The 144,179-nt window shown below is 40.9% G+C and overlaps 1 protein-coding gene across 3 annotated transcripts; it reads right to left on the reverse strand.

The window, feature by feature from the left end:
- Positions 1–36,288: 36,288 nt before the first annotated feature.
- On the reverse strand, positions 36,289–87,818 carry Eva1a (eva-1 homolog A, regulator of programmed cell death). 3 transcript variants are annotated; one of them, XM_042699772.1, is made up of 5 exons: positions 87,683–87,818; positions 87,291–87,536; positions 60,453–60,574; positions 58,759–58,935; positions 36,289–37,550 (listed from the first exon to the last, which is right to left on the reverse strand). In XM_042699772.1, exons 4-5 carry the CDS (start codon positions 58,856–58,858, stop codon positions 37,180–37,182), a joined length of 471 nt encoding a protein of 156 aa, XP_042555706.1. In that variant the 5' UTR covers positions 58,859–58,935; positions 60,453–60,574; positions 87,291–87,536; positions 87,683–87,818; the 3' UTR covers positions 36,289–37,179. The 3 variants fall into 3 exon arrangements, with proteins under 3 accessions (XP_042555706.1, XP_042555705.1, XP_042555707.1); XM_042699771.1 differs by having other exon boundaries at positions 87,291–87,818; XM_042699773.1 differs by lacking the exons at positions 87,291–87,536; positions 87,683–87,818 and adding an exon at positions 63,685–63,777.
- Positions 87,819–144,179: the final 56,361 nt, after the last annotated feature.

The following is a 144,179-nucleotide window of genomic DNA, read 5'->3' on the forward strand; positions in this document are numbered from 1 at the left end:
TTGTAACATTTCAATTCAAGTGTTTGAATACATTGGGGTTAGAGCCCGAAGAATGGAGATTCTCTTTTTTTTTTTTTTTTTAATTTTATTTTATTTTATTTGAGAACATACTGTACAGAGGGGTTACAATTACATGGGCAGGATAATGCATACATTTCTTACAAGCATTGCAGCCTCCTCCTTTGTTTACCCTTCACCTCCCTTCCCAGCATCCCCCCTCCCTCCTGCCCAATCATACCCCCCTTCCCCCCCACCACACCGACATTGTAAAGCTGGTTTTGACATGACATTTTGTACTTCTCATTGTTGCAACAGGTCCACCTGAATCCTTAAACGACTTGTTTGTCCCCGTCTCCTCCACATGTTATACTGACATCAAATATAGTGAAAGCGGGGGTTACACTGTGGGGGAGGGACATACAAAGCAACAAAGAAATAATCTTATAAATGCGTTAGAAACACATGCATGAAAGAAACAAAAACATTAAAATACATATTTGAGGGTTTGTTTTCCTAACATCACATTATCTGACTTTTTCTGCTTGACTCATACATATACTAGATATTGGAAATAAGGGAAACCATGGGACCTATGTTTCTTTGGGCCTGGCTTACTTCACTTAATATAATTTTTTCCAAGCCTTTCCATTTCCTAACAAATGGGGAAATGTCATTCTTTCTGATGGAGGCATAGAATTCCATTGTGTATATATACCACATTTTCTTGATCCAGAATGGAGATTCTTGAGGTGAAACTAATTTATACTCGAGTACAGGAACTAGAATTAGATGATATATGAAAATCATTTGTGAGTGTGCATTACTACGTGAATGTTCTGACTGTTGCATGGTCATTAAAAAATGTAAGGTATAGAATAGGGATCTGGGCCTCATGACAGATCATTTACTGAATGTAATTTCATTCCTGGCAGGTAGATTAGAACCCTGAACACATAGAAGCAGGACTTGACAGGACCTATCAGAAGGAAGATGTTTAAGGTCTGACTTTTGGTCCTTCAACTCTCTATCATTAAATTTCCCATTGGAGCCTCTGGCTATAGATACTGGGCCTGCTCAGAAAAATCTCATTCATTCCCATATGACATAGAAAGCAGGGAATTTATGTTTTCTTTCTTGCTTTCAGTTATGCTCTGTTTTCTGATTTGAACTGTGTGCAGGCACTTTAGGGAATTTTCTCTTCTGTTGCTTTGCACTTAAATGTGATGGTTACTGTTTCAGTTGCTTTAGTTGACTTTCTTTTTGGAGAGGCACAATTTAGAATTGGCTGATGACCAGTTAGGTGAGGACAAGGATGCTCACCCAGTATTGCAAGTGGCCCTCCCTGAGGCTCAGGCACTCAGATCTGTTTATCTTAGACTTCACTCCCACGTTGCAGCGGTCAGCTGGCACAACCCAGGAAGCACCCGTGAGTGCTGAGTAGGAGGGGGCTTTTCTCTTAAGAAGGCAAGATGGCAGAATTTGTGCATGGTGTCTAGTCCCTACTTTTTCCCCATCTCATTGAAAGGACAAAAAAGGAAATCCGCTATATTAATATTGGAACCCAGAAATGGCTCAAATGCCGGGAAGAACTTTGTAGCTATACAATAGAAAAAGGAAAGGTACCGTTTGGACTTCAGAGTGAACACAGAAGACAGAGTCATGCTAAGGAAAGCCAAGGGCTGCAGTGTCTATCCCATGGTGCACAGCAGGGGTGTTTTACCTGCCTAATGATAACATTGAAAGTTTTCAACCCTTGTAGTAATGTAATGGACTTCCTCACAGATTAATCCAGCTACTGTAAGGAGAAGAGTCTGAAAACATACAGCAGTGCCAATTATGTGCCAATTAAGACACCTGGGCAAGGATAGTAGAAGAGAAAAATGCACTTATATAGATGGGTTTTCTATATATGTTGAAGGTATAGTGATAAGGAGCTACTGTTGGATAGCACCTGTCTGCAGGTGGTGTAACTAGAGGATGAGTTTAAGGGGCCCTCTTTCCTTTATAAGTTTTATACAATGAATATTAACATTATATTAATATTTTTTAAACCTGAAAACCAATAACCAAATCTTCTTAAGTATGCCAAATAAAAGGGGACAAGGGGGCTGGGAAGGTGGCTCAGTGGTACAACACTTGCCTTGCATGCCTGAGGCCCTGGTTTCGATTCCTCAGCACCACATAAGCAAAAAGAAAAAAGCCAGAAGTGGTGCTGTGGCTCAAGTGGTAGAGTGCTAGCCTTGAGCTGAAGAGCTGAGGGACAGTGCCCAGGCCCAGAGTTCAGGCCCCACGACCGGACCCCCCCCCCCCAAAAAAGGGGGGGACAAGATCCAGACCATATACATAAATATACCATGTAGATCCTGGAGAAATAGCTTCCTCATAAGAAGAAAAGTTCTTGAAAGAAAAGCAATAAGTAAAAAGGAGCAAGTGGGGCTGCCACTATGTGTGAAGAAGAAGCCAACATTTTTGTGTGTGTATGTGTTTGGGACAGTGGTTGTCAGATTTTTCTCCCCTCTCTCAACACTGGAAATCTTTCTTCAAACAGAATCTACACTGGAGCCCTGTGTGTAGTGGAGATCACTATGGGGGAGCAGGGTGGGTGAGGGGAGGAGGAGATTGCTCTGGTTGAAAGAATTGACAGCCTTCTCCACTGATACCTGAAGTTATTCCCCCCTCAAATCCCTTCCCCAAGAAGAAAGGCCAAAATACCTCAGAGAGCCACCTCAACAATGGACTTTCTTTTTCTTCTCTGTTTGCTTGGCTTTAGGGATTTTGGCAGAGGCAGCTCTGTTTGATGCATGTGATATGTGAGTGACAGATGGAGCTCAGAGGAAGCCTGGCTTCAATCCTTAGTTGGTCTCAGCCATTGCTGTACACTGGCTAGGAAAATGCTCTGCGACGCCAGGACTGCATTGATTAGCAAGATGCCCTAGATACACACACATAGAGAAACAAGATTAGGAGGGAAAACACTTTCAAGGTAAGAAAAGACAAATGAGAGATGAGAGCATGACTTGCAAGCAAAATCCTGACTTAGGTTGGGTTTGAACTCTGTCTGTACTTTTCAGTTTGAATCCTGGTCATTACTAAGGACCCTAAGTAGGCCATAGTACTGAGGGATTCCCATGTCCCATGAGCTCACTACCCCTTGTTTGTAGTCAGTCAGACAGTGGAGGATGTGATTGCTCCTTTGATAATCAGTTCCCAGCACAGATTTATTTAAGAGTTTATGCACTAAGGTGGACCTTTAAACCAGAGAAAAGTTAATTTGGAAAGCCGTTTGAGGAGCAGGAACCTGGTCATTCTCTTTCTATGTTGTACTCCTCCATCCTTACTGTTACCATGGCAACTGTCCTGTTCTCACTTGACTTTGCCCTCCTGGCCACAGGTGATGTGCAGGGTTAAGCACATTCCCAAGGGGCATCAATCCTAATACATCATCCCCATAATCCTAGCTGATTTCCCAAAGGAGGGAAACCTAATCTCTGTTGAGCCTCCAAGCAACTTGCCAAGGTTTTTGGATTTGAAACCATAAATATCAGCTAGCCATTTTCTGGTAACTAAGAAATAGGCTTTTAAATTTTATCTCCTCCTTCAAGAGATGAATAGAGAAACAAATCTTGGCCTATCTACATAGTGGAGTACCATCCAACTATACATTCATATATATATTTATATACTATACATTTATATATACGATGCCTATATATATACATATAATATTTATATATTATATATATAAGAAAGAAATCACTGGCACCAGAGACCAGTGCCTCATGCCAATAATCTTCATTACTTGGAAGGCTGAGGTTGGGAGGATCATAAATCAAAGCCAGCTCAGACACTAAAGTTCATGAGATTCCATTTCCACTGAAGAAGCTGGACATGGTGGTACACACTTGTCATCATAGCTATGACTGGAAGCCTAAAATAGGTGGATTGAGGTCCAGGTGCAAGTTTGGGCAAGAAGCAAGACCTTAGACATGATTCAGTGGTAAGCCACTTGCAAGTGTGAAGTTTTGAGTTCCAACACCAATACTGACAATTGTTTTTTAAAAAGAAGAAAACAACCCTGATATATACATGAACTTATCTTCATCTCAGAGGCACTCTGCTGACGTAGAAAGCCAACATCAGAATGTTGCTCTGTGTGATTTTGTCTCTAGAGAAAAGGGGGATGGGTACCGGTGATTCTGGTGGGGGCAGGGGGGCATAAAGGATAGCATTGCAGGGGTGAGGGGTGAGGGGAGGACCGTGAAACTTTCCTGGATCCTGATTGTAGTGCTTGTTACAAAATCCACACCTGTTTTAAAATTCAGGAAAATTCATTAACTTTTTTTTGTATGTGGAGTCTTTTTATTTTTTATTGTTATAATCAAGGTGATATAAAAAGGTGTTACATAAGTCAGACAATGAGTACATTTCTTTTTGGACAAGTCACACCTTCCCTCACTCCCACTTTCCCCCTCACATCCACCCCACATGTTGTATACTTTATCTTTCACATAGATCTGGTCAGTACCATTGCTGCATTTGCCCACTCTTTGTCCCTCCATTTCTGTGTCCCCCTCTTACCTGCTCAAAGAAGTTCCTTCCTTCCTTCCTTCCTTCCTTCCTTCCTTCCTTCCTTCCTTCCTTCCTTCCTTCCTTCCTTCCTTTCTTTCTTTCTTTCTTTCTTTCTTTCCTTTCTTTCCTTCCTTCCTTCCTTCCTTCCTTCCTTCCTTCCTTCCTTCCTTCCTTCCTTCTTTTTTGTCAGTCATGGAGCTTGAACTCAGCCTGGGTGCTGTCCCTGAGCTCTTCAGCTCAAGGCAAGCGTTCTACCACTTGAGCACCACTTCTGGTTTTCTGGTGGTTTATTGGAGATAAGAGTCTCATGGACTTTTCCTGACTGGGCTGGCTTTGAACCTTGATCCTCAGATCTCAGCCTCCTGAGTAGCTAGGATTACAGGCGTGAGCCACTGGTGCCCGGCTCCAAAGAAGTTTCTTAAGGCAAAAAAAATCTATTTTATTGTACTGTATGATATTAAGCAAAGAACAACTATTTGATAAAAAAAAAAAAAAAAAAAAAAAAAAGCCCTTCCAAACTTTCAATGAGAAAGCAAAGATGGCGACTTGTGAAAGACAATAGGGTAGTGAAGCTTTTAGTGGGGTGAGAAGGTATGAGGGTGAATCAGTCTTGCTGGGGTCCAGCTGTACTAGGGAGGTCCACAGGATTCTGTGAGATGCTTTTACTCTCTTCAAATAACTTCATCCTGTGTGTTTATGGGAAGTCAACCAGGCTGTTTCACTTGTCATCTTGAATCCTGACACAAGTAGTAAGAAGTGACTAGTTGCATTGTGTACTGGTTCATTTAGGGCTGAGAGCTCACGTTTCCATTGATCACATAATGAAGGGAAACTGTCTCTTGAGCATTTACAGGTTTTACCACATGGACACTGAAAACCACATTCCAAACTCCTGACCACAAAGCTCTAACCATTGCTAAGAGATCTACTGTTGCCACATAACACTGTGAGTGTACACTAAATCCAAGAAATGTCTAAGTGGCATTTATTGTCATACGCAGTCTTACTGCCCTTATGGGGTAGTTTCCACAGAATGTTCCAGGAATAGTCCCTTGTTACTAGGCTGCTGGTAAATTTTCCCTCTCAGGTAGGTCTGGGGGTAGAGAAAGACCTAGAATGAAGACTAGTCTTTCTTTCTTTTTTTCTTTTTCTTTCTTTCTTTCTTTCTTTCTTTCTTTCTTTCTTTCTTTCTTTCTTTCTTTCTTTCTTTCTTTCTTTCTTTCTTTCTTTCTTTCTTTCTGTCTGTTTCTGTCTTTCTTTTTCTTTTTTTCTTCCTTCCTTTCTTCCTTTCTTCCCTTCCTTCCTTCCTTCCTTTCTTTCTTCCTTTCTTTTTAAAAAAACTTATTGAATTGACAAATTATATTTGTATATATTATTTGTGGAGTGGCTAGGAATATGTACAAATGCAAATATGACCAAATGAAATCAATATGACCATCACCTTATTTACCTATTACTTTAAGTCACACATTTGAAATATATTCTTGGTTATTTAAAAATATGTAATAGGTTAATATTGACTATTGCCATCATATTTGTGCACACAGTAGATATCCAAGCCTACTCCCCCTATTGATCTGGAACTTTCTACCCTTCCATCTCCCAACTACTCCCCATTTCCTCCTCCTACCCAGTAGCCTTGTGAACCACTATTCTGCTTCTATGATGTCAGCTATTTTAAGTCTCACATTATAGTGAGATTAGGCAGAATTTGTTTTTCTGTGTCTACCTTATTTTACTTTGCATGATGTCCTGCTGATGTATCTTTGGAGATACATATGGAAGAATTACCTTTTCCATCCATCCACTAATGGACACAGTTGATTCTGTTTCTTGGCTGTTGTGAACAATGCTGCAGTGAACACGGGGTACAGCTATCCCTTCGATGTATTAATTTCAGTTCATTTGGATGGATACCTGCTCATAAATTGGATTACTCAATCACACGATCTATCTATTTTTCATCTCTTGAGGGAGCTTCATGCTGTTTTCAAAATGGCTATACTAATGCACATTCCTTTTCTCTACATCCTGTTAACACTTGTTACTGTTCATTTATTCATGAAATCCTTTCCATCGAGAGAAAGGTGATAGCTCATTGTGGTTTTAATGTGCCATTTTCTAGAGAATTGTGATACTGACCATCCCCCACCCCTTGATTATAGCAAATAGCTGGGGTGCCCAGTAGGCTTGGCTTATTTTTCATAGAGATTTACTCTATCAGAGTGAAGTATTGGCAACATCTCATTTGTTGAGGGCTGCACTTTTCCCCACTAGCATAAAGGATTAGATGAAACTGTGCCGGAGGCATTCATTCTTGTGTTTATTTACATGCCAAAACTTCTCATTTTGTTCAGTGCAGCTACATTTGCTAGGAAACAAAGATGAGTAAAGGAGTTCACAGCCACTTAAGGGAAATAGATTTTCCAATAAATATCCACTCACTAGGAGCAGAAATAACACTGAGTGAAGGATAGATGGTATGGGGCAACTATTTGGAGGAAATATGACACATAGGTGTTAAGGGAGAAGGAATTTGCCATGCTTCCAATCAGAGAAGACCCATCAAGACTGAGGGTGCACATGCAAGATGAGGGAGAATTAAACTGTGTAGTGGACTTGGGGGACTCAAAGGAGTTTCACGCAAGCAGGAGCAAGGGAAAGCTCAAATGCTGTTTGGAAGGGGTTGAGCAACTGTGTGGAGGTTTAAACAAATGCCACAAATTCACATATCACTGTAGTGACCATCGCTGATTACCAATGGGTGCAATCTAAAGACAAGGTAATAACTCAGAGGTCCTAAGCTGTAATCTACATAAGAGAATTAATAGTAATAAGGGAGAACTTGAGATAACAAATTTGGGAGAAAAAAATGTTTATATGTACCAATTAATTTGGTATGTGGTTGGAAGAAGGAAGAGGCCAGGATGCTACTCACATTTGTAACTTATCACAGGTGCGCAGTAGGTTAATGATGTCAGGGAACAAGACAGAAGACAGGAGAAAAATGAAGGGGGGCATGTTAGAGATACTAAATTCAAGAAGGAAGCTGTTTCTGTTTTTAATCACAAAGACAAAAGAAATTAGTAGGGAGACCAGTCATTGGAGCAAATTTTATTGTGTTAACATAGTGATTCTCACCATTATCATGCTTTTATCTCTTCTAGTTCATATAAAAGAAACAAAGGGGGCTGGGAATGTGGCTTAGTGGTACAGTGCTTGCCTAGCATACAGGAAACCCTGGGTTCAATTCCTCAGTACCACATAAACAGAAAAAGCTGGAAGTAGCGCTGTGGCTCAAGTGGTAGAGTGCTAGCCTTGAGCAAAAGATGCTCAGGGACAGTGCCCAGGCCCTGAGTTCAAGCCTCAGGACTGGTTTAAAAAAAAAGAAAAGAAAGAAAGAAAAAGAAAGGAAGAAAAGAAAAGAAACAAAGGAAGAAGTCAGTTGTGGTGGCACACACCTGTAATCCCAACACCAGGGAAGTAAGCCAGCCAGTGCTGCATAATACAACTCTATTTTAATAAATTAGCAACAAAACAGCACACTCCCACAAAAAAACCCACAAAATACAAAACAAACAAACAAACAAAACTGGGGGAAAAAAAGCTTGAGAGGCAAGATTAGAGAATGAGGAGCCAAAAGCACTTTTTAGCAGACTAGGAAACGGACTTTTTCTTTGAAGCACTCATGGCCAGGGTGATAACAGGTAGAGCTATTTTGATGATGAATAACCCAGGAGGTGAAAGAAAACTGCAGAAAAAGGCCCATGATACCAATCTGGAAGGATTTAGCAACTGAGCAATCTAATCACTGTACATGAGATTCCAAAATTTTAGAAATTTGAGAAAAGCAAATGTTCTTCTGATGTGGAGTGTTGCTCTGAGTCCCCAAGTCTTGTGATTCTGATGCTGAGAGTTTTTTTTAATTTTAAAGAGGGTTTATTTTATAGGCAAACATGTTTTATTTTAAAGATTAATTCTGCATAGCATTCTGCATAGGTTAGAACTTAAAATGCAAAATCACTACATTGATATTATAGACGTTCTTTCAAACAGTCTCAATCATCTGATCAGCTAATAGATCTCTCGTCTCTCCAAATTCCTTGCCCAGACTCACGCTGTTTGATTACTCTGCCCAATGTCCAGCCATTGGCACCCATTAGGTGACTTGTGTAGCTACCAAAATCATGTTTTTCATCAAACTCTACTGGTTATTTTATATGATCATAATTAAATACTCCATACTGATCAAATATAATTTCAAAGAGTTAAATGTTTTAGAAGACTTGATACAGCCAAATATTTTTAAAATGTTAAATTGAGACAATTAGACAGCTATAAAAAACTAGAAGGAAAGTAAATACCTAGAGGAAATTTATACCTAAGTTTTTGTTTGTTTGTTTGTTTTAACAAATATCATTTGATTCTCATTCTACATCATAAAAACAGAAAGTAGAAATCTTAGCTAAACTGTCTTAAATGTGATCTGAGCAATAAAGTCCAAACTCCAATTGTGGGACCACAGTTATATATTTTTAAATAATGATATATTTATATATCAGTTGTATCTGTGAATGGATGTATGCTTTAAGTTAATATAGCTTATTTTACCTGAAAATGTGCTCTTTTTTTCTTTAACCTCAACTAACATTTGGAAAACCTGCTTATCTTCTGGTCCTCATGAAAACAGATAGGAGCACCTGCTCAGGTACTTTACCCATCCACTCAGAGTGCTTCAGTTATTAAAATACCGTCTCTCTGAGATAGATAGTTCTCCTAAGATCAGCCTGATTATTGGGTATTTCCAACTGGATGTACAATAAAAACTTCTAAATTCAACACTCTAAACCACATGCATCACCCTAGGCCTTATTTTAAAGCTGCATCTTCTTTATCATTTCTTATCTCTACGGTCCACCCCGATTTCTAATCCACAAGGACGATAGTGCATGCCAAAAACGCTGTGAACTCTTATCTCCTAAGAGTCCTTCATATCTTCATAATCTCCCTAACAATGCTTCCTTCTGCCACTCTAACCTCTCAAGGAGTCTCTGGATTACCACAACAAGCTCCTAATTGATCCCTCTGCTTCAAGCTTATTCCAAGCATGCTTCTTACAGGAAATGGACTTTTCAAAAAGGTGCAATCCTGTAAGCCCTTGATGAGTTTCTTGATTAAAATTCTATGGTTTCCCTTTGTCTTATAACAACTTCCAAATTCCTTCATATGATTCACAAGGCTCTGTAGTGTCTACTCTGTAATTATGGCTATTACCACGTTACTTTTATGCTCTAAGCTCTAGCCTGAGCTAACATCTTTGCCTAACTTCTTTCTCTCTAAGCTTACTCCTACCTGCTGGTTTTTTAGTACACTCTTCTTACTTTATACACTCCCCTGCTCATCTCACTTTATGACTCCCGGATTACTCTCATTCATCCTATAATTCTCAACATAGGCATTGTTCCACAAAACACCTTCAGGGGCCACCTTGCCCCACTCCATCATATTAGCTAAATGTCTTAAGAATTTCCAAAACACTTTGTACCTTCCCATTCATAGCATATGGCACTCTGTGTTAGTATTCGTTCACAAGAGCTAAGACAAGATCTCATTTATTGTTCTTCCCAAGTCCTAATAAAGAGTACCTTCTTATTAAGAAGTGACTGATTATGGGTGACTGATGGAAAAGGTCCCTTTGCAAGCAGTTCTGGTTCAACAATGGAAGCTCTTTTCCTCTTCCTCCCCTTCTTCCTCCTCCTCCTCCTCTTCCTCCTTTTCTTCCTCCTCCTCCTCCTCTTCCTCTTCTCCTTCTTATTCCTCCTCCTCCTCCTCCTCCTTCTCCTCCTCCTCCTCCTCCTCCTTCTTCTTCTTCTTCCTCTCCTCCTCCTTCTTGTTTACAGATGATCTCTTCCCTTTCCCTGGAAAATTTATCTTCTTTCATACTTTTATGGTTTTTTTGTCAGTTGTGTGGCTTGAACTCAGGGCCTAGACACTCTCCCCAGGCCTCTACCACTTGAACCAGAGTGCCACTTCCTCTTTCATGCTTTTAGTACTAAGCTCTTTAGTGTTTAGTACCTTAATGCTAATACTCTATTCTGAAAGGCTTGCAAGGTAACATCCTGGATTTCTCCTCAGGATCTATTCCTTTCTCCCAAATGAAATAATAGGTTTCAATATACATTTGGCAAATAATCAAGTCAGCTATGAACTAACTTGCTTTAATTTCATTGGTCTATAATAAAGTCATCCGTCATCAATATTTCAGGCCAGAGGGTTTTCTGTATTCCAAAGGGCTGATTTTCTATGAGAAGTTGAAACATTCTTGCCTAAACTTGGTTTGTACTAAGCACTTTCTGTGTGTAGTCTTCAGTTCACAGCCAGACAAAAAAAAAAGAAGCTCATCATAAACACAAGGCTTACTTCTAATGGACAGGCAATAATAGCATGCTGAAAGGCTGAATATTTTTATTTTTGTCACAAATAGAGCCAATCAGTTAATGAATAAAATAACAGAGATGGCAAATTTTCATTGACTAAAGTTTAGTGGTTCCTATCACCTGTCTCAAGAACTTCCTAACTTATCTCAAAAAAGTAGCTAAACTGAGGTTTTTAGAAAATCAATTGTCAAAATTTTACAAGTATAGAATTGTATGTGTGAGAGAGAGAGAAAGAGAGGAGAGAGAGAGGGGGGAAGGAGGGAGAGAGAGAGAGAGAGAGGGAGAGGGAGGGAGGGAGAAAGAGAGAGTATGTGCATTTGCACATGACCAACATTGGCTAAGGACAATTGTGATTGCTCATTTTGCATGGGCCAAATTCTCTCTTGTCTCTACCCAGCTGTTTCAGTCTCTTATGTCTCACCTGTCCCTTGTCCATTTTTAATATTATGATGCTGTATATTGGAATAATATAGACTCAGCATAAAAGACCTATTCAACCTGTGCTCGGCTCACCTCTCCGGCATTATCTCTGCAACATGGTCTAAGTACTCTCAATTAAATAAACCTGGGCTTCTTCCTATTTCTTAACCCATGAACATGATCTTTCACTCTCTGGCCAACATTTACTTATTGAGGATATTTAAAAGTCCTGATGGGAAGGAAACAAGTTGTAGAAAGGCTACAGAACTGCCCACCTGTTAAGGCATTAACAACTTCTCTGGAATGCCAGATAAATTAGCACCTATTTGTGCTGAACCCATGCATAGCTTGAATCTGCCATTGCAATTGCTTTAGAATAAATGTTGCCATAGTTTTAGCCCTGTCTGTTGGCTCTTCACCAATTTTTCACATCTCTACAATGAAAAAGCTGGCAAGTTAGACAGGCTGGGACCATACCTATAATCTCAGGAGAACTGGGCTCAAGGACAGAGGTGGAAAAGGCAGTGGGACTCTGTCTCAAGAACAAAGCACAAAGCAAAATGATTAGGGGTGTAGCTTGAGTGGTACAGTAAGGAAATGCAAAATGCTGACTACAGCCTTGTGTCACGTTGGTTATTCCTATGACAGGTCACATGGTAACATTTGGCTGACCACTTTGGCAAAGATTGAAGGGAAAAAAAGAGGTCAATACTTCTGACAGTTAAGCCTAAAAAAAATGACTGTATTGTAAAGGTACTTTTGAACTAAAGACATGGATACTTATTTTCTTCAATGTTGAATGTTTGAACTATTATATTTACCCGAAGTGTGAGCAGCAGTTGTGTGTCTGCCCAGTAGAGGGAAGTCTCTTACCTTCTTTGAAAGAAACATGCTGTGCACAGTCATGGTTAGCTTTATAGAGAGGAAAATAAGATCTTGGAAAGTGCCTTGATATGAAATTCATGCTAAATATGGTTACTGGTGACTAGGAATCTACCCAAGATAACAGAAAAAGGCAAATAGCACCAAACAGTGAAGCTCCTGGAGTTCCATGCTAAGTTTGCTTCAGTCCAAATTGCCTGGGCTGGACACAGCCCAGTGTAAGGGTGGAATGTCTGATGAGGAGCTGGCTTCTCCTTCTCACACAGTGCAAGCTAGGGATTTATGAAAGATTTCTACCTTTAGGAATGACAGTAGCCAATAACCATATGTTGTGATAGAATATGTCTTATGAAAAAGCGTTTTGAAGGTAGGTGCTGATGACTCATTCCTTTAATCCTAGCCATTCAGGAGGCTGAGCTATGTGGATCATAATTCAAAGTCAGCCAGCCCAGGAAGGAAAGCTCATGAGACTCTTATCTCCAAATAACAGTGTCCCCCCATGCCCACCCCACTCTGCCAAAAAAAAAAAAAAAACTGGAAGTGGAGCTATGGCTCAAGTGATAGAGTGACAGCTCTGAGTGCAAAAGCTCAGGACCAGAACCTCACAAAAAAAGAGGAGCAGGAGGAGGAGGAAGAGGAGGAGGGGAAGAGAAAAGTAAAGAAAAGGCATTTTGAGTGATAATGTCTCAGTGAGAGCCTGAGGTTCTGAACCTGCACAGTCTATGGAATAGCACATCTAGCTTGAAGAAAGAGTCCAAGCACATGCAGACTCTTTTCAACAAAATACTTCCTGATCATGACCTTTTGATGACTAAAACTTACCTCAGGGTGTCCCAAACAAGTTTTAGAACAAGAACTTTCCTAGCCCTTTTCCCCACAGAGTTCAAACTCTAATTATAGTTTTGTAATTCTTGCTTTTGTGATAGTGAGAAGAGGTAAAAAGAAAAAAAAAGGATAACCCTAAAATAGCAGAGAAATCATTGTCTCTTAAGAGTGCAGCAGATATTGTCTAAGCCATTGGGAACAACAGCCACCAGGCTTGAGGCCTAATGGACTTTTCAAAAACTTATATAAAAAAAATTGAAGACCAGGGCTTGGAATGTGGCATAGTGGTAGAGTGCTTGCCTAGCATGCATGAAGCCTAGGTTTGATTCCTCAGTACCACATAAGCAGAACAAGCTGGAACTGGCACTGTGACTCAAGTGGTAGTGCTAGCCTTGAGCAAAAGATGCTCAGGGACAGTGCCCAGGCTCTGAGTTCAAGTCCAAGTACTGGCATAATACATACATACATACATACATACATACATACATACATACGTATATACATATATACCTAAGAAAAGAAAACCCTATGTAGTACTGCCATGTCCTAGGCTGTATTCTGAAAGCTTTTCTCACACTAACTCATTTGCTCATCTGTGTATCTTTACTGTAACAGTTCTAAAGAGATCTCCATGTTACAACAGAGGAAGCTAAGACGTACAGCAGTTAATTATTTTGCTGGTAAATGCTGATATATTCAGAATTTGAGCCCAAGTGGTCTGGTTTCTGGGCCCTTCAATTTGGATCTTCAAGTCAGGACCACTCTAAATAGTGCATTTATTTTTATTTCAATAGCAACATTTTGTTAAATAGAAAAATTCACTCCAACTCAACTCTTACAACTGCATAAAAATCAAATCAAATCAAATCAAGTTTGATATAGTGAAGCTGGAAGATCGAGGTCCTGCAAAGATTTGCAAAGTTTTGAGTGAAAAGTAAGTAAATGATCTTGGGACAATGAGTGATCTTCAAGGAAAAAATGATATTAGAACTCCTCATTCATTTCATTAATAAAAAATCATTCTAAGATGAGTACAGTATAAAGAACATTTTTTTTGTCAGTCATGGGACTTAAAGACTAGCACTCTACCACTTTGAGCCACAGCACCACTTCTGGATTTCTGGTGGTTAACTGGAGATAAGAGTCTCACAGACTTTCCTGCCTGGCCTGGCTTTGAACTGCAATAATCAGATCTCAACCTCCTGAATAACTAGGATTACTGACGTGAGCCCTAGCTCCTGGCTAAAACAAACTTTTTAATCTTTAGAAGAGAATACAGGATGCTAGCATTTTGTTTTCAGAATAAAGTAGGATTTCATCAACAAGACAAGAAAACATGAAGCCATAGGGGAATAGACAGATAAATCTGACTTCTCTAAAATAAAATCTTACATTTCGTAGGAGACACCATAAACAAAATTAAAAGGCCACAGACTGAGAGATTTAGAAAGCCTATAATCTACAAAAGATTGTAAACTGAACTCGTAAATAATTCCCACAAATAATTCAAACAGAACAACTCAGTGAGAGACAAGGGCAAAAAATATGAGCATGTCATTCTCTGAAGAGGTACCCTTAGCTGCTAAGAAACATGGGAAAAGATACTCATGACACTAATTATGAAAATGCAATTTCAAATAACAAGGTACCACTTCATATACCAGAGTGATGAGATTACAGTAGTGATAAAAACGTGTGTTGGCCAAGAAAGGGAGCTGGGGAAACTCTCTTTTGCAGATACTGAGAATATCAGCAAGTACAATCATTTTACTTATCTTCAAATGGCTGTGGAAGGGGGTTATATCTTATCATGTCTAATTATTTGTACAGTTCATCTTTAAAATGCTGATCCTGGTTCAATCATTTTAGAGAAAAACTAAGCAATATCTGGTCAAATCAAAGAGACTCAAATTTACAACCACAAATCAAATTCTCAGACTATTCCCTGGAGAAACTTTCATACAGGTTCCAAAAGAAGATACAAAGAATATTTTTTTTTTTTTGGTCCAGTTGTGGGGACTGAACTCTGGGCCTGGGAGCTGTCCCTCAGCTCTTCAGCTCAAGGCTAGCACTCTACCACTTGAGCCACAGTGCCACTTCTGGCTTTTTTTCTTTTTTGCTTATGTGGTGCTGAGGAATCAAACCCAGGGCCTCATGCATGCAAGGCAAGCGCTCTACCACTGAGCCACCTTCCCAGCCCCACAAAGAAGAATCTGTATTTCAGCATTATGTCTAACAACAAAAAGCTGGATAAACATTGTGTGAATAAATAGGTAACTAAGCTGTGATGTGTTAGAAAAGATTTGTAGTCAGGTATTTAAGGTACATGAACTAGAATACTAGTATGGATGAACTGATAGGGATACAGCTAAAAATACTGTTTGTGAGAAAAGGCAAATTGCACAATAATGTATATAGGTCAAACAAGGAGACAATGCCAGACATTTATAGATTTATGTACATGGTAAAGTGCAAAGGAATGATAAATTCAGAACTGGTAGTTCAAGATGGTGAATTGCTCATGAGAGAAGGAGGGATAGGAATGGGGAAGGAGTATCAATAATCCTACCTGGGTGGGAGGGAGGGGGGAGGCTGGGAAGGGAGGTGAAGGATAAACAAAGGAGGAGGATGCAATGCTTGGTAAGAAATGTATGCATTATCCTGCCCATGTAATTGTAACCCCTCTGTACAGTATGTTCTCAAATAAAATAAAATAAAATAAAAAAAAAATAATCCTACCTGTATCTTCTAGACATTTACTGGATATAGTCTTCTTTATAATGTAGTTTTACAAATTTTGCAGAAATACCTTATAATACAGAGGATTTAAAAGGAAAATAGAGTCATGCATAAGGTCATAAACCTTCAACCAAATGCCAGAATATCCAAAGGTTTTTATAGTGGATGGGGAAGACACAGTTTTCAGATTTGGTTACTAATTAATAGATGCAAGGAATAAGGAGCCACCAAGAGGTGCTGGTTGGTGCTGAGAAATAATGGGATTGCTGGATATTCTAGCTTGCCCACAGGCAATCCAAATTTATGCCTTTTGCCTGCTGCATTATTACTAGATGCCCTTTTCTACTGCAAAAGTGCCTCAGTTAGGAAGATCAATGGCATGCCCCCCTGGGAATACACCTTTACCATTTGTGCCTGATGAATAAGGTTACAGGTATCAAGGGAGTTACTTGGTAAGGCCAGAGGACTCATTAAATGAATAAAGAGCTAGACTTGGGAGAAGCTCAAAGGAACACAAAGAGCAGCCAGTCTTCAATAGATATTTTATACAAAAACTGAAGTCTCTCATAGTCTCACCTTTTCTTCACAATCCTTTTAGCTTATAACACAGGTCTGTAGTCTTTTAATATTCCCAGAGACACAGAGGATAGAGTATAAAGACAGCAAGGTTAAACACACAAAACCACCTCTGGACAAAAATTACCTTTGAAAAAGAGAGTCTTAGATTCCAACACCAGATTATTGATACGATATCTTGAAAATTGTGGCCACAAAATCCTTTTGTTTTTATTCTCCAAATAAGTCTGATGCCTAGATGCACACAGGAAATACCAGAGCTGTAATAGTTGTGCCATTTTAAACAGCACCTTATGACTGATGTGTGTGTGTGTGTGTGTGTATGTGTGTGTGTGGGGGTGGGTGGGTGGAGAGAGAGAGAGAGAGAGAGAAAGAGAGAATGTAAATCCTCAGATATCTCATGTAATCTATCTTTATCTCTTGTCTTTTGTTTTTCTATCCTCTTCTACTCTTATATAGCTTGCCGCCGGTTCTTTCTCATGGTTGGGTCACAGTAAGTGGGTATCTGCTATTAAGATTAAGAGGAGAGGACCCAAGAGGTGGAATACACTTGGCCAATGTCTTTATGTCTTTTCTAACAGCTTGATGAGATATGCATTAGCATACAAAGGGTAATGCCAAGTCAAGGAGTGCTGTATTCATAACCTGCTCCAAACTCTCATGTCAAACTATATCTCTGGTAATTGGCAAACCAATAGATATGTAGGACTCCCTTGAGAGTCCTTTCTCAATGGGAAATGGTCGAGAGAATTTAGAATCTTCTGGCTTCCCCTGTGGAATCCTCCATGTTTGAGAGCAGTTTCAGTATGCCACAAGTTCCTAAAATTAAACTCTTGCAGTTAAACAATTTGAACCAAGGCAAAGGATACATTTGTAAACACTTGTCCATTTTCCTTTTAATTTTTACTTTTTGCCAGTCCTGGGACTTGAACTCAGGGCCGGGGCACTGACCCTGAGCTTCTTTTGCTCAAGGTTAGTGCTGTACCACTGTGAACCACAGGCCACTTCTGACTTTTCCTGAGTGGCTTATTGAAATTAAGAATCTCTCTGGGCTGTCTTTGAACTGTGGTCCTCAGATCCCAGCCTCGCAAATAGCTAGGGTTATAAGTGTGAGCCAGCACCCCCCACCCCGCTCACTTTTCTATTTTTACTAAAACATGTCCATTCCACTTAATAGAGGCTATGCATTACTTGAATGTTGGGAAAGGACTGAACTGGAAGGGAAGCATGCCATAGGGAGGGAAGTTTCAAGCTGTGAGAACTTTCATGTGAATTTCCTTTGAGTAGGAATCCAGATGTCAAAAGCCTTTTCCCATATGTGGAGGAATTGGTAGAGCTGCCCCAGTATTCTGTAAATATGATCCAAGTAAGCCAACCTTGAAGGTCTGTTTGGAATTCCACCCTCTTGGAGAGAGTAGGAAGTTCATTCTGGAAATAGTGCTGAAGGTGATAAGCAATATTTCCTGAGTTAGTATCATATGCCAGACTCTGTTTTATTTTCCTGTGTGTTAACTCATTTGACCCATGAAACAGCCATACAGAATATGCCTCATTTTATAGCAGGAAGCTGAAGTACAGAGGAGAAAACAAATTGCCTAGAGCTGCAGTCAGGAAGTAGAGAAGGCCAAGGTTTGACTCCAACAGCTCTTGACTTCTCAGCTCTTCTGGCTCTTGTCAGACATCAGCGTCAGCAGCAGCAGAGTATAAAGTCATCCACTGGGAACAAAGTGAGGCAGGTTGGCCAAATTGCTAAATGCTTGATATATTGGCTGGGCCAGAGCGGGTGGGTGGGGGGGTGGCATGGAGGAGGTTGGCTGATAGGGAGCCAGTCAGTCATAGCCAGTAGTGGGGGAAAAGACTGTGGGTGGCATTCATAGCAATGGCTCATAGAAATACTAATCTGAATATGTGGATGTATTGGTGCCCCATGTATTAGAAGAAAGAAGTTGGGTTTCTCCAGATTGGCGTACAGCCTCAACAAAGATGGGGCTCTTGTAGAAGGATGGAAATGCTTCTGAATCAGCAGTGAGAGACTTGGAGAATGCCAGTCCCAACTCGTCCTGGGTTTTGTGTAACTTAGAGGAAGAGGCTGCCTCCAGCCCCAAGGGCTACAGAAAGAAGTGGCATGGGAATGAGAAGTGAGGATTCCCATTACAAAACGATGTGGAGAAAACCCCAGGAAAGGGATGGATAATTGTTTTGAACCTTTCTAACAGGATCCCTATGTCGCCAGCCTGCTAGAATGTGTTAGAGCAGACTCACATGCTGAGTGAAACTTCTTTGGTAAAGGCCTTCATCCATCAAGAAGCAAGCCTTTGTGCAAAACCACTTATAAAGATAGGGAAGCATTTTTTTTTCTGCCAAAGACGATTTGAATGTTATGTATATTAGGAGTCACCAGCCATACAAAATCTTCAGTTCAGGCAGATGGCTGTGGACAGCTGACCAAAAGCATATGTGTCATGTATGGTATGATATGATTTTGAGGGCCCTCTCTACTACCCGTGGACCACATTTTTCTCACCCCTGCTTCACCTCTTAAAACCATCACATTGGCAGTGCTTGTATTGTAGAAAGGCCATATTAAAAAAAATTATAGCACTTTGGAAGTAAGAGAAATAAGAGAAACATAGCAAGGGGTGTGTGGTGTGGGATTAAAAGAGCAGGAGAGGAGAGGTCATCAGAGGGCTTGCATTACAAAGAATAAAGGCATGGGGTAGAGAAGAATCACCCTTCTAATCCCTCTGGGACTCTGGGCCTCAGTTTTCCCTGAATACTATTGTCATGCCCAAAGTAACAGGACCAAGGAATGGTTCTGTAACTAGAGTCCTAGGCTCAGAAACCCAATTCCAAGCATTTCAAATCAGTTCTGGCCAATAGCCCCAATACCTCAAATAAAAAGACAAGTACTGGTGAATGGCAGAGAAAGGAGCCCAGGCTCTCCTCAGACAGACACAAAGGAAGCAAGCATTTCCATCTACTTCCTGGGTATTGACATGAGTTTTAGGTTTAAATGGAGAAAGAGTGGTATACATAACTCATCAGTTCCAGCCAACTTGTGGCCTGGTTTATAATTTCCTCAGGTCTGGTTCTTAAAAGGGCTCTGGAGAAGTTGTTATTATTGTACTCACTAGGGGAGGAAACAATCTGGAGCCCATGAGACAGCTCAGTCCTGTCCTTCTAAGAACCTAAGTGGACCAGAGAGATTCAACAAAGGAGGTAGATGTAAAAATTGAGTTAGGGATGCTCAGCTTTTATTCTGTCTTCAGTTAATTCATAGGCCCAAGTAAAGTTTCTAAGAACTTCTAAGTCCTCTCCCTGATTCCATCATGCTCTTGCTTTCTAATAATTTTGACAGGGTATTCAGGGGAAGACAAAAACGTTGTATGGGGAAATTGGTGTCTTTCTCTTCCGCACCCCATACCTCACTCAAGTCCTACTGGGAACATCAAGAAGACAAATTGGCTCTCTCTCCACCCTCATCTGATGAGGGTAGATGAGCAGGAGATTTGAAGTAGTACTTGATACAGGCTTCAATTCTTCCCATAGAGTATGGCACAGTCCTTTTGCCTGTCTGATAACCGGGTGCTTCTGTCAGCAGCAGTGGGCAGCATGGTAGCAGAAGTCTCCCAGGGGCTTAGGACAAGGGGAACCAGAGACTTTCACTCATGATAAAGGCAGCCTTACCTGCTTTTGTTGTATTTTTTTTAATGTTTTCACATCTCTGAGCTCTGTAGGTCACCTTCTTTTCTTTGACCTGAACATGAAACCTGAGCGTATTCATCAACATTCTCCCCCCCAGTCCCCAACCCCCACCAGGAACCCAGACAGGGAATGCTGGTGGCAGTTTCTTCCACTGTGGTCTGTAGACCACCCACAGTGGGAGAAACCCTGGCCCATGCCTTGCATTTCTCCATCTCCCTGAAACACTTTAAGGCACATTCCAGTTTGAGAACCACTACAGAAGTGTCTTGTCCTTTCTCATTGTTTCACAATTGATTTCCTCATGACCGTTAGTCATTCACTTACCAAATACCCATAGGAAAGTCAGATGGACAAGGACATGGGATTTGCCTTGTGGTTTACTGTTGTATTCCAAGGGCTTTAAATATTGTCATTCAATTGGTAGTTGCTTAATAAATCTTGGTTAAATTAATGAAATGTCTTTTGAATGTTTACTCTGTGCCAGGCACTAGAGCTAAGTACCAGGCATGCCACAGCACACTAGACAGACAAAGATAACTTCAGTATATGGTTTCTGGTGCCTGGGGAAAGAGAGGGCATCAGCAGATGGCCAGACTTCAGGAGCAATTAATTACAATAAAGCATAAAGAAGTTTACAAGAAAGTGTGGTGGCAATAATACCAGGGTTTGCAAATATGATTCAGGAGGCCACTGAAGAGAGAGACAAGTCAGGGGCAGGTAACATCTCCTTGATTCTACTATTGCCCTGTGGGAACCTTACAGTCTCTCAGAGGACAGGGAAAGCAAGAAGCAGGATGAGATTCACCATTGGGCTAAAAGAAGTGAGCCAGTATATAGGAAAGCTCTACTACCTACAGGATAGGAAGATAGGAAGTGAAGGCTGGAATGATTCATGCTTCAATGTCACAAAGACACAAAATGTTCTTGGTTTTGATTGTTGCATCCAGGCTAATATTTTGTAAAAGCCAGAAAGATTGCAGCAGCAAAAACGGGACCAGATGGGTAGAGCCTGGCAAAGTAGTTTCCAGAGGTTTACAAGCCACTGTGAAGCCGGTAGCTAGGCCAGTGGAAAGAAGAGAGACAGAAGATGAAACTTTTACAGCCAGAGATGAAGACGCTGGATGAGCTACCTTCAGAAAGAGAAAGAGCCAGGCATCCGCCTTTGCCTTCTTCATGTGTTCACTTCCCTTTTAGCCTGGTTCTTCATTTCCTCCCACAGGCAGATTCTGTTCTCTTTATTTTGATTGACCAAGAGCAGTTTAATTCTGCTTTCTTTACTTGATCAGCTAGATATCAAAATTTTCCTTTTTTTCCACTTGGCTACTAGAAAATTCAGAACTTAAAATAATAAGTTAAAATAATAAGATTTTCCTAGGCATTGAATCTGCTTGTTTCCTGCTCTTATTTTGTTGTTTTTTGTTGTTGTTTTCTTTTCTTTCCTTTTAAAGGTCATCTCTATTTTAACAGCTGCACTACAATTGTTTCTATTCTTAAGAACTGTTATAACTTTGGAGGAAGTTTTGATGCAGATATGTTATGGACATAAAACACATGTGCCAATTTTCTCTTACCTACTAACCCTTTTTTTAATTTTTTATTTTTTTATTGTGAAAATACTGTACAGAGGGGTTACAATTACATGGGCAAGATAATGAGTACATTTCTTATCAAGCATTGCAGCCTCCTCCTTTGTTTCCCCTTCCCATCCATCCTCCCCCTGCCCTCCCACTCAATCCTCCCCGCCCCCCCCACCAAAGTTGTAAAGTTCGTTTTCAACATAACGACTTGTACATCTCATTGTTGCAATGGGTCCACCTGTATCCCTATTTAAACGACTTGTTTTTCCCCTTCCCCTCCACAAATTATACCGACATCAAATACAGTGAAAGCAAGGGTTATAAAATAATCTTATAAATGTATTAGAAACAATCACATGAAAGAAAAAAAACATTTGAATACATATCTTAGAGTTCATTTCCCTAACATCACCTTATCTGTCCTTTTCTGCTTGACTCAGACATATACTAGATATTGCAAATAAGGGAAACCATGGGACCTATGTTTCTTTGGGCCTGGCTTACTTCACTTAATATAATTTTTTCCAAGTCTTTCCATTTCCTAACAAATGGGGCAATGCCATTCTTTCTGATGGAGGCATAGAATTCCATTGTGTATATATACCACATTTTCTTGATCCATTCATCTACTGAGGGGCATCTGGGTTGGTTCCATATCTTAGCTATAGTAAATAATGCTGCAATAAACATAGTCATGCTGGTAGCTTTAGTGTGGTCTTGTTTGTAAACATTTGGGTAAATGCCCAAAAGTGGGATTGCTGGGTCATAAGGGAGGTCTATGTGGAGTCTTTTGAGGAACCTCCATACTGCTTTCCAAAGTGGTTGAACAAGTTTACACTCCCACCAACAATTAAGTAAGGTTCCCTTCTGTCCACATCCCCTCCAGCATCTGTTGTTATTAGAGTTCTTGATTTTAGCCATTCTAACTGGGATGAGGTGGTATCTTAATGTTGCTTTGATTTGCATTTCTTTTATGGTTAGGGATGTTAAGCATTTCTTCATGTGTCTATTGGCCATCCTTCTTTCTTCAGAGAAGTTTCTCTTTAAGTCTTTAGCCCACTTATTTATCGGGCAGTTGTTTCTTTGAGGATTTGTTGTTGGGGGATTTAATTTTTTGAGTTCCAAGTATATTTTAAATATGAGACCCTTGTCCATTGTATGGCTTGTGAATATCTTCTCCCAATCCATGGGCTTTCTATTGATCTTGCTAACTCTGTCCTTTGCCATGCAGAAGCTCTGCAACTTCATGCAATCCCATTTGTCCAACCTTTCTTTGATTTGTTGTGGTTCTGGGTCTCTATTAAGAAAATTTCGTGGGCTGGGAAGGTGGCTCAGTGGTAGAGTGCTTGCATTGTAAGCCAGAGGCCCTGGGTTCGATTCCTCAGCACCACATAAGCAAAAAGCAAAAAGCCGGAAGTGGCGCTGTGGCTCAAGTGGTAGAGCGCTAGCCTTGAGCTGAAGAGCTGAAGGACAGCGCCCAGGCCCAGAGTTCAGGCCTCACGACCGGACCCAAAAAAAAAAAAAAATTTCGGGGGCTGGGAAGGTGGCTCAGTGGTAGAGTGCTTGCCTTGCATGCATGAGGCCCTGGGTTCGATTCCTGAGCACCACATAAGCAAAAAGACAAAAGCCGGAAGTGGCGTTGTGGCTCAAGTGGTAGAGCGCTAGCCTTGAGCTGAAGAGTTGAAGGACAGCGCCCAGGCCCAGAGTTCAGGCCTCAGAACCGGATCCAAAAAAAAAAAAAAAAATAATAATAAAAGAAAATTTCGGCCTGTGCCCTACTACTAACCCTTTAACTCTCTCAAAGAGCTTGCCATGTGATTGCCTCTTCCTATGGCCTTTTCCCCAGCTTTATAATAACCCTTTCTTCCTGTTACCTACCAATACCAACACACCTGTGGCTCCTAGCCCTGCTTGACCCCTAAAGCTCAGCATTCATTGTTTTCCCTAATTGTGATACCTCTGGTCCCCAGATTTGGGCCAACATAACACCCATGTTAAGTGAGTGCAATTAGTGTCACCTTTCTTTCCAGGGAAAGAAATCATCCACCCTCAGGAAGGGTGAGCTGTGGTGTGAGGGGAAACATAAAAGGAGCTTAGCTCAGAGATTTTTGCACCCTACCCCTAAATCCTGAGCACTGATATAAACCTGACCAAGACATCTTTTGTATACTCATGTCCTGCTGCTTGGTGAATGCATGCTCCCTCATTCCTAACTAAAGCTTCTAAGCCCAGCATCACTCACACTGCTGTTTGACAGTCCTGTCTCCCCAACCCTTTGAATCTTAAATTAGTGTCTCTACAATGTTATGATTCATCTCTATCTCTCTCGAGACTGTGTCTGTTTCTGTTAAACAGCTCTTCCATTAAGGTGGAGGAGCCAGCCCGGAACACACACATATGTCATAGGTCACCTCAAACCTCCTGCTCTGTGGGTGGTCCACATTTGTTCCTAGTACAGCCTCTGAGAAAGAGGAAGGAGAGCTAGGCTTGCTTGCCTGTTCCTCAGATTCGTTTTTGGTGTGTATTGATGTTTCCACATATGGATTATAAGGGTTCTGACTTACTTTTCTTTAATTAAAAGTATAGAGAATGAATGTTTTCTAAAGGAATGTAATATCTGTAGACTGTGATCTCTTTTGAGTTCACCACTCTCAAAGCTGAACTCCTGCTTATCCCAGTTCGGTTAATACAGAGCATGAAAAACATTAATTCATTCCAAAAAATGTTAAGTGAGGATGCTCAGTTTTAGAACTGGGAATACAGCAGTGAAGTCCTTGTAGAAATTTTGTCCCAGCAGAGAGAAGACATTCAAACTTGTAAACTTGATGTAATTCTAAATAATACTTTGTGTTGTGAAATAGGAAAAATAGGAAGATAACTTTGGATTAAGGATGAGGAAAGGCCCCTCTCATAACTATTATTTGAGCAGAGATTTAAATGAAATGAGAAATCCCCCCCCTCCCCTTTTCCATGCAGACATCAACAATCAACTGACACCACTAGTTTTTATTTGTAGAGCTCTGCAGTCCTTTTAGAACTCTGGACTGCCATTGGTATTTAGGCCTATTTTCCATCCTGTTTCAAAAATGCCTTCCTGATGGAGGCAAGGAATTCCATTGTGTGTATATATATATACCACATTTGTCTACTGAGGGGCATTGCAGCTGGTTCCATATCTTAGCTATGGTGAATAATGCTGCGATAAACATGGTTGTGCTGGTAGCTCTGGTATGACCTTGTTTGTGATCATTTGGGTAAATGCCCAAAAGTGGGATTGCTGGGACATAGGGGAGCTCTATGTGGAGTCTTTTGAGGAACCTCCATACTGCTTTCCAAAGTGGTTGAACAAGTTTACACTCCTACCAACAATGCAGTAGGTTGCCCTTTTGGCCACATCCCCTCCAGCATCTGTTGTTATTAGATTTCTTGATTATAGCCATTCTGACTGGGGTGAGGTAGAAACATTGCCCCATTTGTTAGGAAATGGAAAGACTTGGAAAAATTTATATTAAGTGAAGTAAGCCAGGCCCAAAGAAACATAGGTCCCATGGTTTCCCTTGTTTGCAATGCAGTGTCTAGTATATGACTACGACAATCAGAGAAGGTCAAAGGCTATGTAAATATGACCATATGAGATAATGTTAAGCAAAATGTACCCCAAGACAGGGACACAAAGGTTTTTTTCTTTCTTGCTATTGTTTTTAATGTACTTATAATACACTATGTGATTCTTGTGTTTCTTTTGCAGGTTCTTCCCCCATGGTATAACTCCTGTTTTCACTGGTGTTCTGCATCTTGAATACATATATATTTGTAATTTGGGGAGGGGAAGGGGTATAGCGGAATGCTTAAATGGGGATGCAGGTTGACCCATTGTGACGATGAGATATACAGAACACTATGTTGGAAATGAACTGTACAATGTCAGTGGGGGAAGGAGAAGTTGGGGAGGTGGGAAGGGAAGTGATGGTGGGGGAAAATCAAAGGAGGAAGTAACAATGCTCAATAGGAAATGTACTCTTACCCTACTCATGTAACTGTAACCCCTCTGTCCAGTATGTTTATCAAAAAAAAAAAAAGCCAAAAAATGCCTTCCTTTCCTAAATGAAAGCATAAAGCATAAAGTAGAAAATTATCTAGGGAACAACTTTTATCTATTACTAATTATGAGACCAGTGATGTAGGTTCTGTGTCTTATTCTTTCTCTTGTAATAAATATGAGGTGTTTCCCTCCACTTTTAGAAATTGCTTTGCATGTTTGTGTTTATAACTGAGCTCTTGAGCAGGCTAAAATCCATCCAGTCATAGTCTGAGAGATGTGGTAGTTACCTGAGTTAATCAGTCTCAAACTACCAGCTTTCAATTGTGGGTGTTGTTATACCATGGGAATAGTCTCAAACTTCCATATGAATACCCTATAACTAGGAGGTTATTCTTGATAAATTATATATTTATAACTTTAAATTTTACTTCTTTTTCCACCTTCTTCCTCTTCTCCTCCCCTTCCTTCTCTTTTTTCTTCTACCTCCTTCTTCTGGAAGTTGTAGAGTTTAAATTCTAGACCTTGAGACTGCTGGGTAGGAGCTCCCTAACCCTTCTAAATTATTATTATTTTTGCTTTAGTTATATTTTGTATAGGGTCTCATATTTTTGCTGAAAGCCTCAAGTTCAACCTCAGACCATGATTTTACATACCTTTGCCTTTTGTATAAATGAGATTACAGAAATATACCACCACATTTAGCTTGTTTGTTAAGATAGGAATTTCATTAAATTTTTTCCCTTGACTGGCCCCAAACTGAAATCTTTCTGATCTCCACCTTCTGAGTAGCTGAGATTGCAGGCATGAGCCATTGTGACTGTCCCTGAACTTTTTTCTACCTTTATTTATTGTCTACTGAGTGTCAGAGTGTTAAAAATGAGTAAGATCTACAGGGACTTGCATAAGTCTTATATAAATGCTAGGATAAACTAAAATTCTATAAATGGAGGGAAAGTCATACCTTATCCTCTTATAATTATTTTTAAAGTCATAGGACTCTACCAATCACAATCACCATGATCACCTATGACTTCCAGACTGCAATCCAATGTCCAATGTCAATCTTCATTCTGCTTAATTCCTACTTAACCCCCTCATACCTGCAAACCATTGCTTTCTTCTCTATTACTTAGATCAGGCATTACTTTACTCTTTGTTTTCTCTCATTTTTCTAGATATTCTTTATTATGGGGATCCATTGTCATTGCCAGAGATTCATTTTCATTTTCATGTGGTTGAGTCTTCTGAACACATCCCTGGTTACAAACTCTCTTCTGAGCAACAGGCCCCTGTCCTTATTTAAGATCACATTCTGGAATCTGTGATCCTATCTCATGTTCAAACATACAACCATTGCATTTATCAGTCTTTTTGCTTGCAATTACAGAAATACAGCTTCTTCTATTTTCCTGTGGAACCAAACCAAAAAGGGCTAACTTAGATGCAAGGATACAAATAGTATATTCACAAAATCAAACTTCTCCTCTCCTCTTTTCTTCTTCTTTCCCTCTTAACTCCTTTCACTCTTCTTCCTCTTCTTTTTTTCTCCTTCTTTTCCTCTTTCTCCTCCTTTTCCTCCTCCTCTCTCAACTCTTCTTGTCTCCCTGTCTCAGAAATTCTATGACAGAGTGTTCATCTTATGTTCCCATAAGCACAAGGCTTATCTTCAATGCCTCAGTAAACTTAGGGGAAAGCCAAAACTTGTCTTCTCCAGTAATCCCATCAAAATCCACAACTGAATTCCATTGGATACATTTGGAACACTAATCATCCTGTTACTTGGGACAAAGACTAGACTGTTAACCTATCACATGAATGAAAGGTGGAAAAACGCCTACTACTGATGTCTAAGTCTTTGGAAACAATGGATAAGACTCAATCACATTAACAGAGAGCCAAACAGGCTTAGGTTTTCATAGAAAAAAATTAAGTGAAAAAGAAAAGCATGCTGAATAGGCAAAAACAAAAGGTATCAACTCTAATCCTTCCACAAACTTTCTTGTTCCAGTTAGACAAGATAATATATCAAAAAACATTATGCACATTGAATTAAATCCCTCTGATGTTACTGACTTTATTACTCTACTTTATTCCTATCACAACTATAAATAACTCAGGCTTCAGCTTTCAGAGCTTTGGAGGCTGCAAGCTTCTCTTTCTCCATCCACATTCCAATGTCAAGCTTCATTTTTGCTTCAATTCCACTGAAGTCTGAGGACCATTTCTTTTTTCTCTCCAATTGCCTCTCTCTTCTTGTGGGTAGGCCTTCCTGAACCAGTCTTCAATCTAAATTCCCTCCTACCAGTTGTTTTCTAATCCATACAGACTTTTTAAGGCACCGATGCGAGTTGACCATCTTTTGGTTCACAGACTTTCCATGATCTTCAGGCCTAATGACAAATGACCACTTTTATTCATTGGTTCTGAAATGCTAACCCTCCAGGTACTAACTCCAATGTACCTTTCCAGATTTTTTTTCCTCCAATAAACTCTTAGAGACATCCCATGCCCCTAGCCAATGGGAACTATTCTTTGGTCCACTTCTCTCCACCTCTGTAGGTTTCTCTACAGCCAGGATGTATTTGCTCTCCTTTCTTTGGGCCCAATTCCAGGACCTCGTGTCTCTATTTCATAGATGGATTGCTTTGTAGTTGTTTAAAATCATATTGAATGAAGTGAAAGACTGCATCAGACAGGCATTTTCTGCTAATCTTAGTATGTTTCTTACTAGATTATCTCATAAATGAGCATATATTACTTATTCACAAAGGGCTTTGGTAAATAAGAAATAGCCTGGTGTTCTGGGAATGGAAATGTTCAGATAAGGCTATTCTTCCCAGAAAAGAAAGCAAACACCATGAACACATGCTGTCCTCAAACCAGCACTAGAGGAATTCTAATTTAAGGGAAAATATGGCTAATGGATGCATACTTAATTTAAATGTATTTATTTGGACTTTATTTGTGTCACAATGTCTTCATTTTTCCTGAAACTGAATACTTCAAGTAGAGGCAGCTCCCTAATTTTTTCCCCTAGCTACCAGTTCTCTCTTCCTCCTTAGAAGTCCTAGAAATATGTATCATTCAACCACATTATTATTGCATTAAACTTTGCAACATAGATGCATACTAAGGCATCAATCTTTGAGACATTCCAACAGAAGAAGTACTCAGTAAACACTTGTTAAAACGATGCCTGTAGAAATTCCTAAAATCTATGCCAAGGGATCTTGGTGGCAAAGAAATTTTTTAAACTGCTTTAGAAGTGTCTACCTTTTCACAGGTTTTTCTCTAATTAAACTATAGAATCTCTAACTAAACTACACATACAGTCAGATGTTATCTTGTTTCTTTTAACTAAAAGAAGGTATTTTCACTGTGAGCAACTTGAAATAGCCTTGCAGAAAATTACTACACATATTGCAATTAGCCTCACCTCCTTGTATAGCAACAACAGTAACTCCAAAATTGCCTGCACATTTCAAAATAGCTTTAGGATGTTAAAACCGAACATTTGGTCACTCTTTCAACACGTTTTCTGGGCAGGAACTGAAGCATGGTGCTGTGTGTTAAGTGCTGAGTAAGACGAATTTATTGACATCCAATTTATAATCAGTGGAAGAGATAGACAATTAAAGAAGTTTCCTATCCAAACAGCCTTTCAGCAGTGAAGTTCATCTACTTTTTCATGTGCAAAATGTCAAAGCTGATAATCAAGGCTATTTCTTATTCAATCAGAAAACACCAATAGTTGTGTAATTCTTCCCATTTTCAGAAACAGGCAAAGAGGAAGAATTGGCATGCTATTTGTACAAAAGTCCTTTAGAAACACCTGTTTACTTCCTGGTCCCTTAAAGAAGCCAGGTCTGTCACCCCACATGTAATAGGAGTTGGTGATGACACTGAGAAAAGGGCCATGGGACAGTGCATTCACTTCAAAGTTGATTCACAAAGTTAACAAAAACTACTCAAACATTTGGAAAGAACATCTGAAAGAAGTTTCTAGTTTTGGTGCTTTTAAATCATATCGCTTATAAATAATTTAAAGGCCATTATTCTATTATTGGTTCAGATTTCTAAGAAAACTTCAGGAATTCCATGCACTGGAATCTTTTTAAGGTCTAGAACACAGGTGGAAAGTAATTTCAAATTTCAATTTTAATATATCTTTTGTATTGAGTTTAAATAGGTAGGAGAGGCAATCCTCAAACTTTGTCCTACAGACTCTCACTTTTAAGGAGTGGTAACCAGTGATCTGTAGAACAGAATTTGAGAAAAGTTTTCTTAAGAGACTCAAGTCTGTATAATAAATTATTTCTGGGAATAAGAATATTATTTTAAATTTTGTATCAGTAGCAAATAACTGGTTGTCAGAGATACCACTGTGTACAAATTGCAGAAAATATAATGAGCAGATGTATTCTTGGTTGGGGGGAAAGAAAATTAATCTGAAGTTAAGAGGCAGGTGGGGATAAATATTCTGACTAGAAAGGAAGCCACATGGTTTATTTGACTGACTAAAAAATAGTCATAATACCATGAGACTTCTCCTTTCTGTCTTTCTGCCAATAGAAATGTTATTAGTTTCTAGTTAGATACCTGGGTAGATGCCACTGTAAACCTGAGATTAGCTAAAGTAACCATGTCTGATCTCCCAGATTTTTTTTTTTTTTTTTTTTTTGGTCCGGTCGTGGGGCCTGAACTCTGGGCCTGGGCGCTGTCCCTCAGCTCTTCAGCCCAGGGCTAGCGCTCTACCGCTTGAGCCACAGCGCCACTTCCGGCTTTTTTCTTTTTGCTTATGTGGTGCTGAGGAATCGAACCCAGGGCCTCAAGCATGCAAGGCAAGCGCTCTACCACTGAGCCACCTTCCCAGTCCCAAATGATCTCCCAGATTTTTAACCATCCACCTCTCCTTGACTTTAACCTACACTCCACTTTGCAGTTCTCTATACTACTGACTTTATAGTCTTCCTTGGGGGCCAAAGTTCTCTCTAAAACTACCATTCTCTGATTAGCTATCTGTTCTATCCTCTGAGATTCCTCTCAGTCTTACCTCTTCCTCTAACGCATAGAGCTGACTGTATTTGGAGAGAATCTGTGGTAATGTTTGTGATTTTTTTACAATCCTCGAAACACAGATGATAGGATTAGTTTCCTATTAATGCTATAACAAATGACCATAAGTTTAGCAGCTTAAAACTATTACTAGTGTTAAAATCTGGAGGATAAGATCTGGATTTCAGATCATGAGTTGTATAGTTTTTCCCCTGGCTTCATTGTATCTGGAGTTGATAGACAAGGATCTCTTTTCTTACCTTTTATAGCTTCTTGAGGCTGCCTACATTCCAGGCTCTTGTTTGTATCAGTCCAATCTCTGCTTCTGTTGTCATACTTTCTCTGACCATGACCCTCCTATGAATTTCTTTTAAGGACCTTGTGATTGCATTGAGCCAATCCCAAAAATCCAAGATCATGTCCACATCTCAAGATCCTTAAGTATATCTGCAAAGCACCTTTTAAAAATGTAAGTTAGTACACTCACAGGTTCTAAGAATTTGAATCAACATTTCTGGGGGAAGGGGCATTCTTCAGCATGCCTTAGTTGGGGGAGGAAATAGAGTTCTATATCCTTATTTTCGGTTGAAATCTCTGGACCTTTACTCAGCAGCAGGCAGCATGGGAGTGTTTCTGGATCCTAGATAGGACAAAGTCTGATCTTACAAAGTGAAAAAAAAACCCATCATGTATCTCCTTTCTACAAAAACGTTCCTGATTAAACAAATGCACAAAAAAAAATCATTTGTAAATATCCAGATACTTTCCTGAGTGTCCACACCTTTTCTTCCAAAACATGTGCCAGAGTTATGTGATATTAGAGTACAGGGCATCAGATACTCCCCATGAAAAGTGCAGATAGACACAAGGTCTTCAAACACAAACTTTTAGCATTATGAAGGGAAATTTATAGTTAATCTCCTTGGTCATTTTTAACTATAGAGGCTTGTTTTATAATTCTGAGTTTCAATAGACTCCCTAATATGAACTCAGCCTCAGGCCCATAGAAATCTTGCTTTTTAGAACCTCAGAGGTTCCTTGTGTTTTTCAAATGAGAGCTAGAAGCAAAGGTCGTGTTGATTTTCCTGTCATTACCATTACAGCCAAGTCTCTTCCTACTATAGAAGGCAATAAAACCAAAAGAGAGCAGATGGCTAGAAAAAGAAACTTTTATACCATACTTTCTTCTCTCAGGGACTGAATGATGGGTTTTCCCATGAAAAGGGGGAAAACCATGCCTGAAGTCAAATTTATCAAACCAGATGAATGAGACTGAGATTATCTTGAAGGCAGGAGTAACAAAGGTTACAGGAGTGACTGGTTTGGAGAAATATAGGGCCCATTCCCAGAGAATAAGTTTGAAGATTTTTCTTTTATTTGTTCAACCCATAAACGACTGGAAATTGGTCATCACTGAGGTCAAGAATAACCACTGTAGCTCAAGAAGAAACTCCTATTGCTTTTAACCTATAACATGTCTTAAAAACTCCATAGGATAAATTGAAATTAGAAATGAAATGAAAACCCTACCATCTGGTCACATCTTAACAGATAATAGAGAAACACTAGAGAGAACCTACAGACTAAAGAGACAAGGAAATGGTTAGTAGTAGAAGGAAGCATGAAGAGATGAATAAAAGAGATGTTCTTAGACATAAGAACTTATCCTTGAAGCTGGGAGGTGGTGGCTCAAGCCTGTAATCCTAGCTATTCAGGGGGTTGAAATCTGAGAATCCCAATTCAAAGCCAGCCTGGTCAGGAAAGACTCTGATCTTATTGGAGACTCTTATCACTGATTAAGTACCAAGACAGCTTGAAGATGAACTGTAGTTCAAGTGGTAGAGTGCTAACCTTAAGCAAAAAAGCTCATGGACAGCACCCAGGCCCTGATTTCAATCCCCGGCACTAACTAACTAACTAACTAAATAAATAAATGGAATGTCCTTGACACAAATAATCAGTGTTTGGGACTCTGGAATAGCTGAAAAGGCTCTTTTATACTCTCAGACTTTATTCATTGTTTTATTGGTACTGGGGTTTGAACTATGGGTCTTGCACTTGATAAGCACATACCCTATCACTTGATATACTTCTAGCTATCTATTATTAGCTTGATTCATTATCAATTATTAGCTTTATTAGTTCAAAAAGTATTGGGTGCAGCAGCATGTATTGTAGTTCTAGCCACTTGGGAGGCCAGGGAGACAGGTGTCTGTGGAAAAAAAAAACCACCAAGATGTCTCAAAAGATTTTAAAAGAAGATAAAAAGAAAATGAGAGAGGAAGAAACAGAAAAAGGGAGAGAGGGGATGGGAAAAAAAGAAGAGAAGACTCATGCCTATAATCCTATCTACTCAGGAGGCTGAGGACCATGGTTCAAAGACAGCTCAGGCAGTAATGTCTGTGAGACTCATCTCCAATTACCTACCAGAAAACTGGAAGTGGCACTGTGGCTCAAGGCAGTAGAGCCCAAACCTTGATCAAAAGAGCTCAGGGAGAGCCACATGTTCAAGCCCTACCACTGACACAGAGAGAGAGTGGGGGGGGGGGGAAGAAGGCAAGGAGAGAGAGGAAGGAGAAAAAAGGGAGGAAAGAATGGAGGGAAATAGGAGAGAGATAGAAAATAGGAAAGGAAGGAAGAAAACAAAACCCACAAATCTGTTACTATGAGGCACATCTGACATGCATACTGATAACATTGAGAACACAGAAGTGAGTAAAATACATTTCAGCTGCCAGTGGCTCAGACACTAGAGTCTAAAGAAAGGTACAAAAGAAATGGTGAGGATACAATAAAAGTGTTTCACTCTGTCTGGAAAATGAAACACAGTTATATCCCAGGCTAAAAAAAAGTGCAATTCCTATCTTTTAAACCTAAAAGAGCCATACATTTTCAAATTTACAGTGATAAGGTAGGATCATGCTACACATTTTCACAAAGACTTAGAAGGACCACCTATCACTGAAGGCTGATACTTTTGATACTGGTTTTAAAATGTTGATTAAACAAGTATTTTGAGGAAGAAAGAATCACACTCTAAACTATAAAGATTTACATGGGCTGACAATGAGAAGAGTCCACTTGTGCAATAACAATATAATTTGAGAAGATGAAGAAAAACATTAAAAAAAAAAGGCTAATTTTGCTCTGCCCAAGAGCAAGTTTCCCTGCTCAGAGCAGCCTCTTGAGAAGTGTGATGCTGAAGCTATGACAGGGAGGTGTGGAGTGAGGAGGTATTGCCACATTCACTTTATTCAACAAAAAAGAATTCAAGAGATGAATACTTCAAAATGGATATTAGAATAAAAGGGAGAAGTCTGGGAGTTTAACTGAAATGGTCCAGTGTTTGCTTCGTATGCAAAGGCCTCGGGCTCAATTCCTAGTAACACATACACAAAATATTAAACTCAAAAAGAAGCTAGGTAAAAAATAAGATTTTGGAGGTAACATTTAGAATGTAATATGAGATATGAATAAAGGACAATGGATAAAATGCTTTATGAATATAAGGTAGCTTTAAAGCAGAACAACTTAAAAGCAATCAAAGGAAATGGCTAGCAAAATAAAATTTTATTTTCTTCTCCACTCTTCTACTCATCCTAAATACTTGACATGTTTCTTCTCTTAGGAAGTCTTCTAAGACTTCTTGGGCTGGGCTAAATATTATCCCTTGTCCCTTAAGTTTATATATTATATATAGTAATATAATATGTAATATATATCATATATAGTACAATATTAATATAAATTATATAATATAATATATTATAATATATAATTATATAAATATATAATATAAATATAATTACATATTATTTGTATATTATTTAATATCACATAATTTATATAATATACTATATATAAGCATACATCATAATATATCATATTCTAGGGGTTACTCTGACTTAGAGAATCCCCTCTGAAGTTTTGGTATCAATTTTACATATGAACAATGAGTTAGGAATGTGCCTATTTAGATCTAGGGAGTTGCAAACAGAGATTAACTGCCCTCCCAAACCCAGATTCAGATTTCTATTTCATCAAATTCTCAAAATACAATGTGGATGTTCTTGGTCCTGAGTAGCTTTCTTTGGTGACTCAAAACCTAGGCTCTACTAGCTTGTAGATCCTCCAAATGAGAGAGACAGAGAGAGAGAAAGAGAGCAACAGAGAGACAGAGACAGAGATGGAGACAGAGATGGAGACAGAAACAGAGGAGAGGATCAGAAGTAGTCTTTATGAATCAGACAACACTGAACAGGTAAATGTCAATTACATAGACATTCTATAATCCACTGGGCAGAACTTGATCACATGGCAACATCTAACTACAAAAGTGGCTGGAAAATGGTGCCATCTATATGCCCAGGAAATGAAGGTAACAAGGTTTGATTAATACTTCAAAATCCAACACCAAAGTTTCTGAAAATATAATATTTGACAAACTGTACATCTTACGGGACTCAAGAAGAACAAGACAGACTCTGCTTCTGAAGAACAGGTAAATGGTTGGATTTACAGCAATATGGTAAGAGTAGTAAGCATAACAAACAAGGTCATGCTGGCTTAACAATGTTTTGTTTCAAGCAAACTGAATTGGTGCCTGGGCAACCAGAGGTTATGACTGTTTAGTTCTTAGGACAGTTCTTTAAGGCCCCATAATTGAAAGTGAATTATGGAGACTTCATAGGAGGCTGTCTCGTGCCTATTCTGTTAGGCATGATGACAAAGTCAATGTGCAGGATTTAACTGGAAGGTTTGGATCAGCCATATAGATGAACTAAGCAACTTTCTCTCTCACAAGAGAAGGGCGCCAATAGATTAGATTACACCATTACTTCTTTTCCATCTAGAGAATTTTACTTCTTTCTCTGTGACCCATTTCTATATGTGACAGCCTTGTCATGTCAATTTCCCTTCTTTCCCAATTCCTCTCTCCATGTGGTAGTCACCATCTTTCTTGTCAGGTTCTTAGATAAGTCTTCTACTCTATTTTGTGTGTGTGTGTGTGTGTGTGTGTGTGTGTGTGCACGCACATGCATGTACCAGTCATTAGGCTTGAACTCAGGGCCTGCATGATGTCCTAGGGCTGTTTTTCTTTTCTCCCAGTTCCCCCCCCCCCCCCCCCCCCCAGCAAGGCTACTACTTGAGCCACAGCTCCAGTTCCAGCTTTTCTTTGGTAATTAATTGGAGGTAAAAGTCTCACAGACCCAGGCTGGATTTCAGTGGTAATCTTCAGATCTCAACTTCTTGAATAGCGAAGATTACAAGCATGAGCCACCGACACCTGACTCTAGTCCTCTTTTTAATAATTTGATAATTCAATTACTTTGCAGCCATGCATATAATCTACAGAAAATGAGAAGCCCCATAATCACACAGGGTCCATTTTCTCATTCTAATCCTCAAGGTGCCCAGCAAAGGCCAGCTCCAGAGACAGATATGAAACAAACAAATAAAGAACATTTCATGAAACATTTTTTTTATTCATCTTAATTTTGGCTTTAATCTTTACCTCCCATTTCCATTCTTTTCTTGGAATTCAAGACTTTTTTTTTCAAAAAACAAAAATGGTTAAAACTCATGATTATCTGGAACCGTCATAAACCTTTCCTCTCTCCAAAGAGGGAGGGCACACACTTTTTTTATTTTTATGCAGCATTTTCAAATATGCATGTCCATATATATAAATTTTATAAACTATCTAAAATAAAAAACCCTTCATCCTTAGAGGTTATTGACATTGTCTGGTCCACTGACACATTGCCCTAAATATAGTAATTCTATTCATTTTCATGAATGTGATGGGAGCTATATTAAAAAAATAGGATTTTAATCCCTGAGGTTCCAGTTAAAATGGAGAGGTTGCTATTGCAATGTGAGATCTTTAGAAATTACTTTTAAATAATAAGCACAGGTCATGCTACCTGAATCAGAAACACCTCCCTAGCAGAGCCATTTAGACAATTACATTTCCTGGGTTAAGGTCACCCAGATAACTCCAGCTTTCATGCTGAGAATCGCTCCTTTTATAAAGGAGTACCATAGCCATCAAGTCTGCACAAACTTCTGAGAACCTCAGAAATGAAGAGAAACCATCCTCCTGGTTCTCAAATCTCCATCCCCATGGTTGGCAATGGAAGCACAGCATCATCCCAAGTCCTGCAAAAGTTGTTTGTTTTACTTCTCCATAGACAACACGTTGAAAGGGAGAACGTGGTCCTCCTGGCTAGAAAATGGCTGCTATGACTCTGCCACCACCATGTTAGTAGAGCTGGGTGCACCTCCTTGGGCCCACCCGTCCCTGCAGGACCTTTCCCTTCCAGGGGTACCAGGGGTTCCAGCTGCTCCCCTAATAGTATCGGTTCAGGCTCCGGGTGCCAGGTACCTCCGGCTGGCCATTCATCCAGATCTCCCTGATGATGCGCTCCCGCTCCTCCAGGCGCTGGGCACGCTCCAGCTCCTCCGCAGAGGTGAACACGTTCTTGTTCAAAGTTCTCTCAAAGCGCCGGTGTCTCCGCACCGAGAGGTCAGATGCTGTGTCCTCGCTGCCATCGTCACTGTCGCTGCTGTCGCTGCTCTCTCGGTCCTGCAGAAACCTCCTCCGAGGATGCCGTTGGCAGTCTGTGTGGCAAGAGATCCTCACCACCAGGGCAGCCAAGGTGAGGACCAGGCCGATGCACACGCCAGAGACAAAGTACAGAGCTGCCCTCTCAGGGTTTTCTGTAGGGAGAGGGGCGGGGGAGAAGAAAAGATTGCAGACATGGCAACTTCATTATGGGGGGGGCGGGGGCGGGGGGGGGGATGGGGCTGGGGTCCAATGCCTCTCACTAGGCCCCAATACTTGGATGGTTACCAATACTGTCCTCCCAGGTGGCAAACTTCATGTTTTCAGTCCCCCATTAGTGGTAAACTGTGATTCTGCAAAGGATGATAAGTACATAGGGGATTCTTTTACTTCTTTTTTTTTTTCAACTTTGGAATTATTTCCAAATAAGTTCAAAGAGAAGAAAAACACATTAATGAGCACCTATCATATGCAAACAATGGGGCTTAGATACATCTCATGTTTAAGACATATCTGCCTAAAGACTCTTTATCTGTATCAACATTTTTTTGGTGCATGGGGGGCTTGTGAATTTCTCATGCAACATCTGAATTATCTTTAATCACTGTGATAGTCAGTTTATGAAGTCCCCGCATCCTGGTATATGCCCCTAGGGGAAGTAATCCCTTTCTCTTAAGGGCTGTACCTAAAGACTTACTTTTGAGAAACAGAATATAGCAAACACACTGGGCGATTCTAAGATTCATTTGCATAAGGCTATATGATTTCATTTTGCTTGTTCTCTTCCCTTCTTTCCTCTTCCCTCCCTTTCTCCCTTCTTTCCTCCAGCTCTGCTTCTTACTTGCCCATTCTGAAGAAACTATCTGTCCTATGAGAGCTGTTCAACAGAGAGGCCCAAGTTTCAGGGAGCTATAAGGATGGCCTTTAGCCAACAACCTTCAAGGACCTGAGTGGTGCCAATAGCCACACGCATGAACTTGGAAGTGAGTCATCCCTTGGTGAAGCCTTGGGATGACCACAGGCCCAACTTTGCAGCAAGCAGCCTTGTGGGAGATCTGGACTGCAGCCTCATGAGAGTCCTTGAGCCAGAGAAGCTAGTTAAGCCACAGCCCAGGTTTCTGAACCACAGGAAGAGACGTAAGTGTGTTGTTTTAAGCCATTATGGTTTTAGAGTGGTTTGAACATGGCAAAAGAGAACTTAAAGCAGCAATCACACATCTAAAGCCCATACTGTATAGGCATTTAGGGATGATCTCATCAAGCTAACTGAAAGAAGAGTAAGTATGGGAGTTTTTCCTTGGTGAGTGAAGAATCTCATCAGTCTGATAATGAGCAATATGTTTAGTAGGCCCAGTGATGGCTCCTGTGAATGACAGACAGCCATTGGGTCAAGCTGAAGATCAATGAGGATTTGGCCAAATGAATTTCCCATATTCTACATTCACTTGTGAGTATGAATCACAATAATTCTGCTTTTGTGGTTTAGAATGATACAAGTGGATTCATAAATGCGATATATTTGCTTTCTGAATTTAAGAATATTACTTAGATTTTTGTATCTGTGTATTTAGGTCAACAACATTTTTAAAAATTATTATTACATAGAGTTTTGTAGTATAGGGTTACTGAAGTATTTCTTCTCATTATTCTCATGATGGTTCTATTTACAACTCCAAAGTAAAAAAGATAAGTATGCATCACCATGCATACCTTTTTAGAGGTATAGAGTCTTGGACACGGTTTTCCTGGGCTGACCTTGAACACTGATCTTTATGATCTTAGCTTCCCAAGTAGCTAGGATTACAGGTATCAGTCATCATGCCTGGCTAGCAATAATATACAAACTGTTTCTAATTTTTCACACTTTCAATCAGTACTGTAGACAATGTACTAATATCTACATGTATTCATAGAATCACTTATGTAGGTTTGTTATCAAGACCATAGGTGGTTTTAAGTTCGTATTTTTTAAACTGTATAAAATCAAAGGCTCTATCAGTCTAAGTATTCCTCCTTTCTCTGAAATCCTCATCAAAATAACAGCCATGCAAATTGAAAGAATAAAGAGTTCAGTGGAAAAGAAAGCAGAAGACAAGCATAGTAAGTGAAGCAGTCAACAAGTGCAGGCTGTGACTGGATTCTATCCAGATAGTACCAGTAAACACCCAGAGAACCAAGGGAACGCAGGCCTTAAGGCACCAACAGTGCAGTAGGGAATTGAGCCTCTTGCCTCCCTCTCCTCCCTCCCATTCCACTGCTAAGAAGTAAAAAGGGAGCTCTGGAAACACAATTGGATGGAGAAGCTAAGATCTATGGTGGTCAATCTTGATAGCCAACTTGAATGGACTGAGTGTGCCTTGGTAAATAAAGCACACATCTGCTTCACTGTGAAGGTATATCCAAAAAGCATTCAGTAAAGGGGAAAGTCAGCCTGAATGTTGTAGCAGCTGTTTATCAACATAAAGTCTTTCCTACTCATGTCTTGGCTTGTTTGCTTTGTCCTAGGGTCTCTAGGAGGAGTCTTTTCACTCTAAAACAGGCTTGACTTGTCCTCAGAAATCTATTCTTAATTGCTAACAGAGTTGATTTTCTGCAAACTGTGTGTGTGTGTGTGTGTGTGTGCGCGCGTGCGCATGCCAGTAACAGGGCTCAAATTCAGGATCTGGTGCTCTGTCTTAGCTTTTCTGCTCAAAGCTGATGCTCTACCACCTGAGACACAGCTACATTTTGGGGTTTTTTTTTTTGCTGGTTAATTGGACATAAGACTCTCTCAGATTTGTCTATCAGGGCTGTCTTTGAATTTCGACTCTCAGATTTCAGTCTCTTGAATAGCTAGGATTACAGGCATGATTCACTGGCACCTGGCTTGCAAACTGACTTTTCAAGTAGGACATCACTGTATTTGATATGACAGCTAGCCAGGGAGCCCAGGGTCCTCCTTAAGCCTTCCCAAGGCCCCATTAAGCTACTGACTTTCCCAGATCTCTAATGGTTTCAGAAAGGCCTGAGTATCACCTCACTTTGTGTACTTTTCTGTAGACAGGCCATGTTCACAGTGGGAATACCTTCCCACATAGGAATGTGGACACCAAGAACTAGGAGACGCTGGCATGAAGGGAACCAACGTAATGCCTTTCGGTGGGCAGATTCTTTGTTGTTTCCTACTGGATTTAAGTGAGAAGACGGATGTGCTCACCTGTTCCATACCTTGCAACTTCCCTTTTGTCGTAAGAAGCAGATTAACCTTGCACACTTGAACTTTGCCACCTGAACCATATTTTTCCCCAGAGTGCAAAAATAGCCAGCAAGCAAATTAACTCAGCATATGTTATCGAGGTCAGGAAGCCACAGCCTCTAAAGATTGGGTAATACATCCTCTTCTAAGTCTGTTTCCAGTTCTTGGTTGTCAACAGAACAGAAAAAGGCCTAATCAACTTGTCAGCTGATGGATAATTAAAAATAATTTTTGATGACAAATCACTTTTTTGGCATAGAACACAAATTTAATTCAAAGACTTGAATAATACTATTATAACAAGACTTTTGTTTTTTCTATATATTTATTAGAAGCAACTTTCTCAACAACTAAATGCATAAAAATGAAAACTAGGAATAACATTTTCATTGAATCACTGAGCCTCATCTTGTAAAATAAGTCATACACATTTATATACGCAAAGAAGAAGGAGAAGAAGGAAAAGAAGGAGGAGGAGGAGGAGGAGTCTTAGTATGTAGCCCAGGCTAGTATGGAACTCATATGATCCTCCTGCTTTTGCCTCTCAAATGCTGGGATTATGAATGTATGCTACCATACCCAAAGGCAATTAGTAATATTTACCCATCAAGATAGAAGCTAATGAGGGGACTCATTCATCCCTTTGTTTTTATTTTTTTTTAGTTTTTGGTCGGTCTTGGGGCTTGAACTCTGGGCCTGGGTGCTGATCCTGAGCTCTTCAGCTCAAGGCAAGCGCTGTACCGCTTGAGCCACAGTGCCACTTCCAGTTTTTGAGTGGTTTATTGGAGATAAGTCTCATGGACTTTCCTGCCTGGGCTGGCTTTGAACCGCAATCTTCAGATCTCAGACTCCTGAGTAGCTAGGATTACCGATGTGAGCCACTGGTGCCCAGCTTCATTCATCCCTTTATGATGTCTATTTCTTATAAACTTTAATTTTGTGTTTCAAAGTTCTTCTTTTACCTTGCAGCCTCATATAAAACATTATCTTACACTGATAATCTTTTACTTCAAGTCATCCTGTTTCTCCTTCTTTCCTTCTCCACTTCCCTATATCCCAGCTATGTGGGAAGCATAAACAGGAGGATCTCAGTCCACACTTGCCCACAGCTCTAAATATAAAAAACTATTCGAAACTAAAGAGCTAAAACAAAAAGGACGGGAAAAAAGTTGTAGAGCATCTGCCTTGTGAGCTCTGAGTTCAAACCCCTATACCACCACCAACAATAAGTAAAAAGTAAAAGATAGTAAAAATGAAGAAAAGAAAATGGAGAAAAACCAAAATGGGGGAAAAAAGCAAAACTGAATCCTCCTCTTATTAGTGTAGCGGCTGCTTAAAATGATATGCTTTGAACTTCACAAAATATTCTCCATTTTGATAGTATGAATATTCTAACAAGTTTTCTTATAATTCTGTTAAGATCACTTCAAGGCTGTCAAACTAACATAATTGAAAATAGCCCTATCACCCTATTGCCAAAGAGAAAGAAAGAAAAAGGAAGGAAGGAAGGAAGGAAGGAAGGAAGAAAGAAAGAAAGAAAGAAAGAAAGAAAGAAAGAAAGAAAGAAAGAAAGAAAGAAAGAAAGAAAGAAAGAAAGAAAGGAAGGAAGGGGCTGGGAAGGTAGCTCAGTGGTAGAGCGCTATCCTTGCATGCATGAGGCCCTGGGTTCGATTCCTCAGCACCACATAAGCAAAAAAGAAAAAAGACGGAAGTAGTGCTGTGGCTCAAGTGGTAGAGTGCTAGGCTTGAGCTGAAGAGCTGAGGGACAAAGCCCAGACCCAGAGTTCAGGCTCCACGACTGGACCCCCCCCCCCCACCAAAAGAAAAAAAAAAAAAGAATACTAGGTTAAACCGGGCACTGGTGGCTCACACCTGTAATCCTAGCTATTCAGGAGGCTGAGATCTGAGTATCACAATTCAAAGCCAACCCAGGCAGGAAAGTCTGAAAGATTCTTATCTCCAGTTAACCACCAGCAACCAGAAATGGTGCTGTGGCTTAAGTGGTAGAGCGCTTGCCTTGAGCTGAAGAGTTCAGGGACAGCACCCAGGCCCAGAGTTCAAGCCTCATGACCGACAAAAAAATAAATAAATAAAATAAAATACTAGGTTAGAATCATTTAATTTGAAGGGCACTTGTCTACATATTTAAGTTGCTGTTAGCAAGAATATTTCTTTAAGCAAGATTTTGGTCTAGAGTCTCTAAAAGAACATGCTGAATTTCAAGGAAGATGCAATATTACAGATATCTTAAACATTAATACCTAACACTTCAGTTCTAGTGATTTTTGAATAGACATAAATTAAGTGAACTAAGACACCTTTAGAACTGGAAGTTCTTTTTTTTTTGCTTTATTTCATTTTACTTTGCTTCTGAATTATTCATATAATTGTCTCTATTCTGCTTTGATTTTTATAAAGCTCTACCTAAATTTATTTATGTTAATCTCATAAGAATGATGCCAAATCTATTTTTCTGTTGGCAATGAAGATGTGTGGGGAGTTTATAAATATTTGAAAATGTAGAATTATTGGATTTTAGAGCAGTTATGGACTGAATTCATTCTAATGTGGAAAAATCTCAGTTTGGAACTTAAGTCACAAAGGTAGAATAGTCACTAAAACCTACATCTTTAATAGTCAATAAATAGAGCTGTTTTGAAAGTGAATATAACAAAATATTAAGACAGAGTAGCTATACAATTCCAGTAAATTTTTTTAAAGATATGGAGAAAAGATCGCTTCATTAACATTCTACAGAAGGCTATTATGAAAATTCTCCCTAATGAAAAGAATTTAGAATGGGCTGGTTTAGGAAGTATGACTTTGAGCATATAAATTAGAGATAAGTTTGTATTACTCAGTAGGGCTTGGCAATAAAAAGATTTTGATTCCTGGCATTGGGGAGATTTGCCTTCTTCATCAAGCTAAAGAGGTTGAGCCAATTATAATTAAGCCATGGCTTTTCTAAATGCACAAAAGAGAGGGACAGTCCTGTTTTGAATATAACACCCTTGAAGGAGCAGTCATCAACATGAAGCTGGAGCTGCTCCCATGGATGGGGGAAGGAGCACTGCTAGAGGAGTGAAAGTAAATCACTGTGAATGACATTTGGTGTCCATTTCCTTTGGATGAAACTGTGAGACCCAGTTCTTGTTTTCTAGCTTTTAGTTGGTGGTGGTGGTGGCTGTAGGGCTTGAATGCAGGACTTGGGTGCAGTCCCTGAGCTCTTTACTTAAGGCTAGCAATCTTCCACTTTGAGCCACAGCTCCACTTACAATTTTGAGTGGTGAATTGGAGATAAGAGTCTCATGTGTACTTTTCTGTTTAGGCTGGCTTTGAACCATGATCCTCAGATCTCAGCCTCCTGTGTAACTAGGATTATAGGGATTAGCCACTAGTACCTGGCTCTTCTCTAGCTTTTTTCCCATGGACCTGGGGAGAGACACTAATATAGCAGACACTAGGTGTTAGCAAGTACATGGTTCCAAGGAAACTGCCATTGACGGAAAAATGATGTTCAGGATGCAGAGAATTCCATACTTGGTACTTGGAATAGACTACATTATTGTTGTATACATTAATACTGTTAGCAAAAAACTAGTTCTTATTTCATACTGTTTATCTGAAAAGTGAATCTGCTTGATTCATTTTTCCCATAACCATTCTCCAACTTCCACTAAGGATACATTGCCTTAAATGAATGTAAAATTTTCAATTTGTTATTTAAATTAAGCACAACAATTTTTACTTTGCTTTGGGGGGGCACCATGTGCTTTTGGGAAAGCATATATTCACACAAGGGTAAGGAAATACTGGACAGATGGCATGATTTAAAAACAATTGAAGATAACATGAAATTGGCCAAGAGCTTCTCTATGCCAACTGAGCTGTGCAATGCATGCTGGGAATTTAAAATCTTGTTTTTTGCTTTTGTCGGTTTTTTTTAAGTTCTCAAGAGTTTAGGTATCCATTCAGGCAACAAACAATGTACCTCTCTAATGGAGCATAATCTTGGAATGCCATGATTCTGCCTGTTTTTCTTGCAGACTTAACCTATATATTTTATTAGAGTTTTCAGACTAGAAAGTTCCCATAATCACATTGGCCATATGCTAGTACTGGCCTGTAAATGCTGGTCAGACAGAGTGGAAAAGACTGGACAACTCCTTCACTTTCCACAAGTAGAATCTCTTTATGTCCCCTTTCATAACATTAGAACTTAAGAATGTTTAAAAATACATATAGTCAGAATGTGGGAGATAGAGGCAGGAAGAGTGAATGTTTTTGAAGCCTACCTGGAGATACCCGGTGAATTCAAGGCTGGCCTGAACTACAGATCAAGCCATATACACACATATATACATGTACAGATATACATATGGCATATGTGCCTACATAAAGAAAAGGAGATACACTAATAAGGAAGGAAGAGAGGGATGAGAAAAGGACGAAGGAAAGGAGGGTGAGAAAGACAGACAGATAGCCCTAATCATCTTACTGAATCTTTTATAGGTTCTCAAAAAATTCCTTTGTGCTGGTCGTCTACCTGTATCCACTACTACAACTTGGCAAAGTAGGTAAGTGTTGTTACTCTTGCTTAAAATAGGAGGCTCGTGTGAGTGAGGCAAGTCTATATACTTTTATCAGGAAAGGAAACTCTACTCAACAGTAAAGGAAGAAAATTAAATCATACTATCATGTCCTCCCTTACCCCACCTAACTTTTTCTGGGTTATTTGGCTTGGTTTTAGAAGACAAGGCCTCATTATGTGGCCCAGGTAGGCCGGGAACTCTCATTCCTCTTGTCTCAGCCTCCTGAGTGCTTAGAGAGGATGTGTCACCATTCCTGGCTCACAGGCCTAGGCCCGACATTGAAATCATTTTTGAACTCTAGTTTGGAAACTGCTCTTCTTATTCTAGTTTAACTTCTTGATCCTATTCTGGTCCTTTGAATGAGAATACATTCACTTATTCACATAGTATCCTAGACACAGACTCCTACAGATGTCCAACCACACAGGGCAAGAGGTTTTGTCTGGCTTGACTGGGCCCTTGACTGATGTCTTAGTACAGCTATCATCGCTAATGTAATTTGTATCATGCTTCTTCCTCATGTTTATGAAGATATAAAAACTGGAGCCCTGTGATGGTTGTTTTTGCTCTCCTCTAATCCTTTCTGCTCCAGGTCACTTCCTCTTCACCAGTGATCCACCCTAGTTTTGACCAAATCCAGACTGCTGTTAATTACCCAGGAAGCCAGTGGGGAGGGCTATTGTTGGTTGTTTTCCCTTAATAAATAAAAATAACTGTATTACTGTATCTTGTTTCCTGCAGGGTCATTGTTTTCAAGGGCAGGAAGAGGCCCTATGTGGAGGTCCCTGGGCTAATTTCATTTTCACCCTTGGAGGTCAGATGATGCCCAGCAGGTTCTGCAGGAAAGGACAGCAGTAACCACGCCATGCCAGGTCTCCATGAAAGGGTAACATTTTCCCTTTCTGGCTATCTTGCTGACCCTGAAGCTTTCAGTCCTTTAAGTGGAAGAGATTAAAACTTTGTTTTGTTGTTTTGTTTTAAATAACAGAGCTTCTGTGGAATGAGGGAGGACTGAGCTATGTCTCTGATGAACTCTTAGGGCATTATAAGGATGTCTCTTTATGGTATCTGCCCCAATCCATAGAAAAGAGAAACTCTCACTCACACTTTTGTCCTCTCTGACACTTTGGAGAAAACTTCCTTCCTCCTTCCATCCTGGACTTGTTACCCCTCAGGAAAAAGGGATACGAGAAAAATTATCTCCACCAGCACAGCTCTGAGGGTGCTCCTTTGATTTCATCCCCTTTCAAAATCTCCTTATTTCCTACGCAATAAACACCCCCACAAGAAAGCTCCCAGTTCCCTAGGCTTCTTCCCAATCCACTGGTGATGATGTCCAGTGGAAAGGATTGTCCAAGATCCTGGCAAAGGGCTGGGAAGGTGGGTCAGTGGTAGAGTGCTTGCCTTGCATGCATGAGGCCCTGGGTTCATTCCTCAGCACCACATAAGCAGAAAAAGCTGGAAGTGGTGCTGTGGCTCAAGTGGTAGAGCGCTAGCCTTGAGCTGAAGAGCTGAGGGACAGCGCCCAGGCGCAGAGTTCAGGCCCAGGACCGACCAAAAAAAAAAAAAAAGATCCTGGCAAAGACTCAGTCAAAGATACTTTATTTGTACTCTCTCTCCCTTGTCTCTCTTACTCCTCCTCCCTTCTTTCCTCCTTTCCCTTCTTTTCTTCCTTTTTTACTTCCTTATTTCTTCTCTAGCCTGCATCTGAATCTACTTGCACTGAGAAAAGACTTCATCCCCACAGCCTCCCTGGGATACAAGTGAAGAAGGCAGAGAGAAGACCTTGTCCTGCTCTCTAATCTGGCTTTCTCACTGCTAAAGTCCATGCAGTCTGATGTTTTCTGACTCCTCAGGGTTGGAAGGAAAGAAGAGCAGATAATTTGGTTCCTTCGATCTAGTTGGCACTTCATGTAATTTTGTTATAATTAGTGATATAACTGTTAACTTTTCCACATGTCACTGAGAAGCTTTTAGGGCAGAGCCCATGTGACTCACTGTGGATGTCCAGAACCTCCAGCACAGTGCATTGTCTGTGATGGGTTTCTCCCAAATAGTTATTATGTTAAATCAGGAGCATATAATTTCTAAACTTTCAGTTGAACATTTGTTCACTTAATATGTGCATTATAATTTATGTAATAAATTTGCAAATATTTACAAATACTTCTGCATATTTATTCCTTTCTAGTATGACATTAATTTCAGTTAATACAGTTCTGGTGAATTGGTTCACATCTGTGTATGTAAGTGCTTGTGTGGATGTATGTGTGTACATGCTTACATACATGGTCTATATGTACATATATACACATATATAACACTAAAAGAACAAGGAAGAGAAAATACATTAATTAGATTTCTTAATTATAGCCATTCTAACTGGGGTGAGGTGGAATCTCAATGTTGTTTTGATTTGCATTTCTTTTATGGTTAGAAAAGTTGTTTCTTTGAAGAACATTTGCTGTTGGGGGATTTAGTTTATTGAGTTCTAAGTATATTTTAGATATGAGACCCTTGTCCGTTGTATGGCTAGTAAAGATCTTCTCCCAATCTGTAGGCTTTCTATTGATCTTTCTAGCTATGTCCTTAGCCATGCAGAAACTCTGGAGTTTCATGCAATCCCATTTGTCCAACCTTTCTCTGATTTGTTGTGCTTCTGGGTCTTTATTAGGGAAATTCCGGCCTGTGCCAAGGAGCCCTAGAGTTTCTCCTATTCATTCCTGTAATGTTTTCAGGGTATCTACTTTACTTCAAGGTCTTTGATCCACTTGGAGTTGATTCTGGTGCAGGGTGATATATAAGGATCTAGCTTGAGTTTTCTACAGGTAATTAACCGATTTTGCCAGCGCCGTGTACTGTAGAGGCTGTCTTTCTTCCACTCTATTTTTTTTTCTCCCTTATCAAAGACTAGGTGACTATAGGTCTGTGGGTTCATTTCTGGGTCTTCAGTTCTATTCCATTGGTCCTCAGGTCTGTTCTTATGCCAGTAACTAGTAGAATGGCTATAATCAAGAAATCTAATAACAACAGATGCTAAAGGGGATGTGGCCAAGGGAAACCTACTGCATTGTTGGTGAGAGTGTAAACTTTTCAACCATTTTGGAAAGCAATGTGGAGGTTCCTCTAAAGACTACACATAGAGCTCCCCTGTGTCCCAGCAATCCCACTTTTGGTCATTTATTTACCCAAATGATCACAAACAGGCTATACTAAAGCTACCAGCACAACTATGTTTATCATAGCATTATTTACCATAGCTAAGATATGGAACCAACCCAGATGCCCCTCAGTAGATGAGTGGATCAAGAAAATGTGGTATATGTTAGGAAATGGAAAGACTTGGAAAAAAATATATTAAGTGAAGTAAGGCAGGCCCAAAGAAACATAGGCCAGATAGGTCAGATAAGTTGATATTAGGTGAAATGAACCCCAAGTATTCAAATGCTTTTTCTTTCATGCAATTATTTCTAACATATTTATAAGATGACTTCTTTGTTGCTTTGTATGTCTCTCCCCCACGATATAACCCTTGCTTTCACCATATTTGATGTTGGTATAATTTATGGAGGGGAAGGGAAAAAACAAATTGTTTAAATAGGGGTACAGGTGGACCCATTGCAACAACGAGATATACACGTCGTTATGTTGAAAAACTAACTTTACAATTTTGGCGGGGAGGGGGAAGGAGGAGGGAGTTGGGGAGCTGGGGGTGGGGAGATGGAAAGGGATAGGAAGAGGAAAAAAAGGAGGCAGCAATGCTTTATAAGAAATGTACTCATTATCTTGCCCATGTAATTGTAACTCCTCTGTATAGTATTTTCACAATAAAAAATGTTCAGGGAAAAAAAAGAAAAAGAAAATGTGGTATATATATATTATATATATATATATATATATATATATATATGGAGTTCTATGCCGCCATCAGAAAGAATGACACAGCCCCATTTGTTAGGAAATGGAAAGACTTGGAAAAAAATTATATTCAGTGAAGTAAGCCAAGCCCAAAGAAACATAGGTCCCACGGTTTCCCTTATTTGCAATAACTAATATAAGTCTAGGACAAGCAGAAAAGCTCAAAAGCTATGTACATATGGCCATATAAGATGATGTTAAGTGAAAGGAATCCCAAGTAAGAGACACAAATGGTTTTTTTTTTCTTTCTTGCTATTGTTTTTAACGTATTTAAAATGTACTATGTGATTTTTTTTTTGTTTCTCTCGTATGTTCTTCCCCCACAGTATAACCCCTGTTTTCATTGTATTTAATATCAGTGCCCTGCATCTTGTATATACATTTTTCTAATTTGGGGAGGGGAAGGGAAAAAACAAAATGCTGAAATAAGGATACAGGTTGACCCATTGTAACAATGAGATGTACAAGACACTATGTTGAAAACAAACTTTACAACTGGGGGGAAAACAAAAGAGGAGGTAACAATGTTCGATAGGAAATGTACTCATTACCCTACTCATGTAAGTGTAATCCCTCTGTACAGTATTGTTACAATAAAAAACATTTAAAAAAAGAAAAACACACTAAAAAGAAAATATATTAAATCAGTATAATCTCACAATTTGAATGCAGCTATAACATGTAGACCTTTCATTCTTTGTCTGTTATATAAATATGTATATATTTATTTGTATTTACTTGGCCACAGCCAGTCTCTATGTAATTATCAACTTCTTCTCTGGGCATAACTTTCCTACAACATGCACCACTCTTCTGCATTGTTCCATAGTCTTCCCCTAGTCACACCTTAACAGTGGTGATAGAGTATTCTATTCTGTGAATTACAGTTTATAAAAGTGATTTCCTGTCTGTGGATATTTAGGTTGTTGGAAAAAATTACAAAAAATGAGGAAAGAAATATTTTTGTGCTTAATACTATTTCCTTTTTAACTTGTGTGCTGCTCATTATCTTCAATGGATTATCAAAAAAGAAAAATATCAAACCAGCAGGGGGCCAGTGGCTCATTTCTGTAATCCTAGCTACTCAGGAGCCTGAGGATCGCAGTTCAAAGCCAACCCAGGCATGAAAGTCTGTGAGACTCTTATCTCCAATAAACCACTCAGAAAACAGGAAGTGGTGTTGTGGCTCAAGTAGTAGAGCACTCACCTTGAACTGAAGAGCTCAGGGACAGTGCCCAAGCCTAGAGTTAAAGCCCCATGACTGACAAAGAAGAAAAAGAAAAAAGAAAAAGAAAATATCAAACAGAATACGCATTATTGGAGCTCTAGATACACATTGACCAGTGGTCTTTTGTTATGTTAATATTGTCACTATGTCTCCCTTAGTGAAAGTATTATTTTCACCAAAATCTTTTCCAGAAAATTTCCTCTAGCAGGGGATATTCCCATTGTTAAAAGGCTTACAAATAATGAAGTTCAATTGTTTGTGGAATCATTTATTCCACAAATTTTACTCTGGATAGAACAGTGCCTTGGGCATTACTTAGGGCCTGAAGACATTCACAGGAATAAATAATAAATCCATCATTTCTCAATGGTCCAAATTCGTGACTAGCATCAGTTAAGTTGTGGAAGGTTAAGCTCTGTCACTCCTGGGAGACTTTCTCCCTCATACTAAGCTTGGAAGCAAAGTGATTCAAATTCTGGCTACTATGCAGTTAGCACACACTCAACGAATACTGGTTAACGATAAATTAGGAGAAATATTTGTAAAATGTAACACAAAGGACTAATACATCTAGAGCATCAAGAAAAAGGCCCACAATGAAAAAGGAAAACAGACATACGAACACATCACAAAAACAGCAATAAAATGGCTCTTCAACACATGAAGAAATACACAAAGTTTGTGGCTGGGCGATAGCGGCTCACGCCTGTAATCCTAGCTACTCAGGAAGCTGAGATATGAGGATTGTGGTTCAAAGGCAGCCCCAAGCAAGAAAGTCTGTGAGATTTTTATCTCCAATCAACCACCAAAATACCAGAAATGTCACTGTGACTCAAAGTGGTAGTACACCAGCCTTGAGCAAAAGGAACTCACAGCACCCAGGCCCTGAGTTCAAGGCCAATGACCAACCAACCAAATAAATAAATAAATAACTAGTATATGTCTGAGATAAGCAGAAAAGGTCAAATAAGATGATGTTAGGCGAAATGAACCCCAAGATAGGCACACAAGTGTTTTTTTTTCATTCTTGCTATCGTTTCTAACATATTTATAAGGTGATTGTTTTGTTGCTTTGTATGTCCCTTCCCCCCCACAGTATAACTCCTGTTTTCACTGTATTTGATGTTAGTATAATTGGGGAGGGGAAAAGAAAAAAACTAATTGTTTAATTAGGGATACAGGTGGACCATTGCAATAATGAGATGTACAAAATGCTATGTTGAAATATGAACTTTACAACCTTATCAGGGGGTGGGGGAGGGAGGTAGTCTTGGAGATGGGAGGACAGGGATGGTAGGGGAAAAACAAAGGAGGAGGCAACAATGTTTGATAAGAAGTGTACTCATTACCTTGCTCATGTAATTGCAACCCCTCTGTATGGTATTTTCACAATAAAAAAATTTATTATAAAAATGAAAAAAACAAGGCTTGGCATGCATGTTTCACAAGCTAAATCTGGTCATATACTCCTGTTCTCATAAATAAAGTTTTATTGGAGTACAGCTCTGTCCATTCAAAAACACAGTGTCTCTATCTGTTTTTGTTTTTGTTTTTTTTAGGCTGAGAAAGAGCTGTATCATTAGAACAGAGATGATTTACTCTCTGGCCCCTTGCAGGGGAGGTGGCAGACCCCTGACCTGAAGAAACAAATTAAATAACACTTTGGTGTCATTTTTTTAGTTCATCAGATTATGAAAACTCCAAAAACATTGAAAACACTGGTAAAGCTGTTTCTTAAACATATTTTAAGGAGTGAATTGATAAAACTCTTTAAATGTCAACGTGTCAATTTTTTCCCTAAAAATTCATATGCACTTTAATCCAGCAAGGTTGCTTTTAAGAATTCTGCAAATGCTGGGCTGGGAAGTTGGCTCAGTGGTAGAGCGCTTGCCTTACATGTCTGAGGCCCTGGGTTCGATTCCTCAGCACCACATAAGCAAAAAGAAAAAAGCCTGAAGTGGCACTGTGGCTCAAGTGGTAGAGCGCTAGCCTTGAGCTGAAGAGCTGAGGGACAGCGCCCAGGCCCAGAGTTCAGGCCCCACAACCGGACCCCCCCCCAAAAAAAAAAAAAGAATTCTGCAAATGCATTTGAACAGTTAGGTCACAGACGGTAATTACAGATCTATACATTCACAAAAAATATCTAAGTGTCATTTAATTTCTGTTTCTGTAGATCAAGGATCAGCAACCTTTATCTATAAAGGGCCAGTCTCTGCTCTAACAACTTAGCTCTGATGCAACGTAAAAGCAGGTGCTCACAATATATATATGCATATACATGACTGTCTTTCAAATAAAACTTTATTTTTCAGGACAGGGATCTGGCCGGATTTGGCTTGTGAACTACAGTGTAATAATTCCTGTTGGAAAAGATCTGGCCCATTTCCACTGGCCATTTGTAAACAGCTGGTTAAACTGTGGGTGATCCATCCATACAAGAGACAGTATACAGCTGTCTAAAAGAATGATAGCTGTCTCTGTAAGATGACCTAAAATAGCTCCAGGGTAGGTTGTTCAGTGAAAAAAGAAAAGCATAAAACAATATATTTGAAAAAAATAGGAAAAAATTCCAATATGGTTGATATACTGTGTGCACAAAATAGGAAAGTTGGAGATCGTGAGTTCATATTTCTTCACATCTGCATGAAGATCATGAGTATGTAGCATAGTGATAACTTAAGGTTGTGAAGTATTTACACAGCATTAGAAAGAATAATAAGATGTCATTTGCAGGGGAATAGATAGACCTAGAACATGTTAAGTAAGGTAAGCCAACCTCAGAGGCAAATGATGCATGTTTTCTCTCATGTGCAGAAGCTAGATCTAAAATGCACTGAGAATGTTCAATTATATAGGATTATATGCATTAAAACATAGTGAGACCAAAGGAAGATGCTCTTAGGAGAGAAACACAGAGGTGTAATGTCTCTGTGCCTCTAATCATATAAAATAATATTTATTGACATGAACTCCAGCAAATGGAAACAAGAGGGTTTTTTTCCTTTGTTGCTGTGTTTGTTTTCTTTTCTTTTTGTCCCATTTGTTTGTTTATCTGTCTTTGGGAGGGTAAGGGGAGAACGGAGAAATGGAGGGACAAAAGGTGAGCAAATACAGCAAGCAGTATGCACTAGACACTATGTTGAAAATTAACTACACAACTTGTGGTGGAGATGGGAGGGAAAAACTGGAAGAGAGCGAGGGAAGGGGTGACAGTGTCCAAAAAGAAATGTATCCATTGCCTGACTTATGTAAATGTAATTCTTCTGAACCTTTATAGTAACAATAAAAAACTTAAAAAGAGATTGTGAATGATATGGACAGGGACGCTGTAGTTTTAGTCTTCTTGCTACATGTTGTACGGTTATTGAGCCATGTACATTCACTTGCTGATTTACTAAGCCTCTGGTAGCTTCTATGAACTATCAGAAGATATGCTAAGGATGTACAGTAGCTAATAAAAGAAACAACAATCTCTCTGCTCCTGGGAGTTTGTTTTCTAGTAGGGCAGATAGGTAATAAACAAACTAAATATATTATGAACCAAGTATATTATATGGTGTTAAGGGGATGGGGAGAAAACAGGAGAAACAGAGATGAAGTTTTAGATATAAGCAGGTAGATGGATTGACAAGCATGAGACTCACCACAAAGGTGATTTATTTTTAAAGAAAAACTTAATCCAGGTGATCATATTTAATATTCAAATCATTCAATTACAATGAGTAGCAGCTCCATTTACTCTTTCTAATGACGCTATTCAAAGTTATTCATGAGGCTATAATTATTAATGAGAGTATTATCTACATTATAAAGCGCTATGTTCTGGTTCTAATAGCTTGCTTGCAAACGGTTAAAATAAGAAAAGTTAACTCTCTAAATCCAAGTGCTTAGAAAGAAGAAAATAAAACCCATGTTGGGGGAAATATGGATGGAAAGAAAACTAACTCCTAGTGCTTGCTTTAGGCTATTGGCCTGAAAGCTTCTACCATTCATAGCTGAAAAAAAAAATCCTGTTAAATAATACAAAAGTGTTTGGATTTTATCTCGGAGATACTGAGGGGCATTGAGGGATTCTGAAAAATCAGAATGGCATCATCACAGGTGCATCTTTGGAAAGAACAGTTTGCTACAAAATGTGGACTATGAAGTAAGAGTGGAGACAGGAAGACTAAGGAAAATGCCGTGATGGCAATTCAAGCAGGATGATGAGCATCAACTACATCAGTGCCAGAAGGAACAGAGAGGATGTCATTGATGGGCTGTTTCACAGCCCGACCGTAGCCAGTTGGAAAGAGGCAGTGAGCAGCCCTACACAGCTACACAACAGAAAGAGTACATTTAAAGAGGACAGTATTCTATTCTAGTTCACAACACATCTAGCACACTTAGAAATGTGTAACTCACAAATTAAGAAAAGATAAAGAGATGGTAACTGTTTAATGTACATGTTAGAAATAAAAATCAATATTCCAATAAATCACATTTATTACAAAGTCAAAGCAATGGTTTATAAACAAAGGAAAATACAAAATATAGATAACACACCTGTAGAATCTGAGAACTCAGATATAAATTGCAGCAAAACATGGTTACACTTATATATGAATGTACACAAATACTAAGATTGTATTCAATGTGCTCAGGAGGCTTTATTCACTTAATAAGACATCATTAATATTTCTATTTCAATTTACATTCCCTATTTTCTCATTTTCCACTATATAAACAGTTCTTTATAGGGATGTAGAATAGTTCTACATCCCTAATTATCTGCTTGGGACAAATTCTTAACAGTGGGATGGATTACTATATTACACACACACACACACACACACACACACACACACACACACACACACACACTTTACTACCAAATTACTGTCCTGAAAAGCTGTAGCATTTCTAATTCCATTGACATTATATATATAAGTCCTCATCTCTACACATATTCTCTATATTTCCATCTTGAATTTATTTGCTAGAATTTAAACTATTTTGTTCCCTTGATATTTTGTTTTCTTCCTTTTGCAAACTGTTACTTTTTATCCTTTGTTAATTTTTCTGTTAGGAATTTGGAAAAGTGGTTATTTTGTTAACTTTAACAATGCATAGTTAATGTGATATATATTTTCTTTTATTGTAAAAAAGGGTTACAGTTAGTGTCACCTCTTCCCTTGTTTTCTCCCAGTTTTCTTTTTCCCTCTGCACTTTTTTTTCTTAAAAGTAAAAAAAAAAAGAAAAAAAGTTTACATTGTTTTTCAGTACTGGGGATTGATCCCAAGCCGTTGTACTTGCTAAGTAAATATTGTTCATTACTGGAAAAGTCTGTGATTGAAATGGCTGTTGTGAAGAATGGAAACAAAATGTATCCAGAAGCAAACAGAAAGACTACAGAACTATTTGAAAGGCTCAACTGAAATTGGAGTCATGAGTTTCTACTGGTTTCAACCTGCAAATGCAACTAAATCTGGTAGCTTGGTGGCAGAAGGAAAGTAGTCACCTTTTTTAAGTGGCCACATGTCTAATTGTCTGTCTAGAGAGATATCCAGAGATATTAAGCAAAACAAAACAATCAAAAATTAAAAAGTCATGTTAGAAGCATAGAGTATTCAAAGCATAGAGTATTTCCATGTATCAGTAATGGCTCTTTTGATATGAACAGCAGCTGGCCTCCAGAAATAATCGTCAAGGAGAAAGGTAGCCATCTTAACAGAAAATCAACTTTGAATCAAGAAAGAGGCAAAGACCAGACATACCTCTAGCTCCCTCTCTCCCAGAATATTGTTGATAAATATCGCAGACAGCTCCCAAACACAGTACACACACACACACACACACACACACACACACACACACACACACACACACACACACGTCAAGATTTAATCTGGTTTAATGAAAAGCTGGACAAAGGAAGAAGGTAGTTTTGTGTATTAGCAAATTTGTTACTAACTCAATGGACCACTTCAACAGGACAAGAGTCAACTTGTATTACTCAAGATTCTCAGAGGAACAGAACCAATAAAGTTCACATATAATTATAAGAAGGAATTTATTAGATTTGTCTACACAAATCAGATCTGGACAGTTCTAGAATGGCCATCCACAGGCTAGAGAGCCAGTCCAAGAGGCTGGAAGCCTCAGAACTAGTAGAGCCAGGAGGCAGTGCCAGTCAGAAACTGAAGACCTGAAAAATCCCTGGTTCAAATCTACCTTCAAAGGCCAAAGATGTCCATAGGAAATGGCAGAAGCAAGAAGTGCACCTACGTAAGAAGTATTGAGCATGCCTGAGCACAAACTTTCAACAGAAAAACACGAGCTTTCTTCCACATTTTTGTTCTATCTAGGCCCCCAACTTATCAGATGGTCCCATCCATGTGCAGTATGAGTCTTTTTCTCACTTAGATCATAGAGGTTCATGCCACTCCTTTCTAGAAGCACTCCTAAAAACAGAACCAGAAGTTTGTTTCATCCATTTCAGTTGACAACCCAGTCTAGTGGACAACCAAGATGAACCGTCACACAATTAATGCATGGAGAGAAAACAGAAGGGGCGAGAGACTCTTCAACAGTTGGACTAGATGTAGCAAAATGAGATCATAAGAAAACTACATGACTGGGCTATTTCCCACAATTTCTAATGTCATACTTTGCAACATTAGCTACTCCATTTACTGTATTTTCCTTGGAAACTATTATTTTCACCTTCTTAGTTTAAACTTTATTATTTAGTTTATTTTAAAATCAGGGCTATTCCCTATTTCACCATTGATATTCAATCAGATCTAAAAAATGTTACTTTAGCCATTCTATTTCCCATTGCCTGGCACACTCTTTGCATCCCAGCCCACACTTACTTAAAAGAAGCATTATCTTCCAACATCCCTAGCAGCATTTTAATTCCAGAGTATGGCATGGAAAGACAGAAAGCAGGAGGGGACAGACAAACAGGGCCATGTACCCTTTCAGCCCTGACAAGTTCACAAGGCACTTGGTAAAACACCAGCCCATTCAACGAGTTCCACATTCAGTAGTCACATTCCAGGGTCATGCTGACTGAAATGGACGATTGCCAGGGACCTCCTGTGCTGAGCAGAGCTCCAAAGTCCAGTACTCTGTTTGCTCTCGCCAGAAATATTCTCTTGCAACTGCTGATGTACAGGTATATTTTGAGACCTTGCAAACCTCCAGACCCTCCCCTATCCTCCATTTTATTTGGAGGATGTCAGGAAACCATTATCCAACCACCTGAGAAGACAAGATGCCAGTTTCAAACATCCCTATTGCAGCTTCAGCTCCACTATCCCTAAAAGAGACTCAAGGAAATACCAGAAATGAAATTCCTCAGATGTATGGGTATGCAGGAAAGGAGCCACCTGGCACAGAAGGTTTTAAGGGAGCTAAAGAGCTGACCAATGGCCTGGACTTCACTGAGCTTTGAGACAGAACCCAGGATGGGTTGTGCATGTGAACTACATCCTTTCAATCAGGATAATCCCTGAGAACCAACAGGTTGTATATCATCCACGTTCCCCTCACCAAACAAAGTCATGAGCTTCCCTTATTCTCAACTTTGGCTCAACAGTCCATGATAAACAGAAATACCAGCTTTTATGTTTGAACATCAAAGGAAAAGAAATCATAGAAATCAGAAAGCAAAAAACATCCCTTCCCTATGGGAAATCAAATAAGAACTGCAGTCCCTTTCTTTCCACACTCTATCTAGAAACAGCAGGCAGAACAAAACAGAACAAAAGCAAACTATCAAAAATTTAAAACCCCCGCAAGCAGCACAAGAGCAAGTTGAGCATTCAACGCAGATAGTGGATTTCTATGTAAATTTTAGAGGCTTCTTTGATCTGAACAGCATTTTTTTCCTCAGAAATAATCTTGAGGAAAAAATCAACTATCTTAGTAGTCAACGTTGAATCAAGGAAGAAGGAAATACAAGACTGTCCCTGACTTACCCATACCTTCTGTGGCCATCTCTCCCAGAAAGAAATAGCCTCTGAACACAGTACGTACACACACACACACACACACACACACACAACCTGTGTGGGGTGGAAACCCACTCAGAAATCACCTAGCTATAGTCTGCAATCAGCTCTGACAGACATCACCAGTAGCCCCAGGCTACTTCAATCACCCACTTGTCCGAAAAGAAACCAAACATTTCCATCAAGATAAAACTCTCATAACCCTTCATCTGCCAAATTCCAGAGAATGCCAAGCTTGACTCCCAACCAGAAGACCCTTTTATCTCAAAATTCATCAGGGCAGAACTCTTACTGTGATTACATAGCATTCTCTCCTACTAGAAGACGGAGAAGCAGCCCGGGACCCTGCCCCAGCTCTCAGCCCTGGCCCAGCCAATGCCAGGAACTTACCTGAGACAAAGGAATAGGTAGCTAGGATATTGCTGAGCAAACTCATGTCTGTGTGCTGTGTGATCCCTGTCTCGGCGTGGGGCCTGATGGGCAGCCTCATGTGGCATCCAGAGGAGAGTTCTTGAAGATGTTTCAGCCAAGTCCACCTGGCCACTCTCCCTCTACCTCTCTTCTCTTCTGTTTGGAGACAAAGAGTGGTGATGATATGCATTCTGCTTCCCGGGGGGCTTTATTCCAGGTGTCCTAGACTTAAACCAAAAGCTAGTCTCCTAAATGCCACTTACCTTTCCCAGCAGGGAGCCACTAAGATCCCAGAAAAAAGAGCCTGTAGTCTTTGTTCAAGGAGCTTCCTCATTTTCAGGGAGGCAGTAGGGCTCCTGGCCTTTCTCTTTTTTCTTCCCAACTCCTGACTTCAACATGCCCTCCCCTATTACCTTTCTTAAAACTCACTCTACTGCATTCGCTCAGTTCCACCTTCCTGGTCCATCAGGTACAAACCATAATCATCACCACATCACTGCATTTTAACCCCACATCACAATGTGCTCCGCTTCCATTTTCCTTGGAGCTCGCACTGATGACGCTTATGTACTTTGCCTCGTTTGCTTTGCCTATCAGGTCAAAAACTGCCCTCTTGGCAATGGGTCAGAGGTGGCTATTCCAGAACGATAAAAGTGGCCATAGTTCTAAAATCCTCATAAGAATATGTAAGGTTGGCCTGTTCCCAACCCCCCAATTCCATGACCCAATGTGTGACAGGGTGGGACAGTTTATGGGTGCGTTCTCGTGCACATTCATGCGTGTACTCTCTCTCTCTCTCTCTCTCTCACACACACACACTCATGGCCCACAGACTCCCCCCTGGCAGCAGGCAACAACATCCTTCCATGGGGCAGGACATGGATGAGGATCTAACTCAGTCTGAAAGGACGGAATGTTTCTATGGATCTGCACAACACGTTCCTGGTCCATCATCTTCCTCTGACCCAACACTCAGAAGACTTTACAGAGAGGTCCTGAGGATGGAAGAAGTGGCCAAGACCTCAGTAACTCACATGTGATGCTGCTAGGAGCTGAGAGCAGGGAGCCAAGGCACAGGCTGACTGGAGGAGCAGAAGGCTCCAGTTCTCGGGAAAGAAACTTTGGCTGTCTAGTTACAAACATCAGTAATGTGTGCTAGCTTTGGGAGACTCAGAAAGCTGCAGTTCTAGAAGGTGGAAGGAATGGATTGTAACAGAAAAGACGATTCTCACTCGGTTAAAGTGCAGCAGGTGTCAGGGAGATCAAAAGAAGACGGGCAAACTCATAGCTATGACCCAGAAGTTCTTAAGGGCAGCCAGTGGTCATGCAGGGAAGGAACCACCTGTTGCCAGACTTTTTAAAGTGGGCAAAGAGTTGACTAATGACCTGGACTTCACTGAGCTTCGAAGGTAGAAACCAGGATGTGTGGCATGTGTGGAAACATTCTAAATGGCTAATTGGATATGTTATTGTCATTGGCTTTCATTTTGCTATTCCACTGACTATTCTTTGAAGCCTTGAGTCAACCATCTATAGTGAATGTGACCACTGAATGAAAGGTGTGAGGAGGAAAGTAGCAGTAGTGAACACCTTCTGATACATAAGAGCCAGGCCAGTAGGTATCTCATTACATAATGCACAGAGGGTAGAAATCTCCTCATTTTGTTAGCTACCTGGGAAGAGATGTTCTGTCAGGAACAGAGAAGTGTCTGATAAAGACAGGTCATCTCTGATGATATTCGTTTCAGCCAGCTAAAATTCTGAACTTGGTTGGTGCCAGTTGGTTTCTCAGGTTCTGAAAGAAAAAAGAGGTGACACAAAAATCATCACATACCTGAGAGATCATCTCATATTTTAGGTCTGATATCATCAGGAACATAGCAGACAGCAGGGGTGGTGTGGACCTGGATCCTTGGAAAGACAAGTCCCCTCAGAGACAAAGTCCATTGCTACAGGAACATGGACTAGACTGCCAGAAAAACCAACCTCCCAAGGTCATAGCAGAAAGGAAGCAAGAGGTAAGAGAACAAAGACATGCGCTTCCTCTTCCTACTCATCAGCCAAAACCCACAAACGCAGCTAGAATGGGATGTTGTTGGTCTGGCTCTTCATCAATGGAGTTTGTAGGCCAACCACTCTGGAACAGGAAGGGAGGGGATTCAGTTCCCAGATAGCAATGCTCAGATGGACTATGATATAATGTCTTACACACGGCTCTGTGTGGGCACTAAACCCTTGGAAATGCTGACATGTGCTTTCCCATAACCTGTTCCTTCTACAGATGACCTCTCCTGGGTAGCCAGGAGCTCTTTTCTACCCCCAATTTTACTGAGGAGCGTATAGGAAGAACAAGATGGATCATAGAGCTCCTAGAGCATGAAACACCACTGCTCTGTGTGCACACACTCATCCATTGTCACCGTACCACCTTGTCTATCCTACAGCAGTTAACTCCTGCCTGTCGATACCTTCCTTGATACTGAGCTGCTATTGCATTACAAAGGATTTGCAGCACGTTCCTATCTCCACTTTTCCTGTCAAGAAATTAAGGACAAAAAGGAAGAGAAACTTGAGGTACAAGATCAGTAGTTTTCAATAGACTCATGCACTCACAAGTGAAAGCACATCTCTGAACTGCCACACTACACTCATAAAAGCCATTGAGGACTGCCTTCAGGATGGTCACTCAGAGCCCAAAGAGCAAATGGCTCCCGCATAAGGGCTAAGCAGAGATGCTCACGGTTCTAGAGAAACAACTAAGCAAATAGAAAGCATTATTTTTACTAGAGGACTGATAACAACACAGATGACAGACTCATGTAACACCCTTGCCTGTGGACCAAATGGCTTCCATTCTTCCAACTCACTGCAGCTAATCATTTCCAGGGACACATTGTAGAGCCCGTTATTACCTAGAAAGTCTACTTCACCCAAGGGCTGGGCTGTGAACCTCTCACGGGCAAGGATTGTCTTAATTTTTCTCTTCATTCCAAGTGTCCGACCATGAGTGTCAGAGCTGATGGTCCAGCAACTTTTGGAGGAAGGACTCATGCTCAGAACTCCCACTCTCTAATCAGAAACTTCTGTCCAATTTCTCACACATCTAGAATCAAAGCAGATGTGCTCTCCAACTTCCCAATGACTTCTCAACCTCTAAACTCACTCAGAATTACCATTCTCATCTAGGCTCACTTCTCCCCTCCCCCCTTCCCCCCCTTCCCGACACACACAGCCTGGGTATAAATACTTCAACACTCCCTTTTTTCGCCAGAACACTTCTGCCCTCTCCAGCTTTAACTCCCAAACTATTCTACCCTCACCTGCCTGCTCTCCAGGCTAAGTGCTTCTAAAAAAAAATACCATTTGTACTTGCATCATTGCAGATGTTTGGTGTGTAAAGACAACCAGTTGTGGCACTTGATCCTATGCGTATCTCTGACATCTCATCTCTTTACTTCTTCATTTCCTAGAGAAAGTATACCACAGCTCTTTTTTCTGAAGCTTATTTCTCCACCCTCCTACTCTCTAACCTCCCAGCTTCCCTGAAAAAAAAAAAAGAGGCCATCTACATGAACTCTTCCATAGTATCTTGGCCTTCTTCCATCTTGTCTCTAAGGAGCTGTCACCTGTGCTGTTCATCACATCATTTCCTGCTTCTACAGAACATGGTTCCATCAATGATACATTCCTTTTTTCTTTTCTTTGTTTAAATTGATTTCCAGCTCCTATATAAAAAGTTAAGTGGAAGAATGGATACATGCACGTAGGTATGTTTTTCTTTCTTTCTTTCTTTCTTTGCTTTTGTCAGTTGTGGGGCTTGAACTCTCGGCCTAGGAGCTGTCCCTCAGCTCTTCAGCTCAAGGCTAGCACTCTACCACTTGAGCCACAGCACTGCTTCCGGTTTTCTGAGTGGTTTATTGGAGATAAGAGTCTCACAGACTTTCCTGCCAGGTCTGGCTTTGAACCACGATCCTCAGATCTCAGCCTCCTGAGTAGCTAGGAGCCACCAGTGCCCTGTTTGGTATGTTTTTCTTGATCAACTATTTTCTTATTCTTTCTTGAACTATATTTCATTCTGATCATTTTATCTATTACAAACATCCTTTAATTCCTCTGTAGTTTCTTGGTACTCACTCTCCTTTCCTTCACAATCAACCATACAAACGTATACTTCTTCTAGCCATTGCCTCCATCATTTAATTCTTGGCCTACAAAAATTGGCATTCTTGCGCTGGGAAGGTGGCTCAGTGGTAGAGCACTTGCCTTACATGCTTGAGGCCCTGGGTTCGATTCCTCAGCACCACGTAAGAAAAAAGCCGGAAGTGGCACTGTGGCTCAAGTGGTAGAGCACTAGCCTTGAGCTGAAGAGCTGAGGGACAGCACCCAGGCCCAGAGTTCAGGCCCCACGACCGAACAAAAAAAAAAAAAAAAAAAATGGCATTCTTGGCTTGATGCCTTGCGGCCTGGAAACAGATTGCTTTCCTATCCCAAGGCAGACCTACTTTTCCTAAGTCAATAAATACTCATTAAATCTCACTAGCTCTAATTTAGTTTATCAAACTACTGCTAGCAAAAGGCTGAGGATGACCTGAAGGAAGGTCCACATTTTACTCATTTATGTGCCCAGTGCCTGATTCATAGTAAGTGCTTCCTTTGAATAAGTGAACCTAGAAATGAATAATGTGGTCAGTGAGATTTGCAGTCCAGTTTCCTACAACGAAAACAGAATGAGGCAATGTAAATTAAGTGGTACAGGAGAAGTTGGGAAAGAGTAATTAACTCTAATAATGGAGTAGCAATGGGGAGAACTCATAAAGATTCCATAGACAGAGATAACACTCAACTTGAAAGTTGAACTACTGAGTACTAAATCCATTACTAATTATGTTAACAGTTCGCATTTACTGAAACTTTCTCCAACTACTCAGTTTGCTGAATGCTTTGTGAGGAATATTTAAATCTCCCACTAGGCTTGTTATAGCTCTTATTTTTCTAGATAAGAAATTGATAAAGACCTGATGTTATTAAGCTATAAAACACTGGAGATGTGATTTAAACATAAGAAGCACTATTCCAGTGTCTTGTCTTTTTTGTTGGTGGTGGTAGTTGTGGGGCTTGATATCTGGGCCTAGGAGTTGTCCCTCAGCTCTTCAACTCGAGGTGAGCGTTCTACCACTTGAGCCACAGTGCCACTTTGGGTTTTCTGGTGGTTAATTGGAGATAAGAGTATCACAAACTTTGCTGCCTGGCCTGGCTTTGAACAGCTATCCTCAGATCTCAGCCTCCTGAGTAGCTAGGATTACAGGCATGAGCCACCAGTGCCTAGCTGAGTATCTTGTCTTTTAACCTATCTCTACCCAGAGTAAAGAAAAGGGCTGGAGATAGAAAGAAGGGCATGAATACATAGCACCCGTGGAGCACTGAGGTATACAGAGTGGCTCAAAGGAAGCTGAAACAGGAAAGATGAAGTTGGAATTGGATATTGGAGGATCTATAGTACCTTAAAGAGTTTAAACTTCGGTGCTGGGAAGGTAGCTCAGTGGTAGAGTGCTTGCCTCACATGCATAAGGCCCTGGGTTCGATTCCCCAGCACCACATAAGTAGAAAAAGCCAGAGAGGCATTGTGGCTCAAGTAGTAGAGCACTAGACTTGAGCTTAAGAGCTGAGAGACAGCGTCCAGGCCCAGCGTTCAGGTCCCACGACCAAAAAAAAAAAAAAGAATTTGAGTTTTATTTTACAGACAATAAAGAACTTTGAACATTAAACATTAAACGGAGGTTAATACAATCTCATTTGCTTTCTATAAAGAAAATGCTAGCGTAAGTGTGAAAGATATGCTGAAGAAGTCACAGATGGTCTGAAATGTTCATTAAGGGGCTGACAAGTCCAGATTAAGAATGATGAGCACCAGAAACCAAAGGATCAGGTAGCTAAAGAAGTTAGCAACCCAGAAACTCAGACCAACAAGGGCATAGAAACATCCAATAAATGCCTGTGTTTCCTAGCCAAAAGATGAGAGAAAAGGGTAAGCCCATTAAGACAAAACCTTTCTAGACAACTATTCTACTACAGCCAAACATCAATAGGGAGAAAAAAAAGATGTGTCCATACCCATACCCACACCCACAGGAGCAAAGCCTAAGTTAAGAGCCTAGACTTCCACTCTTGGTATACTATAAACAAGAAAGACCTAGCATCCCTGCCAGACTGATGTAACAGAAGGTCAAGTATAGAAATGAAACTTGCATCTCAGGTAGCTGGTAATGAGCCCTCATCCATGCCATATCAGTGAAGGCCAGGAGGGAAACCTGGTTGTTTTCCCTGTCTTGGTCCCTTTTGAAGATTTGCATCGCTGTAACAGAATCATCATACATTGGGTAATTTATAATGAACAGAAATTTGCCTTCGATTTCTTGAGGCTAATAAAGATAAGATGAAGATACCAGCAACTTGGGGAAGGACTATGTGTTACATCATCCCATGGAATTAGGTGGTAGTTCAAGAAAGAGCAAGAGAACAAGAAGCTGAATTCATTTTTATACCCACTCTTGCAATAACATTGATCAGTCATGATGCAGAACCCTGAAGACCTAATCACCTCTTACTAGACCCCACCTTCTAATACTGGCATATTGGGGATCAAGTTTCTAACACATGAACTTTGGGGACATTCAACCCACAATGTAAGGCACCGCTACCCCTCTATTTTGGGGTAAGAAAGGAGGGAGACTTTGTAGAGAATGAGGTTACTCATAAGCACAGTGGTTACAAGCCTTACATCAGAGGAGACTACATGGGATCCAGAACTTTCATTCTCATCCAAAAGCAATGAGAAGCCAACCAACAGATGCCAACAGAGAAGGTAAAATTATCTGACAGGATATTTGAACATCCCTGGTAAAAAAATGTTTTGGTGAGCAATTGTGAAGATTTTTTTTTTTTATTGTGAAAATGCTGTACAGAGGGGTTACAATTACATGGGCAAGATAATGAGTACATTTCTTATCAAGCATTGTAGCCTCCTCCTTTGTTTCCCCTTCCCATCCCTTCCCATCCTCCCCCCCCCCACCCCACACCAAAGTTGTAAAGTTCGTTTTCAACATAACTACTTGTACATCTCATTGTTGCAATGGGTCCACCTGTATCCTTATTTAAACGACTTGTTTTTCCCCTTCCCTTCCCCAAATTATACCGACATCAAATACAGTGAAAGCAGGGGTTATACCGTGGGGGAGGGATGTTTGAAACAAATGAAAACTGCTGAAAGTCTCAGCAAAGAAACCATCTCAGAAAAACAAACTAGAGAATATAAAGAAAAAAGTGGAAGTATAGAATTTTAAAAATATGGCAATCAATAGAAAACACTTAATAAATAAACTAAGCAAAATGGGGTGGACATAGGAAACAATCAGTGACCTGAAAGGCAGAACAGAAATTATCAACAGAAAAACCAACAGAAAAAAAAAAACAACTTGAAGACTTTTACAATGATGACCCCCCCCCCCCACACACACACCAAAGGAAAAAAACTACATTAAACTAAACTTGTATTATCAGAGTCCAGAAGAAGAGAGACAAGCACAAGGAACTAAAAGAGTAACAAAGAAAAAGTAGCTTTAAAAATTCCAAATGTTGTAGAAGCAGTGACACTAATCAATCTACATCATCCTCAGAAACTGACATGCTAAAAATGTTGAATTGAAACCCCTTAAGCCTTTTTATATCTTATTAAAAAGTAATAAAAATAAATTACAAATTTTCCAAATTGGAAGAGAGACATAAACCCACAGGTACAGTAGGTGAGCAAACCTCAGTTAGGGTAAACCCAAAAAACTCAATGCCAAGACTTGAAACCAGAAGTCAATGAAAACATATTGAAAACAGTCAGAGAATAATGCCTTAGCTCTAGAAAAAAGCCAATCCAAACACAGAAAATTTCTTACTAGATACCAGGGAGACCAACACATGAGAGGTGCATTTCAGCTGATGAAGGAAAAGAGTTATCAACCAACAATACATATTCAGCAAAAACCACCCTTCAGGAATAAAGGTGAAATAAATATTATTCTCAGATGGAGGAAACCTAAGAAAACTTGTCACCAGTGAACCTGTTCTACAAGAATAATTAAAAGAAGTCTTCTAAACAGAAAGAAAAGGGAAAAAAGAAAAGGAATGAATTATAAGGAAGGAAGAATGAAAGTAAAAATATGGGTAGATAGAATAGACTTTCCTTTGCTTCATGAGTTTTCTAAACTGTATTTAACAATTGGAGCAAAAAAAAAAAAAAGGACATCTTCGATGTGCTTCTAATTGGATGAGAAGGAAGTATCTACAATAATTACATTATAATTGGAGAACAATAAAACACAAGAAGGAAAACTTCTTATAGTTTATTCAGACTGGTGATAAAACTCCAATAGGCTGTGCTACATTCGACTATATAGCGTGATACCTACAACAACCACTAAGAAAACTAGACAAAAGAAACACACTCAAGAATACTACAGACAAATCAAACTGAAATTGGGAAAATTGTTAAAATAATCCAAAAAAGGCCAGAAATAGAAAACAGGGAAAGACAAAAACAAACAGAAGCAGAAGCAGAGAGGTATACATAGGCCCAACCATCTCAACCATTCCACTAAATGTCAATAATCCAAATGAATCAATTGAAGATATTGTTGGCAGAGCAGATGAGAAAAATTTTCCCAACTCTATGCTGTCTACAAGAAACTAACTTCAAATCTAATAATATGGACAAGTTTCAATAAAAAGGATAAAATTTGTTATCATGCAAAAAGTTATGAAAATAAGGCAGAATGATAAAGTGAACTTCAAAGCAATGAAAACTATAAGAGATTCTTTGAAAAATACCTATAAAATTAATAAAACTGTAGTAAGACAAAAAAAGACACAAGACAAATTACCAATATTAAGAATAAAACTGAAAATACCTTTTAAAGATTTTCCAGTATATAAAGGATAATAAGGAAATTAGGAAAAAAAAACCCTTTATAAAATTTGATAGTTTAGGGCTGGGAAGGTGGCTCAGTGGTAGGGCACTTGCCTTGAGCTGAAGAGCTGAAGGACAGCACCCAGGCCCAGAGTTCAGGCCCTACCACTGGACCCAAAAAACAAAAAAAAAAATTGACAATTTAAGCAAATTTAATCAATTCCTTAAAAGACATAAAATACCACCACAACTCACCCAATATAACAGACATAACTCAATTAATACTATAACTACTAAGAAATTAAATTCCCAAACCTAATCCTTCATCTCTAGACCAATTTTTTTGTTAGAAAACTCTACTAAATACTTAAAGCATTAACAATCTCTTCCAGAAAATTAGAAAAAGGGACACCTTCTTAATTAATTTCAGGAATCTACCATGACCCTAATACCCATCCCAGACAATGACAATACAAAAACCAGAAAACTCAAAATCCTCAGGAACACAGACATAAAAATCCCTAACACAATATCAAAAAATAGGATTTGACAACACAGTGAAAAATACTTTTTATGACATGAATGTGGTAGAACTTATTCTAAGGATGCAAGGTTTATTCATTATTCAAGAAAGTCCCTCAATTTTATCAACCATATTAATAGATAAAAGAAGAAAAGTCATAGTAATTGATGCTTTCAGCTTTGAAGACTGAGTCCAAAGAGCCCAACTTTGTCAAGGGTGCCCTTGGCTGAAACACATCATGGAAGATGGCATGATAGCAATAAAAGCTCATACAAACCAGAGGGATCACATGGCAGACTGGACACCAAAGGGTAATTGGGGATTAATTGGGGGTCCCCGAGAACTACATTAATCCTTTCCATGGTTGTGTCCCAGATGACTTAACGACCTCCCACGAGGCCAATCTTTTAAAGATTCTATCACCTCCCACATCGCCACACTGGAGACTAAGCCTCCAACACATGAACCCTCGGGAGACAAACCACATCCAAACCATCGCAGTGCTCAATAAATGTAATTATAATTTTTACGTGCCAATGTTATATGATAGCATTCAGAAGCATATTTTCTCACCATTTTATATCTGAATAGACGGAAACACAAGCTGGGGCTCATGCCACGTGGACTTTGCCAAGAATGTTCATTTTATTTTATTTTTTCCAAATGAGCAGGGTATCCGAAAATGTGAATAGCAGCCCCGTCCTAACATTTCATTGTACAAAGCAAATGTTGAGTTTCCACAGCTGCTGGCTTCAGCTTACCCAGAGGAATAGTCGTAGTGAAATATTAATCTCTGAGAAAGCCACACTGGGATAAGATTGCACAGTAATTCAAGCAGCATGTGCAAAATTTATTTAGTGTTTGGCTGAGAATGGTTTTAATTATGTGAAGTTTTTAGAATGAGAAGAAAGTGATGGAAGATGTTTGACTAAAGCTGTGATGGAGGCCCTAGATGCTCCCAGACTTCTCTCCAGTTTCAGTTTATTTCCATAAACACAAAGGAAGCTCTCATGGAACTGGATGAGAATACTGCTAGAGCCAAGGTACAGTCATTAGCAAAAGTAGTCCGGACAGGAGACACAAGCACCTGCTATCCAAAGCCCTCAAGTATGGCACACAGGTCAGGGGTCCTGTCCCAAGTTCCTACCACCTAGGTAAGGACAGAAGGGTAACAATCCAAAGGAATGTTGAAAATTCAAGAGGTAGAATGTAAGATGCTTTCATCCAAGATCTCAATTGAATGTAAAGTGCCTGCTGTGTGTGCTTTGCTCCTGCTACTCCACTGGGCTTGAAGCTTCTTGAAAATAAGATCTAAGCTCAGATTCCCCTTCATGAAGGAGGCATAGGAGGACCCAAGAACATTGAGTTTGAATAATTGGTAAGAAATACAAAGAATTTAAGGGAATGACTTTGGGAAGATTATCTTGGAATCCTTATTGTGACTCCTAAGTGATAGTTAAAAGTGTTTGACAGTTATCAGCACAAATATGGAACTGAGAATGAATTTCAGGTATGAGGAGTAAGCCAGTGACCTTCAGAACCCCAGCCTGAAAATACCCATTGGAAACTAAAGGAGCCATCAGTTGTATGGAATGGAAGACAACCACACATTCAAATCACACCAGACATGAAAAGAATATAACCACATTTTCATGTGCCTGAAAAACTCTCACCAAACCCCATATGAATTTTCCTTCTAGAACTGCAGTAGTGTAGGACATGCTAGCAGACAATGTGGATCCTTGATTCAAGAGAATAAAGGCCATACATTTGCTGTACATTTTTCCTCACCAGACTTTCTTGAGAAATGGCACCATTTACTACCAAAGGCCTCTCAAGCCCCGTAACCCTGAGACATCTACAGCTGTGGAGAACTAAACAATACAAAGACACAATGGGAAAAGGAAGCATCAAATTCTTTTCAGTGTTGGCCTTCCAGTTCCAGAAGTGTCCTGTAGGGACACTACAATGATTAAAACTAGAACCTAAGCACAGAAAGCCTAAGGAATTCAAGTGGAAGGTGTCAAAACTCCTGTCTATAGACAGCCTGAATTCTAGGACAGCCTCCCAATAGATAGAAGAAACAGAAGCTCTAAACCAGGGATGTGAGGGACAAGGATGGTGTAGAGCCAGGCAGCTCCCATCTGAGACCTTCCAGATCATTCTTCACCAGAGGGAGCTAGTCCCACAGCCATGCAAAACTTGCTCTGTTTGATTCAATTCAATCCAATGCGGACAAATTGTTGAGCACACAGGAGGAATAAAGCTCTGAGTTGGGCAGACATTTATCTGATTTCAACAAAGAGGTCCTTCCAAGCCAGTCCTGCTAAATGTCCCAGCTGAGACTAGATTGTATTAAACCTTCTTCCCATACAAAGGAGGTCACCTACTTTGTTTCAATGGCTCTCCAAATATTTGATTCAAGTTAAAAATTGTTAATAGACACACTGGAGTATTGGATGCACAATGTAAATAATCACTGACCCCATGGATTTATAGATGACAGATTAAGAGACTTACATCCACTTCAGAATAAAGATTCTACTACTCAAACCATGAATATGTTAGAAAACAGGTAGCTCTATAATGAATTAGGAAATATGCAGTTCCATAAAGGTCTTTCAACAGCTTGGAGCCAGGCAAGTCTTTTCATGCTGTAAAACTCTGTAAGTAAGAATACCGTCACCACTTTGGCTGCCAAGTCTCATGTTCAATTAAAATGCCAGGTGAGGCTCAGTAGATCTCACTGAGTGCATGCCTTATAAAGATACAAACATCTTATATCACCATGTACAAAGATATATGCCCCCTACAATAATGGGTGATCAGCTGTAAGTATGACTACAGCTTTTGTTTTACTCTTACATTGTTCAGCAGACTTTCAATATTTGAACAAAACATACCCTAATGCAGGTCCACTCTAATGCAGCTCTCCTGTGACCCACAGTGTCTGATGTTTGGGCTCAATATGCCAAATTAATCAACATTTGCTGTATTAAAGACTTGAAGACGATTAAAGACTTGATAACTGAAGAGGAACAAGTATTGAAGTTTCTCATTGGGAAAAAAAAAAAAAGGATAGCTGGGCACTGGTGTCTCATGCCTGTAATCCTCACTACTCAAGTGGATGATATCTGAGGATCATGATTTGAAGTTAGCCAGGCAGGAAAGGCCCTGAGACTCATCCCTAATAAACTACTCAGAAAAAGCTAGAAGTGGTATTGTGGCTCAAGTGGTAGAATGCTAGCCTTGAGCAAAACAAGGTCAGGGACAGTTCCAAGGCCCTGAGCTCAAGGCCCTGGAATGGCACAAAAAGAAATAGAATAAGGGCTGAAGGCCTGGCTCAAGTGCTAGAGCATGTGACTAGCAAGCATATGGTCCTAAGTTCAAATTACTTTGTTAAAAATAATCACTATTAACCACTTATAATGACGTAAGTTGGAGAATTATATTCTGCCAAGAAACGTTATAACCTGGTTGGAGAACTTGTTCGTCCATTCCTTTTGGCTAAATCCCTTAAAATTAAGGAATGCAACTATGTTACATGATTTTGGTGTTAGTGAGTCAAAATTAAAACCAATTTTCCTATATTCTTTCAAGTTTTGGGACTGTTTGAATCAGAATAGCTTGAATCTACAGGGTACCCTGTTTAAAGCACTATCACTCTCAATGTTAAGTTGTCAGTTTTCACCAGGCGATAAAGCCAAGGCACAATACAGGGGTGCACTTGATAGCAAGAGTACAATAGGCTGTATTCCAACTTTCACATTCATCTCAACCCTCATTGTTCTCATTAACAAACTGTACCTAATCATCTAGAATTGTCAAAGCAAATAATATGCATAACATAATGCTGATTTCTTTCATTCAATGGACTGATATTACATATTTCGTTGAGTTCTAATGCTAAAGTATTTTTGAAAGGCACTATGCCACTGAATACATAGGAGAAGACCAATATATTGAGCAGGAAAGAAACATGTCTTTTTGGCTAAAAAGGCAGAAACTACAAGAGAGTAAGTATGCTTCTAGTATAGCCCTAAGTTTTTACACACTTGGAGCTCAACATCATGCTTGTCGAATTCATCAAGAAAGCAGAATTTGGGTGAAAAAGAAGCTCTGGAAATAGGAAAAAGAGAAGGTCATAATGGAAGTTCTGCTTTCCTAGAAAGTCTCTCTTCCTACAGCCCAGCTAGCAGTTCAGACCAATGAGTTGATGGCCAGTGAAAGCCATGTGTGGCCACTGACTATTAGAGACAACGCAGCTGAGTAAGCATGAGAGATGAGGTCTCTAGAGTTGGAGCAAAAAAAAAAGTAGTAACCAGATGTGTGATTCAGGGGAAGGAGGCCAAGGAGAAAACATAGCCTAGAGTGCATTAGCAGAGCCAGGAACACAAGACTTACTTGTCCACTCATTTACTGGAGACAAAGGGGGCACCTATAGTACACTAGGACTGGAATAACCATGAAAACAAGCCCAATCTGAGTCTCTAGGGAAGGAGAGGCTGTTACCAAAGAGAGCTAAGAGGAAGCCAGGGGAAAGGACCTGGAAAGAAGTGGTCATACAGATAGATGACTCTTAAATAATGTGTGGGAGAGCTGGGCGCTAGTGGCTCATGCCTGTAATCCTAGCTACTCAGTACGCTGAGATCTGAGGATCACGGTTCAAAGCCAGCCAGGTCAAGAAAATCCATGAGACTCTTATCTCCAATAAACCACTAGAAAACCAGAAGTGGAACTTCTTGACTCACTTTCTTTACACTATTCGTTTATGTGGCACCCTCAGAAAAACTCTCCAAGAGCAGAAACTGCCTTTTTCATCTTTTAACCTTTTCATTCTTGGAGCTTAAGGCAGTACTTGGAATGAAACAGGAAGTCAGTATGTTACATGGACTAACAAATAAATGGGGGAAAAAGCAAAGCAAGGAAAGGAGAGGCCACAAAGGCAGATGTAGCAAACAGATGTAGACCACACTAGCAAGGGCAAACACTGATTAATTAGGACAGGAAGCCATCTGACAGAGAACAATTAAATGATGCACAAATACACACAGAATCTCTACATCCCCAGCATCACAAATAGGAAATGGACAGAAAACCACCAGATGAAGTAGACATCTTAAAGTAGAAAAGTAGGCTGACAACCACTCAGGCACCTCAGTTTGAGGAACTTCTTACATTCTTCTTGGAAAAGGGCTCAGTTATGATAAGGTAAAATCTCCATCAAACACTACAATATTTGGAAGGACATCTTTGAAAATTTGAGTCAAGGCATAACTCAGTGCCAAAATGCCTTGTCCATATTATAACATATACACACAAAGACACACACACACACAAAGACACACACACACACACACACACACACACACACACACTCACACACATCATGAGCGGAACACTGTGTAGGTGTGAATTTTGCTACATCTTCTTCGAAACCTCTAAGTTTTGCAGATTAAACATAGGTCCAGTCTTGTCCCAGTAGAGGCTAATTTAGAACCTTAAGAGGTTGGATGGGTCTCAGAAACAACAATGAACGGGGCAACAGTGGCTCACAACTGTAATCCTCACTACGTAGGAGGCTGAGATCTCAGGATCACGATTCAAATCCAGCCTGGGCAGGAGCTAGACTCTTATCTCCAATTAAACACCAAAAAGCCAGAAGTAGAGCTGTGGCTTAAGTGGCACTAGCCTTGAGCTAAACAATTCAACGACAGCACCACACCCTGAGTTCAAGCCCCAGCACAAAAAGCAAGAGGAAGACAAAGAAGAAAAGAGAAAAGAGGGTACTGTACAGGCTCAGAGAGGATGATTCGTGTTGCCTACACCCTGGAGAAATGGCCCAGGCCCTGCCATCAGATTCCAGTTAAATATCCATTTACCAGCTACAAGATTTGAGGCAAATGAGATATTCCTAAACTTGAGTTTAATATCCTTATGGATTCTTAAGAATTATGTTTAATGATGATGAAAATAAACTCTGAAATGCACCAAGCACAGTCTCTGGTGACCAGCAAGTTACCTTCTGGAAAGTGTATGTTATTCTGAGTTCAGGCCCAAAATGTCCAGAATTGTTTGTTCTTTCACTAGAAAGATCCAGCCACAAATCATTAAAGAAACTAGACATAATTCCATCATCCTGGTCATGGAGTCTCATCATTCTTACCTTGACAGCATCACAAACCATTTCTCCCATTGTCTGTGCCTAACTTTCCATGAACTAAAGTGTGTGTGTGTGTGTGTGTGTGTGTGTGTGTGTGTGTGTGTGTGTGTGTGTGTGTGTGTGTGTGTGTGTGTGTGTGTGTGAGCACATGCCAGTGGGGCCTGGGCACTGTCCAGAATTTTGTACTCTAGGTTAGTGCTTCTACTCTTTGAGTGAGCCACAGCTTGTTTGTGGTTATTTAGAGATAAGAGTCTCAGCCTCCTAAGTAACTAGAATTACATGTGTGAGCCACCAGCACCCAGCTTAGTTCCCCCAAATGAAAACACTAGCTCTTCACTGGCCTCTCTGTATCTACCCTCTCTCCATCCTCTAATCTAGCCTTGCCTGAACCACAAGAATTATCATTCTGGAGCAGGGAGTGGTCATCCATAGTTTACAAGCCACCCACCTACTGCTTGTTTTTGTATAAAGTTTTATTGGTAACACAGCCAGGCTCATTCATACCTGTAGCCACCCATGGCTGCTCTTACACTACAGTGACACAGCTGAGTAGCTGAGACAAAGCTTAGAAAACGTATTTTTAGCCCTTTACAGAAAAAGTTTTCTAACACAATGGTAACTTGTCACTCCTTCCAGAGGCTTGTTTCTAATCCCCAAACTATGAATCATGTTAATTGGCCCAGGTCATCTTTTTCCACTCCTACTCTACCCTTGCTGAGAAGAAGGTTCTCTCCACTATGTATACTGCTGCTCCTTTTGATACCAGGAAACTTTGCATTCAAGACTCTTCTTGAACGTCCCTTTCAGAAGGGGGAAATGATGAAAAAGGATGTCAACAAGATGTCTTGTATTCACAAGCTGATTTATACTCCTTTGTACAACCACTGAAAGGTGATGAAAATAGAATTTTTTTAAAAAGCCCATCAGCATCTTCCAGAACTGTCCTCTTGGTCTGCTCCAAGAGTCAGCACCTATCTTGGAGCTGCCTTACCACTTTGTATTTTCTATCTTTTGAATAAACAGTATGTTCCATGCACGGACCAGAGGTCTACATCTGTCTACTTCCCACAAAACACACGGCTATGTATCTAATTTGGGGAGGGGAAGAGGAAACACAGAAATGGTGGGACAAAGGGTGAACTAATTCAGCAAATACTCACTATGTTGGAAATGAACTATACAACTTGGTGGGGGGATCCGGAGCAGAAAAACTGGGAGAAAATGGAGGGAGTGACACTGTTCAAAAATAAATGTACCCACTACCTGACTTACATTACTGTAAACCCTCTGTACATCATCTTTATAATAATTTTTTAAGAAAAAATACATGATTTCTGGGTGCCAATGGCTAATGCCTAATCCTAGCTACTCAGGAGGCTAAGATCTGAGGATTGCAGTTCAAAGCTAGCCTGGGCAAGAAAGTCCATGGGACTCTCTTCTCTAATTAACTACCAGAAAACTGGAAGTGGCACTGTGGTTCAAGTAGTAGAGCACTCACCTTGAGCTAAAGAGCTCAGGGACAGCACCCAGGCCCAGATTTCAAGCCCCATGACCAACAATAAAAAAAAATGATCTGAACTGACTTCTCCCTCATTGCCTTAGAAACTATCCTGTTCATATCCATCACAACACTTTCTATAGTTTGTTCTTGTGTGCTTACCAGTATATTTATTTCCCTAATGTCTATCGCCCAACATCTTAGTTTGAAGAAGGCAAGCACTAAGACTAGTGAATCGCCACCACTTTCTCATCAATCCAGTCTGGAGCAAGCTACTAGAAATTGTTCAGATTTTGGAATAACTAAATGATTGGCCAATCTAACAAGCAGAAAACTAAACAAAATAAAACAAAGTTACTTTTATAAATGAATCAAATGAAAGGGAATCAATGCAAGGAATATCAAAGCTGTTACTTTCTGGGGCCCTCTGGAGCCTCATAGTTCAATGTTAGGTTGGCTTGGGAGAACAGCTCTTCCTGTTCATTGGCTTGAAACCAGTAATCACCTGACTGTCAATCACCTGAATGTGAGTCAGCAAAGGACCCCAGATTCTAAGGTCACTTCTGCATCCACTGTGGCCACACCTCCCTGCCTTTGCCTGTATAATCCCACTCACCTACAGTCCCCTGCCTCTTTTTCTCTTCTCTTCTCTGTCTGGACCCTCTCTTTTCTCTTCCTCTCTTCTTCTCTTCCTCTTTCCCTCTTTCTTCTCTTCTCTCTCTCATGCCCCCATCTCGTGCAGGCTGGCATTTTGCTCTTCCCCCTAATAAACTCCTTTCTGCCTGAGCCATGTGGCAGTCTCTTTTCACCAAACCTTACATTCAGAAGGTTGGATGGATAAGAGCATCACTGATTGCTTGGGTATGAATAAACAAGCCCATAAGCAGCCTTCTGTTCTCTGTTCTGTTATCCCATGGCAGAAAATTCAGCTCTGGAAGAACTGGAATCAAGCCAGATGTAGGATTATGAATCTTCACTGAGTTGAGCAATAGAGTATCCTAGGCACATCCTCCTCAAGAAGGGTGTCCTTCCCTGTCACCTGCTGAGAAAAGTAAGGACAAAGCACCAGCAGCTCCTTCTCTGTCCCTAGGTCTGTCATACTTACACACAGCCAAAAATACTCTGCATAAGATCACATCCAAGCGAAGGATCTGGGTAGGATGGGGTTAGAGAACGAGACCACAGGAACCTCCAAGCTTGAAATATGACTCTTGAAAGATGCCTTGTTCACTTTTCTTAATGTCCCAAACCTTCACATCAAGCAAATAATTCAGCTGAACTGCTGAAAAAACGTACACACACCCCGAGGCCATTTCCTGTGTGGCCTTTCTGATTGAGGACAGTGTCCTCACCGGGAGTGCTCCATCCATAAAGGCTCTCTGTGAAGGTATGTGCATTTCACTGAGATGTTTCCAAGATGAGGGGAAAATGCCATTTCAACCAAGGCATATTTATGAGGTTGGCAGCCAAACCCTAATTCTAGCCCTGAGCCTCAGCATGTCAGCACCAGGAATCAAGGCAAAGCTGAACTTCTTCTTTAAGTCATTTTAACCCTCTGTGGTATCTGCCTGTGATCTGAATAAAAGGATTCTAGACATGAATGCTTAATGATTGCCTTTGCCACTGGTAAAAATAAATTATCTCAGATCCTGTTCGACTTGCATGCCTGCTCATGGCATTTGTATGGAAATGCTAATCTTTTTCATTATCGGAAACTTAAACTGAGCTTTGCACCAGTGGCTCAATTCTGTGATCCTGGCTACTCAGAAAGCTGAGATTTGAGTATGAATTGTGGTTCAGAGCCAGCCCAGATAGGAAAGTCCATGAGACTCTCACTTTCAATTCATCAACAACAGTAACAAAATAAAAAGCTGGGAGTGAAGCTGTGGCTCAAGTGGTAGAGCATCAGCATCTACCACCCGGTAGGGACAGCATACAGGCCCTGAGTTTAAGCCCCAGTGCCAACAAAAACAAATTAAAAAAAAACCAAAAACTTAGATGACAGCAGCTATACCATCCATTCACAGGGGATGGCGACCCCAGCAGATCTGTTTACACTATATTTTCTATTTCCTACAAAATAACAAGCAACTCTGTTTCCTGCCAGAAGATTTGCTTTCATGCCCACTCCCTTTCCCACTGCTCAGCAGACCAGGTATCTCAAGTCTAGGTCAAAGCTGGTGGCCCCTCCCAACAAACTCCAGTACGTTCCTTCCTCTTCAAGACCTATACAACCCATCGTTCTCACCTCCCTCCCATCTACGTAGTAGATGCCAGTTCCCCGTGCCGGGCATGAAACCGTAGCACTTTATATTGTCTCAGAAACTCTTCTGAAGACAAATTCAGTGGGTGATACACTATACATGAACCTGATAGTGTCTGGCTTCAACAAATGATAATTCATCATTGGGCACTGTGAAAATTTCTCTGTTCCACCTATTAAAAGTTGGAGATTTGAAACACTGACCCAAGCACCTCTTTAAGGACGTACAGCTCTACACATGGCAGCCATCCAGAACATGGGGTGACATATTAAAGGCCTCTGTGGAAAGGAAAATGAACATTGTGGGATGGTGGCAGCTCTCCAGGGCGACTGTGTATAAATACAGGCCGATCTTCTCCAAACAGTGTCTCTATCTAATCCCGCTGTTGTCTCTCCCTTCTGACTGCCATTGTCAAGCTCTAGAAATAGCTGACTGTGTCTAGTATCTCTACTTCCTCAGCTTCCATGGGTTGATTAGCCACTTTTCTCTCAAACTCTCCTCCCTAAAGCTTCAAGAACTTCCTAATTTCCACATGGATATTTCAGAGCACGTGGAGTTGTACATGACCCAATGCTGTTGATCCATTCCACTGGAAACTCCTCCTCTACTTTCCAGTGTTCCACTCCCTCCTGCTCTCTGCAAGTCACCTCCTAATGTGGTCTTCACTAAGTCATCTTCCCCAGAACTAACTAAAAACTGTTATACCCAAGGAACCCACATTCAAAGTAAGCTGGCACATGCCCAGATCCTGAAGTTGGGCTAAAATCCAATCATTAGCTATCACTACTATCTGTAGACCTTAGGTAGATTATTTACCACTCATGTATCTCAGCTTACTCACTATGAAACAGGTATACCAACAGAAGTCACTCTGGTGATGGTTGTTGAGGATTCATACGCATGAGTGTTTAGAACACACAGGACACACTCAGTAAGTATTATCCACTATAATTCCTCTTCTGAAACTCTATAACTCTCCTGATCAACTCATCCCCACCATGACTTCATTACCTCTTGTTAAAATTGGCCTCATCTTTAGACCTCTGTGCTGAATGTCAAACCTATGAAAACATCTGCCCACAGACACCTCTCCCTGACTAGCTTTGAGTCTTCAAACACAGCATGTCTCAAGCTGAGCTCATCACCCTCTCTGGACCTCCTCCTCTCCTTCTCCGGTGCCATCACTTCTTCTAATGAATTGGCCTACTATATCTTTACCTTAGTTGTCCAGGCCAAAATGCTGTAGTCATCATCGTAGTCTCCTGCCCCTCCCTTACTCCCCCATCCAATCAGTCGTAAAATCATGTTGAGTTTATCGCCAAAGTATTTCTTGAATTTGTGCCCAATTCTCCAGCCCTATCACTAGTGTCTTAGTCAGAACCTCATTGTTTCTCACTTGGATGATAGCAACCCTAGTAAAACATACTGGCCACTATTAACACAATCCAATTATGGATAAAGCATTACACTAGACATTTCATCTACTTCATCATTCATAACCCTGACTATTAGCCATACCATATCATCCAGGAGGGAGGAATTACAGTACTTGTTTTCAGAGAAGATAGGGTCTCAGAGAGACCTAAGTTGCACACCGATGTTACAAAGCAGGGAAGTAATCTGAGGCACATTGAACTCCAAACCCCAAGCCTTCTCTACTCTCCCTACAATAGCAACCTGAATGTTCTTCTGCCATCAGTCTTCTTCTGTCTTGTCAGAGAGCACTGCCATTATTTGGATACTTGGACCCTATGTCTCCTCTGTATGGAACCCTGCAATGGCTTCCATGTCCCTCCAAAGTTAGGATTCTTCAGCAAGGCCCTCCCTGGTGTGGTTATTTTGCTTCTCTGCAAACTCACATCTCCAGCCACCTACCTAGCTTCCTTTCTTGCAAGGCAGTACTGATCTACCCAAATGGCCACCCTGGCTTCCCAAACAGCCCTTCTGCCTGTCTTCCCCTTTCTCTCTGGTCCAAAAGTCCATGTCTCACTCTCCTCATTACAAGTCCTCCTAGACCTGCCAGTTAGCTGAGTTGAAGTGTTCCTCCTCTGGGCACTCACAACCATCTGTGATTGCCTCGAGCACTGCATTTGAGGAAGATACAACTACAATCATTTGGGTGTGTTCCTCAGAAGGCCAGAGATGGAAAGTTAATCCCCATAGTCACAGTGAATGGTATTTGCAGGTGGGGCCTTTGGAAGATAATTTGGATTAGATGAGGTCATGTGTGTAGGACTCATACACCTGAATTTGTGGCTTGAGAAGAAGAGGCAGAGACTCCAGCTAGCGTGCTTGCTCTGTCTGGACATATGATGCCCTTCACCATGTTACCATCTAACAGGAAAGCCCTAACTAGATGCCAAGCTGGGTTATTCAACTATGAACTGAATAAAATGATTTTCTTTATAAAATACCCAGTCTGTGGTATCCTTTTGTAGCAACAGAAAAGGAAGTAAGGCAACATTCATTGGCTGGACACCTGCTGCATACCGCAGCTCAAGGTAAGGCAGTGGTGTCCTAGGAAATCAACCAGACATATGCTCTGCTTCTAGAGAACTTAGAGAGAAGGATGGATAGCAGCACACAGTATTAGTGCCTCTGATTCCTTATCTGATGTGGATCACTGAGGTCTTCTGGCAACAACAAAATAAGCTTGTTCATCTCTAGATCCCCAGGGCTAAGGTACCAGCAAATAGTGACAGGTTAAGCTGAGGAAACAAACCAAGGCTACCAAGCAGTCTCGGTGAGCAAAGGGGTCCCCCACAGGGACATTCCTCAGTTTTACATGTGTCTTGTTGAGACCAAATATCTAAGTCATTAGTTTCCAAATTTTCATGAGGTTCTTAGGGTGAACAGCTAGAGGCTAACCATTCTTGCCCCATGGGACTCCCTGAGAAATGAAGGAACCCATTGCTCCTTCCACCCACCATCTGGTTCATTGTCCAACTGCAGAACAACAGAGTCACTGTTAGAGGTTGCTCAGAGAAGAGGCCCTCAGGGTAAGGGCCTCAGGAAAGAACACATGTGACATTGCCTACCTCTTCCCCTTGGGCTGCTATGGTCTGTCTTGTCCTGACAAGACAAGTGGGCAGGAGGAAAGTCAAGCAGTGCTTGAATAGGTGTCTTGAGGAAAATCAGCCTTTCCCAGCCCTCTGTAATCACAGGGCCCTACACAGGAACAAGATCCCTGAAGTCTGTCCCCTATAGAAAATGACCTTCTGAGTGACAGGCAGGAGGGCCCAGGGCAAAGGAGAGAGGCTTCACTTAGAGCAGGTGTTTTGTAAAAACCCTTGTTTTCCTCCCACGTTTATGATGCTGCATTTCCGCCTCCTCTGGCTTTGGAGGACAAAGTGCAGACTGTCTTGGTGATCAAAGAAGGGGCAAGAGGAGGGAGAGTCACTGAACTCCAGAGCAAAGAGTTTGCTACTACCCAGGTACAGCTGCCAACATTCAGCAGGGCAGAGGAAAAAAGGAAAACAGGAGGAAGCAGCCATTCCCTTTTTGAAAACAGACTTTTCTAACCTTAGAGGTTTGTGAGATTAATGTATCAAACGCGTCCAAAGCCCCTAACACAAAGCCTGGCATCCACCAAAGGAGACAACTATGGGAGCTGGTCATGAGACCATTTCTTTGGAGGAAGACAGATTGACCCCAAAATAGGGCAGTCTTTTCCCTTCCTCTACTCCCTCACCTCTTTCTCCTTACTTCTACTCTCTCACCTCACCTCTGACTGGACTGAGCCCCTCCTTCATGTCTGTCTGTGTCTTGTTGTCATGGCATTGGTCCACTGTGCTGGGTTGTCTGTCTTCTCGTCTATCTCTCCATTTAGGCTATGAACATCTTGAAGGTGAGGAATTCATCCACATATGTCTCACAAAGTGCTTCCATGTGCCTTGGAGGTAACTAAGAGGTGAATAAAGTATCAATAAAGTATCTATCTGAAGGTCTGGGTTATATATGTCAGTGGTAGAGCACTTGTCTGGCACGTGCAAGGCCTTATGTCCAATCCGTAGCACAGGAGTACAGGAGTGATCAAATCTGGGGATGATCTGTAGAAGCCCAACTGTCCAATCAGAAAGCACGTGTACCTGCCGTCTATGGGAAACTCTGTGCAACAGACACCATAAAAGTCCCTCTCTGAGGAGGACAGTAAATGAGAACACAATTCTCAGAAAACATATTGGTCTTGATAGCAGCTGACCTGCTGGATCACAGGATGGTTTTTAAGTTAAAAAACAAACAAACAAACAAAATATACCTGGGTACCAAAGTTAGCCTCTCTTCCATCTTTCTGTCCATTGTTCGGTATCTCTCTCTCTCTCTTTCCTGTTCTCCCTCCTTACCTCACCCCCCTGCTCTAAAAGTAATTGTTCTACAACTCAGGCTCTGAGAGAGCCCTGAATATAGTTTATCAGCCAGGGCTTTGGAAAGAAAACAAAACAACCATACATGGCCATCAAGCTTAGCTTTGTTTGGGCTGAGGCTTCTTTGCTTACAGGAGACAATCGATGTCTCTGCCTCAACCCCACTCTTGTCCACTGCCCCCGGAGGAAACAAAGCCAGCGGAGACAGAAGGCACAGCCACCATTCAAAGATCTCAGCACACCTGAGCTATACAAGTCCTCAGCACTGTCTCCCAACAGTACTGGGACAGAAAGTGGGACTGCTGAAAAGCCTCCCCAGACTCATCTCCAAGCCTCTAGTCCTCCCCACACATCTGCCAGCCCCTTTCTTTTTTGCCTTTCTACTTCATTAAGCTCTTTCCGATCTATCATGCCCTTTGATCACCAGTCCTCACAAAGCCAGCAGGCTCTTTCCTATGTGTTAAGGCCTAGCTGAAATACCCTTTCTGATGCCTTATCCTGACTCACCTAAGTTGTGGTGGCTGGTTCCTTTGAGCAGATTTCTTATTCTAATGATCACCATCAAAGGGCCTGTTCACATGTCCATCTTATGATCTGGATGACACAGGCCATTCCTTCTTCATCTTTGTGTTCATGGTACCCAGCATATAGCTTTTCTTGTACTGGAGTTCCAAGCCAGAGGCAACTTCAAAATTATAGCATTACTCTAGTCTGAGACCTAAGTGCCTTTGACTGTACCTAACAGAATTCACCTGAAGAACATAGTTTAAGTTCCATGCACATGTATCTCCCTAAAGCCAGAAGCCAGCTGCATTAGAAATCTGCCCAGTTAAGAGGAGCTATCCACAGTGGTAGCCAACAAAGTGTGACAATAGAGGTCTGAAGACCAGGCACCAAGCCTGGTACCCCACCTTGCCACCTGAGCTGGTTTATCATATTGGCTAGGCTATAAAAGCATCAGTTTACATATAAGTGGTGCTCAAGGATCTTGAGTCTAGCTTTTTTTTTACCCCAGTAAAACAGCCTGTAGGGATTTTTCAGATCAGCCAGCTGGTGACCTAGGAGATGGGATAAAGCCAGTAGATGCCTAGGGCCTGAAGAGGAAGGCTGAGCCACATGAGATCCGCAGGGTCCCAGATGGGCCAATGAACAGGAAAGTTTTCACCCTGCTCTACCCTATAAAACAGTTCTCACTGGAAGATTTCTGCCACGCTAGCCCTTGCACATACCAGGTGACATCATCCCATTGAAGTTTTAGGAACAATCTGCCAAAAGAAACAAACTCAGGGGGATTACAGCTGTGTAGTACAGCTGTAGAGGAAGCCAGAGTACACAAATGCACAGGTTGCTGTGCAAGTTAGCCTGACCAACGGACCAAGTGGTCCAGAGACTAGCAAAGAAAGGGTTCAGCTTTCAAAGCCAGGGCTGCTCTAGGGGAAATTCCAAGATGGTGAAGTGATCAGCTGTAACCTTGTATCTGGTGTTATACATAACTCACATGGAGAGTCAGGAACTGGTTCCAAATCTGCCTCTCTAATAACACAGATGGCCATTACATTTTCTTAACAGGTTTTACCTTTAATAGGTAAATGTTCCTCCTAATTCTTGGAGAGTAGTTGCCCTCTACATCTCATCAAGTATAAGGTAAGAGAGACAGCCAATGTCATTTATTCATCTATCCTCAGTTCACTGATTTCGTCATTATTCATGTACATGATGCACAGGGCAAAGACCACATGCTCCAAAGACAAAACTGGGTTATAAAGTTCCAATCCCTACGTCTACAACTATCTCTTCAGGCAGGAGTGTTGACTTCATCCCTCCTCCATTTCCTATCTTCCACTTCCAACACCTCTAATAAGTTCTAGCCATGACTAGACACACTGATGCTTCATTTAGCATCAAGGTTAGTGGTGCTGACCCAGTACTGTGACTCAGGCCCAGCCCAACATCCTTCTGTGGCTGTAGGTTAGTCAAGGATTAAAGGAAACAAGAATTGTAAAGATAAAAGCACCATCTTACATCACAGGTATAGCACAGGTGAAAAACTCAGTGGATTTAGGTTTTCATTAATGTATTCCATAAACAATCAGTTCACCTTTGCTGGGCACTCAATATATGCCCAGCAGCAGACCAAGTCCTTTACTTGCATAGTTCTGGTATTCAGATGTCTATGTGAATGCTGGCCCTGTGAACCAATGAGCTGTGTGTCTTTGAGCAAACTGTTCAGCCTCTATGTGATTCTTACTATGGCAAGAAGGACAATACCACAGCTATCTTTAAAGAGACATTATAGATTAAGCCAAAGAAACCTCACAATTTGCTAAGGTGGAATCATATGATAACATAAGTCAAACAATTATTTTCCCATTAGTTTGTCACACTCATGGGTCTGTAGAGAAGGCAAACTATTGTCTTCATATTCTACCAATAGGACTTTGAGAGACTGAGTCTCCTTGCTCAAGGTCACAGAAGTAACAAGTGCCAAAGCTGGGATTTGAGAGCTTTAGCCAGTATTGTGAGCACAGCAATATGAAGACTTCTAGACATGCAGAGACCACTGTAGAGATGAACTAGGGGTCTCTACAAGATGCAGTAAATAATACAAGTGAGTTGGTGAAAAAAGAAATGTGCACAGGTTGGACAGGAAGAAACAACAGAGCTGTCTAGGAACTGAAAAATCTTTCATCCCAAAAGGGTCTACAGTCCTAAACTCTAAAGAATGATGGGGGTATTTGCCAACCAAAGAGGAGAAAGGGTATTCCTAGAAGTGAGGGCCGAGAATACCAAAAAAGCAGTGAGTTAGGATAGGACAAGAACCTAGAGAAAATGGCAGAAGGGAGGCTGGGCTGGTGAGTTGGGGCTGAGCCAATGCGGAACAGGTCACAGGTCAGTTTTGTTGTGTAAAGACTATTTCCCACACTTAAACATGCAGAAAAGAAGCTACTTTTTTTGGGGGGGGGGGGGCGCGGTGGGAATTGGTCACAGGACTTGAACTCTGGGCCTGGGCACTGTCCCTGAGCTCTTAAGCTCAAGGCCAGTGCTCTACCACTTGAGTCACAGCGCCACTTCCAGGGGTTACTTTTTAATGTTTATAAACCTGTGGATCCTTGTCCCTTCTTTTAGCAATGGGAAGACCAACAAGGGGTTGAGGCTTAGTATGATCCATTGTGGATTTAGCCACAGAATTCTGACTCTAGGGCAGGGGCTCACATGAGGCCAGAGGTTGGTACAAGTAGAGCAGAGCAAAGGATGAGAGAAATAATGATGACACTGATTACGAGGCACTAAATTAAGCCAAAGTTTCTAAGCACTATTACCAAAACTGCCTTGGGGCAAAGCTGGTCTTCCAATAGGGGATGTTTAACAGCATCCCTGGTGTCTCTTTCCATCAGAACAGCCTCCTGCCCCACTTCTTTGGTGACCAAAAAATGACTCCAGACATTACCAGCTGTCTGGACGTAGGAAGCAAAACCAAGCCCCATTGCTGATTTAAACTTTAAATCTAAACTCTACTTTTAATTTAAACTATACCATTCCTAACCATTAAACTTCCTTTCAGGCAGGAGAGCCCCAAGGCAGCCCTGTGTGTCAGAACTGGATCTGATGACTGACTAGAGGGGAAACGCACTTCAGCGTTGGCTACTTAACCACAAAGACAGTAGACACTAGTACATAGTTTGGATTTGAGTTTGGATTTGAGTAGAATCCATTTGCTATTTAAAAACAAAAAAAAAAAAACCTTCTCTGTGGTATAAGCAGGAGGTGCTGGCAAGTTCTTGCTCGAAGTGAATGTAAGAAACCCAGTGAAGGACTGGATTTGCACGGTGCGGTCAGCTGGGATCCAAATCCTGCCTGGACACTTTCCAAACTATGTGGCCCTGAGCACTTAGTAATCTCATCATGTTTTATTTTGTCCTGTTGTAAAATGGGGATAGGAGTCTCTACTCACAGACTTGATGTGGAAGCTTAGGTGCTTAGTAAGAAGCAAACTGACTGGCTAGTGCAATGTGGTAGGTCTTCCTCTCCGTGCTACCTCTTTCTCCTTAACTCCACGCCAGTGAAGTGATCGAGTTCGTGGTCTTCCCCACTCCCACCCCAGTCTTTGGGACCCTTCAGGTGAGCCGTGTGGGAGCTGACTGCGCCCCTCTCCGTGAACAAAGTGTCCCATCGCGGCTTTAGGGGGCGCCAACAGCTTTGCCATTCCCTAATCCACAGATTCCAGGGTGTTGGGGGTCGCCAAATGGGCACAGAATGCTTAGAGCCTCCAAAACGAGCCAGGTAAATAGTTGAACGAGGGCCAGGAGCGTTTGGGGCTGATGAGCTCCTGGCCCGAGGTCAAAGCCAGACACTGGTGCGGACCGGTCGGCTCAGCCTCGTGCCTGGAGGCGTCCAGCCTTGGGAAGGACCTACTCCAGACACCAGGCTGCGGAGGCCCCAGTCTAAGTTGTCTGATCCAATGAAGGCAGCTTATGGAGAGGAGGAAGCAGAAAAGAAAATAGGAGGAAATGGAAGTATTTAAAAAAAAAAAAAGAAGGAAAGAAAGAAAAGAAAAAGGAAACCCTGCGCGATTTCCCTGGGGAAATCCAGCCTACACCTGGGCAGAGGTTCAAGAACAAAGCGGCGGCCTCAGGTCAGAAGTGGCCTGGGTGACTCCAAAGGGACCGGGGCGGTGGGGAGTCGGGGAGACGACATGGAAAGCCGGGTGCTCTGCGCCCTGGGCGCGCGCTCTGGGGCGCTGCTTACCTTCGCCGGGACCGCCGAGCGCGCACTTCCGGGGGCTGCGCTCCGGGCGCACGCACGGGGCCGAGCCGGGGAACCCGGAGCCGATCCCCCACGGGACGACGTGACAAAGTGCTGATCGCGAGTTTCCAAGTTGGCACCGACGCCTCGGAGAGAAATCCCAGCGGCCTTGCCGGGGTCAGGACTGAACTGGGGACGCGGGGTCCCGGCCTTGGCGTTCACGGACGATCGCGCCGAATCCCCGAAACGCTAGTGGAATCCGAATGAGTGGGAAGAAAAGGTTGTCTCATTTCCTTTGGCCTTCCCCTCTCCTCCACCCTCTTCGGCTCCGGACCTGCCCTCCCTCTCTCCCGCCCCCTTCCCCAGCCCCTGTGGGCGCCTACAAGATGCGAAACCTGAACGGCTGCCTGCCGCGCGCTGCCCCTCCCTCTGCTCCAAGTTAGTTCACGCTCCCAACTCCAGCCCGCCTCCCCGCGCTTCCGACTGTCCCCGGGGCCTGGAGGGTCCCGCTCCGGTCGTCCCGCACTGGGTCCTGGACTTCCAGCCTTACCCCCTACCGCGAGGATCCCACATTGAAACTCAGACCTCCCAGCCCCAGCCAGCATCCATCCTCTCATTCCTGCCCTGTCCTCTGCTTTGAGCCTGCATTAAAACACTCGCCCAGACAGGAAATAACCACTTACTTTGTTAAAAGTTTGATCGACTTTTTTTTCCCCCTCCGGTGAAAAGTTTAAAGGCTGATGCATAATCTCGATGGAATGTACATTTTTTATCGGAGAGGAGCTGCAGTCTTTGTTTGGCCTTCCTCCCTTGGGTTTGAGGTTTTTGTTTGTTAAATTCAACAAGTGTTTATGGAGTGTCTGAGAGGCGCTGGGCTGGGTGCTGGACATGCTGAAATCAACTAGGGCATTCTGTTCCAAGACAGTCATCACCGGCAATTAGTGCAGGCCAAACGGGGTCCAGAGATGCAGGGATCTCTAAGACCAGCCAAAGAGTGGAAGAGCCATCTGTGGAATGAGCGCAGCCTGGCCAGAGGCAGGAAGAATGAGAAAACCCCATCAGGAGGCAGTCTAGTAGATGGCAGAGACAGGGTGAAGAGTGATGATGAGGAGCAAGGAAGGGTCCCATCACACTGACAGCCCAACAGGAAAGGGTAGGCGCTCCCTGCAGGGATAGGATGGAATCCTTCTACAAGAGGGGATTACCGCGGATGCCTGCCTAGGGTGGAGAAGAGGAGGAAGTACAGGGAAAAGATTTCCCCCAGTCTTCTGGCTAGAGTAACTTGTGATCCGAATCTCAGAGCACTTCTGGAGCTGCACCTGGCAGTGTGGTTCCAGGACTGGAAATACTCATACTACACAGGAGCTTATTAGAAATGGAGATTCTCTCCACCCTCCCTTGGCCTGCTGAATCCAAATCTGTACTCTAACAAAATGCAAATTCCTGTTTGGGACTGTGGCTCTCTACAACACTGACCATATGTTACACTAATTCTATTAGGCTATGAATCCCAGACTGTATGTTAAAAACACCTGGGAGTCTTTATAAACCAGTAGGAGGTCCTAACCTCATCCCTCCCCCACCAAATACTTCCTTAATTGAAAGAGTCACCACACCATCTAACCACTACCAAGGCTGAGAACCACTGTTTTGGACTTATCCAAGAGTTACTTCATTTAGCCATGAGCTAAAAGAATAACACTCACATATGAAAACAGACAAGTTATCACACTCTCATCCAGTGGCAGCTGGTCTGGTAGAAAGTGACTTTGTTTCCAAAAACACACCAAGGAACCAGGTCCTAGCCTCCAAGAGCTCATAGGTTACTATCTATTTGAACTTGGGCAAGTGTTCCTCACTCAGGCAGACAGCAATTTTCCTATCTGTACAAAGAACACACACTTGACTGACTCTGATTCCCACACCCCACCTGCAAGTGCTCTCAGCACTCCCTTGAACCGGCCAGCTGTATCAGCAGGCAGCTCTGAGGTTTCCTGATGTAATGTAGTGTGTGTGGCTGCCTGGAACACAGCATGCATGGATTCCACAGATCACAGGTTTGTATGTAGAGCACAGGGCCACACACATAGCTGGTGCTCAGTAAATGTTTGGAGAATGGAATACAACACAGTTGCCAATAGGTGAGCATAGATGTTCCCATGAGACCACTTCACCCACGATTGTTTCTTAGTGACTATTTGGCCCTAATCCAGAGCCTGTTCATTTGCATCTCAGTTTGGAGAAAGGATAGAAGATGCACTGTGACCCAGTCAAGCTTTGGATGTTAACCAATCATGACTACTAACAAATGGCAACATATGTTGAACAATTAGAAAATGTCAATCATTGAGTTACTTATCAGTATTACCTCATTTCCTTAAAACACAGCAGAGACTGTTAGATTCCTGCTCTTCAATGGCTTTTAGGAATCATGGATATGGAGGGAGTAAAGTTGCCATCTAGAGCAGCAGGATATAGGCACATGCATTGCTAAGTAAAGAACCCCACTGGGGTTCCTGTTGGTCAGCCTCCATCCTTGCATGGAGATGAAACTTGAGGGAAGTAAGTGGTCCAGATTCTGCAGAAATAATCATCAGAGGATATGTAGGTTATGTCTTTGTCTAGCATATACAGGCCCTGGGTTCTTTCCTAACTAGCACTGCAAGAAAACAAACAAAAGATAACAGCACAGCCTTGTAATCCCATCACTTAGGAAACTGAGGCAAAATGATGGTGAGTTTGCGAACAGCCTGAGTTATACAGCGAGACCTTGTGTCAATAAATAAATAAATAATAAGACTCCTGAGCGTGCTAGTCACTTCATGGTAGTATGGGTGTACACATGTGTGTGTGCATGAACTGCCTTTAATGAGAGCCTTAGCTGACAAGCCTGTGCCAGTCCTGCCCATGCCTTTTCCTTCAGTACTACTGATCTCTCATTTTGTAAGTCTGAAAATTGAAGCTACATGAGGGGAAGATCTATTTATACCTGAAGGCCAGATTTCTTCCTTTTTTCTTTTCTTTCTTCGATCATGGGGCTTGAACTCTGGGCCTGCCTGGGCTCTGTCCCTCAGCTCTTCAGCTCAAGGCTAGTGCTCTACCACTTGAGCCACAGCGCCACTTCCAGTTTTCTGAGTGGTTTATTGGAGCTTAGAGTCTCATGGACCTTCCTGCCTGGGCTGGCTTTTGAACGGCGATACTCAGATCTCAGCTAGGATTATAGGCGTGAGCCACCACGGGCACCCGGCTAAGGCCAGATTTCTTAGTGGTTCACTCTCCAGCTATGTTGCCTGCATCTACCACCAGCCCTGCCTATGTCCCTCCATGAAGAGAGAATCCTCATTTCACAGTTTATTCACTAGATATGATTCCAAGTCATCAGAACTCTTTAAGCCTAATTTTTTTTTCAAATAAATCATCCTTGATTGCACTTTTTAAGGTTTAGGTGGTGGTATGATACTCCATAGCCCAACAGGAGAGTAGGGTAGACAACCCATAAACTGTTAAGGGACATTGAAAACACTGGCCTGATTTACACAGAGATGAGAGTCCAGCTGGGCACTTGTGGTCACACCTAGCTACTCAGGAGGGTAAGATCTGAGGATTGTGGTTCAAAGCCAGCCTAGGAAGGAAAGGCCATGATACTCCTATCTCCAATTAATCACCAGAAAATTGAAAGAGGAGCTATGACTCAGAGTGGTAGACCACTAGTCATAAGCGAAAGAGCCCAGCACAATACCCAGGCCCTGAATTCAAGTCCCACAATCCACAATGGGGAGAAGGGAGGGATTCAGGCTGTGATCTGGGGCTGTCGGTGTGAGAAGCTTTTCTGATATGGACAGGTGACTCCAGCAGATGGGGCTTCCCTGTGGAGTGCAAAGATCATGGACAACCTTGTTGCACACTATACTGAGCCCAGGGAGTGTTCTCATCACAGAGTGAACTCCAGGCCAGAGAAACTGAGCCATTAAGCCACAATCTCCAAAGGAAGACTTTTAGAAAATAACCATAAAAACTCCTTTGCCAGTATATAATATGTGCAGTCAGTACGACAATCACTTTTATAAGAAATGCAGCTAAAACCCGAGGCCTTAAATTTAGTCCTTCTCCCAGTCTGAAGAGTAGTGATCTGCATTCTCTTGGGTCAATTCACAGATAGGAAGTTAAAAACAATAAGGAGCTCAATCTACAAATGAACATCAAAATCACAGCCCTCCCCGACCTCCAATCCCTGGGCTTGATTCTGCCTTGGGTGAGTAAATCATCCCCACATAGTGAAGGGTAGGAAGTCTGGTTCCAGCCTAGGAAAGTACAAATGATTGAAACCAGAATCAGTGCTTCTACTATGGCACTGCTATTTACAAGAAGCCTTCAAACTTCCAGCTCTTATTAATTCCAGAAGTAGTAAATGATCTCCAGGAGTGGTGGGAGCATGGAAGTCATGTAAGTGGAATAATGAAACACAGAGGAAATTGCTTCATAGCCCAAAGAAAGGCTAAGGGATGTACAGACAGAGACACCAATGTGTCACAAATAATGATGTCACTTTAGGAAAACTAGCTGGCTAAGTTTTTCTTTTCTTTTTCTTTCTTTTATCTTTTTTATTAAAAATGCTTTGCCCTGTGGTCATTTCATTTCAGTTTATCTTAGCAAAAGTGAGCCTGAAAAGAAAATGTACATTTGTGTTAAATGTTAGTTTGGAGAAAGGATAACCAACATCTCTCTCTCTCTCTCTCTCTCTCTTTCTCTTTCTCTATTACTCTCTCCCTCCCTCTCTCCCTCCCTCTCTCTCTTTCTCTCTCTTTTATTTTTTTAACCCACTGACTCATTTTTGCCATTGCATTTCATGGCAAAGTAATGAGATTTCTGTTAAATCTCATGGGCAGTCATTAGCCAGGTGGCATTTAAAAGCATTCGTTCCACATCAGCCTGTGAAAGTGAAGCTGGCAATCTGAGTGTTAGCTACTAACACCTCCTAGACAGCAAAAGCTGAAGAATACAACATCCTTTGCTTATAGTTCTTCCAGCAATTTTTATAAGGTCTGAAGGATTTCTTTAATCAACAAATAAATCAATGATGACAGTTATCTCTCTGTGAGGCTCTAATTTCCAGATGTAGATGACCAACTTCACACAAAAAAAGAAAAACAGTCCAAGTTCTCCACCCTTTGTCTTCCTTTCCCAGATATGAACATTTACCCAAACAGAAGAATATGAAGGGATCTATAGAGCACCATTTAGTTGTCAAAAAGAACCTTCCGGAGACTAAATAGCTACAAAGTGAAATCCGCACTCCATTTAAATCACATTTCTTCTCTTTTAAGAAGCAACGTTCTCCAGAAGGATGAAATAGTGAGGAAACAGCATCCATTAAGCATCCTCTTTATCTGTTCTGCTACAGAGTACAAGCTTATCTCATTGAATTATTTCCCAGTCAGAAGAGTAGAGATCTGAATTCTCTTGATCCAACCACTTTATCTTGCATGGGGTAGTAGAGTAGAAATAAAAAATATTTCTCTAGCCTGCTGCTGCCCAACATGACATTATTTCTGATTAATTATAGGTTTTAAATCAAAACATATTCACCAGTTAAACCATAAACAGATTTTAGTATAATTTTCTTCTTCTTCTTCTTCTTTTTTCCTTCTGTGTTTTCTATTAGGAAAGTCTCCTTCTCTGGCTGACACCTCCTCTACTTTCTTTCATCTTGGCTAACAAGGTTAACTAAGCAGAAGCAGAAGTTTAATAAATCATCTATATAAAACAGACTCTAATAACAGGAAGTTGCTATAAAAAATGAGAGGATTCAACAATAAATAATGATACAATGGAACTATGAAACATCTAGAGAAATTGCTAATACTTATTTTTAAAGAAAATACAAGTTAGATCCCCAGTCATAATGTGCATTGCCTCATAAAGTTGTCAATAAGATAAATATTTATGTCTCTTATATTGAAGATATCATTGATTCTCATTATAAAATTGGAAAATACACTGCATATTCATCCCAAGACCTAGTTTATTTTTTAATCACCCATCATGTGTAGAAAACAATGCATATCTAGAACAAAAGGAAATAATAGATCTTGGAATAAAGTATAAATCTGAACTGAAATAGCTCAGTGCAACAACATAACTTGTCCCTAATTCAGAGTTCCATTCATTACATGTCTACGTGCAGAGGTCTCAAATTCCTCAAGGATGGATTTCCTCTAACTGTGAAACGTACAAGCTGGAGAAAGGAATAGAGTGATTTGGTCTGAAAAAATAAATGGGCAACCAGAGTACAGAGAATAAAGTGTACCACACTCTTAATTTCCTTTAGGAATGTACATTAAGCAGAAGAGAGGATTTCATCATTTGTATCAGAAAGTTTTAGACCATGGTGTCCTGATGAATGGTGTGATAGATCTCATGAAACATCCTCTGTAGCAATGTATTTATGACCCCAATGTTCAAATCCAAATTCCTAAACTGGTATCTGCAACCAGCAACTGGTCAGGCTCCTGTGTGTGCAATCCAAACTGAGTTCCTGGTCTGAGTTCCACATTTACTTGTAGATGTGTTCAGGAATCTGAGATGTTTATCTAAGAGAAGATGAGATCATAAATAAATAGCTGGTTCATTTGGTTCACCAAAGGAAAAGCAACCTTAAAATGAGCAAGTTGGATTACTATATTTATAATGTATTACGCAATGAGACATTTGCTTTATTTTTAGTGGTTTACTCGAATTTCCAACTTGCAATGAAATGTACAGGGCAACAGAGCTTCCACACAAAGAGTAGCTTCAAACACCCTGAGCACATGGGAATTTGGTGTGGGAGTGGGGGTGGGGGTGGGGGGAATAAGGGGTCTGTCTTTGTGCTTCAAGCCCCTGCTTGCCAGACCTTTCCTTTTCAGCCTCATTTCCTCTTTCCTCATCTTTAATCATTCCACTGCCTCCTTGCCCCCAGCTTTGAACATGCCTGAACCTCCCTTGTTATTTATAACATGTTTCAGCTACTATGGAAAGCTGTACAGAAGTTCCTCAAAAGGCTAAAAATAGAACTCCCATATGATCCAGAAATCCTCCTGGATAAATTACCTCAAAAGTTTGAAATCAGTTTGCCATGTGTATGGCAGCAATGATCACAATCGCCAAGTCACAGAGTCAACCTAAGGATCTATCCATTGACAGATGGATAAAGAAAATAGAATCTCTCTCTCTCTCTCTCTCTCTCTCTATATATATATATATATGTATGTATATATATATATATATATATATATAAATGGATTAATATTTACCCTTAACAAATAAGTGTCATTAATTACAGTTTGGCTAGAATTCAAGAACATTATGCTAAGTGAAATAAGCCAGGCACAGGAGAATATGAAGGGCTATGGAGAGCACCATTCATATACCTCACATTCTTTTTTTTTTTTTTTTTTTTAAATTTTATTTTATTTTATTTGAGAACATACTGTACAGAGGGGTTACAATTACATGGGCAGGATAATGCATACATTTCTTACCAAGCATTGCAGCCTCCTCCTTTGTTTACCCTTCACCTCCCTTCCCAGCCTCCCCCCTCCCTCCCACCCAATCATACCCCCCCTCCCCCCCCACCGAATACCTCACATTCTTATGTATACCTGGCCTCTAAGATAACTTAGACTCTGAAAGTATAATGGTAGCTACAAGGTATGGAGGCTGGGAAAAAATGGAATATGATGGCCAAAGTGTGCATAATAGTAGGCAAGAGGATAAGGATTTCTAAGTACTATGACATGAGACCTGGTGAGTATGGTTTAAATATAGCTAATAATAATCAAAATTGCTAAGAGTACATTTCAAATATTCGCACCACAAAAAATTATAGATATCCAGATATTGGTGGCTCATGCCTGTAATCTTAGACACTTAGAAAGCTGAGAACTGAGGATGAAGGTTCAAAGCCAGCCCTGACTGGAAAGCCCAAGAGATTCTTACTTCCATTTAACTACTCTCACTCCTCCAAATTGGAAGTGGATCTATGGTTCAAGTGGCAGAGTACTAACTAGACTTGAGTGAAAAAACTCAGGGACAGTACTGAGGCTCTGCGGTCAAGCCCCAGGATTGTCATATACATATACACATACACACACAACCAAACAACAACAACAACGAAGATAAATATTTGAGGTGTTTGACATGTTCATCTTTTCTTGATTTATTTACTACATTTACCTCATGTGCTTTCATAAATCGTAATACCTAGAACACCATAATATATTCAATTCTATAGTGATATAAAAAACAAATAAAATGAAGATTAAACATGACCATAAATTATTAATAGACTTCCATGTTCTGGATTCATTTCTAGATATTTTTGTGTCTTTATTTTTTTTAATAACCAACCTTCTCAGACAAATGGATGTTTTCATTATCTTCATTTTCTTCACCCCCATTCAATCCTCAGCTCTGAATTTTGTCCCCAACTTCTACTGGAATGGACATAATTAATGTCACCAGTTGGGGTGTCTCTGCGCTGTGTTCTGACTGACTGTAGCATTGGCACCATTGGCCACCGTTTCTTCACACGCTCTCCTCATCTTTACTTCCTCAATTCTGAGATCCCCTCTTACTCTGGCGATCTTCTTGCATCAGCTTTGCTTCTTGACAAATGCTTCTGTTTGTATCACCAAAATACCTCTAGGATACGGACACTTCTTAGAACAAAACGCAAAGCCCTTCCGGGTTGGCCTCTACCTGCCTCTTCCACCCTGCCCGTAACAACCTGTCTTATGTTTCAGCCATGTCAACCTCTTCACAGGCTCCCAAACATGCCAAGCTATTTCACGCTCTGAACCTTTGTACAGAGTGTTCTTGACTCCACCCGCGTCCTCCTGAGGAATTCCAGCTCATCTTTCAAGACACGGAACAAAGGTGAGAAATTCTGAACAGCTTTCTCTGCCCTGGGATAGAGGCAGTAATCCCCATTGTGTTCCCAGTGTCTGACAGATCTTCATTTTGGAGCTGTGCACTTGTACTTCTCTCCTAGATCAAAGCCCGGTGACACTAGTAGGTGCTTATTCCTATCTGTGAATCCAGAGATTGGTACAACACCTATCACATGATTAACCTCAAGCTTTCTACTCTTTAGGGAAAATGTAATTTCAGTCATTATTGGGGAATACCCTCCAGAGTTGCATGGAAGCTGATGATGACTCTCAACTACAGGATATTTAAAGAAGTCCTTCCAGACGTGTGTGGGTTTCCGCAAACACATCCAGCTTAGTGTCCTGGCTCCTGCCTGGAGCCACAAAGCAAGTTCACCTGAGGCTTGAGCTTGGGGAATTATTTTACAGACATAATCAAGGCTACAGCACTTAACATTAGCAAGTGATCATATTTTCCGGACACTCCCAATGGTCTCATTCTTTTACTTTTAGGGATACCTCTAGCATCCCAGTCAGGCTGTACATCCTTAGCAATGCACAACACTCATCCCTTCCCAGATCCGAGCTGCCCGATTTCCCTCAATCACACAGCCCGCTGAAACAGACATAGGAAAGGAGAAATCTTTCCCATTGGAAAGTCAGGTTTCTACAGCCAAGAGAAGAATCAAATGAATGTCTCAGTAAGTTATTCTACTGTATAAACCATCCATGAGGCCATGTAATTGTCTCCATTAAATGCAGAAATATCCTTGAAAAGCATGGGTAGAATTCCTCATGCAAAGAAAGACATCTCCATCTGACATTTCTCCTCCTCCTAATGCTATTTTTTCTCATTCTGAACCTAAAGAGAAAGAGAGAGAGAGAGAGAGAGAGAGAGAGAGAGAGACAGACAGACAGACAGACAGACAGACAGAGAGAAAGACAGAGAGAAAGACAGACAGAGAGAAACAGAGACAGAGACAGAGACAGAGACAGAGGAGAGAGAGAGTTTGAAATGCCTGGGGTCCTCAGCCCGCAGCCCAGGGACACTGCTCACATGGCAAGTTTATCTGAGCTGCTGACTTGAGTGCTGACCCAAGCATTCACAGCAGCTGCACTAACCTACTTTCTCCCATGGATGATTTTAATCTCTTTAATTTTTGCCTAGCCTATGGGAACACTGAGAGCACGGTTAGGAGAAGGCTGGAGAGAAGCTACAGGTCAGGAGCTGGGTGGCAGCTAAATCTCCTGGGATGAAGCAAACACCAATATAATCCTTTCAGGAAAACAAGTATTACTGCAGAGGAGAAAGCTGCCAATGTAACTTTGTTCCAAGAATAAATAGCACATTTTCCCTCAGTGTTTGCTTTTCTCTCTTTGATCCCCAGAACCCTCTGGAAATGCCTGACCAGCAATTTTTCTCCCCTCAGAGGCTAAGGGAAAAGGAAACTGTTCGCTTGAGATTCTTCAAATGAAGGCAGAAGTACGGGCTTTTTGGGCAGTGTTGGAGCCACTCAGCCTGTGAGAGCCCAGAATTCCAGATGTTTTAGTGAAGTTTAATCACCACAAATATGCCACAGTGTTTCCAAACATGCTGTCATGATGCCCAGGAGCTATTTAAAAAGGAATTATAATGGATAGGGTCTATTTGACCAAAGCCACCCTGGAGTCATGGGAGCTGGAAAATGAGAAACAAAAGGCAAAGCTCGAGTGGGTTAATGTTTAGCTTTGGTCCCAGGCGAAGTAAATGCCGGCACACAACGAGGCCAACAAGAGCATGCCCTCACCAGGGGAGTTTACGGTTCAAGTGCTGTAGAAACCACAGACCCTAGTTATTCACATAGTTTTTCTTCTTTCCCAGAGAGCTTCATTTCAAGGGAGCTGTGGGTAAGGCGAAGGCAGGAAAAAAATATAAAGGCCTTGGCATGATCTGCCTTCTGTTTCTCCCTCTTCGTACTTATTCTAAGAACTCAGCTTTCCCATATGCCCCTGGGAATAAGAATACTGACTTTATAAGATGATGATAGATACATAAATGCTTAACATCATGCTTCACTCTAAATTTTTAGTAACTGCCAATTCCCTTTTACCACACCTCCTGAAGCACATCACACAAACCAGAAAATACGATGCAATGGTTTGTGGAAAAGCTAATGTCCAGGCTTACATAGAGTAAAAAAAAACAACCATAAAATCCACTCAATGGAATGTGACATTGAGAATGAAGACTCAAGCTTAGTACATCAAATAACATGTGATGTCATTAAACTTCATGTGAGACACTCATCAATGTCTTCATCATTTGTAAAGGTCTCCCAAAGGGTAGAAGATAAGCTTAGTGGAAAAGGCCAAGTTTGTTCTGGACAGAGAGACAAGAAAAAACTGGGTGTATTTTAGGGAAAGCTAATGGACTGACCTGGCTTAAACACGAACCCCTTAAGGGACTTTAGGTAGATATCTGGAAAGGGAATTAGAAAATTAGGAGGATTAAAAATGATGGCAGACTGAGAATGTGACTTAGTGGTAGAGCTCTTGCCCAGCATGCATGAAGCCCCAGGTTCGATTCCTCAGTACCTTATAAACAGAAAAGGATGGAAGTCGTACTGTGGCTCAAGTGGTAAAGCACTAGCCTTGAGCAAAAGAAGCTTAGGAGCAGTGTCCAGGCCCTGAGGTTAAGCAAGACTAGCAAAAACAAAAACAAAAACAAAAAAACAGAATGGCAAATTCATTGTCAATCTCCTCATTGAGAGAAGTAGGTATGGCTCTTCTTGAATCTGAGCTGGCTCAGTAATGGTATCACGAATAGAACACAACAGATGTCAGGCAGTGCTGATGTCTCAGTCCACGCTCAGTTCTTAGAACGGAATTGCACAGAGTAAGTTATACTGAATATTTGTGGTGTATCTCGTGGCATGGTGAAAAGCAAAAGGCATAAACAACCTGGGTTTTATAATAAAGCCACTCCCATCAGAACCCATTAATCCATTAATCTGCTAATCCATGAATAGATTAATCCATTCAAGGTAGAGCCCTCATGACTCAATCACTGCCAAGGGTTTTTTTTTTTTTCCTTCAAATATCATTAACCTAAGGCTTTGAGGATTAAGCTTCTAACACATGAATTTGGGGGGAACATTTTCAACCACAAGATTCCATCTCTATCTCTACCCCCAAATTTATGTCCTCCTCACATGTGAAAGAACAGTCTATCCCAATGGCTTCCAAGTCTTATTCCTGCATCAGCTTATAAGTCTTAAAGCTAGACTCACAGGAGGCTCTAGTTTGCTCACATGACAGGCAGGTTTGTACTGGTTGTAGGTAGGCCTCAGTTTTTATCATCTGGGCCTCTCTATATGGCTGATTACATGTGTTCATGGATTGACAATGGTGTTCCACAGGAACAAGCCTGGCTAAAGGCCAGGCCAAAAGTTATAATACCTTTATTTTTTAATTAGGTTATATTGATTATACAAATTGATATTTTTATACATGCATATATTCTGATCATATTCATCACCTCCATATAATGACTTCTGAAATTTAGCCATAGAAGTCTTGCACCAACTCTCTCCCTCAATTGGCTGCAGGAGGCCATCCCTGGGTTCGTGTGGGAAAGGAAAAATCATAGATCCAAATCATAGATACACAAAATCATAGACACCAGGGGGTAACAATCATGGGGCCATCTCAGAGACTCCTCAATATGATCCAAAGGCAATATGATTCAAAAACATGGCATTTGCAACAAAGGATAAAGAGGCCATTCATGATGAACCCAGCCTGCACCAGACATAAGGAGGTTCTGAACCACTTGCCTAGCAGCTGCTTCAAATATTGAACTTCAGGGAACTCTCCCTATATATGGAAGCTAGCAGCCCTGAAGTGATTCTTGAGAGTTCATTCTTTTCTATTGGCTTTCCTACTGTCTCCAAGTCCTTCTAGAATTATGTCTTCTGCCTGCTTCTCTTAGCAAAATGCCTTTCATAGATGAACACTACACTACAATCCCAGAGAGGAGGGGATGCTGAGGAATATCACTCCTGGTCATTCTTCGGTGGTATAGAGAGTCCATGGAATTAGATGGTGGTATGTTGCACTGAGCCTGGATAATCCACCTTTCAGACTTGAGAGGGTTTTTAGTGAAACTTACGCAAATGAAACATTAGACATTTTGGCTTACAATGATCCTCTCTGCTCCAAAGAAAACAATGAACTGTAGGAAGAAATAAGTTAAGATGAGATATGTTCCTGCACCCCCTAAAAAGAAATAGTTCAGTGAGTGGGGAATTGAAACTCTGAAGCTATAGATTTATAAATGAAAGCAGGAATCAGAATTCTGCTCCATTAGGAATGTCAAATCCAGAAAGATGATGAAACTCAAAAGCATCCTTCATCTGAAAAGATGCCAGAGCTGAGTTCAATCTTTGAAAGCTTCCTCAAAATTTACAATACTGGTTAAAACTGTAGCTTGTTAAGGTTCCTATGTGTTCCTATGCCCTAATGTAAGCCTGAACAAGATAAAGGTTTCCCATGTATGATATTCTTATTAAATCCACTACTTCCTAACACAAGTTTGATCTTTTTAACTGCACTCTCAGTTTATTTTATTAGATTTACCAACATGTTTTACTGATGTTTTTGCTCATTGCTTCTCCTGCACAGGTCTTCCTTGTGAATTTACATTTTTTTCTTGCTAAAATGTATCTTTTAGTAAATCTTCACGTCTATAAAAGGTAAATCTTCATACTTTTAATATTTATGCAAACATCTTATTTTATCCCCTTGCAAAATAATTAAGGTATAAAATGATAGGCTGACAGAGGTATTGTTTTATATTTTGGAAGATATTTTATCATTGGCATTTATTGTTTCTAATAAAATGGTTTTTGTCAGTTAATTGCTTGTTTCTCTCTCTCTATCAAGCTTTAAAAACATCTTTATACTTCACACTCAACAGGTCTCATTAATATGTTTGGTTCTGAGTTTATTTCAGAACGCTGTATTTGTATAAGATGTAAAATTCATCTTTCTTTTTCTAATATTCTGTTATAATAACTTATATTATCGAGTTTTCCTGGATGCTGTTTCCATTGTTTTATGCTCTGTTTTATTCTCTGTTTGATTTGTGTTGAAATGCTTTTGCTTACCTCTCCTGTCATCTCAGTCATATATTTAAAAAAAATAAACCTCTAGCTCTTCTAGTAATCGGGTTCAAAGAAAAAGAAAAATCAGCAAATACAGACAAAGGAGACATTATGTATTAGGAAAATTGATTTTCTAGATTAATGAGACTGAGAAATACCACACTAGGCTATCTGTATGCTGGAGACCTTGGATTCCGGCAGCATTATTCAGTTTAAGTCCACAAATCTCAGAATTACAGGTCACTGGTTCAAGTAAAGGAGGTCCAATGATGAATAATCAGGAGTTCTACGGTCCAGAGGCAGACAGAGACAGGGAGTAGAATAAATAGGAGGAGAAGAAGAAGAGGAAGAGGAAGAAGGAGGAGGAGGAGAAGAAGAAGAGGAAGGAGAAGAAGAAGAGGAAGAGGAGGAAGAAGAGGAGGAGGAGAAGAAGAAGGAGGAGGAGGAGGAGGAGGAGGAGGGGAAGGGGAAGGGGAAGGAAAGGGGAAGGGGAAGGAGAAGAGGAGGAGGAGGAGGAGAGGGAGGAGGAGGAGGAGGAGAGGGAAAGAGAGAGAGAAAAGGAGAGGGAAAGGGAGAGAGGGAACACATTCACTCACTCACTTGTCCAAGCTCAAGGAACCAACTTGGAGACATGGAGAACAATGAAAATAAGATTTTACTAGTAAATGGCAACCTTGCAGCATCAAGTGTCTGGTGGGAGGAGACTGCCAAAGTAGTTACAGCAAGTATTTCATCCTGCTAGTGTGCAGTCCCTTTCCTCCATTCCTCTTTTTGTACAATTTTCCTGGGTGTCACCTAAGTTTCATTATTTTCTATTGAGCAGTTTTGACATATGCACCTCTTGGGATTGGTTGAATTTTAAAAGTAGGCATTCCTGCTTTGTTCTGTAATGGTGGGAAGGCATTTCTGAGTATGTGCCTTTGGATATGCATCCAATGTTTACTTACTTTCTCATTTTATCATGGTCCATGCTTCTCCTGTTAACTGGCTCCCCTTTAATGTACTGTTTGCTTAGGGATTTTCCAGGTGTACCCGCTGTATGTTTGCCAATATGAACTCAGGGATAGGTCAGATACTTAGCTCTGAAAATGGACCATCAGCTTTTATATAAACATGTATAATAACTAGCTATTATTATATATGTTATATATTATATATAATTATATAACTATACACACACACACACACACACACACACACACACACACACAGAAAGAGAGAGAGAGAAAGAGAGAGATGAACCAGTTACAACATAAGTCCTTCAAAGGCAGGGACCTACCCATTTCCATTTAGCTTTGCATCAATGGTTTAATGTATTGAGGAAGTTAACATCCTTATTAGCCAATTTCCTCTAGTAGCTCCACCAGCTAGGGACCAATCCATGAGCCTTTAGGGACATTTTACATACAAACTATAACGTAGGTATATTTATTCCTCATAAAATTGAGTAGTAGTATTCTTCTAGCCCCCCATATTAGAGATCAAGAAGTAGAGATGCATAAAGATAATGGAGGAAAAGCCACTCTTCTAGAGAAATCATGATAGAGAAGGGTAAATAGACCTGAAGGAGGAAATATATTTGTCACAATATTTTAATTAAATTACCTATAAATTCTACGTGTTCCTAATTAAAGTCTCAAGAGAAGTTTTCATTGAAATTGCTTAGGGAAGAATAAAATATAGAGCCAGGATAATTTTGGAAAAGAAGAACAGAAATGAAGAATTTGACCTAAAAGTGATATGATCTTAATATAATATATTTATGGTCCGGTTGTGGGGCTTGAACTCTGGGCCTGGGCGCTGTCCCTCAGCTCTTCAGCTCAAGGCTAGCGCTCTACCACTTGAGCCACAGCACCACTTCCGGCTTTTTTTTTTCTTTTTGCTTATGTGGTGCTGGGGAATCGAACCCAGGGCCTCATGCATGCAAGGCAAGTGCTCTACCACTGAGCCACCTTCCCAGCCCCCTTAATATAATATAAAATAGTAAAGACAGGAAGCAAGTAAGAGAGCAACGACCTGGAGATGGACAAATTGCTCAGTGGAATAGAATAAATAGCCCATAAATGATCCTTGCTAAAGGAAGTCTAGGTGTAAAGCAGATAAGGCAGTACATGTTCTTAGGGGAACTTGATTGCCATATGAAAATTCTCATTGCTGAAAAATACCACTGAATCATCATCTTAACTTATTTCTTAAAAAAAAAAAATCTATTGGCCCTGGAAAGGGAAGGAACTTTTAAACAAGATACAAAACAGCAGAAATTATAAAGACTAAAATAGTTTGACAATATAAAGCTGAAAACAAAACCCTAAGATTTCAATACAATAAGGCTTGTATAAAAATGATTTTAGAAAAAGACAAGTGGTTTGGGAGGAGGATGAGAATGTTGAAAGGGGTGACATTGACCAAGACACATTGGATTTATAAACTGCTTTGTTGAGTGGCAAAAAAAAAGGAAAAAAAGCAAGCAACAAAATTGGAAGACATTTTACATTTTTGGTATAATTAATATAAAATTAGTATCCAGAAAAGACTTCTTCTATAAAATAAGATGATGCAACAATAAAGAGGGACAAGTGTTTCTACTTTATGTTCATAGAAGATAAATAGGTAATTTGCATATGAAAATACTAGTCACAGGAAAATGAAATGTAAAATAGCACTGAGTTCCACTTAGCATTTCTCAATAGGACAAAATCTAAAAGTCAAATGTATTCCTTTCAGCCATGATGAAGGGAAACAAGAGTTGTCAAACACTGCAAATGGAAGTATGATTTTGTTCCACTACTTTAGAGATCTGTTTCATAGTATCTGGAACCCAGAAGCTGGCAACCTGTCAATTTCAAGCCTAGGTTAATTACTCAAAAGTCCTACATCTACCCTCTAGAAGACTCAGTAATGTTCATTTTGGCTCTGTTTATAATCATAGAACAGTGGCCAACCTATCTGTCTATCAAAAGAAAAACAGGAAAGTATTTGCATATATTTATATATATATGTATAGATGTATATAGTCACAGTTAAAATGACTGAACTATGTTTTATATATCAACAAAAATAAACTTCGACAACATAATACTGAGTGGAAAAATTATCTAATATAAAGTGTGTGTATATGTCACAAAACAGCATTTACATACATTTTACAAAAAAAAACAATTTAGTATCATATGACAAATACATGGTAGCCCTCGCCACTAGGGACAAGAGGTAAATAGATATGCAGAGGTAAGCATAGGATAATTCAATTTTATTGTGGTGCTTTATTTCCTTAAAGGGAAATTAGTGTGAAAATAAAATGATGTTTTTGGATCTGTTGTTACAGATTGAAATTTTATGTTTTATGTTTTATTTTATGTTTCCTCCAAATCACATATTAAAAGTTAAGGTCCAGAGGTGGGGGTACTTGGAGGTGGGACTTTTGGAAGGCAACTGGGTCATGAGAACAGAACTCCCACATATTGGATTTGTGTCTGCCATGACATGGATATGAAGTGTCCCACAAGGCCCATGTGTTCAATGGCTTGGCCCCCAGTGTGTAATCCTCACAATTGAAAGGTGGAATCTTTGGAAAGTAGGGACTAGTGGAAAGCTGTTAGGTCTTTGGAAGCATGTCCTTGAAGGAGATATTGGGATGCTTCCTCATGTACTCTTTACTTTCTGGCCACTATGAGGCAAACAGGCCTTCTCTAATAAATAGGTCTACCATGTTACACAATGTGGTCCCATGCACAAAGAAACTGGGTCAAACAATTACAGAGAGAAACCTCTGAAACTGTGAGCTGGAATAATAAACGTTTTCCTTCTTTTGAATTGATTGTCTCTGAAATTTTGTCACAGTGATGGAAACCTAATACAGTATCCTTATAAAAGACACCTCAGAGCGTTCCCTTCTTCCTTCTGCTGTGTGAAGATGCAATGAGAAGTAGGAAGAAGGCCTACATAAAACAGTAACTCTACCATAACCATCCTCATGGACTTTCCAGCCTTCAAAACTGAAAAGGTTTGCTTCCATTGTTTATAAGCCACCTAATGTATGGAATTTTGTTACAGCACTTTGAACAAAGACTGGGTACACTTACATTTATTATCCATAGCTTTTTGTTTGCTTTCCCAAAAAGTGATTGCCCTTTAGATGAGAGCATATATAACCATGAAAATGCTTAATAGTTTTTCTTGTTTTAAGATGTGCGAAGAGTGACACAGAAGAGCATCAAACACTGAGGCTGGACATACCCGTAAAGCTTAGGGGTTGTAGGAAAAAGCAGGCATGATGGAGTTGATGGCCCGATTGGGTTGGAGGGCTTCAAGTTCTGCAAAAATTGTATTGAATACTGCCAATCCCTTCAGCTGCCTTCTAGGAGGATTCTTGCCTTCACAATCTTCCTCACTCACATTCTGAGCATTGCTAGTTCAACCCCCTGACAACATCTATGCAAACCTGATCAGTGCTGCACACAAGAGAAGACGAAGCATTTCATATTTGCAGCTGTATACTAAATCTTGAATTAGAACATGCCTGCACCTATCTGAACTCAGGATCCATAAGAAAGGTTTCTTCTATAGCAAATACTCAGCCTCAATGGATTTCATTATGTAAGCTGGATGGTTTTTCAATCTCTTTCTATACTAAACTCTAACCTGAATTGTACTGGTAAACTGATATCAGCTAAGTGATCATCACAAATCACTATTGAAGGACACTGTAGGAGATGATCAAGAAAATTGACCTTAATTCTCAAGGAGAAGTAGAGACTGATAAAATAGTATGCACATTTTCAAACAGGGGAAAATGTGGATCACCAGGAATTATATGATAATCAGAGAGACCAGAATGTACTAGTGATTATGAAAATGAAAATAGGAACGGCAGATAACGTTCACAGCAGTTGAGCATATGAGATTTCAGAAGACAGCTCCACCCTTGACAAGAAATATAACCTTGAAGCTTTACTTAACTTCTTTAGGTCTTAGATTCCATTTCTGTAAAAATGAACATATTAATATCTACTGCATAACATTTTTTGTGATGATTCAAAGGGGTAATGAATGTATTTGGCCTTGAACTTGCGCAAAGCAGTTGCTCAATGAAAGCTGATTATGATGACTAATAAGCAATGAGAGATAATTCAATGATCATTAGGGACCAAGAAATATTTGTCCATAGTTGTCCCAGAATAATGTCATTTATTATTTATTTGGTAATGAAATTTAAATAAATTAATAAATGAAACAAATACCCTCAGCTATAATCTGCCTTAGTTTATAAAAGTATTTAGAAGATCTTCTCATTCTATTATATATTTGGGTTAAAATTTTTCATCTTGTCTCGAAGGAGGAATTTTTAAGTCTGCAAATAATCATACTGGACCATTCATTTGGTGTCAATCTTGAGGAAGCTTAGGTGTTTTGACCAAAAGGCTGCCTTGCTTAACATGGTTATTGTGTATTAACTATTTAGAGAGCTCATAATAAAGATGTATATGCCTTAACACTCCACAGAACTGAAGTTATCTTGTCAGATTAATGCAATCTGTATTTTGGTGAATATAATAATTGTATAATTTTTTTATCAGTTCTCCTAAAAGTTTTAATTAGGTTTGATTTCTCCTTGAGAAATTAGTTTAAGTATTTCATTCCCTCAGGGAATGAGATTTTGTTGGGTTAAATTGAGCATGAACAAGCTTCAAACCACCATACTGTCTATTATTTTCACTCTTCCCTCCCAGAGAGAATCTGGGGGGTTTTGATCAAGTAGATTAAGGCACTTTATGTAAATACACATACATGTGAGTCTACAGAGATACAGCTGTTCGGGAAGAATTGGAGTCATGGGTGATATCAAAGGCCAATGCTGAAGACAGAAGGCAGAGGTTGAAGAGGTAGTGGGAATAATTCTAATTTGCTTAATGATGGTGAGACTTCAGAAGGGCAGTGTTCAGTTCTAAGAAAAATACTGCCAATGAGGTTCTCTTGGGCTGCAAGCCATCAAGACTGTGGAGGCTTGCCAAATTTCACATAGGAGTCATATCACATGAGGCATAGGATCATGGAGGGAAAACTCAGGGGACTCAGAATGACCACACTGAAGAAAAAGAAACATATTAAAAATGATAATTACATCAAAATAATTTAAGGAGAAAGGAAGGGGGACAGTATAGCTCAGTAATTCACTCATGACAAAGATCCCATTTATGAGAGAATATAAAACCAAGACATTGGATCCAGGGGATACCAGGGTTCCAAAAATATGGACATCAAACTAGCCATGATGGTACATGCCTTGAATACCAGCACAGGGGAGCACGAGTAATCTAAATTGGAAAATCCAGACAAAACAAAAGCTCACTTTATGTTACTGAAACTTCTGGAGTTTTAAATCTACATCTAGGCAGTTTCCTATATGAATATAGGAGAGTAATTTTAAAAGCTGTATATATAAAAATGTTCATTACATCACTCGGTACACCAATGAAAACAGGGAAACAAAGTTTTCAACAATGTAAAAGTTGTTAAATTATGGTACATAATCATGACTCAATGGCTCAAGGTCATCACAGGTATTTATGATTTTAATATGGACCCAAAGAAAGGTTAGGCTATAACATAAAATTTAAAAGTTGGAGACAAATCCAAATCGTAGCCCTAACTGCTATGCTATTTGTGAAGAGAACAAAAAAGACTCTCCAATCCAATATACATTTTCTATGGGTTTTCTTTTTCTCTGTTTTCTAATAACTATATAATACTCTTAAATAAGAAAAAACTCCATTAAAAGATATATCATTTTGTAAACAGTTTGCAGGTCAAAAATCTTTCCTCTTTTCCTCCAGGCTTTGACTGGCTTTAAAAGACTGAAAATGAAAATATCATACTGTTGCACAATATAGAGTAACTCATGAGGCTATTATAAGCACATGGACAATGGCTAAATCCATTAATGCTAGGAAGAAACTGTTTCTGTGTTTTTCGGCAGTGGCTTAGAGGCAAGAGGATCAGCAAGACAGAGGAGTTTGCCAAAGATATCTCAACTGGAGATAAGTGAACTATACACAAGGAAGGAAAACAACACCAGAATGGGAAGGTTTATGATCTGTCCCAGACCTTGGAAAAATAAACTAAAATTACATTGCTGTGCAGACAAATGTTCATAAAACAAATGTGGCACTCATCCAAGCTGAAAAACATATAGTTAAGGATGGCATTTATCCAGATTAAAGATTTAAGTCTCATTACCAAAACTGCTTTGTGCAACCATCAAATGCAGAGCAAGAAATTCCGAGTCAGAAAGCTGTAATGCCACAGGCAAAACACAGAACACAAAGCATGCACTTATGGAAGAGCTTTTGTGAGTGAGCCAGTCAATTTCTCTCCATAAGGGGTCCTCACAGGGTGCTGATAAACACAGAGCCTCATGCACAAAGATGAGAGACAGAGAGAAATAGAAAGGGGGGAGGGAGAGAGAAAGAGAGAGAGAGAGAGAGAGAGCACTATCTCATTTAGGGAGACAAAAGTGGTCTAGCCAAGGGGCTGGAAAGGTGGCTCATTGGTAGAGCGCTTGTCTTGCATGTCTGAGGCCCTGGGTTCGATTCCCCAGCACCACATAAGCAAAAAGAAAAAAAGCTGGAAGTGGCGCTGTGGCTTAAGTGGTAGAGCGCTAGCTCTTAAGTGGTAGAGCTGAAGAGCTGAGGGACAGCGCCCAAGCCCTGAGTTCAGGCCCCACGACCGGACCCCTCCTCCCCCCAAAAAAACAGTGGTCTAGCCAAGAGACAGCAGCATCTATCTTCCAAGACAGTGGGTACTTAGGACTCTCAATGCCTTTATAGAGACCATCTATGAGTCAGAAGCCTTCCAAAAGTACACCATGCAGCTGGGCATTTTACTGTTCTTACAATGGGCCACATATGTGTGTTGACTAAATATAAGTATTACGATTTGTTAGCAGGATACATGGAATTTTTTATAGGTCTAGTACCATAGCAAATCAAAACACATTTTACTAAATGTGTTTTGTGATTTTTTACTAAATGTGATTCTGTGAAACTAGACTTAGCTCAGCTTTGGTCCTGTTGTAGAACTGGTCTTGGCAGGCTGTTGTCAAAACTATAGATCCAAAGTTTAGTCTAGATATACAAATCCCTGTCTTAGAAAGTAAAGATTATGACTCTTCCTTGTGAGCATAGTACAACTTCTACCCAAACATCCATGCTGCTAGAGAAGACGTTTGACAGTTGTGAATATTCTGAGGTTTCTACTTCAAAAACAGCTATAGAAACTTAAAAAGCAATTCCTATACATATTTTTTTAAAAAATCTGGGACTCTCTTCTTTCTTCCATGAAATATCTGCATTTTTTTTTTACGAATCTGTATTTTTCCAGTGAGCTCAAAGCAGTTTAATAGAGAAATATTTGCTGTGTGGATCTGAATAATTACACATTTTTCAAGAAATTAGAGGTTTTCTTGACTTTCCGCCCACCAGTTTCAAGGGTGATATATTTCACTGTCATTACTTCACTAAAAAACATTAAATTTTTTGATTCACTAGGAGGCTGATAAGTGAGTTCTCTGACACTGAATATACTCCTCCAAATCATTTCTCTAAGAACAAAAAGCTCAGAAACCTCCCCTGCCTAGCATGGTAGTTGCACACCTGTAACCCTAACACTTCCAAGGTTAGTACAAGAGGATCATGAGTTTAAGGCTAGCCTGCTCTACACAGCCAAACTTTGTCTAAAAAATAAAGCCACAAACCTTCTTTAACTACAAAAATAATAAACTTCTATCTTCTTTAAGTTATTATAGCATCTCTCAAACCAGCAATGATAATAATAATAATAGTAACAATAAAATGTAGCCGTACTTGCTTTATCTGTCTAATGGTGCAGACAAATAGTTACAAACTATTCTTCACAGCAGAAAATTTCTGTATAGAAGATAAAGCTTGTGTAATCCCCTTCTTGTCTATTGACATTAATGTAGATGTCAGTTCTACTTTTAATTGTAGTGACTCATCCGTATGCAGCATGTAAATCATTTTTTAAGGCATTGTGTACCATAGTGGGGTGGAGAATGAAGCCCAGGATCAAATGAACACATGAACTGAAATTCCCTCACTGAGATACAGAGTTGATCTTTTTGAAGTTCCCTGCCCTCCCCCCGCCTCCCCCACCCATTTCTTGAATGGAATCAGAAAATAGAGCTCCTGGTCTCCTTAGAGTCATTAAAAGATAAAAGAAAAATGAATAGCTGCTTACAGGGCCCACAGCACAGAAGCAGATTCTGCCTGCCCACCTGTGGTAAGGCCTAGCTAAGAAGTTGCAAGGGCACATATTTGTCATGGGCATGAGCAACTTACAGAAATATTGCCCCTGAGCCACAAGCCACAAGCCAAGGCTGCTTTGTGATTTACAATCTGCTTGTTTCCACCTAACTCAGCCAGGTTTGGTAAGAGGACAGATTTGTTCCCAGAGGATTCATTAGTGACTAGAAGCTATAGAAGTGTTACAACTTGAAAATCAACTTGGATATGGGTATGTAAAGTCTATCTAAACACAATGAAGGCATGTGGCTCAGAAGCTGGGTTAGGATGGGATGTGGGGGTGGCATTGGGGAAATTCCAGGAGATAATACTTGCAGAGATAGGTTTGAAGATAGATCCCCCTTCCCTGATCTGTTCCTTCCTTATATTTATTCTGTTTAGCTTAATGAGCCCTGCACAGTTATGATTGGATGAGAAGCCTGTATTAATGAGACACACTCTACAATCTTCCTGTATTCTCTCTTTCTCAAGGGAATTATAAGATACATAAGAGTGAGGACTACAATATGAATTAGATAAGATGATTTCTGACCTCTGGTGCAAAAGAGAATTTACAGAGAATTGTGGTTTAACTCAGTAGTAGAACACTTGTCTGGCGTGCATGAAGCACCAGGTTCAATCCCCAGCACCCTAAAGAAAAAATATGGTTGACAGATTAAACACAAATTCTTAAAAAAGAGAACTCATTTTGGACAACAAAGATGTACCCTCAGTAAACTAGAAATCATGGAAAAGTCACTAAAACATGCTTACAAATAAGGTTAGGTTGAAGATGAAATCCACCAACAAAATGCACCCAAAGAGAGAGGCCACAAAATGTGAAATGAATACAAGATGCAGCCTCCCAGGGAGGAGCTATTACCAATGGACCCTGGGACCTGGGAATCACTAACAAGTCCCTTATTTATAGGTCTCATTTGTGGGGCTGGTGGTGTGGGTCAAGTAGTAAAGTAGAAATGCTTGCCTAGCAAGGGTGAAGTCCTGGGTCCATCCTTAGTAACACACACACACACTGAAGTTCCATTGTTAGAGGCACTAGATGTATAAAAGCCTTTCTCTGCTCCCACCTTTCCATTTCCCTACCCTTCCTCCCACTCTCACCTCTTGGATCAGGAAGCAATAGAGTTATCTACACTTTGAGATGAGCAATGGGTAAGATTGTTTGGACAGAGAGTAGTTCTGTTTCCCTGGGCAATGGAAGATCCCTGCAAATCTGAATATTGCCTTAGAATTATTTAGTTATTTATTTTGCCAGTCTTAGGGCTCAAACTCTGGGCTTGGGCACTGTCCCTGAGCTTCTTTGTACTTAAGGCAAACATTGTATCACTTGAGCCACAGCACCATTTTCAGCTTTTTTGGATAGTTTGTTGGAGATAAGAGGCTCACAGTTTCCTGCCATGGCTGGCTTCAAACCAGGATCTTCAGATCTCAGCCTGCTACATGAGCCACCAGCCATTGGCTAAGAATTTAACTATCAAAGAAACAAGTGAAATAGGTGTTCTCAATTGGCCCCTCCCAAGGCTTACTATACACACTGTAGTTCAAGTAGAGTAGAATGGAATGCCTCTCTCCCATGTCTCATGCCTACCCTAAGCATGCTTGCAAGCAAACAATACACATATACTTCTTAACAGGAAAAACAAATAAAAAAGATCACTCATAATCATGAATCATTTCATGTTTTGGGAAAGTGGCTTTAGACACTCAAACTCAAGGAGTAGAAAACAATCTTACTAATGGAGAAACAAGAGAATAGGCAAGTAGAAAAAGAACTCACGAGACAAAGTTACAAGAGGTATTCAGAGAAAATATTTGCTCAAATATATACAAAATACTCCTGGCACCTGGGAGGCTGAAGTAGGAAGATCCAGAGTGCAGGCCAGCCTAGACCTACATAGTAAAACCTTGTCTAAAAATAAGGAGGAGGAGGGAAAGAGGAGAAAGAGGAGAAGGAGGAAGAGGGAGGGAAAGGGCTGAGAAAGGAGGAGAAAATGGGAATGAGGCTGGGAAGGTGGCTCAGTGGTAGAGCGCTTGCCTGGCATGCATGAGGCCCTGGGTTCGATTCCTCAGCACCACATAAGCAGAAAAAGCTGGAAGTGGCGCTGTGGCTCAAGTGGTAGAGCACTAGCCTTGAGTTGAATTGCTGAGGGACAGCGCCCAGGCCCAGAGTTCAGGCACTATGATAGACAAAAAGAAAGGGGGGAGGGGGGGATGAGAAGTGATTCTAAAGAGATAATTTACAGAAATGGAAATTTGTAATAGTTTAATCTCTTTAACTATACAAATTAAAATGATATACTTTTATCATTGAGATAAAAGTTTCTTAAACCAATGGATAGGAAAATGACTGTTTTTATAGATTTCTCATCTATTTTGGCCACTTTGGAGGAAGATCATAGCATATATATGAAATTAATTTCAACCTGAAAGAAAAAAGGACTCTTAGGGCTTGGCCATGGTACATTTATATATGGAAATGCCACTGTAAGACCATTCATTTGTGTAATTAATACATGATAAATATAAAAAGGAAACTGAAGTTTCAGATCTTTTGACAAAGCCATTCCATTTTTTGACTATCATCTACAGAGAAATATTCCCATAAATGCAAAAGGCCAGATATATAAAATCATTCTTACCATATTATTTTTAACATCAAAATCTTGGAAATAACCTTAATGTCTACTTAATGACCTACAAATGATAGAAAACAGAAAGATTGGCAATATATACAATTTTGTAAGATCTAATTAAGTGAAAAAAAGCATTTTTCCAGAATATAAAATAGATTGCTTATGTAAAAAAATAAAAATATCAAACATTACCTAATTCCATTTTTGTGTATTTTACATACATTCAAAATGTATATACATTCAAAATGTATAGCAAATACACATATAACTGACAACTCACCCTGGAGAAGAACATGATTTTATTGTTCATTTCAATATTTAAATTATCATCAACAGAATATATACATGATAAAAATCTTTTCAATTCTAATAAGAATGTAATTATCTGACAAATGAATAAACAAAAATCACCACCTAGGGTACCAACACAGGAAGCACTGGTGACTGTTTTTTGCAAAAAAGAGAAAAACAAGTAGTCCCTCCGTTGGCCTTCTTCCCCCAAGAAAATGAATAGTAGTTGGTGAGAAGTTGCAGATGCATAGACTCAGCCCCACAGGTTGTTTAGGAATGATACAATGTTTCCTCTGCCACTACTGGAGTCCCCCCTCAACTATATATGAGAGAACATACCCAGTGAAGAATTTTCATGCGGTGTGTGCATCACTTCACACTCTGGGCAATTACATCATTGTGCAAACAGCATAGAGTGACCTTCCATAAACTTAGATATCCAGGCTTTGTGCAATAGCCTATATTTATTTTACCCATTAAGTGCTTTTGTGTAAAACTAAGACACAAGTATACTCATTAGTCCAGGTCTACACAGAGTCAGAATAATTTTTATCACCATCTTCTATCTGCACATCTAGTCTTACTGGAAGCTCCCCAAGGTACTAGCACATCTTATCATCTCCTGAGATAATGCCTTCTTGTGAAATCCTGCCCTCATGAGGGACCTATTTGGGACAGTTTCATAGTTAACATTTTTTTTAAATAAGGAGTAGAGTCTAAAATTATGATAAGAAGTATGGTATAGTGAATCCATAGAGCAATTGTTAATTATCATTAGCAAGTATTTTGTGCCCTACAAAGTTGTATTGCTATGTGTTTATATTGTGGGCAGCATGGCAGATTTGTTTACAACAGGATCACCACAAACACATGAGCAAGTCCTTGAGTTTGATGGTATGACGGTTACATCACTGGGGGACAGTCATTGTTCAGCTCCATTATGATGTTACTGTGGTACACATTGTGTATTTTCCACCCAAATGTTGTTGTGGTACAGGATAGATACATCACACCCTGTCTGAAAGTTTAAAAAAAAAACAAACCAACAACAACAACAAAAAAAACAAAAAACATGCATTTCATTGAGAAAGAGATTATCTCCAACCACTGGCTTTTCAGAAAAATTGTCAAACATGCCTTACAAGATAGCCCTTTAACAAGACAACAGCCCAATAAAAAGACGATATTTCAGAAAGTTTTAAAAACACCCTAAGTGGGGCTGGGAAGGTGGCTCAGTGGTAGAGCTCTTGCCTTGCATGCCTGAGGCCCTGGGTTCGATTCCTCAGCACCACATAAGCAAAAAGAAAAAAAGCCAGAAGTGGCGCTGTGGCTCAAGTGGTAGAGCGCTAGCCTTGAGCTGAAGAGCTGAGGGACAGTGCCCAGGCCCAGAGTTCAGGCCCCACGACCGGACCAAAAAAAAACACCCTAAGTAGAATTTTCTTTTAGTTTATGCCTCAGAGTGCCAAGTAATAGGTATTATTAATCAAAAAATTATTATTATTCAACCAATAACATTGTGTTTCTCCACACTTATATTCTTTTTGGGGGGGAGTCCGGTCGTGGGGCCTGAACTCTGGGCCTGGGCACTGTCCCTCAACTCTTCAGCTCAAGGCTAGCACTCTACCAGCGCCACTTTCGGCTTTTTTCTTTTTGCTTATGTGGTGCTGAGGAATCGAACCCAGGGCCTCATGCATGCAAGGCAAGCACTCTACCACTGAGCCACTTTCCCAGCCCCTCTCCACACTTATATTCTGAGAATTTTGACAGGCCCTTAAGAAGTTGAGTGGAAAGATGTTTATTTGTGTAAGAATGGGGATAGAACTTTGTGATTAGTAAGCCTCTAAATAGAACAAAATAATGAAGCTGGTAAAGGCTTCCAAATGAAAAGCCCACAATCTCTGAGTAGATAGTCAGAATGAACCAGACTATGATGCAATAATAAACAACCTCAGCTGGTTCTAAGAACTAGACATGTGATTAGTACTTAGAATCCTCGGGGAGGGGTGGGGAGCTAGAAATTGAGTTTAGTCACCAATGGTCAGTGATCTGATCAATCATGTCTATGTAATGAAATTTCCAGAAGACTCCTAAGCTTCCAAGTTAGATACACTCTAATTCTACAGTGACAGAGGCTCCTGTGGTCAAGACCCTTCCAAAGTCCTGACAATCTGCCTGCTTCATCCCACTGTCCATTGACATACTGTATAATAAACAAGAGTAGGGATAGCTTTCCCTGAGCTCTATAAATTGTTGTAGCAAATGATTGAAACTTGGGTGGGAAAGGGATTGTGAGAACCACGTCTTTGTAGCCATGTCAACAGGAGTTCTGGTAAGCTGGGTATCTAGGTTGCTCCTGAAATGACAGCAACCTGTGGGAACAAGCTCCTGAAGCCAAGGGGTCTGATTCTCACTTTGTGAACTGCCAGAACTGGACTGAACTGTAGGATATCCAGTAAATTTTAGAGGACCAGAAAAATGCATATCAAACAGAAACAAAGAAATAAACAAAACCACCAAGCTGGCTCCCTCTGCAGGATTCTCATGATCATGAAGTTCAAGGGCTTTTGCTGAAGATAGTCAGTTGCCCAGCTGTCCTTGTGTAAGAATGAACCTGCCTTCCAAGTGCATAGATCACCGAGACTGTGGAGTGCTTCTGGGACACAAAAAGAACCAATTAGCACCAATAAAATAAAAGTACCAACAAAATAACACCTGCTACATATTCCTTGTTCTGCTTTTTAAATTTTTTATTGTTATTGTAAAAGGGGATATGCAGAGGGGTTATATAAGTTACCCAAGTCAGGTAAAGAGTACATCTCTTTTTGGACAATGTCACCCCTTCCCTTGTTCTCTTCCAGTTTTTCTCTCATTCCCACCCACACATTGTACTGTTCATTTTCAGCATAGTTTGTTCTGCTTTTTTATTACCGTGTAGCAAACTATTGCCAGACTCAGTGTCTTAACCTAGCAACAAACATTTAATTTGCTCATAAATCTCCAATTGAAAGAGTCTTCTTTTCTGTGTGCTTCCAACTGAGGACAGAAGAGGGGTTTTTGTTGTTGTTGTTGTTGTTTGATTGTTTCTGTTTTGCTTTTTGAGACAGAATCTTGGTAGTTCATGCTAGCCTTACACTTGTGATCTGCAGCCTTCCAATTGTTGGGATGACATCCATGCACCACCATGCCTGGCCCTGGGAAGGGCTAAATGGAGCTGGAGAATTTATGTGGCAATTGCTTCTAAAATGCTGTCAGCAGAAGTGTTGACTTACCTGTGTCTCCACAAAGCTGCTTGAGCTTTCTCATAGCATGGTAGCTGGGGGGCAAGCACCTTTATGCTCAGAGCAGGAAGCAGAAACTGGTAGCTCCTTAAAAGACAGGCCAGAAGCTATCATGATATCACTTAACATAGGCTAAGCAGTTTCAGAACCTGCCCAAATTCAGGACAGGGATATAGTTCCTACCTCGCCCCCCCCCCCCCAAGAAATATTAAAGAACTGAGATCATCTTGAATCAGCCATATCCCTACTCTGCCCTGCAGGCTTCAGGTTTTTCACTTAGGAAACTGAAGATTCAAACTGATTTACCTTTGAAGTCTCTGCCAATCCCTGAAGGCTAGTTCTGAGGTATAATTTTTTCTATAGTATTGAGTATTGAACCCAGAGCTTTGTATATGCTAGGCAAACACTGTACTACTGAGCTATATCCCCATCACTTTCTTTATTTTTCTTTGAGACAGGGTCTTAATAAGTTGCCTCCAACATGGCCTCCAACTTACCATTCTCCTGCCTTCGTCTTCTGAGTAGCTAGAAGTAAAGGTGTGAGTCACCACAATCTGTACCTTGCTCTGATGGATAATTTGCTGGCTGACAAAGAAGTCTAATCTGTGAGGCCATTTTCTTTTTGGTAGACCACTGAACATAGCCAGACAGACATACAGAGCTGAGGGGACAGCTGTGACCCAGGTCACCCTGCTCCTCTACATTTTATTCTATACTCATAACAGCTTTTCTCCCCAAAGCCAAAGCCTTATTCTCATTCCTGAACCTGGTGGCAGCCACCCTGAGGGCTTTCTGACTACACCATTCCTGCCCTATCTCTTGGGTCATAACTCACACAAGTGGATGAGAAATTTCAACAAGGACCCAGCAAATCTCGCAAGTACAGTGAAGGGGTTCAGGAGTGGACTCTAGATGCAGACGATCTAGGCTCAAACACTCCCAACACCATGTTCTAGTAATGCAGAATGACTTCATTTTTTTTTTAAGTTTCTTTGGTTTGTTGGTTATTTTCCCTGCTTATAAAATGATGAAGTAAATAACACCTCCCTCATGGAATTGTTGCTAGTGTTACTGGAGATAATGCGAAGAAAGCCCTGAGTACAGAGTATAATCTATGACAGGCACTTGAAAAATATTAGTCATTGTTTTTTATTGTTATAAGGCGATGGTCACTCTGGCTGTTGTTTCTCCTGTGTCTTGCTGGAGCAAGCTGTGAGGGGCATGGCATTTCTGTTCTGCAGGAGGCCTGGACATGACCATCGATGTTCGATAGGCGAAGGGAAGCAGTGTCTCTCTCCTCCGGCTCATTCAACATTCCACACTGGTCAGTCATTGATGGTCCTAGTACGGACAAAAGTCTCATGGAAGAACAAAAGCCCTGGGAAGTTTTGTTGAATATATATGAATATATGAGTCTCTTAGATGATGGGGCTACAAAAAAAAAAGAGAGAGAAAAGAAATATGGGGCAGCTTGGCATCTTGCCTTCACAGACAGCATCTCCTCTCCTGCTCCGCTTGAAAGGCATGCATTTCTGAGCTTCAGAGGCCTGTTCGAGTCTACTTTCCCCTCTGTCTCACATTTGAGAATCTGCAGGTTTCTGTTACCTGGAAGGCTTTCAGGGTAGAGGTGTGGGACAGGAAGGGAAAGACTGCACCTGTGCACATGACTTGGGTGCATGCAGGAGTCTTGACAGTGCACGAAAGTGCAGCTAGGCAGTGCTATTATGAAACGGCCAGGCTATGTCTGAAGAAACACAAACGATAAACAACTCAGCCTTGTTTTCTTCATCAGTGCAGTTGTGGAGTGGTGAGTTTAAGGAAATGGCTGCCCCAACGTCTTGTAACAGCCCTGCTGACATCTCCAGGTGAAGCCTACAGCATTCCAAATCTCCCTGCGTAGGGGGAAAGAAGCAGTAAGTGCTAGGAGAGAAAAGCAGATGTGAAAGCATCAGACTTTAACATGGAAAGCACAGAGCTTGGAATACAGGTAGATGAAGGTCAGCTCTTGAAAAAGGATGGACAATGAAGGCCAGTAATTGGGCAAGCATGGATACAGGCCTGCTCTGTCACAGCAGTGTGCACAGGTTCCTCACAGACAGATACACTGCAGCTCTTCCCTCTCAGCCAGCCCCTGTGTAGGATCTCTCATGACTTTCTTCAAGTCTTCTCTATCAGATCACTTACTTCCTTGCTGAGATTGCTCCATGCTGTGACTCTTAACAAGACTGAAGGAGGGGAGCAGCTAGGCCTCTAGCCCCGCCCTCACCTACCCAGAGGCCTCTTGGGCTTTTCCATTTTAAGGCTCCTGACACCTGGTAGGGCTTGAGTTGTTTTCTCCCTGTCAAAGAATAACTTTAATACCTGTAAATGTGACTATGTTTGGTTTACAAAGCCAGTCAGGAAGTTAATAGGAGTTAATCCAATATAACCAGCATCCTTTTAAGAAAAGAGAGACGCCACGTGAAGACGAAGGCAGCAGGAAGAATACACATGATGAGAGAGGCAGACCCTGGCGTGATGCTGCCCTGAGCCAAGGACAAGCAAGCAACGATTTTCAGCCCCTAACTGAAGTGAGGAAGAAGGAGGAGGAGGAAGCAATGAAGGAAGAAGGCAGGATATTCCTCTACAAGTTGCAGTCAGTATGGCCCTGGCAACAACTGATTTTGAACTTCTGCTTCTCAGAGCTGTGGAAGAATCATTTCCTCTTGGTTTAAACCAACCAGCTCAGGGGCTGGGAAGGTGGCTCAGTGGTAGAGCGCTTGCCTTGCATGCCTGAGGCCCTGGGTTCAATTCCTCAGCAAAAGGAAAAAAGCCGGAAGTGGTGCTGTGGCTCAAGAGGTAGAGCGTGAGCTGAAGAGCTGAGGGACAGCGCCCAGGCCCAGAGTTCAAGCCCCACAACCGGAACCCCCCCCCAAAAACAACAACAACAACAACAAAAAACCCCAACCAGCTCATATAACCTTATTTTTTCTGGTAGCCTTACAAAATGGGCCCAAACCAAGTTCAAAGTTTGCATTTTTTCCCCCAGACTATTTTCCCTTCCAGCATTTCTTGTTCTAATAAATAAGTCAGAAAACTAAAATTTAAGAGTCACTTAACTTCCTCTCCCTCCTGTCTCCCACCATAGCCCATCAATCACCTAGTCAGGTTAACCTTTCTTATACTTTATCATCCTACCTCCATTGAGCCCTCTATCTCTCCTGATTCAGCCTGACAATGTTGCTCATAGATAATAGTAACCTCCTTTCTGTGGTGCTCCTGGCTAGTCTCCTTTCTCTGACATCATCTGTCTCCATCCTAACCCATCCTTGTTCTTCCAGCATGATCTAGAATACCTCAAGCCACATCTCTGTTTCAGATTGTCTCCTGTGTTTCCCTCTGACTATCTTCCAAATAAACTCTCAACTTGTGAGCATCGCCTGTGGTTCCTTCATAAATGGTTTGGATTGAGAACAGCTGCCTCCCATTTATAATCTTTCATATACTACTTAAAATTTATGTTCCAGCAAAAACTAAATGTTTTTGAGGTTTTTAGGCTTTTTCATGAGGCTGTACCCCTACAAGAGCGGGTTCTTGTGCCAGACACATCACTCCATCCTCTTATTTTCCTGGTAACTGACTATTCATTCTTCAGGACATTGATTAAATGCTTCCTCACTTGTGAAACCTTCCAGACTTTCCCCAGGCAGTGTTGAGTAAGTTTCTTCTGGCATATGATAATAATTATCTTCTTGTATTATAATGGGGCAGCTCACAAGCCTGCCTTTCCCACATACCATTTTGAAGACACAAACTGTGTATCCTTTGTACCGCTAAGGTTTGGCATTCGTTCACATACTTCTGTTATTTACTCATTTCAACAAGTGTGTATCATATTGAGCACCTACAGTGAACTTGACAAGGCACTGAGAACCATCACTGCCCTCTTGGAACGTATAATCAATCCATCAGGGAATAAAACTAGAGTGAACACGAGGTTGCATGGAAGACCAGCAATGGCACTGCAAGGTAAGCAGAGTTATTGAAGGAATGAGTGGCAAGTTGTTTGCAGCTATCTCAGGGATTCCTGTGGGAAGTGAGGTCAGGGTGCATAGGAGGGCATCCTAGTGTCAAGAACGAGGACTGTTGGTCCTGCAAGGCTGAAGAACAGAGGAGAGAAAGGCTGGTGCTATGTGTGGAGAGCACATTTTAGTCCATTAAAGATGATAGACTTTATTCCCAGGCCCAATGAATCACAGGCATAGTACTTTGTCCTTTTTTTTTTTCCTTTAAGATTACCTTTATCCAGTTGCTTTTAATGTAAAACAAGTCTTGTTGGGATAGATAAACACTTGCAAAGAATAGGCATGTGTATTGGGTTTATTTTGTGTCTTCTACCATTTGTACAAAACTAGGATCATAGTATACATGTTTTTTTCCACAAAAGAGTAGTATTTGTACGTTAGCATCTTCCCATGTGAGGGTGGTGATAGCAGGAGATGACTCACTCACTTTTCTTTATGCTATCTACACCATGTCCCCAGCATGGAGGTGCTGTGTTTATTCAGTCATCTTCCTACTTAGGGATAAACCTGCCTTGCCCAGTGTTTTACCATCATGACAGTGCTTCTCTGAGCACTCTTGCAGGTATATTCTTAAGTGTGATGCTTTTATATCTACCCAAATGACTGCCCAGAGTGGAATGGTTGAGCTAATGAGTATGCATCTTGAGCTTTAATAGCCATCACTAGACCGATTATTCTTCCCCTGGAGGTTTGAGAAATTCATACTCTCACCACCACAGCACCTAAGTGCTCATTCCCCTGTGCTTTCTATTTAACACAGAGTGTTACCTGCCTTTTAATGTTTGCCAATCTGACAAATAAATAGCTAAATGTCCCTTGCTCTGAATAACCCTTCTTTTCTCCATTTAAATCTTGATCTCATCTGTAAATTGCCTCCGTGTTATTCCCATATTCTTATCATTTTTAACATTTATTTAAAATTTATATGAACCTTGGATTAAATCAGTATAATACTTCATATTATATACATATGCATATCTCCTGTAAATGTTTATCTGAGTCTTATCTTTTGACTTTATCTGTAGTGTTTTCTTTATAATTAAAAAATATGTGGAAATGTGTGTGTCTCTTTTATATGTTTTTGAGATTTCCTCTCATTAAAAATGTCCACTCTCTTTGATAATCCTACAAAATTTATCCCTAGAAGTTACCTTGTCTTTATTGGCAGAATCAGGAACTGAAACCATGGCCTCTTGTACTAGGCAAGCATTTCACCATTTGAACCATGTTTGCAGGCTAAATGTGTCTATTTATTAATTTATATTTAGATCTTTGATCCAAGTTCATCTGGAATTCCTTTTAACATATGGTCTGAGATGATATTCTACCTCATATTTTCACCCAGATGGAGAGTTAATAAAGTCAACACCATTTCTTGAATCAATCATAATTTTCTCATTGAATTAAAGTGTCATCCTTATCAAATATTAGGTATATAAACACACATTGTTCATTTTAAATTTCTTTTTTTTTTTTTTTTTTTTGTTGGTCATGGGGCTTGAACTCTGGGGCTGGGCGCTGTCCATCAGCTCTTCAGCTCAAGGCTAGCACTCTACCACTTGAGCTAAAGCGCCACTTCCAATTTTCTGGTGGTTTATTGGAGATAAGAATTTCACAGAGTTTCCTGCCTAGGCTGGCTTTGAACTGCGATCCTCAGATCTCAGCCTCCTGGGTAGCTAGGATTACAGGTGTGAGCCGCCAGTGCCCGGCTTCATTTTAAATTTCTAACATTTAAAATGTGACATTTATTCATGTGCCAACACATATTTTTATGATAATGCTAATATTTGGCAAGACAAATGTCCCCTACTTTCTTATTCAAGACTGTATGTCAGAACCTACAAAGCCATATTTACGACACCCAACTGTAATTACATTTTTTAATGAATCTGGTGTTTCAAAGAGGAAGTGGTTAGGAGTTTTGCCTAATCCTGGCTGGCTGCCTGAAATAATGCTAGGTCAGTCACCAGTCATTCAGACCCACTATGTACCCAGGCTCACACTTCAATTGTTGCACCCCAGTTGACCCCAATTCCCCAGAATCCTTTCTTTGATTGTAATTCTCTCCTTTCTCTCAAGTCCTGAGAATGGCTTCACCCAGATTCTGCAGTGCCTTCTGCCTATTGCTTCACACTGACCGTTGTCTAGCCTCTCCAGGATTGTACTCTTGGAGCTTTCTTCCTGTCCCTGCTAGCTCTGAGCATGATGGGGCAGTGGACCAAGACTCCTCACTACTAACTGTCCCTCTACATTTCTGCAGCCGCTCGGGAGACGTCTGTGTAGAGGCTGCTCTCGAGCAGGAGCTCTCCTGCCAGCAGATGTTTCCTTTCAGACCACCCTTTGGCTCTTTCCCCTGGATCACCCTACTCCAGCCCTCCCTGAGGAGGAACTGGCTTTGGTTTCCTTCCCATAGGCACTGGTGATGCTTGTACGAAGAAGACACAGCCAGAGTCCCTTAATATTTATATACTGAAATCTGACTCTCAGGTCTTTAGGGTGGCCCCTCCTGTATTATGACAGGTGTCCTAATAAAAAGTGCCAATTATTCTACAAATACAAGCACACATGAGGAGGGCATCCTATGAAGATGAAGGCAGGATGAAGGGAATGCTTCTAAAGCCAAAGAATGCCCTGCCATGCCAGAAAACCATCAGAAGCTTGGGAGGGGCAGAGAACAGAGCCTATCCTTAGAGTATGCAGAAGGATCCAACCCTACTGATACCTTAATCTTGGGCTTCCCAGCCTTCAGATCTGCAAAGCAACACATTCCTGTTATTCCTCCACACCAGACTCATGATATTTATAGCAGCTCTAGGAAACTAATACAGCTAACTAAACATGCATGAAAGTAGACTGACCCTCCCATAGGCTCCTCTCTGATTTCTGCAGGTCCCCATTAGGGCAAAGCCCACAACAAATTTCAGAATGAGACTTTGGGTTTCATGAGCACTAGTTCTTTAAAATCACCTAGTGCAGCTACTCATGTTTCTCATCGCTACCCACAGCCTAGTTGTCCCTCCCACAAACACAAAGGCAGGCTGAGGGCTCTTCCTTGCCAGTAGACAAGGTGACACTCAAGCTTCAGCATTCAGCAGGAAACAAGTGGCTAGCAAACTGCTCTGCCAACTAAATGTGCCATGCTGAGGTTTCCATGATTTGTCCTGTCCCTCCCCTACTGGCTGCCTTCACTGGCCACACAGGAATCTTCACACTTCTGAAAAATGCAGAGATGACCTGTGGACATTATGAGGAGTAAGTACAATACCTCTTCCAGATGATGCCATGCTGAACTCAGTGTTTCCACCTCCATCTTGTCTACTGGATGGACAATGGTTCAATGGGTAGGAAACTCTTCAGGACCAACTGCCCCCAGCACCTGATTCAACAAGGCAACTAGAGGAGTCTTCGTTACCTAGAGGAGCAGCTAGCCACCGAGTTAGCTCTGAGTGGCTAAGATCCATATTCTTCCTGTGTGGAACCTGTATCTTTCTCATTGTTTGAGGTCTGAAAGTTCCAAGCATCAACCACTACAGCAAGGCTTCCCAGTCCTCTCCCAAGGCTTCTCCCACCTGGCAGCTCTTTACTGTTAGGTCACAGAAAGAGGTTTAAACTGCCTCTGGCAGTTCTCCTTGTAATTCACCATCAGACTCCCCCACCCCCCACCCAATACCTAACCAAAGCTTCAGACAAAACTCAAAGGGAAACCCTCCTCCCCCACCCCTGCACTTAAGAGTAGATCCCTTCCCTTCCTTTTAGAAAGCACCTTGAAACAATGGTCTCAAGGAAAGGCCTGCAAAGAGAGGGAAAACAAAACTAGAGAAAGGAAATGTAAAGGCCTCTGCGTCATTATGTTCTAGAAACTTCCATATGTGGTCAGCTGCCAGAGTTGGGGAGAAACTTGGAGAGACACTGGGGACTTGAGAGTGGAAATGGCAAGAAAAATACCCTGAACTCTGGCCCAACTTGGCTCTTAAAAAGAACCCCACCACTCATTAACGGGCCCTTAAAATCTGCTAAGTGAAAAAGAAAAATAAATGAGCTCATTAAATCCGGAAGAAGGGAAGACCTGGAGGCTTAACCAAGGAAATTCCCAACACCCATTTATAAAAACAAGGGGTTGTTGGGTACAATTAGACTTCCAGCCAAGAGTAGGGGTTGGCTTCAGATGAGGGGTTGAGTCATCTGTACCACTTTTAGGGTTTGGCCATTTCCAGCTCTGCAAATAGGCTCTGGAACAGGGAACCACTGCTGTTCATCCCGCGGCCAGGCTGGCTATGTGGTTTACCAGTTCAAGTGGTCCATGTCTCTCATCAAACGTGTGGGCCAATCAGTTGGGAAATAGAGGGGGAAGTTCCAGGAGCATTCGTTCTTGAGAGAATTATGACTCTAACCAGACTGCGGTAGCTAACTACCCGTGACAAATACAGCCTCAGGTTTGGCTTAATAAAAGCTGTTCATCATTCTGAATCCATTCTGCCCACCCATCATCCATCACCCAAGCACAGAGGGCCATCTATGAGCTAGTCGCATGCTTCATGTTGACTGGCTAGTGTTATTCTTTTATTCTTTCCCAGTTCCTGGCTCCCTAGCTCCAGCTTCAACCTCTGATCTGAGTCTACTTTGGTTTAAGGATTCCCTAGACTATTTTGGATCTCTTGAATGATAGGAACTCTAATCCCCTCCTTTCTTTCTTTTTATGTCATGACTTGAACTCGGGGCCCCACATGCTTACTCCACTGTTGTGCATACAATGGGAGCTCAACCGCTTAAGCCACACCAGTCTACCAGTTTGCTGGTTAAGTGGAGATGGAGTCTCTTGGACTTGTCTGCTTAAGGTAGCTTTGAACCATGATCCTCAAGGAGTTAGATTCCAGAGTAGCTAGGATTACAGCCATGAGCCACTGGCACCTGATATCATAAAGCCCCTCCCACTGTGGTGGCCCAGGCCTGCAGAACACCTGTGCTTCTGATAATGAATAAGGCCTGCTGCTCTGATGCATGCACCAGGACAAAGTAAAGGCAGGGAGAGCGCCTCACCTAAGTGTGGAAATCCTTCAGGAATGAGATCCTTCTTCAAAAGAGGCATGTCAACTATGCTTATCGCAGCATCATTCACCATAGCTAAGATAAGGAACCAATCCAGTGCCCCTCAGTACATGAATGGATCGTGTGTGTGTGTGTGTGTGTGTGTGTGTGTGTGTGTGTGTGTGTGTGAATTCTATGCTTCCATCAGAAAGAATGACACCGCCCCATCTGTCAGGAAATGGAAAGACTTGGAAAAAATCATATTAAGTGAAGTCAGATGCAAAGAAATATAGGTCCCATGGTTTCCCTTATTTGCAATAACTAGTATATGTCTAGGATAATCTTATCAGATGAGCAGAAAAGCTCAAAAGCTATGTATATGTGACCATATAAGATGACGTTAAGTGAAATGAACCCCAAGATATGGACACTAGAGGTTTTTCTATGTTCTTGTTTGTTTTTAATGTACTATGTGATTTTTTTTCTTTGTTTCTTTTGTATGTTCCTCCTCCTATGGTATACCCTGTTGTCACTGTATTTGATTTTGGTACCTTGCATCTTGAATATACATTTGTCTAATTTGGGGAGAGGAAGGGGAATAACAAAATGCTGAAACAAGGACACAAGATGACCCATTGCAACAATGACACCCACAAAACACTATGTTGGAAATGATCCTTACAACTTGGGTGGGGGTGGGGAGAGTGCGAGAGGGGTAGGGGAGAGAAATGATAGTGGGAGAAAAAGGAGGGGGTAATGATGCCTGACAAGAAATGTACTCATTACCTTACTGATGTAACTGTAACCTCTCTGTACAGCATCTTTACAAGAAAATTAAAAATTAAAAAAAAGACATAATGAAAACAAAAAAGAGGTGTGTGTGTGTGTGTGCGTGCGTGCGCGCGCTCGTGTACATGCACACGTGTTAGGCAACCCAAGGCAAAGCAACAGTGAAGACAGAAGGACAGTTAGGGGTGAAGTTACATAGATATGAAAGAGAATGACAGCATCCAAAGGAAACCCAACAGCCAGTGTTTGCTCTGTGTGTTTTGCTCACACTGTGTGTTTGGCTCTCCCCTCCCTCCTGATGACTCTTATGACAGAACTTCATAACTGACTCATCAGCAAAGCTTTCTTGTTTGCCTCTACTTGAAACCTCACGGGGAATCCTGCACTGTGACAAATTCCTTTCCTAACTCCTAGGTTTTGGTCATCCTCTTTCAACGTGGGTGCCATTCTCCAGAGGCAACCTCTAATTATGGGTAGAGAATGTGTTCTAGAGTCCTAAGATCTTGAAACCCAGTGCTACCAATTGCGGTGTGACACCACACTGTTTACTTAACTTCTCTAAGCTATACTTTCCTCATTTACAAAATGGGCATAATAGTGTCTTCTTAATAAAGGAGTCATAAGGATTAGGAATAACATTTACAAGCCAGGTGTGGATGGCTCATGACTGTAATCCTGGCTACTCAAGAGGTTCAGACCTAGGGGATCACATTTCAAAGTCATCCCAGAAAGACAGAAAAGTCTGAAAGACTCCAGTTCCTAAATAACTAGCTTCTTGCTAGTTATTTGCCAGCTGAGCAAGCAAGCTGAGCAATCCCTGAGTACCGGCAAAGAGGAAATAGCATTTTCAAAATGTGCTGCCCATAGCCATGTTAGATCACAGTTGCCACCCCAAATTGTGATCTGTGCCGTTCTACCGTGGCTGCCCACTGCTGCCTTTGGAGCCTGGCTCTTCCCTGGTAAAGACCTTGGTGGCTTTCCTCACTGCTCTACCAGCCAGGACACTTTGTCACTTCCACAGAAACACATCTCCATGGAGTTTACCCTTTGCTCTTAGCAGCTTTAAAAGACTAATTGTCATGCATGAACAAGCCCCTGGAATCCAGTCACCCCTTCACAGTCAGAGCTGCTGCATGGATTTCAAATGTGCTCCCAGAGGTCAGTGATCAAGGTCAAAACTATGACTATCCTAGATTTAAAAGCATGTTCAATACACAGTTTTTTGGGTTTTGGGGTTTTTTTGGCAAAAGATTAAAAAATTAAGTTTTGCTGTCCTCTTCTCTGGTAAGAAAAGTGCCAAGAACATGACCTTGTTGGACAGGAATGGCAAACCAGCTAACTCTTCAAAAGGGTGCCAGCCTGAGGTAGACAGCCCTAGGAGGGAAATAAGGGGGAGAGCGTCCTGGAGTCCCCTCAGTAATCACAGAAGTCTAGAAGGACACCACTGCCTGCCACTTCAGTCCCTTGTGTCCAGGAGGAGAGCCCATAACTGGACCCTTTGTACGTTGGGTTCAAAACAACAGGAGCCCTGGGATTCCCAGGAGTCTGTGCTGCCCAGGCTACTGAGACCATCTGGCACCTGGACAAACACTGTGAAAGGAAACTGGCAGCAAAGCTCAGCTGAGCTGCAACCTCGTGAGCCCTAGGGGGTGTTTGGAGGAGGGGGGGTCATTCCTGGCCAAGGTGAAGGCTGCAGGAATGGGGTCATCCTCCTGGGAGAACTTCAGGACTGTGTGCACACAGACAAAAGGAGCTTTGTGGAAAGCTGAAGGACCATCCAATAATGCCACCTTGTGGCAGTGAGGGGCAGTGCAGGCAGCAGGCAAAGCACCTCTCTGCCTGTTTGGCTGTCTGGCTGTCTGGCTGTCTGGCTGGCTGGCTGGCTGGCTGTCTGGTCTGGCTGGCTATCTGGTTGACTCCCCTGATCTTAGACTTACTTGAACAGGTAAGGGGATAGGCTCAGGAAGAAGCAGGTTTTCTGGAAACAGAGCACATGGATGCTACTTGCCATGCAATTGGAAAAGCAACAGGATACATCCACACTTCCAGCTCAAGTATGTGAACCATCCTTCACCATTATGGTTGATGACCTAAAGACAATCCAACCTGAATGGCCTAAAGACTACTTAAGCACCAGGAATGTCCAGTCCCTGTGATGCTTCCCATTTCCTGGCGCCGCTCATGTGCAACAGGTGTTCTGTGAGTCCCAATCAATGAGCCAGGAAACGAGAGTGAAGTGAGGATTCTTGAACTGACATCCACCTCACCGTGCCACGCTGTTAGGGAAGACCTGTCTCAGTTCCATGTGAGAGACAGGCATGGCTGAATGCAAGATAGCTCTCGATGGGCAGCATTCACAGAGGACATGCCTAGAGCTGGGTCTGGTTCTGAGTACTGATCCTTGCTTGAGAATCTGGAAGGATCTGCATGAAGGGGAGAGAGAAGAGCTTGGGAGGACATTGTCACCAAGTCCTTGCTTCATCTTCCATGAGTGAGCAAGGTTCAGGGGCGGCCTCCTTCACAAAAGCCTGGGGAAGGGGCTTCTGGAGAGGAGATCTTTGTGGTAAGACATCTTGTCTTGTGCTCCATAGGCAGGGTGTACAGGAAATGGGCGCCTCACTCACACTAAACAGCTTGGACAGCAGAGGGAATGGGCCCTTCTCCCAGAATTCGTCAAAACAAGGATATGCGTTTCCTGGACCTCGATGGTGTAGGAGAGCCAGGCTAGAACAGTTTTCAGTTCTTCTGAACATAGAACCTAGTGAGATTTGGTGCAAAGTGGGTCACTATCAATCCTGGGACTTGAGGTGGAAGATAACAAAAGGGACAGGAGGCACTGCTCACACCACAGGGACCTGGCTCAAAGGGGTTGTTGGGACATCTCTGAAGAGCTCAGAAATGTAGCCCGATCAGAGTCCGCTAAACATATCTGACTGACGAGGAGGCTACATAGACGCAAGTCCCACTGCAGGAGGCACTGCCCTTGCTAGGCAGCCTGCTGGCATGAGAATAGAAATAGTTACCACCAAATTGCCATTACTTGAGTGAGAGCAGAAAAGACAAACATTCAGGCCTAATATATCTCAGAAGAATGATAGAAGACCCAAAACTATAGATGTGTTGTAGTCATGACTCATTGGGAATGGCTTGATTTGAAGATTGCAATATGTGCAACTGTTGTGAACTGGATTTCAAATGTCTCCCTGAAGGCCATGTGTCGAAGACATGGTAACCAGCCTGTAGTAATAGTGGGAGGCGGTGGAACCTTTCAGTGGTGGGACCAATTAGAAAGAGATTAGGTGACTGGCAGGGGTGGGGATCAGAGCTTAAAAACCCTCTGTGCATTGCTTTTCTACATGCACTAGTGAATGTGCTTCTATAGGGAACTGTCTCAGGACATTGTGAATAAGTTTCTCACAGGTAACAGAGACACATGGCCTTTAAGGGTCCTATGTGCTAGCAATGAACCTGACGGCAGTCAAAAAGCAGGGTGACAGGTTGAGAAAAGAGGGAGCAGCAGCCCAGCTACGTTGATTTCAAGGTCACACCGCTGGAACTTGTGCTTACGTATATGTACTAAGTACTCATGTTTATGTTGGAACCCAGAGAACTTCGTAGTGTTACATTACACAAACATAGCACTCTTCTGCTTATCTAGATTTAATTTTCCAAGAAAAAAAATTACTGTTTGTTTCAAGGTGGCATTGCATTTCACGTGATTCAGCCTCAGGTGGATGCCAAGCCTTGTGCTCCCCCATCTCCATGCTCCTGGGGGCCATGTCAATTAGGCTCTGAGAAATCAGTGCATACAGCCCATTTCTACTTGGCAAAGCTCCAGAAGATACTTCTGCTTATTTGTTTTTCTCACAAAACACCCAGCTTCACTTTCAAAATCACAGCTAAATCTAAAGCAAATACATTACAAGGAAAGAAAGGAAAGATCACTAAATAACCATTACCTGATTTGTCCCCCGCTGCTGCCTCTCCTTTGGCTGTATTCTCCAGCTCAACTTGGCACAACGTTAGAGTCATTCAGCCAATGGCCTGAATCTCCAGCCCTGGGACCTCAGCCAAGTGAAGTGTGGAGTAGCCATAAGATTTCACACTTGGTGGACTTTACAACGGATGCTGATGGAGCATGCTCACTGGCAGGCGAGACAAGAAGATTCATCATGTCTTGTTTCAGGCTGTTGTATACTTGTTATGATAATGCAGGGAGAGGGGCTGGGAATAAACTAAAATCTTTGGGGTTTTCCCTTTATTCTACAATGGTCACATTGTAGAATAATGAGCCGAAATTAGTTGAAAACTGGTCATTTGAAAAAATTAACACAAAACATAGATGTTTAAATACATGTGCTAATTTGTTAATCACAACTCACAGTTACAGGTGCTCGAGTTTGGGGCAGTAGGATGAATGCCACCGTGTGGCACCTGGCAAAGAGCCATCACCATTTCAAGACCAAGTGCAATAGTTCCACCTTCAGGGATCCCTCCAGTTCAAGTCTGCGTGAGATGCTGTTCCTGAGTTCTCTTAGCCTCCTGTAGTCCAGCAACCATCCTACAGTATTGTAATGGCTTTCCCATACAAAGCTGAGACTTCTTTTTGGTGCTAAGATTGAATCCAGGACCTCATGCTGCCAAGCCCACTGGCTACCACTGACCCACACCTCTAGGTCCCACTAATCCCTTTAAGGAAGTTATTCAGCATCTTGTTCTTAGGTCTACTGGCTGAATAATAGTGATGTGTGATCCTGGGCTCCTCTCTAAAAACCTCAGTATTCTCATCATTAAAATGGGGATAAGTGTGCCCTTCCCTAGAGTAGCTACAAGGATTAAATGAATGCATTGTGCATTGACAAGAGCTAAGAGACAGTATACTCATAGAAAGAGTCTGTGTAATGATCAATCCTGGGGTGCACACCTCATCTTTCTTCTCCCACCCCTTGTTCTGTGCTATTTGCTAATGCAACAGGAAAGATTTTTTTTTGCTATTTCTTTTTTTTATTGTGAAAATACTGTACAGAGGGGTTACAATTACATGAGCAAGATAATGAGTACATTTCTTATCAAGCATTGTAGCCTCCTCCTTTGTTTCCCCTTCCCTTCCCATCCTCCCCCCCAGCCCCCCCATCCAACCCTCCTCCCCCACCACCACCAAAGTTGTAAAGTTCGTTTTTCGACATAACGACTTGTACATCTCATTGTTGCAATGGGTCCACCTGTATCCCTATTTAAACGATTTGTTTTTCCCCTTCCCCTCCACAAATTATACCAACATCAAATACAGTGAAAGCAGGGGTTATACCGTGGGGAAGGGACATACAAAGCAACAAAGAAATGATCTTATAAATGTGTTAGAAACAATAGCATGAAAGAAAAAAACATTTGAGTCCTTATCTTGGGGTTCATTTCCCTAACATCAACTTATCTGACCTTTTCTGCTTGACTCAGACATATACTAGTTATTGCAAATAAGGGAAACCATGGGACCTATGTTTCTTTGGGCCTGGCTTACTTCACTTAATATAATTTTTTCCAAGTAAGAAAGATATTTTTAAAGTGGCTTTATACAAGCAACAAAGAAGACTTGCACTGCTGGCTCACTCTTGTAATCCTCGCTACTCAGAAGACTGAGATTTAAGGATCACAGTTTTGATACCAGCCAGGACAGGATTGTCTATAGAGAGACAGAGACAGAGAGAAAGAGACAGAGAGAAACAGAGAGGACTGTGTGCATATGTTTTTGCTTTGCTGTGTTACATGAGAATGTGGTGGTGTTCAAGCTGCCCACTAGTCCTGCTGGGAGCCCCCTCAGAAGGCTGCCTAACCAGCGGAACTTCTGTCTTCCTGATTCCTGCCTTGAGAGGACCCTGGTCCTCCGTTACTTTCTCAGTAGCAAAACTTTCATTTTGGTTCCTTTCAACGGAAAGCTTTCTCAACTATATGTGTATCTCAGCACAGCATTGTAGAGTTTTAAACCAGTTTCTGTCAGGTTGGGAGCACTATGTTTTATATTTTCGAGTCTTTAACTTCAGATACAGATAGTTATGACACATGACAATTACTTGGACCTTAGGATGATCACCCTTCTGACTGTTGTGCCACACTTTCTCATTACATCTTCACAACACTTATGGAAGAGGGGTGTTCTTGTTTCCCCATTTTCCTAATATGGAAACTGACACTGAAAGAGGTTATGTGAGGTGCACAGGGCCACAAAGCATGACCTAGAAGCCCTAATACCATTGCTCTCAGGCCCACACATTCATCCCTCTACTACAGGCGCATGAGAAAGAACACAGGCAGAGAGAAGAGCTGGGTACAGACTGCACTCATTTCTGAACACGGAGAGTATCCATTATAAAGTGAGCACACTCAGATTATAGGGCATATTGAAAGTAAAGCAGAAGAGAGGGGAGACCCAGATCCACCACCACTAACCAGCAGCAACATTCATGATTTGCTCATAGTACCCAGTAGGAGAAGGTGGAGCAATTTTGCAATCAATAAAGCTAACACTAGATGTTCCTGTGATAGTAAAATAATTATGTATGCCAGGTGCTGGTGGCCCATGCCTGTGATCTTAGCTACTCAGAAGACTGAGATCTCTGGTTGAGGCACATTGTATTCATCAACTGCTTTATTGAATGGCGACTCCTTTGTACAACTACTTAAAGGTAACAAAATTAACTTTTTTTTAAAAATGCTTAGATCTAAGAATTGAAGTTTGAGGCCAGTCTGAAAAGAAAGACCCCAATTCAGTGACAAAATGCCCAAAATAGAACTACAACTCAAGAAGTGGAGCATCAGCCTTGAGTGAAAAAAGCTAAGCCAAAATGCCCTAGCCCTGAGTTCAAGTTCTAGTATCAGCACATAATAACTAACTAACTAAATAAATAAATAAATAAATAAAATATATGATAAGAAGATTGCTGTTAGGCAAATGCCTGCAGAGTCTATTAAGATCTTAGCTAAACTGGATTAAACAAGGATCTATATATTGCCTTGCCTCTGTCCCTGTTTTCATCCTTACAGTGCTCTGAAACTCTCTCACAGTTCCCCAAAGGAGGCAGTATGTCATATTATAGAGTAGCACACAGAGGATTTGATCAGTGGCAGAGAAGGATATGGAAATCTTTATGGGAAAGACTAGGCAGGGCAGGGTAAGCAGAATTAGCATATGGCTAGTATTCATAGTTTTAGTGTGCCCTAGGGTGTAAGTGCTTTCCTGGTCTTGGGCAGATGGACAGAGGACTGATGTGTGAAGGGTCCAATAGAGGAGGTAGTAGGCATTGTAGGCTCTGGATTTGGGTGGTTTGTATTGAAGCAGGCTTATGTCTAGGAACGAGGTAACCCTGGAAAAGGCAGTGCCTTCAGGGTCACTGAGGCTGTAGATTCCAATGCATCACCATTTGGACAAGACAAGGCAATAGACAGCATACAGGGACTGTCTAAAAATGCATAAGGACAGACATGGCCCACGGGCTGTACACTTTTAACCTAATGGCCTAAGAGAACAGAGGTAATGACAAATGCCAAACATGACTGAAAAGTAAAAAGAGAAGATAAGGAATGTCTCCTGAAGTTTCTTCATCCTTGTCAATCAATACTGAAAGAGAAACTAATTTATGATAAGAAATAACCTGTGTCCATTTAAACTTAAAGAGAACCTTCCTCCTCCCACTCCCACTCCCAATTTGGACATTCTGTTCTATTCATTCTGCTCCAGTTGTCCCACAATGTAAGTGTTTCCTGCCTGCTTGCTCCTGGTCTTCTTCACCAGGGAAAGCAATGGCCCAAACAGAACAGGGAATTCTCAGAAGTCAATGTCAACACCATTGCATCTTCCCAAGCCCTCTAGTAAAGCATTAGCGCAATTTCTGTGTTCTCATCATTTTACTAGGGCCTAATTAAAGTATCTGGAGCTCCTAATCTAATTACACCAGTGTGAATTCCTTGAGGGCAAGGCTGGAGTTTCTTTTGCCTGTTACTTCTTTGCACAAATCCTTTCACTGACTGTTCATTGCAGTTAGACAGTAATCCCAAATTCTGTAGAGGGACTAAAGCTTGCTCCCACCTAATAATGCCTGCCCCTCCCAATGCCTGCCTTTGGCAATTATTTCAGATGCTCCTCTTGACAAGGCTTCTTTTTCAATAGCCACGTCTTTTCATTTTTTTCAGTCTTTCTAATTATCCTTAAGTAGTTGCACAAAGGAGTTTTGATTCAATGTGTCTATTTGTGAGTCCAATGCCTCTTGATCAATGTCATTTTATCCACTATTCTCCCTCTTGTTTCCTAACCTCATCCAGCCCCTCAATTTACCTACTGTAATTCCATTTTCACATATGCACATTGACAATTATAACTGCATTTGCACACCCTTCCTCTCTCCATTTGCCTGCCTTCCTTCTCTTTGAGTTCCCTTCCCACACACATGCTCCAAGCTTCCTGGTATTCATTTTGTTCAACTATAAGTTAGTCAAGGGAGTTGTACCACAGGAATCTTCCCCTGCATATACTTTAGTTAACATGATTGTGTACATAGTACTAATGACCCTGTATATATGTACATAGACATGTGTGTATGTATATATATGTATGTATGTATATATATATATATATATATATATATTAATAGCCATGTGTTTAGTCTTATTGACTGCTCCCTTCTGTCTGTGGGTAATACCTTATCTTTGTGGTGGCAATGGTCTCCTTATCTGTTGCCTTGCTAGACCTTCAATCCTCTATTTATACACAATGTTATATTGCTTGTTTATTTGTTGATAATTATATGTTTTGAGATGGGGTCCTACTTTGCATAACAGGCTGGCCTTGCATTTAATATGTAGCTCAAGCTTATCTCAAGTTTATGATCCTCCTGTCTGAGTCTTCCAAGTATGGGGATTACAGATGTGCGCCACCAGGCCTCGTTATTGTACAATATTTTAGAACACTAGGAACTAAGCATAGTAGTATGCAACTATAGCCATAGCTATTCAGGAAGATGAAGCGGGAGGATGGCTTTGGCCTAGGAGTCAAGACCAGACAGGAAACATAGTAAGACCCTATTTATACGAAACACCACAAACTAAGAATCCATTTTATATTCTTAAATAGTTGAAAAAAATCAGAAGAAAATAGTTCCTGACTGATGGAAATGATGTAAAATTCACATTTTACTGGAACATAGTCACACTTATTCCTTGGCATACATGTGGTGTACGGCTGCTTTGGGATTACAAATACAAAGTTCCCTAGCTGTAATAGAGAGGTTAGAAATCCTAACATATTCATTATCTCTACAGAAGTAATTTGCTGACTCCTGTCTAATCTACAGAACATGTGTGTTATTGTATTTGTTCATTTAGGTATAAATGTGTAGCTATTGCTTTCTGTATGTATGGTTTAGTGCCACTTGTAGCCTGAAAGTTTCTAAAACTCTAGGTCTCTCTGTCTTTCTTGATTTCTAACCCAAATAACTGAGCTTCTAGTTTCTTAATTCTATCCCAAATAACAAAGCCTCTATTGAATTTTTTAAGAAGAATATTTTACACTGTGACTCAAAACACCCATGTGAGTAACACAGATTTCATGCAACATTACTCATCCATAAAATGTGTGAGTCACTTCTATTGTCTCTGGTCTTTTCAAGTTTATTTTTAAATATACAAGTCAAAATCTACTCATTGTATAGCCCATTCATGGACTGATGTACTCATGACAATAATCTTGAACATACAGATACAAATCTAAACAACAGGAAATGTTTTCTTTTTCTGGACAATATAGTAAGGAAGACAAAGATAGAAACAGATTATAGGAATAAGCACAAAGGATAAAGTACAAGTTTTAAAGAAGTGTCTAGAAGCAAAGAGAAAGGGGAGGGTTTTTTTGGAGATATTGAGTGATTTAATCAAGAAAGTAAGACTTGAATTTAGTCTTAATAGATGATCAAAAATTCCAGGTGAAAAGGCTATGTGTCAGTCATATCAGGTGACATGTCAATGGTAGAAAATCCACAAGGCTAGAATCTAGTTCTTACCCAACAATGCTTTAGTTCCATGTCCTAGCATGTAGCTTGCTCAGTTTGGTGGTCAGTAATTTTCATAGTCTCACAAAGTAATTACCTCAGGACCTACTTGGGCCCAATGCTGCCTCTAAAGATATAAATCTGATAGAAGTGGCAGTATGGCACAAGTAGTAGAGCACCAATTTTGAGTGGAAAAAGCCAAGCTAAAGCACAAGCCCCTGAGTTCAAGCCCTGGTACCAGTGTGCGCACACACACACACACACACACACACACACACACACACAAGTAAATTTGACTTCCTGTGTTCCATTTGTTTATACTCTTAACTTCTGTTAGTGTCTTTTCTTTAAATTCACAAATCTAATGTAAACTCTAGTGCCCTCTCCACTATTCTTGCAGATTCTTCATAGTTTCATTATCTTCACTTGGCATATTTGCTAAAGACTGGCAATCTACCACTTGAGCCATACATACCTCCACTTGGGGCTTTTTGGTGGTAAATAAATATATATATATATATATAATTATTATTATTATTATTGGGTCCGGTCGTGGGGCCTGAACTCTGGGCCTGGGCGCTGTCCCTCAGCTCTTCAGTTCAAGGCTAGCGCTCTACCACTTGAGCCACAGCGCCACTTCCGGCTTTTTTCTTTTTGCTTATGTGGTGCTGAGGAATCGAACCCAGGGCCTCATGCATGCAAAGCAAGCACTCTACCACTGAGCTACCTTCCCAGCCCTATATATATTTTTAATTCTACATGTGTGAAATCATGTGGTATTGGTCTTTCTGTGCCTGTATTCTTCCAATAACAAAATATGTCTCGTTCAATCCACATTGCCATAAGTGACAGGATTTTATTCCATTGTGTATTTACACCACATTTTCTTTATCTGCTCATCAGCTGGCAGGCACTAAGGATCCTTTCATTTCTTGCTGAATTGTAAGGTAGCTCTACGTTTAAGTTTTTGAGTAGCACCCTAACTGCTTTTCATAATGGCCATGCTAATTTACATTCCCATCAAATATATTCAAATGTTATCTTGTCCCCTGCCCCCCCCCCCCACATGCTTGGTAGCACTTGTTATCTTTAGCTATTTTTTAGGATAATAGCCATTGTTACTGATCTTCTCTTCACCACTACTCAGAAACAATGGAGCCAGACTGAAACCTCTGAAACAATGAGCCCAAATTGATCATTACCATTTTTAGTTGATTTTCTCAGAGTTTTAGCCACAGTTTTGGAAAGCTGACAAATATACTGTACTAGGTAGGTGTGGAAGTTCCATGAAGTTCCATAGAGGGGCATAAGATCTGGTCTCAAGATTTGGTTCAGAACCTGAGATGGTTCCAGGGGTTCTACTTTGCTCCTTGATAACTTGGGTCTCTGACCAGAATTTAACTCTGTTCTAACACTACATGTGAGAGAGAAGAAGAAAGAAAGAAAGAAAGAAAGAAAGAAAGAAAGAAAGAAAGAAAGAAAGAAAGAAAGAAAGAAAGAAAGAAAGAAAGAAAGAAAGGAAGGAAGGAAGAAAGAAAGAAAGGAAGAAAGAAAGAAAGAAAGAAGGAAGGAAGGAAGGAAAGAAGGAAGGAAGGAAGGAAAGAAGGAAAGAAAGGAGAGAGAGACAGAGAAAGAGAAAGAGAAAGAGAGAAAGGAAGGAAGGAAGGAAGGAAGGAAGGAAGGAAGAATGGAAAGGATGGAGGGAGGGAGGGAGGAAGGAAAGAAGGAAGAGAAGGAAAGGAAGGGAAGGGAGAGAGGGAGGGAGGACGGGAAGTAAAAATGAAAAACAAATCATATAACACCAGAACAAATATCCTTGATGAACACACAATAGAAAAATCCTCACAACATACTGGGAAACCAATTCATCAACAGATTAAAAAGATCATTTACCAGGATCCAATTGGTTTCATTTGAGGAATGCAGTGATGGTTTGACATATGCAAATCAATGAGCATACTAGAACATATAAACAGATTTGAGGATAAAAAAATCACATGACAAATAAAAGGCTTTTGATGAGTTGGAAAAAATTATATTAAGTGAAGTAAGGCAGGCCCAAAGAAACATAGGTCCCATGGTTTCCCTTATCTGCAATAAGTAGTATATGTCTAGGACAAGCAGAAAAGGTCAAAAGCTATGTACATACGACCAGATAAGCTGATGCTAAGTGAAGTGAACCCCAAGATAGGGACACAAGAGGCTTTATCTTTGTTGCTGTTCTTTTTAATGTACCTATGTGTTTTTTGTTGTTGTTGTTTCTTTGTATGTTCTTCCCCTATGGTACAACCCCTTTTGTCACTGTATTTGATTCTGGTGCCCTGAATCTTTTTTTTTTTTTTTTTGGTCATTCATGGGCTTGAACTCTGGGCTAGGGCACTATCCTCAGCTCCTCAGCTTAAGGCGAGCTCTCTATAACTTGAGCCACAGCGCCACTTCCGGTTTTCTGAGTGTTTTATTGGAGCTAAGGGTCTCTCAGACTTTCCTGCCTGGGCTGGCTCTGAACCACCATCCTCAGATCTCAGCCTCCTGAGTAGCTAGGATTACAGGCATGAGCCACTGATGCCCAGCCTGCCCTGCATCTTATATATACATTTTTCTAATTTGGGGAGGGAAAGGGAAATAACAAAATGCTGAAATAAGGATACAGGTTGACCCATTGTAACAATGAGATGTACAAGACACTACGTTGAAAACGAACTTTACCACTTTGGGTGGGGGGGAAGGGAGGAGTTGGGGAGGTGGGGAGGAAAGGGATGGTAGGGGAAAAACAAAGGAGGAGGTAACAATGCTGGATAGGAAATGTACTCATTACCTTACTCATGTAACTGTAACCCCTCTGTACAGTATCTTTACAATAAAAAATTTTTTAAAAAGAAAGGGCTTTTGACAATATCCAGTATTCCTTTATGATAAAATTTCTGATGAAACTAGGAATAGAATAAATGCACATCAATAGGTTAAATGTATATATGACAAAACTATATCCAAGGGGTGGAAAAACTATATCTAAGTGGGGAAAAACTGAAAGTATTTTCTCTAAAATTAGAGGTGAGCAAAGTATGTCTACTCTCTATGCACTTGGTTAGAAATTTTTTTTCAGAGCAATCAGCCAAGAGAAAGAAAAGGTGTAAATATGGTAAAGAAAGTAGATAAATTAAACATATTTGTAGGTGACATGATTCTATATTTAAAAGCTCCTGAAAACTTTATTTAAAGAGACTCAGATCAAGAACTGGGAATGTGGCTCAGCGGTAGAGTGCTTGCCTAGCATGCATGAAGCCCTGGGTTTGATTCCTCAGTACCACATAAACAGAAAAGGCCAGAAGTGGCACTGTGGCTCAAGTGGTAGGGTGTTAGCCTTGAGCAAAAGAAGCTCAGGGACAGTGCCCAGGTCCTGAGTTCAAGCCCCAGGACAGGCAAAACAAACAAACAAACAAAAGACTTAGATCAGAGAGAAATAAAAAAACTTCAACAAAGTACTAGAATATTAAATCAACATAAAAAATCAGCACCAACAATGATACTCACAAGACACTATATTGGAAATGAACTTTACAACTTTGGTGGGGGGGAGAAGGAGGGAAGGAGATGGGGGAGGGGAGGGATAGGGGGAGAACAACAAAGGAGGACAATGTTTTCGACAAGAAATGTACTCACTACCTTATTCATGTAACTGTAACTTCTCTGTATAGCATCTTTACAACAAAATAACATTAAAAATATCAGCAGCATTTCTATATACCACTCATATATATGTTGAGAGAAAATTACAACTATCCCATTCACAATAGCTGAAAAATACCTAGGAATAAATGTAAGGAAGTAAAGAATCTCCAAAATTAAAATTATGAAAGAACTTGAAGAAGACACTAGACCTCCAGTATTTATGAAATAGAGAACTACCATATGATCCTCCCGTACCACTCTTGTGCACATATCTGAAGGAATGTAAGTCAGCATAGAGTGAGATGCCCGCAAATGTTGGTTATTTTTTAATCTTTAAAAAAGTTTTCTATTGTAAAGGTGATGTACAGAGGGATTATACTTCCATAAGTCAACTATTGAGTACATTTCTCTTTAAACAGTGTCATCCTCCTTCATTTTCTCACAGCTTTTTCCCTCCCAAACCCTCTTCCCCCCAAGTTACATAGTTCATTTCTAACATAGTGTCTAATGAGTCTCACTGCTAAATAGGTTCATCCTTTGTTCCACCATTTCTGTGTTTCCCCTTACTCTCCCCAAATCAGATAAACTTATACACAAGACAAAGAGTACAGATCAAAAACAGCAACACAAACAAATACACCAAAGGAAAAATAAAAGAACTGTGAACAGTACAATAAAAAGCCTTTTATTTCCATTTCTTGGAAATAGTTCAGCTGAACTAGCTGAACTAGGGTATTGTTCTTTGGATTTCACTCCAAAGAATGGAATCTTTTTTTTTGCCGGTCATGGGGCTTGAACTCTGGGCCTGGGCACTGTCCCTCAGCTCTTCAGCTCAAGGCTAGCGCTCTACCACTGAAGCCACAGCACCACTTCCAGCTTTTTCTGTGTATGTGGTGCTGAGGAATTGAACCCAGGGCCTCATGCATGCGAGGCAAGCACTCTACCACTGAGCCACCTTCCCAGCCCACAAAGAATGGAATCTTTACCCATTCTTTATGAATGAATAAAGTACATGAGATTATACATGCAAATACATTTGTAATTCTATAAGTTCAATTTGTACATATATGCATATATATACACATATATGCATATATGTGCTTATGTTTGCATTTATGGAATATTATTCAGCCATATTTGAGAATGAAATTATGTAGTTTGCAAAAACCTGAAGAAATAGATGGTCATGTTAAACAAAGTAGACTTCAAAAACCAAATATTACATGCTTTCTGTTGGAATCTTGACTTAATCTCTAGATGCTGGGGACTAAACCTAGGGCCAGGAACACGCTACATATCCCTTATCTTTGATCACCTTTGTGTGTGTCTGTGTGTCTGCGTGTTGATCTTGGGGCTTGAACTCAGGGTCTGGGTGTTGTCCCTGAGCTGTTGTGCTCAAAGCTAGCTTTCTATCACTTGAGCTATAGCTCAACTTCTTGCTTTGGGGTAGTTAGTTGGAGATAAGAGTCTCATGGTCTTTCCTGCCCAGGCTGGCTTTGACCCATGATCTTCAGATCTCAGCCTCCTGAGTAGCTAGGATTACAGACATAAGCCACCAAAAAGTGTCTGACTCCCTTATAATCTTTTTAAAAGGGAGAAACTATCCAGATTTAGCAACTAGCTAAACAAGATAAAACCTGAGAAGACCGTGGTATAGGTTGTGTTCTCTGCCTCTCACTTGTCCAAAAACAAAAGAGAACAGCAATTTAGGAACTCAGTCTATCCAAGCACAGTAAGTGTTCTCAGTGCTAAAGCTAGCGATTGATTTCAGGGACAGAATTATGTACCGGAATAATTTTTTCAAGTGGCAGATATCTAACTAAATTGCAAAAGAGCGATCCATTAAGGCTACTGTTAGAGTGCAAATATGAAACATCCCTAAGGGCTTGTGTACTGAATGCTTGGTCTCTAACTGGTGGTGCTATTTGGGGAGGTACTAGAAAGTTTCAGAGGTCCCTTAGTTGGAAGCAATAGATCACCGAAGATGTAACCTACTTTGAAGGTTCTGCTTGCTCTATGTCTCTTCCTGTCTCTGCTTTCTGCTAAACCACCACATCTCCATCCCTACAGTTTTCTGTCTCACCACCATCCCAGAATCAATGCAGCCAATGACTGTGGGTTGAAACCATCAGCTAAAATCAATCTGCCTTACCTTGGTCCATCCAATATTTTGGTCACAGGGATGCAAAAGTGTCTAACACAGAAAATTCCTGACTTCTCCTCCCCAGGAGAGATAGAAGCTGAGGGCTCCTAACTGATAGATCTCAGCCCCACCTCCCAGGAAGTTTCCTCAAGTCAAAACTATGCTCCAGAAGATTCTCTGTGTTAGATACTGTCCTTCCCAATCTATAGAAAGATCACTGCGTTTAGTAACTTGTTCAAGGTCCCTTTCACTCAACTAAGTGAGCAATTCAAAAACAAACAATGAAATCCTCTAATTTGTGTTTTTCAGGGCAGAGAAGAAAATTTGCTGCAGGCAAGTATCTGCAGCTGGAATACTAGCTAACACTCTTTCCAACCTAGCCACAGCTGCTCTGATCCTGTCTATTTCATAGATTGACCATCTGGCTGAGATTATAAAATGTGTTTGCTGGTTTCAAAAGGAAAAAAGAAATCTGCCTTGTGCTTCTCTGATATTTGGATACTGAATTTAATAAGGGAGATGGTTAAGATGTTTATTATAAACATTCTCAGCCCATAATAGTGGGTCTCAATTCTCCTGTTCTTAATAATCTTAAATGTGGGTGCTCCTTTAATCTTGAGATTCCTAAGCCTCCCTCAGAGATAAGATTGAATAGGTCTGGGCTGAGGCACAGGAATTTGTAGTTTCAAAAGGTACCCTGGAAAACGGGATGCAGGTGGTAAGAAAATTGCAGTTGTTTGGAAAACTGAGACCTTTTGCGGGTGTGTGTGTGGGGAGGAATAAATGTTCTCAGGAAGCTGTAGATGTGGTTTAATCTTCCCCATTCAGCATAAAAGTGACCCTCCCTTTGGGAAGGCTTCTACGAATGATCTAGCCAAGTGATTTGTCTGAAATGATGGGTTTCTTCCATGTTTTGAAGTGGAAAGAGAAGATGGATCTTCAGACTGAACACTTAACATTACACCACAAAGTTCCTGAATGCAGAGTCTTACAAAGAACAGAGAGAGGTTGTCGCCTAGCCAGTAGAAGGAAACCATAAAGTAGAAGTTAGCAGGGTCAAAATAGAAAGAGAAATCACTCTCCTAAACGAGACTAAGAAGTTTAACCTAAGAACAACAAAAAAAAAGGCTTCTGATCTATGGGGCTGGGAAGGTGGCTCAGTGGTAGAGTGCTTGCCTTGCATGCATGAGGCCCTGAGTTCGATTCCTTAGCACCACATAACCAGAAAAAAAAAAAGCCAGAAGTGGTGCTATGGCTCAAGTGGTAGAGTGCTAGCCTTGAGCTGAAGAGCTGAGGGACAGCGCTCAGGACCAGAGTTCAGGCCCATGACTGGACCAAAAAAAAAAAAAAAAAAGGCTTCTGATCTATAAGTCACGGTCTGAAAACTACCCATTGACCATTGGTTGCTTTTGTATCCCTCTCTGCTGTGAAGTCTCCAGAGTTATGGAATTGTGGAACCAGATAGTAGTATTTAGTTGAGCTCTGTGTGCCATGGCAGGTGTGCCATGTTGGTATGGTCAAGATCCTGGGAGAGGCCCACATTGAGAGTCAGGGTCAACTCCAGATTATCTGGGTGACGTATTTTGAAGGTCC

This window comes from Dipodomys spectabilis, unplaced genomic scaffold, assembly GCF_019054845.1.
Source record: "Dipodomys spectabilis isolate Male_0828 unplaced genomic scaffold, ASM1905484v1 ptg000262l, whole genome shotgun sequence".
Classification (NCBI taxonomy): domain Eukaryota; kingdom Metazoa; phylum Chordata; class Mammalia; order Rodentia; family Heteromyidae; genus Dipodomys; species Dipodomys spectabilis.

What these genes read in the sequence shown, in the direction of transcription:
- Eva1a (XM_042699772.1), bottom strand. Translation starts at nt 58,858, where the DNA reads ATGAGGCTGCCCATCAGGCCCCACGCCGAGACAGGGATCACACAGCAC. An exon ending in TACCTATTCCTTTGTCTCAG is followed by an intron (nt 37,551 to 58,758) that starts GTAAGTTCCTGG and finishes CTCTCCCTACAG; the next exon opens with AAAACCCTGAGAGGGCAGCT.